General features: G+C 45.8%; 1 long non-coding RNA gene across 1 annotated transcript; it reads left to right on the plus strand.

Annotated features, from left to right (window-relative positions):
• The first annotated feature begins 93,807 nt into the window (after window positions 1-93,807).
• Window positions 93,808-95,028, plus strand: LOC138250481 (uncharacterized). Its single transcript, XR_011194970.1, has 2 exons — window positions 93,808-93,940; window positions 94,075-95,028. It is a non-coding gene; the product is annotated as an uncharacterized lncRNA (long non-coding RNA).
• The last annotated feature ends 49,151 nt before the right edge of the window (window positions 95,029-144,179 follow it).

Below are 144,179 nucleotides of genomic sequence, written 5' to 3' on the forward strand. Positions count from 1 at the left end.
AGGTTTACGAAATGGGACTCTGTGTGCCCGCTCAATAGCACTATCTAGATTCCAGTCAGCCAAATGATGGAATGCAGCTTGGAACAGAGTGACCACAAACAACCTGGTGTCCTCACCATTCTTTCCTTTCTGGTATCCCCAGGACAATAAACTTATTCCTATGGAGGTGATTCTCCATATCCTCAACTCTGGATATAAGCTGCACAAAATTGGATCCCAGGAGTTCCATCAGGAATTGATTACTTTGAGTCTGCTCCGCAAAATTTCTTTGTTCCATTTCGACTCCTGTGATCCTACTCTGTAATATGTCCATATTCCTTGCCAACTTATGTAGCACAACTTGTGTTTTGAGGTGTGCGGTTTTCATCAATAGATTGTTCTTGTGATTCTCATCCCTGAGAGTCTGTGTAATCTTAGAGATCTCTTAAAGAGAAGGCTTAGACTGATTTATAGAGGTTGATTCACTGAACTCTGTCAACCCATGTGCTTGCCCCCCCCATACCTTCCATGCCCTTTGTAACCCCCCCACCACTTTAGGGGATTTAAGCACTGTTTCAGTTAATTTATTATGATACTCACTAGTCAAAGTAAGCACAACTCCTTCACGGTCCCATAGTAGTTCATCTTCCTCCTCCCCTGACAAGCTGGATCGAGAGTCCCATCCTGAAATGCACGTGTCAACAACTCCTCCACATGCGCTTGTGGATAGACAGCAGACTCACCCGATTCCACCATATCTCCAGCTGCATCTCTCTTAAGCAGTGCTTCTTGAGGAGGTGGGGTAGTAGGAGTAGTGACAGACAACAGCAGTCCCACCCTGGGTGGGCCTTGATTCTCACTTCTCCATTCTCATATTCCTAATCCACCTCCAATTGACTACCTGCGTCAGAGAGTGAAAAGAAGGCTTAAAGAGCCTCTTGAGTGACATGGCAAGATGGCGGGGTCTTCCGAGCTGCCTACCATCCTTACAGAGCTGATTGTATCTGTGTTGGGGGTTGGGCTGTCAAGAGTCTCAAGTCTACTGTTGCTGTGGAGGCAAGGAGCGGTCAGGAGGACCTGGAAGGATCTAGCTTCCAGGGGTCAGGTGTCGAGCAAGGGTTGGACAGTGAGACCATCGCCTGCAAAGGCCTGTGAAGAACTGCCTCCTAGCCCTTAAAGCGAGGCGTTGGCCATCAGAAGGCGTGTTCACAGAGCTGATTACACTGATAGCAGAAAGTGAGATGGAGGTGCTGGAATCAGATCAACCACTTACCTGTTGGATAAGAGTGACAGTCTGTAGAGTAGCCTCTCAGTGGGAGGCTGTCTCACCAGCACAGAGAGGAGACATATGGGCCCTCTAGATGATCCTTCAGACTTTGGGCCAGCTCACCAGGAGGAGTAGGAGTGGATTGTGTGGCATGGGCAGTTTGGGCTCTTCCGCCTGCTTGGCTGCTGGTTGAAGGAGGTTAGCGCTCTAGTGGTTGCTTTTTGGCCCTACAAGATGCTACTGTTGTGAGGCACCTGTGTTGCAGGACACTCTACAGGGGCCTCCAATACCAAGCCAGGAGGAGCTTCTTCAAGGAGAGTATGCAATGCAACTTCACACCGGAATGACTGTGATGGTAAGAGACTGCAGGGGGAGAAGCGGCTGTTCGGATAGTACCAAGGAGAACAAGGCAGATAAGGAAGCCTCTATGACTTATCTTAAACAGCTGGAAAAAAAAACCTCCCTTAAAGATGATGCCATTGTGGGCATATTACAACAGGGGTCGGGGCATACTACTAAAGACAGTTCTGGCCTGCCTTCTGACTCTAATGGTCTCATTCTGGAAATCCCAACTGACAGCTCACTAACTGGTGAGCACCATACCATTTATTCCCTGCAGTACCTAAAGTACATTGGGCATGTGGCCAATGGTGTGAGCAACGGCACAGTGTTATTGGCTGCTGTCGAGGGGAGCCGGCAAGGACAGGGGCGATGTCTCTGGTGACTTATGTCAGCAGGAGTCCTTCTGCAGAAGGGGTGAAAGCCATATCTGCTAACTCCGTGGCAGACAGACTTGGTAACGGCCGGCCGCAGATACTGGATGAGGAATGTATGTCGATGCATGCCTGAACAACGCGGTCGGAACAACGACCGTGTTGTTACCACTAATGCCTTTACTGCAAATGCCTTAACAACGGTTTTTCATTGTAAAGGCATTCCTGGGACAGGCATTTAGTGAACGGCATGCATGGTTCCAGCATGCGACCCCCCCTGGCCCTCCACCCCACCCCTAAAAATTACTGCGACCTCCCAGCCCCACCCCTAAAACCACCCATCCCCCTAAAACTACCCCAAAACCCCACTCGCCCCTAAAATTACAGCAAACCCCACCCGCCCCTAAAACTTAAAATCACCCCAACCCCCCCACCCTGCCCCTAAATTACCATGACTCCCCACCCTGTCCCTAAAACCACACCAACCCCAAACCCGCCCCTAAAACCTAAAAACACCCCAACCCCCACCCCGCCACCCGTCCCTAAAATCTAAACTAACCCAACCCCCATCCCACCCCTAAAACCCCCAAACACCCCAACACTTTAACCCCGCCCCAAAAATTACCCTGACCCCCCACCCCACCCCTAAAATTACCCTGACCCTCCACCCCACACCTAAATCCCCCCCAACCTCCCACCCCGCCCCTAAAATTACTGTGACCGCCCACTGTGACCCCCAAAACCTCAAACCACCCCTACCCCCACCCCCTCTAAAACCTAAAAACAACCCAACCCCCACCCCGCCACCCCGTCTCTAAAACCTAAACTAACCCAACCCCCATCCCACCCCTAAAACCCCCAAACACCCCAACACTCTAACCCCGCCCCACAAATTACCCTGATCCCCCACCCGCCACTAAAATTACCCTGACCCTCCACCCCACCCCTAAATCCACCCCAACCTCCCACCCCGCCCCTAAAATTACTGCGACCGCCCACCGCGACCCCCAAAACCTCAAACCACCCCAACCCCCCACCCTGCCCCTAAAACCTAAACTACCCCAACCCCCACCTCCAAAAAGTAAAATACTCTGGACCCCCGTTCCTAAAACTAAAAATACCCCGACCCCTCACCCCTAAACCTAATTTACCCCGAACCCCCATCCCCAAAAACTAAAAATACCCTGACTCCCCCACCCCGCCCTGAAACAAAAAATGCCCGACTCATCCTCCCCTAAACCTAAATCACCCAAACCCCAACCCCCTAAAACTAAAAATACCCGACCCCACACCTGAAACAGCCCCACTTACCTGATCACGTCCTTCTCCTCAGCCGACTCCCTTCTTCTGTGCCTTAACTACGCAAGTGCGTGGTTCAGCACATGCATCGTTAAGGCTCCGAAAAAGGAAGTCGTGGTTAACAAAAGCGTTGTTCCGCTTTCGTTGTCCAGGACTTCATTGTTCGGGAGTCGTGGTTCAGGCTGCTTCCCCTGGATGAGGTCTCACAAGCTTTATACATTGCCCTCAAGAGTCTAAGAAAACAGCATTCCCATTCAACAGAGCATACTGACCCTCCAACTTGTTGCTGTAATTCCAGAACATTTTTTTTTTACTTGATTAACTTATTTATTTCAACAATTATTGGCAAAGCCAATAGGTCTCACCTTCAAAATGTGAGTGCCGACCTATTGGCTTTGCCAATGTTTCTTTGCATTGATGCTTCTGCACACTATATTTGATATTTTTTGCTTTACAGTTCCAAAACGGCCAAACAGAGAAGCAAGCCACCCAGCACTGTACAGCTGCCAGGCCTCGAATAACATTATTAAATTTAAAAAAGAGGGGCGGGGCAAGAGGGGTTGGAGGAGCAACGGACAAGCTTTGGGGGGAAACAAATATGGAAATATATATATATTTTTTTAAATGTAGCGCAACAGGAGATTAATGAATAAATGGGGTTGGTTAAAGCAAAAAAAGAGTGTGAGAGGTGGTAGGGGAACAAGCAGATGAGGAAGAGAGCAACAAAACATGATGTACTCCCCTCTGGTGGGTGAAAGTTCTAGTGGTATGAAAATCAACAATGTCAAATTTGTAAAGGTCTACCAATGTATGCTTTAAATTTCAATCCACGTTTTGGGGAATTCTTATTGATGCCCTGGTTTATATCCACAGTTTATCCTTGTGACATCCCTGACCCTTGGTAAGGTTCAGTTACCCTTTGTGTTAAAAGGTTGCCCAAACTGATCAAGCAAGCTATAGAACAATAGAATTGGTAGATGTAGAAAAGAACATCTTTGTGAGGCTGCTTTTAGAGAAGCTGCAGAAATGGGTAAATTACAACACCATAGCCACATCTGAACCACTGGGCAATGTGTGTGCATTGTCGATGATGGCCAAGACAACCAAAAAAGATAAAAGTGGGACTGTTGTTTGGATACCTTTTGGACTATTCCAATGCACCCATAAAACAAAACAAGGGAATTCTCTGGGCTATGCTAGCAAAGCAAAACATTCCTTAATCTCTGAGGAGGGCTATACAATGACTTCATAACGAAATCTGTGTCATGGTAAAAATTGGAGATGGTGCCCACACAGCAAGAAGGATCACCAATAGCACGGGGTTAAGACAATGAGTTGTACTAGCACCTCTTCCTTTTAGGATCCACACAGAAGACTCGGGCTCCTCCTAATGCAAAAATGATCTGTTGTGCCCAAATTAGCCAGCACAGCATTTTCCTAATACAGTATGCAGGTGATATGCTAATAATGGACTTTACTGCTGAGGGGTTACAGCATTCACTAAATGCTCTAAAAAATATAGTTGCCAGAAAGAGCCGATCCTCAATACATCAAAGACACAAATAAAGATCTTTTGCAGAATTCTCAAATCAAAATGTACAAGGTACTTAGAGGCAAGAAGGCTTGAGTTAGTTCTGTCTTATGAATATCTAGAGGGTTACCATGGTCTTTGAGTTGGAGGCTTGGTCACAACACTCTATTCTGCAAACTAAGATGCAAACTATTCTCACTAAACTTTGTAATGTGTTGCTTTTTGGGCACTTACCAGTCACAACTATAGAGCCAGGAACCAGGGTAATTAAAGTGCAAATTATTCCCTCGTATCTGCATTTTGAGGAGCTCTAAATTCTTGACTGGATTCTTTACCAAGTAGCTGCATTCATTATTAATTTATCGAAAAGCCCTGAATTACTATTCAGATTAGAATTGAATCCGATGAGATTGTCATTTTGCCTGTAGAAGATTTGAAGTAATCCCCGGTTGCTTTCTTAAAGGGCTTGATTTGGAATGAAATAATTTAAGATTCCAATGTATGGTACGCTCAAACATTACATATATATTGCATACATTTGGCTTAACTATTACTTGGTCTTTGGAAGTTGAATACAAATGTAATTTGACAGCTGAAATAAAGCATTTATATTTTCTTGATGACAAACTGAAGAAAAATGAATACTTTATGGGCTCATTTAATGAATTAGCACCACCGTTGTACCCAGTGTTCCACAAAATAAAAGGTCTGATGGATCTCTTTCAGTGCATACCAGTCCTGGAATTCTATAGCCACGGGTTACAATTTGTAAACAAGGGATAAAAAAACTTGTTCATCTTGAATCCTTGCCTAGTATACTTTGCATTTTTTTGGCATACCTAATGGAGACACAATACTGGCTATGCCCAATTTTTAGAGCCCTGGAGATTCAGAATACTAAGGACACTATAGCACGCATTGTGAGAGGTGATAGTGTTCAGCTTGGGAATAGTGGATCAGCACAGACCACTGACACCTTGTTGTGTGAAAAAGGCCACTTTATCGTAACAGGTGCACATCACATCAGTTTTCCTGGCCTCAAGCCTTACAAAACTAAAAACCTCACTATACACCTGATTAGCTAACTCTCCTTTTACCCCACAAATGTCCCTTCCCCCGCAACTTAAGCTACAAAGCCGTACCCCCTATTTTGGGTTAAACTTCCTCCTTTGAGGCTTTCATCCTCCCATCCTGTTTAACTGTAACTATTAAACCTGTAACTAGTTTAACTTATTATTGAACCTTAAACTGGGTGCTTCCCCCAGGCGTGGTCCTGCCTACCCATTCCCTTTCCATGTGATCACCGCTGCCAACAACCATAAACTTGGCTAACCCATGCCAACTTCTCTGTGAAACCGCCACCCAGAAAAAATTAAGCTTTGCTTCCCCTTTTTCTGTGCCCCACTCCCCTCCTCTGTCACTTTGCCTGGGGGCTTAAGGAACTTTTGTCCTCCATCACCCATTTTGGAACCTGGTAATGTATGCACAACATTTGAGACACCACATCCTGAATGTGCAAGAGGTACAGATCCATACCAAAAAACAATAAATGTACTTTATGCTCCCTAAAGAATTCTACTGCTTTATATGTGAAATCTCTTTGCTCTCTTCTGCCTACACTGTTCCTCCTACAAAAAGTCCACATCTCCTTGTTTAACTTCCACCTTGTCTTATCTATGGCTGCCGGTTTGACCGCCTCCCTCCACTCTCTGCACAGAATAAACTCTGTCCAAATCACATGGGTCCCTGACCCCTTTTTCTGAATCTCTAAGAGGTCGTCCTTCATGCTCCGCATGAGTGCCACTCCCTTCTCAACCACTAAATCATTCTCGCTGAAGTGTATAAGCAACAAATCTGGACACTGCCCCCAAATCTTCAGTCTGTTTAAACACTGCAGGAGTTCCCTCCAACTCATGCCCCCTTCCCCTGCCATCACACGTTCAGCAATGCTAGATTAAATCCTAAATTGGCACCATGATTACTCCCTTTCACTGGTCTTTCTGCCTATTTACAAACGCATGACCCACGATTCCAATTGATAGGGCCGACTAATTCGGGTGTGGCACAGCACCTGAAAAACCACAATGACAACTGTAAGCCTTTCCTTCTTACTGACACTCTTCCCCCATACGTAACGTTGGAAGCAGTCTGATGTCCACTTTCCTAACCTCCTAATGCTTTCACTCCCCCACCCCCTCCGCGCTTCCTCTATCACTATCCCAATCCTAAATGAATATGTGCCAGAACATGCTGCCCCCAACCCAATACTCGTCAGCACCTTCTGTAAGACGGCTAACAGCTGATATGCCATTACCGGGGGGCCAGACAGATGCAACAAAACTTCACCCATTGCTGCTGCCCTTTGTGCTCTAGCTGGCAGGCCCATCTCACGGGGCAAAATGCTTCTGCCGGGTAGGAGCTCAAGAAAACCTCCTTGACCTTCCCCTCTGATCCATCTTTAAGTACCCGTCACACCCCCATTACCCCAAGACACCTCCTCCCACACCACTCCCTTGTTCTTTTTATTGTCCAACAATTCAGACACCCCAAAGACACCAAAAAACATCCACGCCATCAATGTGGAAAATAAAATCATCCTCTCCATGGCAAGTTGAAGGCCAACTCTTTAAGGTGGAACAAAATAGTTCCCAGGTCAATGGTAACCCCATTCCTGAGACCATCCTTCTAATATGCATGCTCTGAGCTCACCAGCTGATGGGGCATTTCCCAAAGTAGTTTGGCCTTAAATGAAATACCTGCTAGTTTACCAGCAACTGTCACCCAAGACTGCCCTTTTTCAATCAATGTTAAGATAAATTGTACCACATCCTATGTCCAGTCCTGCACCCCCCGTCCACTGGGCCCGCTCTCCAAGAACTCCTGCCAAGCATGTCTGTATGCTTGGCTTGTGGACCAGGGCCAATGAGTCTACGACCAGTTGTAGCATCCTCTGTCTCCGGCTGTCCACAGCTCGGGTGGCATCCCATTCCTGACCTTCTCTGTATCCGTGTCCAACCCATGGAACCTCTCCCACTGTGAACAAGGCAAAGCATCTGCAATGTCATTGTCCACACCTGCTATGTGTCGTGCCCTTAATGTGATGTCGTGTTTGAAGCATCGCCATGCAAAAATCCTGATCAACTTCAAGACCTGCGGATCCCTGGCAGATTGTCTGTTGACTACTTGTACCACTGCCATATTGTCAATGTGGAATAACACTCTCTTATGTGATAACCGATCCCCCCACAATGCCACTACCAGAGGGAAAAATTCCAAGAAAGCTATACTCCCTCCACGCACTTCCATATTCTGGGCCATTCCTCTGCACACCATTGACCTTGCCAGTAGAGCCCAAATCCAGTCCACCGAGCCGCATCCGAGTACACTTGTGTGTCCTAGTTTAACTCTGTTTGGGTCAAGAGGGATACTCCCTTGAAAGCCTCCAAAAAGACTCCCCACATTCTCAAATCCTCCTTAGTCCCCACTGACAGTCGTATGTGATGGTGTGGTAAAGACTTGCCCGACAATGCCAAACCTAGCCTCCTACCAAAGTGTCCTATCTGCTCTGACGACCCTACACGCAAAATTGATATGTGGCCTAGCAGAACCTGGACTTCCTTTACGGTCACTTTGTCCTTCTTCAACATGGAGTCCAGTAGCAACTGCATTGTCAGTTTTGTCTTCAGTAGTAAACGGGCTTCCATGGTCCCCAAGTCAATCTCAATGCCCGGGAAGGACAGCACTGTGCTGTGTCCGACCATCTTCTCTGGTGCTAACGGGACTCCCAGTTCCCCCATAATCTCTAGGAAAGTAGCCAACATATCTTTGCATTTGTTTGTCCCTGTCTTTCCCACCAAAAAAGTAATCCAGACTGTCACCGATGTAAAGGCCCACTGCAAGAACGTGCTAAAACGCTCAAATCGCAAGATATAGAACAGCCCATCGGAAGCGTCTTATCAACATACCACTGACTGTCAAATTGGATACCTAGCAACTTAAAGTCCTCTGGGTGCACTGGCAAGAGACGAAAAGCAGACTTAATGGCGCTTTTTGTCATCAAGGCATCCTTTCCCATGCCCTCCACCATGGCCAAAACTATATTCACTGATGAATACCTGACTGAAGATAGCTCCTCTGCAATATAGTCATTGACAGATTGCCCTTCAGACCAAGAGAGATGTTGAATCAGGTGGAATTTACCCTTCTCCTTTTCAGTTACAACCCCTGTTGGGAAGACTATTAAGTCTTCCATGGGCCAATCATCAAATGGGGCCGCCATCCTACCCTCCCTTACCTCTTTCATTAATTTTTCACGTACCGCCTCTTTCACAAGCACTACTGACTTCAAATTATTGGCCCACCTCCTTGTTCTGGACCCTTCATAACACAAGTAAAAACCCCAAATGCAACTGTCTTCCAGAATTCTGCTGTCCTCTGTCCCGTCATAATGAGACAACCAAGCTCTCAATCTGTCAAATTTAATGGGCGTAAGTGCTTTTTCCCGCAGTCCCTTGTCCCCTGTGACCTCCCCTGAAGCCTGAGGATTGTTTCCCCTGCTGATGCATTGCTGGCCCCTGTGACTGAGGCCAGTTACCCGCCCCTGTGGATGACTATTCCCCTGCCCCATAGCACTGCACCATGGCATGTCTACCTGCACACTTGGAAAATTCATGCTGAAACTTGCAGTACTCCCTCATACAGAACCCTTCATAAAAGTCCCATCAAGCCCCTCCTTGCCCCACCTGACCTTTTGATGTGCTCCCCACCCCTCCCTGAGTGGAGAATCCTTGAAAGGGCTGATATACAATGGGCAGCCCACTGTCCATGAAGACAGTCTTTCCGAACTTAACCAGCCCATCGTGTGGTGCCACAAACCAGCAGCGACCTCCCCCCATTGGATGGCTGGGTCTACTGCCATTCTTGTGCAAAACTCGTCGTCCTATTGCACCAATGCCTACCCCCATGTCCGTCACATACTTCCCACCCTGCAATCTCATCTTACAGTCATTCCACTCTGTCGCATCCACCCCGATTTATACCATAACTGCTATTTCATGCACTTCCACACTAGCCTTAACAGGCATCCTGGTCTGTGCCCGTACTGGAGCCCTCCTCTGCGCCTTCTGATTTCAGCCTAGCATTCTGTATGCGTTCCTGCCTGGATGCCTCCACCACCTGTCGATCCTGCAACATAGGAACTGAAAAAACATAAGTAGCCCCTCCCCCCCAACCCTGGCCATCACGTCCCCACCAGGCTTCTTCCTCCTCCTCCTGTCCCTCATCCTCAATCATTTCACCCTCCTCCAGGCTGTCTTCCTCGTAGTCTACAATGGTCCCTTCTCCTACAATCACATACTCTGTTGCTGTGGCAGTTTGCAACACCTGCCACTGTGGCCTTGAAAGTAACACACCTCCTATGCTGCTTGCCTAATTATGGGGGTGGGCTGTACCTTGCCCCACCGCCCTATATAAATATGACTGCTGCAGTCCCTTGTGGTAGTCATCACCAGGACCAGTACTGTGCTGTGCTCCCTGGCCCGGTGCTCTGCCAAAGTCATACTATCAATCAATCAATCAATTAATGCTTGTAGAACACAGCTAATCACCCGTTAGGGTCTCAAGGCACGGGGGGAGGAAGCGGTAAGTGAAGTTTAGAGGAGATCAGGTAAAGAGCCAAGTTTTGAGGTCCTTTCTGAATTGGTAAAGCATGGGAGATCTTCTGAGGTGGATCAGGAGGGAGTTCGAGGACTTGGTGGTGAGGCGGGAGAAGGACCTTCCTCCTTCTGTGGCCTTCCGGATGCGTGGGACAGTGGCAAGTGTGAGGGCGGCGGAGTGGAAGTGCCTGGTGGGCGTTTAGAAGTGGAGTCTTTGGTTAAGGTATTCTGGTCCTTTGTGAGACAACGATCGTGACATCCCTCGCCGATATCTGGCTGGCCGGGCAGGGCCACACCTTCTCTTCCTCTCGGGGAAAATTGCATTTCACAATCATGATTGCTGTTTACATGGCCATAATTAGTAGTCTTGTCAGTAAATATACTTAAACGTTTTGATACATTTAACTATGCTCTTTAATTGTTTATGAATTTTGATTTATTGTAAAAGGTTTCATCAACTATAAAATAAACTTTATTTTAGTATATCATATTGTTTTTACTAACAGTGTAAAGTAGCAATGCTCCACAGAAGGTACAACCAGAGTAGTAGGGATGAAAGCCAACAAGAGAATTATCCTTTGACCACAGACAGCTAAAGCGGTCTGTATGGAAGACCTAAAAAACAAAAATGGTAACATATATTCTTTAACTTCTTGTTTGGCATTCTGTGGTATCTTGTTATAATGATGTTACCATGTCAATGTGATAACAGGATATAGAATCTTAAGGTACTACTCCATTTAGAGAATGTTGGGTGATGTTAGAGTCTCTTATGTCAGTTACCTGCCAGCAGCTGTTGTGGCTGGGATGTTTCTTTGTATCAATATATATAAAAAAACTGCTCTTTGGATGCCTCACCTGGAAGACTTTCATTTTCACATTGGCAACAATCTTGAGACAGCTTACTGATGGCACTTCAGAACCTTACCTGGTGTCTTCAGGAGAGAACCGTGAAACCTGTATGAGAAATGTATCAACACCTGGGCAGCCCTATGACTTGAGGTACTTTGGTTGTTGGCTTTTTTAACTTGCTTAAAATTCCACAAATTATATATATATATATATATATATATATAAATATATATATATATATATATATATTTACTTACTTGTTTTTGCGGCAGTTGTGTAATCGCTCTTGCACTCTAGTTCGAACGCCTCCGCTGAATCCTCCTGCTTAGCCTTGCACTGCTGATTCTTAACCGCAGGGCTACAAAACGTCAGACCATGGAGTATCTCCAGTGTCTATGTGATACAATCAAGGGGACACATTAGACTACAGTTTGCTAAGTGGAACCAAGTGGGGAAAAAAACAAAAGGGAATGCCGCAACTTACTTAGTTGACCTGACACGTATCATTTTTGCCTTGGATAGTGACAAATCAGGAAGAGCCTGATCTGTGCAGCATTTCTATGCTTCCCGTGTCATTGTTGCCACGGATAATGAGCAACAATAAAGTACAGCCTTTACGAAAGCGTTTAACAAGGTCTCGTCTGCACCAAACTCATCAGGTATAAACGTACTGGAATGACGGAGAATGCGTGGTCACTGTACTGTGGGGAATTTTTTTTTTTTTACATGACTGGAATTCAATTCCCTGTCTTGGCCTGGAAATAGTCATTGTATTGGTGATGTGCACAACTGGTTGCACTCATCTGCAGTTGGAGTTATGAGCCAGACACTCCTGGACACTTAGGCCCTCAGTATGACATTGGCGGTAAGTACTGCTTATCACCATGCTGACTGCCGCCCACATACCGCCACTGTAGCAGATTAACGACACCCATTTATAACACACACATAGCAATCCGTCACTAGACAGCCACACACAAAAGTCCGCCAGCCCAAAGGTAAGTGATAAACTCGCGGTAGCAAAACTACGCCCACAGCATTATGACCCACAAATCACCGCGGCGGACATTCAATGGCGCTAAACCATTGGCAGTACATACCGCCGTGCACAAAATACACACAACCTAACAAAACAATACCACATTGGACAATTTGAATAAAACACACCTGACACACATACACATACTACACCCACACACCACTATAAAACACACACTCACATTACCCACAACCCTTTACGAATACAAACAATTGCCACAAGAGAGATAGCAAGACCACAGGCAAGACCACAGTCACACACCACCATCACCTATACACCATCCACGCACCTTACATCACGCACCCCAACCCATCATCCCACACACCCTCACCCACAACACTCACACTACACCCATGGCACCACAACAACACCCCAGGTTCTCAGAGGAGGAGCTAAGGGTCCTGGTGGAGGAAAACATCCAGGTAGAGCCACAGCTATTCGGATCACAGGTGCAGCAGACATCCATTGCTAGGAAGATGGAGCTATGGCAGAGAATCGTGGACAGGGTCGACGCCGTTGGACAACACACCAGAAGAAGGGATGACATCAGGAAGAGGTGGAACGACCTATGGGGAAAGGTGCGTACCACAGCAGCAAGACACCAAATAGCTGAACAGAGGACTGGCAGTGGACCCCCATCTCCTCCCCCACAACTAACAACATGGGAAGAGCAAGTCTTGGCAATCATGCATCCTGAGGGTCTGGAAGGAGCAGGAGGAGGACTGGACTCTGGTAAGTCAAAACTCTATTCCTATCACCCACCCTACCTGCATGCCATCACAAAACCTCACCCTTACCCTCACTCCTATCACTCCACCACCTCACACACACCCCACCATCACAACCCACCCCTCCCAATACCAAGCCCTGCATGTAACACCAATGCACGGACCCCCATCACAGACCTGCATGGACACCCATCACTAAAGAATGCCCACTAGAGAGAATCACCTAGCCCACAAAATAACTACTCACACAAGGCAAAGCTGCCAGGGCAGTAACAACCATAGAGGGCAACACCCCCATGCACAAAATGACACACACAGAAACAATAACACTGCATTTACATCCACACAGGTCCCCCACCCAACGTCACCAGAGAGGAGGTGCCAGCAACATGCAGTCCACCCCCAGAAAAGGCCCACAGTGATGACAGCAGCTCTGGCCCCCTGGATCTGGATGACCAACCTGGCCCATCAGGGATCTCTGGACAATCGGTAACCCAGGCACAGTTCCATACCACCACAGAGTCTCCCCCCTCAGGAAACACCAGCACAGGGTAGCGGGCCCATACCTCTGTCCCCAGGACACATCAATAAGCAGTGTGTCCACCACTATAGGGACCCCAGGGCACACCACAAACACAGGACGGTCAGGGGTCTGGGGTCAGTGGCAGTGGGCACACGGTTCAGGGGACAGAGGTGGCACAGGACAACAGGGAAGCTGGGAGGACTGCTGTGCGATAGGGGGAGGACAGGCCCATGGAACCAACTCTCCAGGAGGCATTCACCAACATCCTGTGAGCATACCACCATTCCCAGGAGACGATGGGCCAGATACTGGAAAGGTTGCGGGAGACCCAGCGGCTGCAGGAGGCACAATACCTGGTGACCCTAGACCTTGTTTTGGTAAGAAGAAGCTCCCCACGCTGCGCAGCTCCACCCGACTGCGCCCGTGCCCTTCACGCAACACTCGCTGCTGCTGTGAGTTCGAGGCCCTCCACCACCCCCTGGCTCCCACCTGCGCCTCATCCCTGGTGTCTAGTGGTTGCCGTAAGTATTGTGTGTCTGTCCTGTAACTGTCTTTTTCTTTTGTATTTTCCATTGCTCTTTGTCTCTTTTTTCTGGCTTTTCATTTTTAAAGCCTTTTTTCATCCTCTTATCAGTTTTCTCCTCTTTCTAGCCATTTTTCACCTTTCCTCTGCCTTTGCGCTCTGTTGCCCTCTCCCGCTGCTGTGGCCCCTATGGCCCCACCCCCCCTCATCCCCCCATTTGCCCACCGCTCCTACCTCCAAGCTGCTCTTCCCTCCCGCCTCCCAGGAGGCAAGCCTGTCTGCGCCTGGACTGCGCCCAGCACCAGACTCCCTGACCCCCACAATCCCACACCACCCGACGCTGCTACTGTGCCAACGCCCTCCACGCCCTCAACACGGGCCGTTCAGCCACCTGCTTCCAAGCCACCCCGAAGCTCACCCACGGGGCCAGAACTGCAGCTTCACCAGCCCCAGAGCCACCGACCATCCTGCCAGAACCAAACACAACCACCTCAGTTGCATCCTCCTCAACACGCGCTCCGTCCACAAGCACGCCCTCGAACTTTGGGACCTACTCATCACATCCTCCCCGGATGTCGCCTTCCTAACCGAAACCTGGATGAACCCCTCCTCGGAACCCGACATCGCCATAGCCATCCTGGACGGCTATAACATCACCTGCAGAGACTGCACCAACAGACTGGGAGGAGGGATCGCCATAGTTCACAAGAACACCACCAGAATCTCGACCAACACCGAAGACGACCTCAATGCCGCCAAACACTTACATTTCCAGATTCACATCAAGGCCAACACCACCCTCAGAGGAACACTCGTCTACAGACCCCCTGGCTCCCAGCTGCAGTTCAGTGACTCAATCGACGACGTAATCAGCGCTCACACCCTTGCTTCTACAGACTACATCCTCTTAGGCGACCTGAACTTTCACCTCGTGAACGCCAACAACAGCAGCTCCACCGCCCTGCTCGCCAATCTCGGTCTTAAACAACTCGTCACGACACCCACCCACTCCCCCGGCCACACTCTTGACCCCGTCTTCTCCGCCAGCAGCCACGTCACCTTCAGCCACACCACCAAACTCCACTGGACTGACCACCATTGCCACCACTGCGTCCACTTCACCTTCAAGAAACCCACCACACACCACCACCCACCACAGATACCCTGCCGCAGCTGGAACAAGGTCACTGAAGACCAACTGATCTCCACCCTCGCCTGAGCCCCGCCACGCATCACCGCTGACACCAACACAGCCGCCTGCAACCTCAGACAATGGATAGACGACTGCACCAACAGCCTCACCCCGAGCAAGATACCCTCCAACAACCACAACAGCACTAAGGCCATCTGGTTCACCGCCGACCTTCAGGCCTCCAAACGTGAGTGCCGAAAACTCGAGAAGAAGTGGTGCTACGAACAAACAGATCAACCCCACTGCCCTCAAGAATGCGATCCACAAGCACCACCAGCTCATCTGGACCACCAAGAGATCCTCCTACAAGGAACGCATCGACAACAACGCACATGACAGCAAAGAATTCTTCAACATCGTTAAGGAACTCGCCAACCCCAGGTCCTGCTCCAACAACACCCCACCTTCGCAAGACCTCTGCGACTCCCTCTCCACCTTCATTCACTGCAAGATCACATCCACGACAACTTCAGCACCCCGACCCCCACAACAGCCACTGTCTCCACAAACCCCGACTCACCGGGCCCAAGCCACACCAACCTCCTGCTCTCCTGGACCCACATCAACAACAAGGATACCATCAAAACCATGAGCACCATCCACTCCAGCTCACCCTCCGACCCCTGCCCTCACCACGTCTTCAACAAAGCAATCTCCATTATTGCCCCCCAACTCCGAATGATCGTCAACAGCTCCTTCGAGACTGCCACCTTCCCAGAAAGCTGGAAGCACGCCGAAGTCAACGCCCTGCTAAAGAAACCCAAAGCAGACCCAAGAGATCTCAAGAACTACCGGCTCTCCTCCCCTTCCCAGTGAAGGTCATCGAGAAGATCTTCAACGGTCAACTGACCCGCTTCCTTGAAGACAACAACACGCTGGACACATCTCAATCCAGTTTCCATAGCAACCACAGCACCAAGACCGCCCTCATCGCCCCCACCGACGACATTAGGACCATGCTAGACAGAGGCAAAACTGCGGCCCTCATCCTCCTAGACCTCTCAGCTGCCTTCGACACCGTCTACCACCACACCCTTCACACACGCCTCCACGACGCAGGGATCCGCTACAAAGCCCTGGATGGGATTTCATCAGAGTATGCCTCCCTCCCTTCCTATCTGAAGCCACTAGACCATCTAGACCATCTGCGGCGTTCACCAAGAATCCTCCCTCAGCCCAACCCTTTTCAACATCTACATGGCACTGCTCGCTAACATCGTCTGATCACACAACCTCAACATCGTCTCCTATGCTGATGACACCCAGCTCACTCACCAAGGACACCGCCGCCAAAATCAACTTCCACAACGTACTAAAGGCCATCGCCAACTGGATGGAGGGCAGCCGTCTGAAACTGAACTCAGACAAAACGGAGATCCTCATCCTCTGCTCAAACCCCTCCACCTGGGATGACTCCTGGTGGCTGGCCACTCTAGGAACCGCACCGACGCCCACCAACCATGCACGTAACCTAGGATTCATCCTGGACTCATCACTCACCATGACCCAGCAAGTCAATGCCGTCTCATCTTCCTGCTTCAACACCCTCCGCATACTCCTCAAGATCTTCAGGTGGATCTCCAGGCCCTAGTCAGCAGCAGACTGGACTACGGTAACGCTCTCTACGGTGGAACCACGGCCAAGCTCCAGAAACGACTGCAACGTTTACACAACGCCTAAGCACGCCTCATCCTTGACATCCCATGCCGCAACCACATCTCAGCCCACCTGAGAGACCTACACTGACTCCCTGTCAATAGGAGGATCACCTTCAAGCTCCTCACCCATGCCCACAAAGCACTCCACAACGCCGTCCCTGCCTACCTCAACGAACGACTCACCTTCTACACTCCCAACCGTCAACTCCGCTCTGCTAACCTCACCCTCTCCACCATTCCTCATATCCACTGTACTACAGCCGGCAGCAGATCGTTCTCCCACCTTGCCGCCAAGTCCTGGAACTCCCTCCCCGTCCACCTACGACAGACCCAGGAACTGCTGTCCTTCAGGAAACGCCTCAAGACGGGGCTGTGCGAGCAGTAGCATCTCCCCCGCCCCCCCCCCTCAGCGCCTTGAGACCCTCGCGGGTGAGTTGCACGATCTACAAATGAATGATTGATTGAATGATTGATTGATTGATTGATTGATCATGGAGGACCTGAAGGACATCAATACCACCCTTGTCACCATTGCAGGGGTGCTGGCAGGCATGGCCAACACCATGAGGGAGGCAGTAGCACACCAGCGGGCCCCTGACACTAGCCAAACTGATGAACAGCCTTCCACCTCCGCTGCCGCTAGTGGACAGGAGGCCCTGCCACAGGAACAATAGGCCACCAGCACCCCACCCCCTGCAGAAGGAGAACCACCCCGCAAACGGTCCCTGCAATCCAGGCAGAAGCCAGAGACTATTGCTAAGACCCCTCTCAGGAAATAAGACTCTCCTGATTGTCACCCTTGTGTCCCACTTGGTCACCCTGTCCACCTTGAACTGCCATTGCTCCACTTCGTATGCCCCCTTGAACAATGCACCTGTGAACTACATAGACTGGACTCTATCCTGGACATTCATCCACCATCACCCTAGCCCATTGCACATTCCCCTCTACCTATTAGCACTTAAATAAACACCATCTGAATAAATACAAGTATGGAGTCTATCAAATGATTGAACTATGTATTCATTTAACAAGCTTTAAACACTGCAATACAACTGTACAGTAATGTATTCATAGGAATGACCTGTAGTTGGCTGCAGCCAACACACCAGGAGCGATAGTGAGGCACAAATATCTGAAAATAGAGATGCCAAAAGGCCCAGTAAGTGGCTATAGAAGTGGGGAAATCAGACTGCCAGTGGCAATGTCAAACACAAAACTGTCAATGTAAAGTGAATTTACAGTGTCCTACCTGTGTGTCATTGGAGGTATTGTCGTATTATTGCACTTCTGTTGTCCTTATCCTCATCCTCTGCCTCCTCATCTTCACTGTCCACAGGGTCCACTGCTGCCACACGCCCATTTCCAGCCTCATCCTCCTGCAGAAAAGGCACCTGGCAACGTAAGGCAAGGTTGTGCAACATACAGCATGCCACGATGATCTGGCACACCTTCTTGGGTGAGTAGTACAGGGATCCACCTGTTAGAGGGAGGCAACGAAACCTGGCCTTCAGGAGGCCGAATGTCCTTTCTATTATTCTTCTTGTTCACCCATGTGCCTCATTGTAACGTTCCTCTGCCCTTGTCCTGGGATTCCTCACAGGGGTCAGTAGCCATGAGAGGTTGAGGTAACCAGAGTCACCTGCAAATATCGAGGGACAACTAACTCTTAGGGCCCACACCATACCCATACACCAACACCTACTGAGTGGGAACCAGGGCTCACCTATCAGCCACACCCAGTGCCTCTGGAGTTGAGCCATCACATATGGGATGCTGCTATTCCTCAGGATAAAGGCATCATGCACCAACCCAGGATACATTGCATTGACTTGGGAGATGTACTGGTCTGCCCTTTCGATTTCTGAACACCTGTTCATTTCTCGGTGCGGGACAAATGAAATATGTGTACCATCTATTGCCCCAATAATGTTGGGGATATGTCCCATTGCATAGAAATCAGCTTTCACATTGGCCAAATCCTCCACCTGGGGGAAAATGATGTAGCTGCGCATGTGTTTAATCAGGGCAGACAACACTCTGGTCAACACCATTGAGAACATTGGCTGAGACATTCCTGCTGCCAAGCCCACTGTCACTTGGAAGGAGCCAGTTGCCAGGAAATGGAGCACTGATAGGATTTGCACAAGAGGGGGGATCCTGGTGGGCCGACGGATAGCAGATATCAGGTCAGGTTCCAATTGAGCACACAGCTCTGTGACTGTGGCCCTGTCCAGTCTATAGGTGAGGATAATGTGACTGTCCTCCATTGTTGCCAAGTCCACCAGGGGCCTGTGTCTCCATCTCCTGTTCATCCGCAGCGGTTGCAATCTAGGGGGCAAACGGTGAGCAGCTGGTCAGTATTCCATATTTCCAAACACTACACTGCATTGTGGATAGGCCCAAATGGTGCCTATGTGTACTGTGACTCAGTTAGGTGCCATGGCCCACCCCCCCTGAAATGGCGTCCGCCTGTCCTGTATGGAGGGACATGTGGAAATTAGGTAATTCTGCTGACATTGTGCGCCGTTGCGGAAGGCGGTCGAGAACCGCCGTGCAACTCCTCATTGGATACCATTGGGCCCTCTGGGTTACAGTGGCCAATGGTGATGTACGCCGGCGGTGACGGTACGCACTGCTCCGGACGTGACTGCCATTTTCTATCTGTTCACTCACTTGCTACCTGACCTTCAACAGGAGAGGACCTACACTGCAAGTGCTGCTGTGGCCTGTGTCTGGAACCTACCATGGCTCGTGTAACTGGGGAAAGGGCCCCTGCCTTTACCACTGTGGAGTTGGAGAGACTGGTGGATGGGGTCCGACCCCAGTACCAAATGCTGTATGGGCCTCCAGACCAACAAGTAAGTACACTGTGAGCACGATGCATGGGGCATGAATGCATGGAGTGCTATGTGTGAGGGCCTCGTGTAGGGGGGGTTGGTGGAAGGGCCCTGGGTAGCGTGCTGCATGTATGGTGGGCAATGTCTGTGCATAAGGGGATGTGAGTGCTATGGTTGGCCATGAGTGTAACTGACAGAACGGTCTGACTGATACCTTTTCTTATGTGTATTTCTCTGCAGGCCAACGCCCATCAAAAAAAGGGTATATTGCATGCCATCCCAAGGACATGTGGACCCTGGGGGTCTACGGCAGGCGGAGCACCCACTTTTGGAAACGGTGGGAGGGCCTGAGATGCTGGGCACCGAAGACTGCGGAGGCCCAGCTAGGGATAGCCTCCAAACGAGGAATGGGTGCCCGTCGAACCGTGACCCCCCTGCTGGCCTGCATACTGGTGGTGGCCTATCCGGAGCTGGAAGGGCGTTTGGGGGCATCACAGCAGTCACAAGGGGGTGAGTACAGTGCCCCAATATACTACTTGCAAGTGGTGGGTGGCACCCGGGTGGGGGATGTGGCCTGTGGGTGCCCCTAGGCCAGGCCGGACATTGCAGGGTAGGGCCCATGTTGGGCAGGGTCTGATGTAAACCTCCTCCAACCAAGCTAGTAGGCATCCACTACTGGGCAGGCGTCTGTGGGTCTCAGGTATGCTGAAATTGGCATTAGGTATCCCTGTCCATGGGCTGGTGACTAGCATTGTGGCTGGTAGTGCATTGCCTTGTGCCTAGGGCTGTTCCCTCTGTTGTGTTGTGTACGCCAATAGTGGTGTTGTTGCCGCTATTGACCAATGGTATCCTTTGTCTCTCCCCCCTTTTTGTTTTGTCACCCTGTCCTTATGTGCATTAGCATCATCTGGCAGAGGAGCAGAGGCACTGGCGACTGGGAGAGCTGCATTCCACAGGGCCCAGGAGGCTGAATCCACCGATGGTGAGGGCACCAGTGGGATGGAGGGTGAGGGGAGTACCACGGCAGAGACTGGATGGGACAGTTCTGACAGTGATACCTCCTCTGATGGAAGCTCCCTGATGGTGGTAGACACCTCTGTGCCCACCCCAACTATAGGTACAGCCTCCACCCCCTGTACCAGCACTGCCCTCCCAGCAGCCCCTCAGTGTGTTTCCCGTGCCCACTCACCCAGGAGTGTGGGCAACTCCTTCGCCTAAGGCACCCGAGGCCCTGCCCTGTTAGCCCTGCTGCCCTGAGTGAGGAGGCTATTGACCTCCTGCGATCTATCCCTGTTGGGCAGTCAACCACTGTGAATGCCATCCAGGGGCTGGAAGCCCATTTGCAACAAACAAATGCATTCCTGGAGGGCATTCACTCTGGGTTGGCGGCCCAAGAGAGATCAATCCAGGCTCTGGCCTCCTCTCTGATGGCAGCCATTGTCCCTGTTTCTAGCCTCCCCCACCAGCTTCCTCTGCAAAATCCCATTCCCCTCAACCCCAACCTATCCCACACAGACAGACCAGCATGCACCCAGGCCAACACACAGGAGTGGTTCAGGCAAACACAAGCACCACACATCATCCCACAGGCACTCACACAAACACTATCCAGATGCAGACATACCAACATCCACTACTTCCACTGTGTCCCCCTCCTCCTCCTCGTCCACCTCCCTCCCAGTAGCGTCTACACTCACATCTGCATGCACTACATCCTCATCCACTACCACCATCACGCTTATCACTACACGCCCCTCACTGGCTCTCAACACCCCACATCCATGCACATGTCCCCTGTGTCCTCTCCCACTGTGTCTGTGCCCACTCCTCCCAAAGTACACAAACACAAGCACACAGACACCCAACAGCCATCCACCTCACAACAGCATCCAGCCCATACACCTGCACCCAAACACAGCAGACAGACACCTCCTACAGCCACTTCCTCCACTCCCAAACCTTCACCCTTTTCCCACCCCAATGTCCCTAAGAAGCCCTCTCCACCGTTGACCTCTTCCCTACCACTCCCCCCCCGTAGGGCCAGGGTGGTCAGAAACCAGGCAAGCACCTCAGCCGCCCAGTCCACGGCCACAGTACTGTGGACAGCTACTCCAGGTGGGAGAGGATCCGGGGCACCAGGCAGAGACACTGACAGGGTGCCTGCACTAGGTGCATCAAGGAAGGGCAAGGAGGCACCACCAGCTGCGACAGGGAAGGGAAAGGAGGCACCACCAGCTGCGACAGGGAAGGGCAAGGAGGCACCACCAGCAGCGTTTAGGAAGGGCAAGGAGGCACCACCACCTGCAGGAGGGAAGGGCAAGGGGCAATCCCCGGCTGCTGACAGGAAGGGCAAGGGGCCTGCACCAGCAGGCAGGAAGGACAGGAGGCCTGGTGCTGGGACTTATTCGGAGCCCCCACCACCAACCATGGTAGTTCAGCCCTCCGAGGCCGCAAGGGAAGGGCTGGAGCCTCCCCCCCACCACTGGCAGCACTGCCACCAGCACCCCTGCCAGCAGCAGCAGCAGCAGCCCCATTGGCCAGCTGTCTGAGGCTGCAGGGGAAGGGCTGGAGCCTCCCCCCCACCACTGGCAGCACTGCCACCAGCACCCCTGCCAGCAGCAGCAGCCCCATTGGCCAGCTGTCTGAGGCTGCAGGGGATGGGCTGGAGCCTCCCCCCACCACTGCCAGCACCGCCACCAGCACCACTGCCAGCAGCAGCAGCCCCAGTGGGCAGCCGACCGAGGCTACAGGAGATGGGCTGGAGCCTCCCCCCCACCACTGCCAGCACCGCCACCAGCACCACTGCCAACAGCAGCAGACCTAGTGGGCAGCCGTCCAAGGCTGCAGGGGATGGGCTGGAGCCTCCCTCCACCACTGCCAGCACCGCCAACAACACCAATGCCATCAGCAGCAGCCTCAGTGGGCAGCCGTCCGAGGCTGCAAGAGATGGGCTGGAGCCTCCCCCCACCCTAGCCAGCAACAGCAGCCCCAGTGGGCAGCCGTCCAAGGGTGCACTGGATGGGCTGGAGCCTCCCCCCACCACTCCTAGCACCAACACCAGCCCTCCACTGCCACCACTGAACAGCCATCACCGCCAGCGGGCACTGTGTAGACCTGCCTCCATGGGCTGTTGTGCGTCCTGGCCCCTGCAACTCCTGTGGGTCTGACACCCAGGTGAGAGACTGTGACCTTGCACTCCCCAAGATCTGCATCACAAGGCACAATGTCCCCTCCAGAACCAGTGGAGGTGCCATCCACTCACCCCATCTTTCCCAGGATGAAGCACACTGGGCACAAGGCCCCCTCCAGAACCAGTGGAGATGCCATCCACTCACCCCTTCCTTCCCAGGATGAAGCACACTGGACACAAGGCCCCCTCCAGAACCAGTGGAAGAAGCCATCCATTCATCCCATCCTTCCCAGGATGAAGCACACTGGGCACAAGGCCCCCCTCCAGAACCAGTGGAGAAGCCACCCACTAGAGAGACTGTGGCCTTGCACTCCCCAGGACCAAGCAGTGGGCAAACCACCCACTAGACAGACTGTGGCATTGCACTTCCCATAACCAAGCAGTGGGCAAACCACCCACTAGAGAGACTGTGGCCTTGCACTCCCCAGGACATCACACAGGGTGTGTAGCCCCCTCCAGGACCAGTGGTGTTGTACCATCTTCCGGCTGAGGTGTCCCCCCATTCCCCGTCCACCTAAGGTGTCTGTGTATTTTCGACCTGATGCTCCTGCAGTGTTCTCTCCGTGTTGTTGCAGGAGTGAGGTGGGGCCTTGGCCTATGTGATGTTGCCCTGTGGCCCACGGACATTGAGGACTGGGCCATGTCCCCACATTTGTAAATATGTATATTCGTTTGTATTTTGATGCACTTATTCATGTTATTTTATCACATTACACTCACTTTCTACCAATCAATTTGTCCTTGCATTATTCCTGAGGTGTACGGGGTGGATATGTAATGTTTGTGTATCTGATTGTGTGTATGGTGTTGGGGTGGAGGTATTGTGTGTGTGTGTGTGACTCTATCCCCCCCTTGTGTGCTAGGTGACAGTACTCACCGTGGTCGTCTTCGCCGACGTTGGTGTTCATAATGCAGGAAATGGTCGACAAGCATCAGAAATATGTGCAGCTCGGGCTCCATGGCATCGTGGTTGTTACCCGAGTCTCCAGAGGTGAGTTCTTTGACTTCTGTTTCTGCCATGTTTTTAAATGTCATTGGTACCGCCCTAGAAAAGGTGGTGGATAGGCCTGTCGTAATAGTGTGGGCGGTACATTGTCTCCCACCTGGCTGTTGGCAGTTACCGCTGTAGTGCTTTTTGATACCGCAGTGGCGGTCCATGCGTTATAGTGGCTGTCTGTCTGAGCAGTTTCTGCCGTGGTCATAATTCCATTTTTGTTACCGCCGGCCTGTTGGCGGTATTACCGCCGCTTTATCACTGACCGCCAGGGTTGCAATGAGGGCCTTAATATTTATGTGCGTGCTCACGGTGTAAACCCATTTTAATGTGTGCACTTGGGTTATACTTTGCTCACCTTGTGGATTAACATATCTCTAATTTCATTTTTTATACATGCAATTATTATTTGCTTTGTCACCCTGAAAAACAATTTATCTTGAACTGTAATGTTGCTCTATGCTTACATTTTTCTTTCAGGATTGTTGGGGACTCACATTTTGTAGACAGGTAAAACTGTTTAAAGCTGCTGCTGTTTTTGTACTCTTCTAGAAGACAGCATTACACAAAAACAATGTACTGAATAGTCTGTAAACTTGGGTGTGGAACTCACACACCAGTGTTCTACTGGATATACCTGTTGGTTAAAATATCACAACACCCCTTTCAATATGCAAAATGTTACAGATCCACCTTTCTGTTTCTTCTACCCTGGGAAAACCACCTGTTAGGTGGGCCAAGTGGGAAAAAAGTCTTCCTGCACTACACACGTAGGTGTGAGGTTTGATTAAGTGCTGAAAGAAAGACATCATTGTTGTTGCATTGTTTACGGTCAGAAGGACTTTGAACATTTGCCTGACCTATGTGACGAAGATTCAGACAATCTTAATAAATCTGAAGTATGCTTGGCAAAACTTGATAAGCTCTACCTCCTGAAAGAGAGCACTATTTTAAAATGCTACCATTTTGGTAGGCACATGCAAAGGGTGCATGCATCTGTGGGGTCCTATGTCATAGATTTATGTAGGTTGGGTGCTGCTTGTAAATTTGAAGGTATGTTGGAAGAATGGATAAGCAACCAGTTCATGCTTTGTTGCAAAATTGAGAAAATAAAAGATGAGCTGTGGCAGAAAGACAATCTGAAATTAGATGAAAGGCTGATGGTTGCCAGGCATATTGAACATTCTCTTGCCTGTCTTGAGGTATTAAAAAAGTATAACATCACTGATCATTCAGAGAAAGTACAAAGTATTGCTGAAACATCTATTAGGGAGACAATCAGTTCTAGGTCCAATGATAACAAAAAACGACTAATGATAACAAGAAAAAGACCAATGTAAAATGCTTTCACTTGGGGGTAGTGGGCACCTAGATAATACAAAGTTGTGTCCTGCTTTCACAGTTAAATGTCGCAACCGGGGCAAAGTGGGTCAGTTTGCAAAAAAAGTAGGATACTTCAGGAAGCCAAACATGTGCAGGACGTAGATTTGATTGACAAATGTGACTATGAGTATAATTAATTACACTGTTGTGAGGTTGTCCTTCAAATCAATCTCCTTAAAAACAAAGACCCTAAAGATACAGTACTAGTAAATAGGCAACCTGTTCAGATGCTGTTTGACTCGTGCGCAAACAATTCACTAGTTCAGAAATACATTTACTTGAGAAAACTACTGGTGGAAAGTTAAACTCTTTAAACCTGACATTAGCATATGGTGGTCAACCTATAAAGTTGATGGGTTACTTTTGGGGTGATCTGGAGAACAAAAGTAAATTCACTGCAGGCAAAGTGTGTCATGTAAAGAGGACAGTATAATAAGTTGGATTCACCAGGTTGATATGAGCAACATGTTGTATCAGAGTTGTGAACCCAACATTATTTTGAAGGAATTACCTTCCTGTGTGAAACAGAACAAAGGGGTAGTTGGATGTGAAGTCTAATACAGAAGTTAGCTCTGTGGGAAAAGATAGTGAAGGCATGAGGGGGTGTTTGCTGACAGATTGGGTTGCCTGAGTAACTACACCCACAAAATTGTGCTCTAGGAAGGGGCAACATCTGTGTCCTGTAAATTACATGGAGTACCACTGGCTTTGCATGGTTCTATGCTATCTGAGCTCAACAAGTGAAAGAGTGAAGGCAGCATTGTTGAAACAGAAGCAACTGAGTGGATAGCACCAGTACTACTTGCACACAAGTGCTCCGGAGAGATAAGGCTCTGCGTAGATTTAAGAGGCCTTAACAGAAACATAGTAGCTATTCCCCAATATTGCAGAGATGTTAACTTTACTTGATGTGCTGTGGTCTTTTTGATCTTGGACCTCAGGACAGCATATCATCAGATTATGTTAGATGATTGCTCCATGAATCTAACCTCCTTCATTACTCCATTCGGTGTTAGAAGGTTACCGTTTGAATTGAACTCTGTTGCCTCTGCATTTTAGAGAGTCATGGAAGATGTTTTGAGTGGAGTGAGTGATGTTAAAGTTTACCAAGATGACGTGCTGGTATTTGGTTCCACTCAGAAAGAGCATGATGACAGGGTCAGACAAGTCCTGGCAAGATTTAAGGAGAGGGCCTTGGCCTTAAGAGCAATCAAGTGCAAGTTTAACCTCTCAGAAATTGAATATTTAGGTCACAAACTTACCAAAGAAAAAGTCAAACCCAAGAAACAATTAGTGAGGACTATTGATGACCTTCCTACTTCAAAAAACATGAACGACCTGCTGACATTCTTAGGCATGGCTGAATTTTACAACAAATGTGTGCCTGGGTTTGCTAGTCGCACTTACACCATGAGGGCGCTACTAAAGAACGGTGTAAAGTTTATGTGGTGTGCTCATTGTGATGCTCAGTTTCAGAATGTCAAGAAGGCCCTGTGTAACGATCCTTCATTGCAAAGTTCGAGGCAGTCCATCTTGGTCACTGACACCAGTGCCAAGGGCCTAGGAGCTGTATTAAAGAAAGTCAAAGAAGGAACAGAATAAACAATCATGATTTTGTCGAGGGCATTGTTGGGGCCTAAGAACCACTACTCGGTTATCGAGAAGGAGACCTGTGTATATACTTAGCTATCAAAAAACTTAAGAAGTTTCTCTGGGGTTAACTTGTGGTCAGTTCTGATCATAAGCCCCTCAGAGACTAATTCGCCAAGAAGAGTTTGGATGCCATTTCCTTGCGCATCTGTAAGTGGGTGGTCACTCTGCAGGATTATGATTTCAGAGTTGATTATATTAATGGAAATGAGAACAAGGTAGCCAGCTGTTTGTCGCGTCTAGTCCCAACCCAGTCTGTAGAGGAAGATAACATGATGGAGGATCCTGGAGTCTTGGAGGATTTTAGTGTGTCTGAGGTCACAGAGGGTGTTATCAGTGAAGATGTTTGGAAAGATTCACTGGCTAAGGATATTGGTCGTCATTACAGCCCTGGGGGTCGGTGTTAAAGCGGCGGTAAAACCGCCAACAGGCCGGCGTAAAAAAATTGGAATTATGACCGTGGCGGAAACCGCCAACAAAGACAGCCACTTTAACACTCCGACCGCCACAGTGGTACAGACAAACAGCGCGGCGGTCACCGCCAACAGACAGGCGGAGGACAATGTACCGCTCACAGAATCACAACCTACCAATCCGACACCTTTTCCGGGGCGGGTTCACTGCAGATAAAAACATGGCGGAAACAGCCATTTCAAAGTAAAAACGCTCACCTCTACACACCCCACGAGGAATCCGGACGCCATGGAGCCGGAACTCCATATTCTCCCTGCGATAGTCTTCCTGCTCCTATACGAGGATCAACAACGCCGTCGGCGAAGACCACGGTGAGTACTGCACCTACAACATAAGGGAGGGGGAGGGAAAAACACAGGGACACACACAACCAACATCACAACCCCCACCCCGACGCTCACCCACAACAACACACACACCAATGCACAACCAAACATTACAGTAACAACCCCCAACCCCCCCGGAAGAATTCAAAGACAAAAGGAAATGAGTTGAACCATTGTAATATATTAAAATACAGTAACCAAATATATACATATATATATACACATTAAACAAAATATACACCACGATTAGTAGTGCAGGTAATGTACCATTCATTGTCCGTGGACCACTGGGTCCAAAATGCATGGGCGAGGCCCACACTAGATACCTGATCAAAACGGAGAGAACACTGCAGGGGCATCAGATAGAAATACAACAGGCACCTCAAGGGGAAGGGAAGGCGGGGCACCTCAGCCGGATGAGTTCACCACGCTAGATCCACGAGGGGGCTCCATGCCCATTGATGTATCCTGGGGAGTGCAAAGACATAGGGCCTGATTCTAACTTTGGAGGACGGTGTTAAACCGTCCCAAAAGTGGCGGATATACCACCTACCGTATTACGAGTCCATTATATCCTATGGAACTCGTAATACGGTAGGTGGTATATCCGCCACTTTTGGGACGGTTTAACACCGTCCTCCAAAGTTAGAATCAGGCCCATAGTCTCTCAAGTCTCTACAGTGGGTGGCTTGCCCACTGTACCATCCTGGGGAGTGCAAAGCCACAGTCTCTCAAGTCTCTACAGTGGGTGGGTTGCCCACAGTACCATCCTGGGGAGTGCAAAGCCACAGTCTCTCAAGTGGATTACAGGCTCCACTGGTTCTGGAGGGGGCCTGGTGCCCAGAGTGCTTCATCCTGTGCAGGACAGACGGAGTGGATGCATGTCTCCACTGGTTCTGGAGGGGGACTGGTGCCCAGAGTGCTTCATCCTGTGCAGGACAGACAGAGTGGATGCATGTCTCCACTGGTTCTGGAGGGGGACTGGTGCCCAGAGTGCTTCATCCTGTGCAGGACAGATGGAGTGGATGCATGTCTCCACTGTTTCTGGAGGGCGACTGGTGCCCAGAGTGCAGCACTCACCCCGTGACGGTCCCTGTTGCGTCACTGCCCCTGCTGCTAATGGGCTAGCAGTGTTTTCCATGGCGGTCTTTGCCCTGTTCAGCAGTGCTTGAGTTGGCAGTTTCTGACCTGTTCAACAGTGCTTGCCCAGTTCAGCGGTGCATTCCATGGCGGTCTTTGCCCTGTTCAGCAGTGCTTGAGTTGGCAGTTTCTGACCTGTTCAGCGGTGCATTCCATGGCGGTCTTTGCCTTGTCAGCGGTGCTGGAGTTGGCAGTTTCTGACCTACTCAGCGGTGCTTGCCCTGTTCAGTGGTGCTTTCCATGGCAGTCTTTGCCTTGTTCAGCAGTGCTTGAGTTGGCAGTTTCTGACCTCTTCAGCGGTGCATTCCATGGCGGTCTTTGCCTTGTTCAGCGGTCCTTGCCCTGTTCAGCGGTGCATTCCATGGCGGTCTTTGCCCTGTTCAGCAGTGGTTGAGTTGGCAGTTTCTGACCTGTTCAGCGGTGCTTGCCCTGTTCAGCGGTGATTTCCATGGCGGTCTTTGCCCTGTTCAGCGGTGCTTCAGTTTGCAGTTTCTGACCTGTTCAGCGGTGCTTGCCCTGTTCAGCGGTGCTTTCCAAGGCGGTCTTTGCCTTGTTCAGCAGTGCTTGAGTTGGCAGTTTCTGACCTGTTCAGCAGTGCATTCCAATGCGGTCTTTGCCTTGTTCAGCAGTGCTTGAGTTGGCAGTTTCTGACCTGTTCAGCGGTGCATTCCATGGCGGTCTTTGCCTTGTTCAGCGGTGCTTGAGTTGGCAGTTTCTGACCTGTTCAGCGGTGCTTGCCCTGTTCAGCGGTGCTTTCCATGGCGGTCTTTGCCTTGTTCAGCAGTGCTTGAGTTGGCAGTTTCTGACCTGTTCAGAGGTGCAATCCATGGCGGTCTTTGCCCTGTTCAGCAGTGCTTGAGTTGGCAGTTTCTGACCTGTTCGGCGGTGCTTGCCCTGTTCAGCTGTGCTTTCCATGGCGGTCTTTGCCTTGTTCAGCGGTGCTTGAGTTGGCATTTTCTGACCTGTTCAGCGGTGCTTGACCTGTTCAGCGGTGCTTTCCATGGCGGTCTTTGCCTTTTTCAGCGGTGCTTGAGTTGGCAGTTTCTGACCTGTTCAGCGGTGCTTGCCCTGTTCAGTGGTGCATTCCATGGCGGTCTTTGCCTTGTTCAGCGGTGCTTGAGTTGGCAGTTTCTGACCTGTTCAGCGGTGCTTGCCCTGTTCAGCGGTGCATTCCATGACGGTCTTTGCCTTGTTCATCGGTCCCTGGCCTGTTCAGCGGTGCTTGCCAAGGTGGTCCTTCATTGCCCAGCAGGCCTGTGGCTGGCGGTCCTTCATGGGTCAGCTGGGCTGTGGCTTGCGGGCCCTCCTGGCCAGTGACGATTGGTCTGGCCTCCTGGGCAGTGACTCTGGCGGTGGCCTCCTGGCCAGTGACTCTGGGGCTGGTCTCCTGGGCAGTGACAATTGGGCTGGCCTCCTGGGCAGTGACTCTTGCAGTGGCCTCCTGGCCAGTGACGATTGGGCTGGCCTCCTGGGCAGTGACTCCAGCGGTGGCCTCCTGGCCAGTGACGATTGGGCTGGCCTCCTGGGCAGTGACTCCGGCGGTGGCCTCCTGGGCAGCGGGGATGATGGCAGTGTTCTCCGCCGTGCTGCCCCTCCCAGACTTTGGAGATTTCTTCTGCCCCTTCCCCACCTTGGGAGGAGTCACAGCTGAGTTGACACTACCCCCGGGACCCTTGTGAGCGGCTTTGCTGGCTGGAGTCTTCCCCCTCTACCGCCAGGCACTGTCCAACCTCTGGTGCTTCGCAGGGGGGGGACTGGCTGTGCTGTGGCTCCGTGCCACACTGGCTGGCCTGGTGGCCGGTGCACTCCACATACCTGTAACAGGCACCACTGGTCCCAGCGATTTTTTGGCTGAGGTGCTAGTACGGGACCTATGAGTTGGGGGGGTGGGAAAGAGGTCAAGGTTGGCCAGGAAAAGTTTCTTAGGAACACTGGGACGGGTAGCTGGAGGGGGTTTGGGAGTGGAGGAAGAGGTAGTGGTTGTAGGAGGTGTACGTTTGGTGATTTTGGGTGAAGGTGCATGCGCTGGAGGCTGTCGTGAGGTGGATGGCTGTTGGGTGGGTGTGTGCCTGCGTTTGTGTATCTTCGGAGGGGGCGTCACACACACACTGGGAGAGGACACAGGGGACGTGTAAATGGGAGTGGGGGTGGTGAGTGCACGTGAGCGGGGTGTGGCGGTGGGTGCGCTGGTGCGGGACGTAGTGGCTGTAGAGGTAGTGAATGCAGGTGAGAGTGTAGATGAGACTGGGAGGGAGGAGGGAGACGACGAGGAGGGGGACACAGTGAAGGCAGTGGATGTTGGTGTGTCTGTATGTGTGTGATGCTGGCGTGAGTGCCTGTGGGATGTGTGGTGCTTATGTTTGCCTGAGCTTCCCTTGTGTGGTGAGGTGTGTGCAGGCTGGTCTGATGGTGTACTTGGGATAGGCTGGCGTACATGGGATTGGGTCTGGGTGGAGGAAGTTGGAGGGGGAGGCTAGAGACAGGGACAATGGCTGCCATCAGTGCTGAGGCCAGAGTTTGCAGGGTTCGATGAAGGGCAGCCTGACCAGAATGAATGCCCTCCAGGAATGCATTTGTGTGTTGCAATTCCCTTTCTACACCCTGGATGGCATTCAAAATGGTAGACTGCCCAACAGTGATGGACCTGAGGAGGTCAATGGCCTCCTCACTGAGGGCAGCAGAGGTGACAGGGGCTGAGGTGCCTGGGGCGAAGGTGATGCCCACCCTCCTGGGTGAGCGGGCACGGGACGAAGGCTGAGGGGTTGCTGGGAGGGCGGTGCTGGTAGGGGGGGTGGCGGCTGTACCTGTAGAAGTGGGGGGCACAGATTTTGCCACCCCCACAAGGGATCTCCTATCGGAGGATGAGTCCGTGTCGCTGGTTGCTGATCCTGTCCCCGCCGTGAAGCTCCCCTTGCCCTCCGTCCCACTGGTGTATTCCGAGTCCGTGGTGTGGCCCTCCATGGCCATGTGGGATGCAGCTCCCTCGTGCTCCGGTGCCACTGTACCTCCGCCTGATGATGCTGATGCACACAAGAACAGGGAGACCACAAAAAGGGGGACAACGACAGAAGAAAGACAGGTTGAGTGCATGGCTTACCACTACCGTTGGCGGACAAGACAGACACAGCAGCCCCCTGCACTACGTCACGCTGTTGGGCTCTACAGATGCAATTCCTGGGATATGTCCTACATGGCTATGGTCGACATCTGCACACATAGATGACACAGGGGCATGTATTTGCACTCTAAAGAGGTGGGGTGGGGTGCCACATGGCCTGCATTAAGGAGGGGCCTAGCCTACGGAACTCGCCCTGGCCTAGGGAAACCCACAGCCCTCCTCCCCCACCCAGACACCTTCACTGCACGCAAAGTCCGCTGAATGATGTTGTACTCACCCCCTTGTGTCTGCTGTGATGCCCTCAAGTGCCCATCCAACTCAAGGTAGGCCACCGCCAGGATCCGGAACATCAGGGGGGTCATGGTTCGACGGGCACCCCTCCCACGTTGGGAGGCCATCCCCAGCTGAGCCTCCGCCGTCTTCTTGCTCCAGCGGCGAATGTCCTCCCATCTTTTACGGCAGTGGGTGCTCCGTCTGTGGTGGACCCCCAGGGTCCGGACATCCTTGGCGATGGCACGCCAAATATTCTTCTTCTGGTGGGCGCTGACCTACATGACATGTACAGGGGAAGAAGAGAAGTAATTACCAACTGCACCGTCGAAGTGAGTGACCCACATCCCTACCCTTACCATGTGGCACATGCATTCACAGCCCTTCATGCACGCAGAACTGTGCCCCCTTCATTCTTACAACCAGCCCTCTCCACACAGGCATAGCCCATACAACGTGCTCCCTGTGTACTTACCTGTTGGTCTGGAGGACCGTAGAGTAGCGTGTACTGGGGGAGGACCCCGTCCACGAGCTTCTCCAACTCCTCTGCAGTGAAAGCAGGGGCCCTTTCCCCAGACGCACGAGCCATTGTCTCTTCCAGACCAAGGTCACAGCAGCACTTGCAGTGTAGGTCCTCCCCTGTCGAAGATCAGGTATCGAGTGATTCAACAGATAGAAAATGGCGGTCACGTCCGCGGCGGTCACGTCCTCGGCGATGCGTACCATCACTGCTGGTGTACATCGTCATTGGCTCCTGGGACCCATAGGGTCCAATGTTAACCAATGCAGCATTGCGCCGCGGTCTTCGACCGCCTACCACAACGGTGTACAACGCCAGCGCAGTTACCTCACATCCCATTGTCCCACTTTAGAGGTCAGGCAGCCGCCATTTCAGGGGCCCACATGGCGTCATTACCAACTGCGTCACACAGACCTAGGCCTTGTCGCGCAACACAAATACAGGCCACATTTTGTGTATGAATGGTGTTCTGTGTAGACTGTGGGTACATACCTCTGAGTTGTTTGACTCTGTGGTCGCTGTTGTCATTCCTAGGCACCGTCCGCTGGGACATGAGGAGATGGCGGAATCCTCCGGTGTACCGACCGCTGGTGGACCTGTCGACAATGGAGGAAAGACATTTGATCATCAACTACAGGTTTGACCGTGCCACAATCCAGGAACTGTGTGCCCAGTTGGAGCCAGACCTGATGTCAGCAATCCGTCATCCCACAGGGATCCCCCCTCAAGTGCAGATGCTATCAGTGCTCCATTTCCTTGCAAGTGGGTAATTTCAAACAACAGTGGCCATAGCATCAGGGATGTCCCAGCCTATGTTTTCCAACGTGTTGTCCAGAATGTTGTCTGCCCTGCTGAAACACATGCGGATCTACATCGTTTTACCTCAGGTGGAGAATTTGCCTACAGTTAAAGGTGACTTCTATGCCCTTGGACATATCCCCAGCATCAAAGGTGCCATTGATGGGACCCATGTAGCTCTGGTCCCCCCCCCCACAGGAGTGAACAGGTGTACAGGAACCGGAAGAGTTATCATTCGATGAATGTACAGATGGTATGTTTGGCAGACCAGTACATCTCCCAGGTAAATGCTATGTTTCCTGGCTCTGTGCATGGCGCCTACATCCTGCGGAATAGCAGCATCCCTTATGTGATGGGTCAACTCCAGAGGCACCGGGTGTGGCTATTAGGGGACTCTGGTTACCCCAACCTGTCATGGCTACTGACCCCAGTGAGGAATCCCAGGACCAGGGCAGAGGAATGAGGCTCATGGGCAGACTAGGAGGGTGATTGAACGCACCTTCGGCCTCCTGAAGGCCAGGTTCAGGTGCATCCATATGACAGGTGGTTCCCTATTCTACTCACCAAGGAAGGTGTGCCAGATCATCGTGGCCTGCTGTATACTTCACAACTTGGCTTTGCGACGACAGGTGCCTTTTCTGCAGCAGGATGGTCCAGATGACGGTGTTATAGCAGCTGTGGAGCCTGTGGACAGTTATGAGGAGGAAGCAGAGGAAGAAGACATTGACAACAGGGACTCAGTTATCCAGCAATATTTCCAGTGACACACAGGTGAGAACACATTCCTGCCTACTACAAGTACTCTCACACTTCTACCTCTATCCTGTCTGTCGATTTCACCCAGTATAGGGTAACTGAGTTGTACATTTCCCTTACGGTTTCACAGGTGTGGTTTACAACGTGTGTCATCTGCTTATATTCCTCATGGACTTGAGATGTGTGACATAGGTATGTTGACATTACATTTGAAAACGCATTTTGTCACTGTCATTGCTAATACACATTTGCGAAATCACAGACTGACTCCAGATTGTTTTGTGGTTCAAGGGTGTTTATTGAAGTGCTCAATATTGGAGGGGGTTGTAAAATGGTGAGGGGTGATGGTGGAGGAATGTCCATGGCAGAGTCCAGTCTATTAGCCTCACAGGTGCATTGCCCATATGGGCATAGGAAGTGGAGCTGGGGCAGTTCCAAGATGGACAGGGTTACAAAGTGGGACAGTAGGATGACAATCAGGTTGGTCTCATTTCTTGGCGGGGGTCTTGGCATCGTGCTCTGTCTTGTTCTTGGATCTCAGGGACCGTTTGCGGGGTGGTTCTCCGTCTGCAGGGGGTGGGGTGCTGATGTGGTGGTCCTGTGTCGGGCGTCTTGTCCACTAGCGCCGGCGGAGGTGGTGGGCAGTTCATCGTCCATGCTAGTGTCAGGGGCCCCTTGCAGTGCCACAGTGTCCCTCCTGGTGTCAAGTATCTCCTTCAGCACCCCTACGATGGTGCCCAGGGTGGAGCTGATGGTTCTGAGTTCCTCCCTGAAGCCCAAATACTGTTCCTCCTGCAGCCGCAGGGTCTCCTGAAACTTGGCCAGTACAGTTGCCATCGTCTCCTGGGAGTGGTGGTAGGCTCCCATGATGGAGGACAGGGCCTCGTGGAGAGTGGGTTCCCTAGGCCTGTCCACCCCATGTCGCACAGCAGCCCTCCCAGTTCCCCTGTGTTCCTGTGCCTCCGTCCCCTGGACCGTGTGCCCACTACCACTGCCCCCAGGTCCCTGTTGTTGTTGGGGTGGTGGGTTATCCTGGGTTCCCTGTAGTGGTGGACACACAGCTGATTGACATGTCCTGGGGACGGAGGTATGGGCCCGCTGGGTGGGTGCTGTGCTGGTGTTACCAGAGGGTGGAAGGTCTGTGGTGGCCTGTGACTGGGTGTGGGGAACCGACTGTCCCGAGGCCCACGATGGTCCGGGCTGGTCATCTGGATCCAGTTGGACAGAGCTGCTGTCATCACTGTGGGCCTCTGCTGTGGGTGGGGTGGAGATGTCTGACCCTCCTGTCTGGTGGCGTTGGGTAGTGGTCCTGCAGGGGTATAAAAGCATGATTATTGCTTCTGTGTGTGTCATAGTGGGCAATGGGTGGGTGAGCGTGTACCCCAGGGCTAGCATTCCTATGTGTGGGCTTGTGTGATGATGGTTGAGGGGGGTGTTATGGGTATGTGCATTGGACATGCTTTAGTGATGGGTGTCCATGCTTTGTTGTGTCATGCAGGGCTTGGTGTTGGGCTGGGTGGTTTGTGTTATTAGTACATTTGTGAGGAATTGGAATAATAGGGGAGGGGGCAAGGGTGGGGGTCTGTGATAGCATGCAGGTAGGGTGGGGGATATGATAGTTAAGATTTGACTTACCAGAGTCCATTCCTCCACCGACTCCTGTGAGGCACTCAGGATGCAGAATAGTCAAGACCTGCTCCTCCCATGTTGTTAGTTGTGGGGGAGGAGGTGGGGGCCACCGCCAGTCCGCTGTACCGCGATGTTGTGTCTTGAGACCACAGAACGCACCTTCCCCCGTAGGTCGTTCCACCTCTTCCTGATGTCGTCCCGATTTCTTGGGTGCTGTCCCACTGCGTTGACCCTGTCGACTATTCTGTGCCATAGCTCCATCTTCCTAGCTATGGAGGTGTGCTGCACCTGTGCTCCAAATAGCTGTGGCTCTACCCGTACGATTTCCTCCACCATGACCCTGAGCTCCTCCTCAGAGAACCTGGGGTGTCTTTGCCATGCCATGGGGTGGTGTAGGTGATGTGTGGGGTGGTGTATGTGGTGATAAGTGTGGTGATATGTAGTGGTGTGTGGTGTTTTGTGCGTGGAAGTAGTGTGGGTGATGGTGTTGTGTGCCTGTGGATGCTAGTGTTCTTGCTGGTGCTGTCTCTCTCCGGCTTTCATTCGTGATTTGTTGTCGTAAGGGTTTGTGGGTGATGTGGGAGTGTGTTTTATATTGTATTGGGAGTGTGGGAGTGGTGTGTGTATGTGTATCAGGTGTGTGTATTTCGAATTGTCCAATGTGGCGGTGTTTTGTAGAAGTGTGGATTCGTGGGTCGTGATAGCATGGACGTATTTCTGTTGGCGTGACGGTGGAGGTTTTGTTTTCGCCAGTTTATCACTGACCTTTGGTGTGGTGGACTTGTGTGGGTGTCTGAATTTTGTCGGATTTCGAGATGTGGGTCGTAATAGCTGTGGCGGAATGCCGTGGCGGTGTGTTGGCGGTGTTCTGCACGGCGGTGAGCGGCTTTTACCGCCAATGTTGTAATGACCCCCATTGTGTTGCAGGATGTTATTAAGCAGTATTTGAGCGTGTGGCACCACAAGAAAGACATTGTTGAGGAAGTCCAAAAATTCTGGAATGTTTGCGATGAACTCTCAGTTAAGGGAGGTCTACTCTGGAGGGGCACTAAGTAGACTCCCCCTGTGAGGGTTTGAGATAAAATTATTCAGTTCTGTCTCCAAGGGATCTCAAAAACTAAAGAACAGATCAGGTTATACTTATAGTTGCTGGGCTTGGATGGTCAAGTAGAGAGCTGTGAGGGATTGCTTGGAATGTGTTCCTAGTGACATGGTTTGCACAACCAGAGTCAGGCAATGGCTGTAAGGGAGATGCTGATAAGAGCTTGGCAAGAGGTAGCCCTAGACATTTTGGGCTACTTCTCATCCCAAATATTTAAAAGATTTTGTTTGAAGTTCCTCACCCCTGATATGCATGGGAACTCTAGTACTTCCGCCCCTTTTCCTTACCCACTGTATACTGTACACTTATGCTGCATATTTTTTCTGCATGTTTTTTAATGTATATTTGTCTGCTTTTTTCCTCCTACTAAGGCTTTCTGTTTTGTTATATAGTATTATATTAATTGGTTTACTGTTTTGTATTGGGGGCAAGACGTGCAGTATCTTGATATAATGTTGTTATCATGTCAATGTGATAACAGAATATCTTAAGGTAATACTCCATTTAGAGAATGTTGGGTGATGTTAGGATCTCTTATGTCACCTGCCAGCAGCTGTCATGGCTGGAACATTTCTTTGTATCACTATAACTTAATAAACTATGCTTTCTACAACCTGTCTGGAAGATCTTAATTTTCACACATTCCATAAAAGAACTTTCTATTACAAAATATATTTATTGAGATTTCTTAAATGTATGACATAGTCTAGGAGTCATTATTAGGGTAGTCCTCTAGTTGGGTGACTACCCTAGCTAGGTCCTTTTTTGCTCCATCTGAGCTGTACTGTCCATCTGATGGAAGAGCTTTTGAAATTTGACAGTGTGACTATTAAATGGTTTTGCTGAAATAGGTTTTTTAATTAACAAAAGGTGGTGTGGAACCACATATGTCCCCAGTTTGCAATGTTTTAGGTGCACTCAAGGCCATTCAGTTCCTGAGCCTCTTCTCCAGACGTTCAACCTAAATCAATTACCAATTCGACTGCCTTCATGATTCTGGATGTGCCCTACAAACCTGACTAAAGTGATGCCTGGGAAACTCTGGGACATTCTTAATCCTCTGGGTTATGCCCCACATAAGTTAATGTTACTCCCCTGGAATGTAGGCCCTTAGACCTACTACTTTCCTGACAGATAGCCTAGATTCTTGTGCCATCTAACTACTGTAGTGCCAGGGGCTTATCCTGCACTACTACTATCTCAGCTGTGTGTATGCCTTTCTGGAGTTCCAGAAGTTCATGTTGAGCTCCTCTTATTCCGTTTCTGGGTGATCCTCATATACCTACTACCACTCCTACTACTACGGCTACCACTACTGCTATGGGGTCAGTGCCTTTCCAGAGCTCCTAATTTTCCCCCTGGGAATTACCCATAGACTTACTACTATGGTGTTCATGGTTTACACTGATTATTCCACATCTGGAAACATTCCATTGGAACTACTCATGTGGTGCCTTGGTTTTCTGTCAAGCTCCTTGTATTCAGTTGAATACCGGAAAGACCTTGTGCTTTGATGTTGCGGGGACATTGTGAACTGTTCTTAATATTATTCTTTTATTGGGTATGTTCCATACACCGGCTACTGGGGTGTACCAAACACATAAAATAAGTCCACCAACCACTCAAAATTCTATAAAGCAAACTGTGGAATATTCAACAGACAACGAGCATGTAGACAGGAATCACTCAGGTCTCATAATCGAGCACCTGCCATTCCAGAATCAGCACCTAGTGGAGAAGCCTCCTTTGCTCCAGATTTAATACACCTACATCTGTTGTGGTGGGGACATACCACAGATTGCTCCAATCCTGTAGGTGGATAGGCCGCAAATCTATCACTTCTGTAACCAGGTGTCTAGTAGCGGAGCTTCTGTCTCACTATAACTATATCTGGTAGCTGTGCTCATCACCCACCCAAACCAAACCCTCATAACCAGCTTCACCAAATTTTCCTAAAACAAGGCTTTGACCTTTAACAGATAACTGACAACTAACTGCTGAAGTGGACTTAAATCACCTAACCTAAAAATCTAATTCTCAAAAGACAATTTGTGGCCAAAATGTCACTTAAAAAGAAGCACTATAAATCCGGCAAGCAAGAATGCTCTTGGCAACGCAATCATATTCTGGAGTGCGATCCATCTTCTCCCTTGACCCTCCTTACTACTGCCCTGCTACTAATCCTTCACATACCCAATTGGCTTCTCACTCTGTCCCTTCCCCTATTCAATTGATTTCTTCTCTTTGCACCCTTTCAGAATCCCTTTTGGTGCCTGCCTATTGGCAATCGTTCAACATAGCACTCTCTTCCATCACACTCACTAACTAACTACGCTCAGTCTCCCACTGCACCCTTCTTCATCTACCCAATGATTCATTACCTGCATCTGTCTTATACACTCTCAATAAAAATCCCAAAAGCATCTTGCTCATCATTTTCCACAACCTCCACTCATGCATGCTCCCAGCTTCAACATCCATCACAAAACATGTAGACCTCATCATACTTTCATTTCCTTATCACACCAATCTACCAAACACCTTCCTATCTACCTTGAACCCTAAACCTAACTCTTGAGTACCACTTTAGCTAACCCCAAGACCTACAACTCTACCTAGAAGTACTGCTTCGCAAAACACATAAAATAAAGAAATAATACCTTCCCATCTGCCATACTATCTGGCTAAAGAAGCAAAAAGCTTACCTAGCCTATCCAAAACATAATATTGATAGCTACCTACTGACCCACAAGAAAACCAGTCATCAATAGAATGCAACTAACCAGGGGCCAGATGTAAGAAACTGTTTGCGACTCGCAAACGGCAAAAATTGCCGTTTGCGAGTCGCAAACCGGAGTTTCCTATGCAGAAATGCATTTTGCGAGTCGGGACCTACTCGCAAAATGCATTTCCGAATCGCAAATAGGAAGGGGTGTTCCCTTCCTATTTGCGATTCGCAGTGGTATGCAATTCCATTTGCGACCGCGTATGCGGTCGCAAATGGAGTCGCAGTTACCATCCACTTGAAGTGGATCGTAACCCACTCGCAAATTGGAAGGGGTCCCCATGGGACCCCTTCCCCTTTGTGAATGGACCACAAAATATTTTTTCAGGGCAGGTAGTGGTCCCAGGGACCACTACCTGCCCTGAAAAAATTCCGAAACTAAAGGTTTCGGTTTTTATTTTAAGTGCAGCTCGTTTTCCTTTAAGGAAAACGGGCTACACTTAAAAAAAAAAACTGCTTTATTGATAAGCAGTCACGAACATGGAGGTCTGCTGACTACAGCAGGCCTCCATGTTAGCGAGTGCCCATAGTCGCTATGGGGCCGCAATTTGCGACCCACCTCATTAATATTAATGAGGTGGGTCTTAGCGACTCGCAGACGGTGTCTGAGACACCGTTCTGCATACCAAATTGCAAGTTGCAATTTGCGAGTCGGAAGGACTCGCAAATTGCAACTCGCAATTTGTTTTTTTGCTACATCTGGCCCCAGATGCCTCAACTCTCACTGATCAAAAGAGAAACCAATTATCACTCCTGCCTATTAATGTCAGATCATTAAACAAAAACATAAAACACGTATATGACATAATAGTGGACCTCAAACCAGAATTCCTTTTCATCACAGAAAATGGCTAGGTGACGGACACCCATACAACACAAAGCAATTTTAGATACAACATGCAATTCACAAGAGACTGTGGAATGTCAACAAGTTAGTGCTAATTGCAAAAGATCAGACTAATGGTGGAGCAGACATGACAGAAAGCAGTACATGGAAGAATATCACAAGCAAAGAGCTGCAAGGGGGAAGAGAGGGAAAAGAGAGAAGGCATAAAGCCACAGAGCAAAGTGAACAGAACAAAACTACTTATTCTGGTAGGGAATATTGAGGGGAGAGACACAGGAGATACAAAAAATTAGTGGTGTTAGGGGCTTAGTTTGAAAGAAAAATGAGAGCATAGTGAGAGAGAGAGACCTTAAGAAGAAAGGAGCCACAAATGTACTTGATGAGGGATTTTGGTGTTTAAGTCGGATATGAAAACAAGCATGTATCTGTGAGGGAGGCTGTGACAGTGGATTCCAGGGGAGTAGAGCTAGTGAAAGGGACCCAATAAGGAGAAGTTAGAGGGAGATTAATTTAGGTAGGCTTAAAGGTAGTATATTTTTAGTCCTTTTCAAAATTTCACTCAGATCTGAACATTCATTAAAGAAAACAAATCATAGTCGGATAGCCCGAATAACTGTTTCAGTCCTGGAAGAAGCACACTAATGGACTACTGTGCTACTCCTACTTGACCTATCAGCATCTTGTTCTCTTAGATTTTAATGTCTATATAGCACCTCTTCCTGACATTTTATACTCGTGCAATCTCACATGCTATAATTACGCTTATAACACTTAAATTCATTTAAGATTGGAAAAACACTTTGAAGTTACATTTCTGGGCTAAGAAAATACCTACTGGTTATGGAACGATGGATGCTAAAGAACAATATCAAACATAGTTCTCAAGAACAGAAATACTCACCTGTTGATCCTGGCAAAATCATAATACTATAGGCTTATGGCCCCTGAAAATGCGGCTGCCAACTGACATATTGAACAAAGTGAAAACCTTGGCATTTCAAAGACTCCAACCTCTCCCTTGAATGCCAAATCAGCAATGTAACAAGAGTCTCCTCTTCTTTCAGAATTCTCAGACTTTTGACTGTTTTAGTGTTGCTAAATACTTTGCACATTTTCCTAACTAATGCCTGTCTGATCTGCACCATAGATACCAGGGCTTCAGTCCAGGTTTAAATTACTTCAAGTGTGTCTTTCACCTGACAGGATTTTGGAGCCCATAACTAACCTATTTCTGTACAGTTACTGTACTGGAGAATTTGGAAAAATAGATGCAACTATTTGGAAATTGCTATTCCTAAAATATATATATTTTTTTAATTACAATTTATCTAAGATGGCCGAGGGAGGTCAGCACCCTCAATGGAACTCTCCTCAATTAATCTACGTTCATTTTATAGTAGCTACTTTTGTGGCTTTCAAATAACCCATCTTGCAATTTTGTATTGGAATACACTGACTCTCTCGCCTCCCCACGATGAGCCTTATATTTCAAAAAATGCGTACACCTATGATGGCTCCCAAAACAGCAACAACCTCAAGGCAACAGACACACGGCAATAGAGCATACTCTTATTATAAGGGATGTCCTGGATCTGTTGGTAAGAGTCTGGGTCTCATAGGAGACATGATTAGGGACTGAACAATGACACATTATGACAGCCAAAAGGCAAAGGACTGATGATCTTGTTTAGTATACTGAGAGAGAAAACAATTGGCATAAACCTTATTAATCTGAGTTGAGAACAGAACTGGATAGACAAAAAGTTACATTTACTAGAGTTTGAGAGGGCAGACCCTTATTTTGATGGTCACCGGTCAGATGTCCAGAAGCTAGACGGACGACAAGTAATCATGACTTCGGTTTTAACAGTTTTAAGCTTGAAATAGTGGACTTTCTTCAACCTTACTAACCCCAAAGAACAAGAGTGGCTCAGTTAAATTCTGCGTGGCTCAGTTTGTTATCTAACATGACGACAATCCGTTCTTCACATACGTCATGAGAAAGAGACCACATAAAATAATAGCATGACCAAGGGAGGCAACATAAATATTAAACAAGGTGGGGCTTGGAGCACACTGTAAGGGGAATGAAATCACAGCAGTAAGGAGGCGGATAGGCTGTTTGACAACGGCCCGAGAGAAAAGACTTGAACAAAGTCAGGACCTAGGGGCCAGATGTACGAAAAAAGCAATTTGCGACTTGCAAATTGCGAGTCCCTGCGACTCGCAATTTGCAACTCGCAAATTGCTATGCAGTACGGTGTCTCAGACACCGACTGCAACTCGCAATGGGGTCGCAATGACCCACCTCATGAATATTCATGAGGTGGGTCGCAAATTGCGGCCCCATTGCGAGTATAGGCACTCGCTAACATGGAGGCCTGCTGACGTCAGCAGGCCTCCATGTTAGCGACCTGCTTGTCAATAAAGCAGGTTTTTTTTTTTTTAAAGTGTAGCCCGTTTTCCCTAAGGGAAAACGAGCTGCACTTTAAAAAAATCCGAAACCTTTAGTTTCGGTTTTTCAGGGCAGGGAGTGATCCCTTGGACCACTCCCTGCCCTGAAAAATTAATATCTGGTCCAGTCACAAAGGGGAAGGGGTCCCATAGGGACCCCTTCCCGTTTGCGACTGGGTTACCATCCACTTCAAGTGGATGGTAACTGCGAGTCCATTTGCGGCCGCTTTCGCGGCCGCAAATGGAATTGCATACCAGTGCGAGTCGCTAATAGGAAGGGAACACCCCTTCCTATTAGCGAGTCTGAAATGCATTTTGCGAGTCGGATCCGACTCGCAAAATGCATTTCTGCATAGCAAACCCATGTTTGCGAGTCGCAAACGGCGATTTTCGCCGTTTGCGACTCGCAAACGGGTTGCTACATCTGGCCCCTACTCTCCAATTCCACTTGCACCTACTAGGTGCCTCAAAAGAATGGTTTGGGGCACTGTGTCAAATGCTGCCATGAGGTCTAGGGATATAAGTGACGGCTGGTTAATGCCAACATTCCACTGTGAGATGCACTAGAGTCTCACTGAAATGGATGCAAAAGTGATTTGGATTCTAGGCAAGCTGAAAACTAGGAACTAATTTGCTTTTCAAGAATTTTGTATGTTAGTGGGAAGTAGCGAGATAAGATGAACGGTGCTTACTACAGTTGGATAAGCGCTTTTGAAAGCACACAACAAATGCTTGCGTCTAGTTGACAGTAACATTATCACAAGCAATGGAGACATTCGACCACTCAGAACCAGCCACGATAAAGCGTGGGAAAGAGCGCACGGATGACAACGACCATCAAATGGTCCAGATCTCAGCAAAGCTACAATGTTGAAAGTGAACTCAAGTGTAAGAGGGGTGAATTACGTCATTCAAAGATATAATGTTCCATAAATTAATACTTTCTGGTAAAACTGCACTGTTGGTAGGGCCACTGGAATTATGCAATTCTGCGGCAGCTGCATTTTCTTCTTAATTATGGATTTGCTGCATTCGCCACATAATCTGCTGCATAATCTGCAGATTTTAACAGAAATATATTTTATTCTAGCACTAACAAATCAAAAGCTACTAAAAATGAAGTAACACGTGTCGCTATGCAGCCGAAGGCCATTCACAAAGATTAACTGGTCATCTTTCAGTTGCTTATTGATGTGCTTGGATGTCAAACTGTTATTAATGAGGTGAGCCTTTTACTCATAAAGAGATTATATCAGAATACAGCAAAATAATAAACAAAAACTATCACAAAATGTGTGGCATTACACCTCATAATTAAGGCTCCGTTTTTTCTAATTTTTCATATAAATACAGACAGAAAACCATTTATATTCCTGACGGTATTTATTTTTAAATGTGGATACAACCCGAAATCATGATCTTTTCTGCACAGTTCTAATTGCTGTCAGTCATGACTCCTATGAGGATTAACAGGTAAGTAGGTTAAAAAAAAAAGCATTTTAATAATAATTCAGTATATATGCATAAGATTGATCCTAAAAGTTTCATATTTTATTAAGCGTATTGATTTATAATCTAATAGTTTTAGTATAATTGAAAACTGGCAGACATTTAAATAAGAATGCAATTTTTTTGAGTAAATAAATACAGAAATATTCTCGTTTCAGCTTCATATTTTCACAAAACCTAAAATAATAAGAATAAACACAGATTAATTTAGAAAAAAAAAAAGTAATAATACAGAGCCCTACTCATAATTTGCCTTTTCCTACTGCATAATATAGTGAACCTGCTGCATAATTTGATCCTCCCTTGCCACGTAATTCCCGAGACTCTGGATACTGGTGAAAGAAGAGCCCATGGTTTTAATGATTAATCTACATCAACTCAATCCTAAATGTAGTTCGGGCCACCTGGCCTTCTTTTTCCAGATTTCATCATGGGCTAGAATGACTGTCCTCGCCTTGTGATGAGCTAAATTGAATCTGCGCACTCATGTTTTTGAGGGGATTAGGGATCATCTCGTGTTATCTTCCCTCTACGCCTGGTACCTCCTTGTCTTCTTTTCCTGTTCCTCTCCATCACACAACTTTAGATTTGTGGCCTTTTGCGAGATTTCATTTTCTATGCTCATACTACATGCTTAGTCTGTTGGTGTCCACCTCTGCCAATCCTGGGTTTCCTCTCTCTGCTAAAAAGCCATAATCCTGGAAAAAGGACCTGCTGTGAGGCATGGATACTAATTACAATGTGGTAGTGGGTAATGGAGCAATATCAGGATATAGCTGATGGGCTGTTCATGCATGTTGTTCTAGACCCTTTCTACACCTTGAGCTGCCCAAGTCTTACCAGAATGGTGGGATTGACTTAAGGAAGGACCCAGAAAACATATCTATACACCCTGTAGATAGCTATGTGCCAGCCTTCCTCGACTCTCGGTCCAGATATAAATGAGGAAAAGACCTACAGAGCAGTAGAACAACTTCACTACCTTCATTAGCTTCAATGCATAACTTCCTAAAATAGGGGAGCCAATACCCAGATTTTTTTTATTCAATTATTTAAAATCTAGAACTTAACCAAATAACCCTTGTTTGCTGCTAGGATACTTGTGACTATAATAAAACTGCATTCGTAGTCTTATGCTACCAACTACTACAGAAGCGCCACAATTTGCCCCACAACGTATAGGATTATGTTTCTTTGTGGATTGGATTCCAATCCTTCATTTAATCTTCCAGCGAATTAGAAAATGATAGATCTCTTTGAGAAAAATCATTGTAAGATTTAACAAAGATGATTTTCACAAAAAACAGCTGCAGTCTAGCCTTACAATTAAACCTGTCAAATGTAATTAACTAATGAAATAATAAACAAATGTACTCTCAAAAGTGCAGTCAAAGGGGGAATAATAGTTTTAATGGCACAAAATGTATATGAAGAAAATTCCAGAACGTTTCAATTATTATACTGCTTATTTAAGGTTAGATGAATGTCCTATGATTGCACATATGGGAATTAACTGATTTTATATTAAGCAGTGAAGCAAGAACATCCCATTTCTAGTGATTTACATGTTACTAAGATCTCAAATGTAAGGTTCAAATTTGTTTACTGAAGAATGAGTTTTAACTCATAGGCCCACTTACAATTGCCTGCCGTAAGGTAAAAAGGATAAATGAAAACTGGGGGTGTAGAGAGGGAAAACGGTCGTAATGGAGAAGCAGGTAGGGGAATGGAACTGTTAACGCGTCCTTCTATGTTAATTTATACACATCGGGACTCGTTTTAGGCCGATGAATCTTTTGACCCAGTGGTGAGACACCGTAAGACGAGATAACTGATCAATATATCAATAATATTGTCAACATATATCACCACAATATATTTCACTTTAGACATTAGTAAACCTTCGGCGCAACCATGACCTTTCAGTCATGAATAACCACACCTTACTGAAGTTTTGTGAATTTTATTCCCTATTGATTACAATCTAATAGCAAATGTATTAATCTCAAAACCAAGAAGGAAAAGAGCATAATCACAATATGGTAATAATGCAAGGATTCACAGACATAAGATAGTAATATGAAGATGAACAAATCTAGACGCCTAAACCTCATATATGTTTAGTTCAGCATAGCACCACGTCAGTCATGTTAGTCACGTCAGTCAAGATGAAATGCCTCATCTAACCACAATTAGCATCAGCATGTTGGACTTCGTGCAAAACAATTTAGAACATCAATTTAGAAAACATCTAACTAGGGTCTCTAGTCAAAAATACACAGCAGTTGGTACCTAGAAAGAAAAGGCAAACAAATGAATTTCCATTGGCAACAGTATAATTACCCTCCTCGAAATAGGTCAGCACACAGGATCAGTCTTCGTCTTCAGGACATCAGTTAGATCGCCGTCAGTCTATCTAATCTAAGGGCAGGGGGGCACTTCCCTCATAAGGAGGAAAATGTAAAAGGACTACTAAGGGTGAGGATGGTTTTTGTCTAAGTCTCAAATCACCAAATAGAGTGACAGAGTTTCTGGATGCAATCGATATCATTCCCTACCTAGTGATCCCTGTCTCTTGTGTCATGAGTTTTTATCCCTTTTTTGTAATACATTCCCCCAAAATTCTATTGGACAGTCACTACACCCCACTATCTGTAACCTATCAAATTATACATTAAGTAATGCACTTGTCATTTTATGATAGCTCATAACACTTTGATTGGTCTTCATAATTGACGTTTTTCGTAGGTGGCACATCCGGGTTACTTCATTTTCTGGCACGCTCTTCGGGTCAAGAGTTCTCTTTTCCGTGGTTCAATGTCCTTGAAAGTGTCCATATTTGTTGCAAAGCTTATCATTTTTATACTAAAGCAGCTAGCATGCGGATGGGAATATAACTGTCAATGATACAATAAGCGGAGAAAAGAACAAATGCTGGGTCATGGCCTTTTGCGAGTCAGCACACTGAAGAAACAGAAAAATGCGCTTTAATATGAGAGCTACACAGCTAGTTTTCGGCTCACGCTAACTTAAGGCGTATGGATTCTAATAAAATGCAATTATCGTAGGTATTAATATATTCGTTTAGTCATAATTCAAGCAATTATTCCTTACAGTTGACATTAGTTTATGCATGTGAAAAAGTCTCCACGTTTAAAATACGTTTCAATGAATAATATTAGCGTTGTTAATATAGGCATTTCACATCTAAAATAGGTAATGTTTAAACTACGCTCTCTCAGTCCCTCCTCTGATGACGCTTGTCATCACACAATCTTTCTCTTTGAGTTAAATTTTTCACCTTGCGCATAATACGCATTTCAACATCTTGCCCTTTGTGTGAGCTTTCCCATATTTCATTGAACATTTTCTCTCTTTCACTTTCTTCATTTCTTCTGGTTCTTTTAGTCCAGTTTCTTTTTACTTTGTCATTGATTTTACATGCCCCCCATAATCCTAATAGACAAATTAAAACAATTAATAGACCCATCATAATTTTTGCAAGTACCCCATTCCAAATGTTGGTAAACCAGCTTCCTACTCGGGCAATTCCTTTCCCAAATTTCTCCCAAACACCAGGTTCTTTCAAATCCCTTAAATCTGTGCTATCTCTGGTAAGGTTAGTAAAGCATGATTCTAATTTTCTTACTGTTATCTGGTATAAATGAACAACAATGACGCTCATTAAGCATTTTGCAAACACCTCCACTCTTTGCTAAAAGAATGTCTAAAGCAAGCCGATTTTGAAGAGTCATAGCTCTTTCTGCAGCAAGTTCAGTATCCATCAGGAGTATAGCTCCTGTAAAATTTGTCAGCATGTTATCCACAATAGTAGACAACTTTTGAATTTTCATAGAATTCAAGATAACCCCCACTGATGGGATTATGGCTCCAAAAATATCACCAATGACAGCCGCCACTGATTCTCGTTTTTGTCTAGGATGTTGTAATTCAGAAGTTTTAGGTATTTGCTTCAAGTCGTCAATCTGGTATATCTTTGGAAATACTATTCCCAAATAACATGTCCCATACCATCCCTTAGGGAGACGGTAATATGCATTCAGTCCACAAATATAATAGATTCCAGGGATTGCTGGATCTTGTCCATTTAACATAAAGGTCCATTTACTCTGAAACAAAAACACATGCCTACATTCACTCGTACCTACGAACAAATTGTCTTGATCAGATTTTGGTCTATATATACAGAGCCTACCTACGTGTAATGCATCTATAGCTAATTTGCCTTGTGTTTTGATTGCAGTGTAAGCATAATCATTTGCATAAGTACGTTTTTCTAGTCCTTTTTCTAACCTTTCTTTCAGTGCTTTGCGTCTATCATCTGCGTGATCTAAAAAGCTTTTCTCTACAGGAGATAATAAGCAAGTCAAATTATTGCGATGTGCATAAGCAGTTCCAAATGTAAGTGTTGGCTCAAAGAATCCTCTAACTATTTTAATATCATGCTCTTTAGCTAATTTATTTAGGAATTCAATCACAGGCACAAAAGAAAACACAACATCTAAATTTGAATAAAAGTACTGCACATGCTCTTGATTATAGAATCTTGTTAATAGCAAACTGCAACTAATTCCATAAGTAAGAGGGAGGCTGTGATAAGTAACTCCCTCCTGCACAGATGAAGGGATTTTAGTACATACATAACAATCTTTCGCATCCATAGTTTCCACATACTCATTTAATAAGCGATAGAAGACATTAGTAGAAAGTTCCCCTTTTGCATTAGTTCCCTCATGCATATGTCTTGCGTCTTGCTCAAATCTCTCCCACGGTGATAGTTTAGTAGTGGTGGTTTCAGGTTTCAAAGTTGCATTAATAGTTTCTTTCTCTCTCCATGGCATTCCCACAATCACTCCCACAATCATTACTGCACATACAACACCTATTATAAGACCTAACCAACCACACACCTTACTTCCTTTGCTACTGTAAGCCATGTTTCTATAGAATCAGAATAGCAGTTCAACAATCAACTTGACGAAAAAAAAATTATTTGCGTATATTACAGCGCCTTCACTCACTCCAGGACCCCTTTTCGTCGATTCCGGATAGCAGTTTGTCGTAATCAGGTTTCTTTAAAGTCAAATCCGATTTTAGTGTCACTTTCCAGTAGTTTCTAAAGTCTCTTTCTCTTTTCAGCTTTCACGATTTCAAATTTTAGCCGAGTTTCCTTTTGGATGTCTTCAGGTACCGTAGTATTGGCCTGGTACTTCTCAATCAAAACAGAATGCTAAGAATTCTTGTTGCCATTCAGAGGTTGTAGCATATGCCCATTCGGGACCTGTATATCTTCTGTTTACTATTCTTTTTCTTTTTAACCTTCGTTCACCTTGTTGTTCTCCTTCACTCAGATCATCTGCTTGTGAAGTATCACTTTCTTCTATTATTGTGTCATTCGATACCTCTCTTATTTTAGGATGTGATTTGTCTGGCCAATTATCGCCTCTATGTGTCTTTGTTCGATGTTTTCCTTAAGGACATTGGACAGCACCCTCCTCTTGTGATATGGTGTTTTCTCTTGACGGACCTGCAACTGGTTGAGGAGACTCTGACACGCCTCAATTTGTATCTACAATTTCTCCTTCTTTTTCATCTTCTCGTTCTATTCTGAGTTCGGACTCTAACCCGTACTTGTCTACTTCTGGTAGAACCTCTCCTTGACTTAGTTCTCCTGCTGCCTCAACTGAGATAGGCACTCCGTTACTTCTCTCGAACTCATTGACAGCTTGAGGAATGAGGCTGTTCTCAGTGGGTTCTCTAGTAGTCTCAGATCCTTCTTGACTGATCTCTGACTCTGAGACTTCTCTTCCTGAAGTTACTGTACCGGAAACTTCAAGTTCCTCTTCAACAGGACACGTTACCCTTTTTGTGTGACTGGCATGTATCCAGTTGGGAACCCCGGCACACTTCACAGCAGTGGTGGTTGTCAATATTACTTGATACGGCCCCTTCCAACGCGGCTCAAGACACGATTTTCTTACATGCTTCTTGACAACCACCCAATCTCCAGCTTGCAGAGAATGACCAGGTTCGCCAATTGGTGGCAACGCATTAGCTTCCACCTGGTGAGAGAAAGAGCGAATCACGTCAGCCAAGCCTTTGCAGTAATCCAACACCATATCATCTGTAATATTTACTAGTGCATTTGCAGGTACCGCTGGTAATCTCATTGCTCTGCCCATGAGGATTTCATGGGGGGACAGTCCCGTTTTCTTATCTGGGGTGTTTCTCATAGACATCAGTACTAAAGGTAAAGCATCTGGCCATTTCATGTTTGTTGCAGCACACATTTTTGCTATTCTTGATTTTAAGGTACCATTCATCTGTTCAACTAGTCCTGATGCTTCAGGGCGATAGCTACAATGCAACTTTTGTTCAATGATGAGTGCGGCACACAGAAGTTTAATCACCTCATTGTCGAAGTGTCTCCCCCTATCTGATTCTATAGAAACCGGAAACCCGAATCTTGGTATCAGTTCTCTGAGTAGTAGTTTTGCAACTGTGAGACTGTCATTCCTACGTGTGGGATATGCCTCAATCCAATGACTGAAAACACACACAATCACCAACACGTACTTCAATCCTCCACAAACAGGTATTTCGATAAAATCCATTTGCATTTTGTTGAATGGACCTCCAGCTCTCCCAATGTGGCTCAAAGTTACCACAGTTCCTTTTCCAGCAATCATCTGTTGACAGATGACGCATCTGTGGCAAGTGATTTCTACGGCATGTCTGAATTTTGGATTGAACCAATCAATCTTAAAGGATCTGATCATGGCGTCTCTTCCTAGATGGGCCTGCCCATGGTATAACCGGGCAAACTGTGACAAAAGACTATTTGGCAGAACCAGTTTTCCCTCTTCTGAGACCCACAAATCATCTGCCCTTTGTACACACTGCATTCTCTGCCAGGAACGTTTTTCTTCTTTGCTAGCACGACTTTGTAATGTCTTTAGTTCGTCTAAGGTATCAACCACTCGTAATGCTAGACTTAGACTCGTGTCATTTTCAGGTTGTGGTAACAATTCCCACTGCTCTTTAAATGATATACAATTTAATGCACAAAATCTTGCGACCTGATCTGCATAGCTATTTTCCATTGACACAAAATCTTGTGATCTGATGTGAGCACTACACTTCACCACAGCAATTTCAAGAGGTAGCTGAATCGCATGTAACAAATCTCTTATTTGTTCACCATTTTTCAGAGGAGAACCAGAGGAGGTCATGAAACCCCTCTGTGACCAGAGTTGGACAAAATCATTTACAGCTGCGTGGCATGCTTTTGTAAGAGCTATTAATTCTGCCACCTGTGCAGAAAACACTTTCTCAAGCCAGGAGGCTTCGACAATGCCAGTTATGGTACATACTGCGTAACCGGCTCTCAATGTTCCTGCTGAATCTCTTAGACAGGACCCATCAACAAACATAATGCAATCGTTTTCTTTTAACTGGGTATCCTGTATGTCTGGGCGAGGTTTGGTACAGAGCACCTCAAGAAAATCATGCTCAAATTCTTCCCCATCTTTGATTTCTGTATTTTCATTGGGAAGTAAGGTTGCCGGGTTCAGCACAGTGCATCTCTTTAGTGTGACATTTGGTGACCCCAGTATAATCGTCTCATATCTAGTGAGTCGTGCACTTGTCATGTGTTGTGTCTTAGTTTGTGTCAACAGAATTTCAACTGAATGAGGAACCATTACTGTTGGAGGGTATCCCATGACTATGCCTTCACATTGTGAAAGGCTTTGACCAACTGCTGCAACTGCCCGCAAACAACCCGGTAAGGCTGCTGCGACAGGGTCCAAGGTAGCTGAAAAATATGCTACAGGGCGATTTGCATCTCCGTGGACCTGTGTTAAAACAGACAAAGAACAAGCATCACGTTCATGACAGAACAACAGAAAAGATTTTTCATAATCAGGCATTCCTAATGCGGGTGCCCTGCACATGCATTCCTTCAATTCTAGAAATGATTCAAGCTCCTCTTTTGTCAAAGTTATTGTGTATGGCTCGTCCTTGACTTCTTTTCCTGTCAATTTTATTAAAGGTTTTGAGATGATCGAGAAGTTGGGTATCCACTGGCGACAGTAGCCCACCATTCCCAAAAACATCCTGACATCCCTTTTGGGTATTGGGGGATTCATCTGCAAAACAGCTGTTATTCTTTCCTTTGATATTCTTCGGGACCCTTTCTCAATCAAATGTCCCAAGTATTTCACTTCTTTTTGACAGTATTGCAATTTTCTGGGTGACACCTTGTGTCCATTCTTTCCCAGATGATTCAACAATTCAATGGTATCATATTTACAACTGTCTCTGGTTTTGGATGCAATCAGCAAATCATCAATGTATTGCACAGGAGTCGAATTAAAAGGCAGCACGAGAGGTTCTAAGTCCTTCTTCAATATCTGATTGAAGATGGATGGTGACTCAGAAAAACCCTGAGGAATTCTGCACCAACTGTACACCTTATCCAGGAATTTGAAACTGAACAAAAATTGGCTGTCTTCATGAAGGGGTATCGAAAAAAATGCTTGTGATAGGTCTACCACAGTAAACCATTCAGCATCACAAGGAACCTGGAACATTATTACTGCTGGGTTAGGTACCACAGGGCAGCATTTTATCACAATTTCGTTTATTTTTCTCAAATCCTGCACAATTCGAACTTTCCCACAGGGCTTTTTCAAACCCATAATGGGAGAGTTGCACGGACTGCTCAAAACTTCTTTCAGGACTCCCTGTCTGAGAAAATCTGCAATTATTTGTGACACCTCAATGAGGACATCCTGGGTTATGTGGTATTGCGGTACTTGTGGGAACACTGCATTCGGCTTTATCTGAACCTTGACTGGTTCTACTCCTTTTATCAACCCTACTTCTTTCGCAGTCAAATCCCACACTTTCTCTGTTACAGTCCCTTGTAAATCGACAGGTAGGTCGATCAAAGTATGCATTGGGAATAAAGTAATCAAAGGGTAGTCTTCATTAGTTTCTCCTCCTTCCTCTATGAATTGACTCTCATCTCCCTCATCGTCGCTGTTTGTTTGTACTTCTATTCCATAGTTGGAACAGGTAATCAAACATTTTGTCTTACATAGTAAGTCTCTTCCTAGTAAGGATACCGGGCTTGAATCGCATACGACAAATCTATGCAGGCCTTGGAAATTACCAATTTCAACCTGCACCGGATCAGTAATCGGATTAGTCAGGTACTGGTTTGCCACACCAACCACTCGTATAGTACGCCCTGAGAGAGGTAATCTCGGGACTTCTGCACTTCGAACTGTAGAGCGTGTAGCTCCTGTGTCGACCAAAAATGAAACCTTATAGCACATTACTTTTCCCTCTACATATGGGCCTCTCTGATCCACCTCTAAAGATGCTGCAAGCCTGCACTCTTCACTGTCTGAGCTGTCATCTGACCAATCCTCATTCATGCCACTTTCACCTCGTAATGGGAATTGTTGCACAGTGTTATTTTGATTGCTTACCTGGCCTGTGACCTGCTGAGGAAGCATCACCTGTTGCTGTCCCATCGGAGCCATGGGTAATTGCATTTGCTGTCTAGGCACCATGGGAATCTGCTGCTGTACTGGTTGCATTGATACTGACTGAAAACGCGGCATTTGCATCTGCTGCATGGGTCGTACCCCTGGCATTTGTACCAAATTATTCAGAAAATTCGGGTTTTGATGTCTCCCTTTAGGACCTCGTGGATTTTGTAATGTACCGACATTAATGCTTTGCTGAACTGCACCATCCTGCACCACATTCGGACAATCCCGTTTCCAATGCCCCACGCCCCCGCACGCGTGACATGGTGACATCCTTTTCATTCCTTGACCGTCGTTTTGAATAACAACATTATTCATGTCCGAACCACGGTTCACAAACCCTCGACCTCTGCCTCTCGGCTGTGCCTGAAACACACCATTCATTTGCGGTTGTTGCTGTATCATTTGCTGAACTCCATTCCCCTGTATTCCAGCTTGTGCAGCCCTTATCTGCATCACCATCACTTTCTCCTTCAACTTTTTCTGATTCAACTCAATCTCATCACTACAGTATTTCGCATACTGCAACACTTCATCAATCGGTTTAGCTTGCCAACAAATCAAATGATTCTTAATCATCTGGCTGACCTCCGGTCTTAGCCCTTCGACGAATCTAAACACAAGGTGATTCATGTCCTTCGGTTCGATAGTCTCAGTACCACTGTAATGTTTGAACGCTTTTAATAATCTCTCGTAATTAGCATGTATTGATTCCTTAACCTCTTGAGAGGTCCGGTCGATTTTCTGCCAATCAGTGACCTTGGCGACACCTTTTGTTTCAAGAACTCAGTTACTTTATGATAATATTTCATCACCTCTTCTGAAGGTGCTCCAGTCACCTTATCTCTTGCCGGCTCCTTTGTGGGCCAATCTACCCCTCTCTTGCACTCGAGCCACAAATCCGGCGGAACAATAATCTCAAACAAAGTATTCAAGTCTTCCCAGAGACACTTTGCAAGCTTCACAAACCTATCCGTCTGTTGATACCACTCGATCGGCTTCTCTCTTAGCCTAGGATTATCATTCGTAAAGGATAAAATGTCTCCTCTAGTCCATGGCACATGCACTAAAACACCACCAGCTGTCTCTCTCATAGGTAAGATTTTTACTGAATCTAGATTAGGTGTGGTCCTAACTTTATTGGACCCTGGGCTATCTCCCTTTCCCTTATCTCTTTTCTTTGCCCATCGGCCTTCCCATTTCTCTAATGCACCCCAAATCTGTGCACTTTGCAACAGTTCTCTCAGGTGTGCCTTCATGCCTGCAGATCTCATGTGTTCAAAATCTTTGGAGTCAAAATCTAATCTGTAACTTCTTTTCAAATGTTTAGTATTTCCGATATCGATGTTGTATTTATCTGCCAGATTCGCTAACCTCTGATGTACTTTGCCTACCTCTTTAGTAATTTTGGGACATAAGTATCTCAATTCTGCCTCAGTGTATGATTCCAACCTATTTACTCCCATCGTTCCTTCCACTAACTCAGCAGCTTCTGCCCCTAGTCGTACAAAATTCAGGTATTCGTCTTGTTTTTCTTTTTCAGGTTCAAGTGTGGTTACTGTAGTCTTTTGTGAGGTACAAGTTTTCTCTAACCATTCATTTAACTGTTTTATTGTAAAACCCTGCAGTGAAATGTTCCCTGCATGTATCATTGGAGAGTGTGAAGTATTTGTACTCATGGTTTGGGGAGTTAAAACTCCCAACCCTGCTTGATGCATTGCTTCGAGAGGTGCCCCTACTGAACTAAGGTCCATCAAGGGTCTTAGTGATTCATTAACTTGCTCTCCCGGGGCCATTATCTGTGGAGTTCTCATAGGCCCTCCTCTTATAGCTTCCTGAGTCATAACTCCCTGATCACACGTCCCTGTTTTATCTTGCGCATATAATGGCACTGGGGGACCAACAGTAATAGGTAACGATATAGCGGCAGGTGTCTGACCTGAACTCAGACTTCTTGGAGCTGCAACACCATAGGTCTGTTCCAGTGTACCTGGTACAGGTACTAACGGTGGTCCTGCTACAGGGTTATATGCAGGTATCAGCTGTGGCGGTTGAGACATTAGCTTCGGGGTCGATTCATTCTGTATTAACTTTGGCTTTGTGTATATCGGGTCTGGCGGCACTATCAAGTTCGTAGTAGTCTCAAGCACTGGGACATCAGGGTAAATTATTTTTATCTGCGGTGGAGTCTGCAACTGTATCGGCATGTCTGGTGCAGTGGGTACACTGACACCATTCTGCATCAATGCTGTATCGCTAGTCTGTACCGTATCAGTAACTCCCTTCTCCTGCATCTGGTTCCCAGGATCCAAGCTAGTGCTTGGAGCACTGTCGCTCACCGCATACGGTGGCGGACGATCATGTAACAATCTATCCATAAATTCCTCATCATCTGAATCATCTTCCTCTTCCCAGAACCTCTTATTTTCTTTGGTTTGCCCAGAATCTCTGTTGGTTTTACAAGAGGCTTTCTTTCCCTGTGTCTCTTCTCCCTGGGTTATTGCCGGAAATAACTTCAACCCATCTACGATTCCCCTTCTCCACATTTTATTCTCATTGTCCCACCTAGCTTCTGCATATGATTTTTCTGCCCTTCTCAGCCTCCTCTGAAATCTTTCTTGTCTGTGTCTAAGAGCCATTAAGTCCCAAATCGCTAAAGCCTCATATTGTGCCGGTCTCGGAGGTGCCTTCTGTGTACTTAACATCCACCTCAGGTTTTCTAATACCTTTGGATTAAACGTCCCATGCTCTGGAAACGCTAAACACCCTTCTTTTTCTGTTAATTTGCGCCACTGTTTCATCCATAAACAAGGTGTGACACATTTTTCTTCCATCACTATGTAAGCCGGAGTACCCTCAGGTGGTGTAGGTTCACCATCAGTTGCTACAATATATACATCTCCTTTTAGAGCGCTTTTGAATGCCTTGACAAAATTCATTTGTGCAATTCTTTATTTCGTATTTAATCAGAAATGGCTTAGTTCCCAGGAAACTCTTCACCTGCCCTTTCTCAACCTATTGCCTCTCATGGAAGGCAGCCAATCCGTGCGCGACCCCTTTCGGCATCTGACCTATCTCAGCACGGCACCACTGACGTCACACTCACACACACTGCAGCTGACAAAGTCTTGCGGCTCGTCCACTCTTCACTGACCCCTACAACTCATACAAACTAATGCAAATTATTGCGAGCACCTTAAAATGACAACACAAATCTGTCGGTTTACTACAGGGAGGGTAACACATTCGCTTCAGAACTTTACAGAGATTTCACTTGAAGCCTCGGCCGCTACTCTCTCCTTCTCAGTTCCCACATACGCAAGCAGAATTCGACCTGCAAATCCTACTCTCGACTTGTCAATGACTCCTTCTAGTGCACTTTAGAATTTGGCAAATCTCCATCGAAGGTTTCACAAATACATCATAACTCAAACTCGACTTGTCAACCACGCCCGATTGACCTATTAAACCGCACAAATTACAACATAACCACATTTATCATCATACTCCGGAGTCTTAGACCTCAAAAGGTCCGTACACGATAGTCAACCACGTGGATAATTTTTGAGCAACAAGCGCTACATTTACATGAAGTACGCCAGCTTCCCTACTCTCATACTGTGGAGTACGCCTACTCCTGCTAAACAACACTTAATTTGGCCTAAATACACACAAAATTTTCACAACCACCTGCAAGATGCATAAGCTTAAGTAAGCGCAAAAACCCTAACCACACATACTATGGCGCCGAGAACATTCCCAACTCATTAAGGCAGGCTCCGAGATCCCGGGAAAGCCATGGCGAACCTAGCAACCCATCATCTCTCCAAATTGCATTATCACAGAAGAACAAATTAAACAATGAAACTCCGTCCTAGGGCCCCCAAGGGCCAAACCATCCTCTGCTACCAGAACTGTTAACGCGTCCTTCTATGTTAATTTATACACATCGGGACTCGTTTTAGGCCGATGAATCTTTTGACCCAGTGGTGAGACACCGTAAGACGAGATAACTGATCAATATATCAATCAATATATCAATAATATTGTCAACATATATCACCACAATATATTTCACTTTAGACATTAGTAAACCTTCGGCGCAACCATGACGTTTCAGTCATGAATAACCACACCTTACTGAAGTTTTGTGAATTTTATTCCCTATTGATTACAATCTAATAGCAAATGTATTAATCTCAAAACCAAGAAGGAAAAGAGCATAATCACAATATGGTAATAATGCAACGATTCACAGACATAAGATAGTAATATGAAGATGAACAAATCTAGACGCCTAAACCTCATATATGTTTAGTTCAGCATAGCACCACGTCAGTCATGTTAGTCACGTCAGTCAAGATGAAATGCCTCATCTAACCACAATTAGCATCAGCATGTTGGACTTCGTGCAAAACAATTTAGAACATCAATTTAGAAAACATCTAACTAGGGTCTCTAGTCAAAAATACACAGCAGTTGGTACCTAGAAAGAAAAGGCAAACAAATGAATTTCCATTAGCAACAGTATAATTACCCTCCTCGAAATAGGTCAGCATACAGGATCATTCTTCGTCTTCAGGACATCAGTTAGATCGCCGTCAGTCTATCTAATCTAAGGGCAGGGGGGCACTTCCCTCATAAGGAGGAAAATGTAAAAGGACTACTAACGGTGAGGATGGTTTTTGTCTAAGTCTCAAATCACCAAATAGAGTGACAGAGTTTCTGGATGCAATCGATATAATTCCCTACCTAATGATCCCTGTCTCTTGTGTCATGAGTTTTTATCCCTTTTTTGTAATACATTCCCCCAAAATTCTATTGGGCAGTCACTACACCCCACTATCTGTAACCTATCAAATTATACATTAAGTAATGCACTTGTAATTTTATGATAGCTCATAACACTTTGATTGGTCTTCATAATTGACGTTTTTCGTAGGTGGCACATCCGGGGTTACTTCATTTTCTGGCACGCTCTTCGGGTCAAGAGTTCTCTTTTCCGTGGTTCAATGTCCTTGAAAGTGTCCATATTTGTTGCAAAGCTTATAATTTTTATACTAAAGCAGCTAGCATGCGGATGGGAATATAACTGTCAATGATACAATAAGCGGAGAAAAGAACAAATGCTGGGTCATGGCCTTTTGCGAGTCAGCACACTGAAGAAACAGAAAAATACGCTTTAATATGAGAGCTACACAGCTAGTTTTCGACTCACGCTAACTTAAGGCGTATGGATTCTAATAAAATGCAATTATCGTAGGCATTAATATATTCGTTTAGTCATAATTCAAGCAATTATTCCTTACAGTTGACATTAGTTTATGCATGTGAAAAATTCTCCACGTTTAAAATACGTTTCAATGAATAATATTAGCGTTGTTAATATAGGCATTTCACATCTAAAATAGGTAATGTTTAAACTACGCTCTCTCAAAACAAAAGGGGGGAAGAAATAAATCAGGGGAGCAATAACTTTTCCTCCCCGGAGGTTCAATTATGTAGATTATAGAAGTGTCCCACCCACACAAAAAAACATATCCTCAATCACAGGTCTCTAGCCTTTTTATGGAGTGAATCACAAAGCCTTAGTCTGTTTTGTGGCATCAGCTTGCACGTGTGTGAGTATTAGGACATGCAGGCATAAAAGACATGCAAGATCTTTAAACAGTTGGGGCAGGAATATTATCCCTGGCTCCACGTTTTGTCAAACTGCGTTTTCTAACATCGATTTGATCATCTCCATGCAGAGGAGGTCTCAAAGCCTGTGCTATATGATCGAGGACAGTTTTCGTCCACCACTTGGCAGTGATGACTTGCCTGGCCGCACATAGGGGAGGGTAATAGCCCTTCCTCTGCATGTACACAAATGGTAGGTTTGGTTGTTTGGGAGGCCAGGGAGTATATAACTAGGAAACAGTGGAATGTCAGTGTCAAAGATCTGGTTTATGGTGGGGAGCACCTCTTGACTGTATAACTTGAGCTTGGGGCTCCTCCAAAGAAAGGTATGTGTTGTAATCTGCTTTGTGGTGTTCCGACGACCTCGTGCCTGATAAGAACGGGCCGTCAGAACGTTTGGTGGAGTGTTCTCTCTGCCGACAGTTGCCTGCTGTCCGGGAGAGAGAGCACCATGTTTGAGTTAGTTCTTCTTAAATAAACTCATTCTGAACGTGATTGAAACTGAGTCCTCCCTTTATCACTTCATTTTGGTGACGAGATGTTGGCAGGAACAACAACGTCTGATGGAGACTCAGCATGGATGCTGTGACCCACCGTTCAAGAAGTTGCTGTTAGATGGTAATTTTGTGTCAAACGCAAACCTTGTTAGCGTGCAGTGTCTGTTTGGTGTGCAATAATCGTAGCTTATCATCTACGATTGGAGCAGAATATACTGTCTTGGAGTTGAGACGTGCGTGCATCCTCCATTTGAAGAGGTGTACACGCACGTTAGCTGACGCAGCCTGTTCGAGCTTTGGAGAGAGAAGCTTGATATCCTACAGAAACAAAAGTGGCACGATGGTCTGAGACGTCGCTGGAGGTCATTTTTGAGTCAAGCAAACTCCTGCATTCCACAGCGGCATTCAAGTTGACAGCAAAGCAATCACAGCGGACACATTGCAGTCAGGCGTATTCCACAGTGGCATTTGTAATTGAAGCAAAACACCGTTAAGACTTTATTTTGGTTTCTTTTTGTGCCTTCTGTGGTGATAGGCACACCTTAAAAACAAAAGAACAATCAAAGACTAGGAAAGTGAGGAAGGAGGATGCAAACATTTTTAAAGTGTAATTTAAAGTTTGTGGGTTCTAAAAAAAAAAACACATTGTTTTAAATAAAAATAAAAAGTGTGTAGTCATGGATATTGTAGCCACAGCCGTTAATTCTCTACCAAAATTTTTAATGCAACCGGGGAGTCCACCAATAGAGTGGGAGAATTGGGTAGATATGTTTGATAATTATCTTGAAGCGTTAGATGGTTTAAGTTTTACTTCTAATAGGAAAAGAGCCATTTTACTTAGTTCTTTAGGCAAAGAGGGCCAACATGTATTTAAATATTTGCCAAAGGCTGTAGATCAGGCTGGACAACCAATTGAGGATATATTTGTGGAGGCGAGGCGAAGGTTGGAGTTGAGATTTTCCAAAACTGAAAATGTTGTTATGCAGAGGTTTAAGTTTTATATGCAGCATCAGAAAGACGGTGAATCTGTTGATGAATTTGTTGCTCATTTGAGAGAGCTTTTTGTTAAGTGCAGGTTTGGGGTGATGACTGAAGAACTAATCAGAGATCAGCTCATTGTACAATGCAGGAGTAAGAAAATGCAAGAAAGGTTGTGGGCAGCAAAGGATCCTAAGGTGAAGGATGCCATAGAGATTGCAAAAGTCGTTGAGCAGTCTGAATTCTGTATGAAGCAAATGGAAACGAGACAGAGTAAAGGTTCTGAAGAAGTAGCATCGATTGAGAGTGATGTAGCTGTTACTACTAAATCATCCTGGGGCAAGTATAGCAATTCCTTTTCTAGCAATAGCAGAGTTGGCAACAAAATGTGTACTAAGTGTGGTAGCAAATAACACACTTTGGAATTGAAGGGGTGTTTTGCTGTAGGGAAGGAATGTCAGAGGTGTGGTTGTAAAGGGCATTTTGCTAGAGTTTGCGAAGAGAAAGAATTAAATAAGAGAAAAGTTACCATGGTAGATGATGCAGCAAGGGACACATTTAAGTGTGACAGAGTTGAGACAGTTTTATGTGTGTCTGAATCTTACAGTGCTGTGGTAGGAATGGAACGAATGCGAAGGCCAAAGGTAGAATTTATCATTAAGAACATGCCTGTGGAGTTAATAGTTGATTCTGGTTCTTTGTACACCATCATACCGAAGAGTTTGTTTTACCAAAAGTGGCCTTCAGCTCGACTGCTACCTATCAATATAGTAATCCTGGAGGCTATCAAGGGGAACAGATTGATATTGTGGGTTATGGGCCAGATATAGGAAGCCTTTTGCGCCTCGCAAACTGCGAAAAACTGAGTTTGCGAGGCGCAAAAGGCCAAACGTGTTGCACAACCGCAAATTGCGAGTCGGTACCGACTCGCAATTTGAGGCAGCGACTCGCAAATAGGAAGGGGTGTTCCCTTCCTATTTGCGACCACATCGCCATGCTGAGTTGCTTTGGGACCGCGAATGCGGTCGCAAACCAACTCGCAGTTACCATCCACTTGAAGTGGATGGTAACTCATTCCCAGAAGGGAAGAGGTCCCCATGGGACCTCTTCACCTTTGTGAATGCCAATACAAATATTTTTTCAGTGCAGGCAGTGGTCCTACGGACCACTGCCTACTCTGAAAAAAACCAAAACCAAATGGTTTCGGAATTTTTTCTTTTTGCAGCTCGTTTTCCTTTAAGGAAAACGGGCTGCAAAAAGAAAAAAAAACTGCTTTATTCAAAAAGCAGTCACGGACATGGTGGTCTGCTGTCTCCAGCAGGCCACCATCCCTGTGAGTGCCTGGACTCGTTATGGCGTCGCAAACTGCGACCCACCTCATTAATATTCATGAGGTGGGTCTTTGCGACCCCATAGCGAGTCGCAGAAGGTGTCTGAGACACCTTTCTGCATTACATTTTGCGAGTTGCAAATTGCAAGTCGCTATTACTCGCAATTTGCAGCTCGCAAAATGTTTTTTTGCTACATCAGGCCCTATATGTTTACTGAAATAGCATTTAAGGAAAGAAAAGTCACAGGAAAGGTTTATGTGGCAGAATCCGGTCCTCCCATTCTGGGTTGGCAACATCAATATGATCTCCACATTGTCTTAAATCCTTGTACTCCTAACCATGTTACTGTTGTTAATGATATCTCCTTGGCAGATATCTTATGTGGGGCAAAGGATGTTTTAAAAAAAGAAATGGGTGAGTTGAAAGGTTATGTCCATGAAATATCCCTGGGGGGCTATCCCTGTACAACATAGGGTCAGGAAAGTGACAGTATCAGTTGGGGGGAGGTTAAAGAACTTCTCAAGGAAATGTTGGAAACTGGAGTTATTGAACCTGTGGAGGCTTCAGAATGGTTGTCACCAAAATATTGTCACTGAAATTTTCCATTGCCAAATATCAATGAGTTAGTTTTTGTTAAGGCACCAAGTATTTCTCAAAATTGGATCTTAAACATGCGTACCATCAAATAAGACTGCATCCTGAATCTAAAGCTCTTACTGTGTTCATCACCATGGAAGGCACCTATCAGTTCAGTAGGATGCCTTTTGGCTTAGCATCTGCTTCCAGCGTTTTTTTCAAAGGGTGATGAATGAGGTTTTCAAAGGGTTGGATAATATGATGTTTTTTCAAGATGAGATTTTAGCCTTTGGAGACACTATCGCTAATCACAATGTCACTTTGAAAATGATCTTGGAAAGATTGTCAAAGTATGGTTTGACTTTAAGACAGGAAAAATGTCAGTTCCTGGTAAAGGAACTGGAATATCTTGGGCATTCCTTGTCTGAAGAAGGGATCAACTAAAGAAAGATTTGTTAGAGGCCAATAGATCTGCACCAGCACCTCAAGACAAGGAACAATTACGGTCCTTCTTAGGCTTGATCGAATATTACTCCAAATTTGTGAAGGATTTGCTAGTAAAACAGAAAATTTAAAGATACTGTTACGTAAAGGAGCTAATTTTGTGTAGGGTGTGTAATGCGGACATTCTGGTATCCTTTGACACCAGGAAGAAAACTATCATAACTGTCAACGCTAGTGCAATTGGGATTGGTGCAGTCATGTCTCAGATGCATGGAGCCACTGAGACAACTGTTGCTTTTGCTTCCCGGACTTTAACAGCTACTGAAAGACATTATGCAGTTATTGAGTGAGAGATATTAGCTGCAGCATGGGGTGTGGAGTATTTGCGTACGTATGTTTGGGGCAGCAGCATCACACTGCGTACTGATCACAAGCCCTTGTTAAAGATTCTTTCACCTGAAGGAACTGGCAATGGATCGGCAAGGCTAGTCAGATTAGCTTCTCTTATGCAGGAATATAATTACAACATTGAGTACATTGCTGGTTGGCAGAAAGTACAAGCTGATTGTTTGTCACGCTTGGCCTTAGATTGGCAACTGGTGGATCAAGACAAAGTATTAGCGTGTGAGCAAGAAGGTGCAGTTGCATGTGTGCTTGAAGTCACCCATTGGAGTAAAGGCATTGTAAGTTAAATGGATTGGCGTTTGGCAATGAAGGACGACAATGTATTAAAAAATGTTATAGACCTGATAAAGAAAGGAGGGAGGAGGGAAAGCATTCTTCCAGTGTTAGTACGGCCCTATAGCAAAGTATTGGATGAGTTATCAGAGATAAATGGTACAATGGTGTTGCGGGGTGACAAAATAGTTCCACCTGTAGGTGTACGGAAACAAATGTTTGATATCGCCTATGAGGGACATTTGGGGCAAACAATTACTAAAAAAAGACTGAGAATGGAGGTTTGGTGGCCTGGCATAGATGATGAAGTTGTGAGATAGGTTGAGCGGTGTTCTGAATGCATACAAAGTGACAAACAGTTGAAGTCTAAATGTGGATGTATATCCGATCCAGGCAAACCATGCCATAGTATTTGCCTGGAGTTTATTGGAACCTTGTCAGGAATTGGTAAGGGAAGAAATGTTGCACTGGTAATGGTGGATGTGCACTGTAAATGATTGATTGTCAAATTCATGACTGAGGTCACAATGTCTGAAACCATAAGTGTTTTGAGAGGAGTCTTTGCTGAGGAAGGTTATCCTGTAATTTTGATCACTGACAATGGTACTGAATTAGTTTCTAGTGAAATGAAAGGTTTTTTGGAGTCGTGTGGTGTAAAGCATTCACGCACAGCTCTATACAATCCCAGTCCCAATGGAATTGTGGAACGTGCTAATCGCATGATAAAGGAGGTCTAGAGTTAGCATTAGCTAACAGGTTGTATGTAGAGCATGTAATCTCGTAGCTAGTCTGGGCGTATCATACCACTGAAAACCTAAACACAGGTATAATATTGTTTGTGCTCATGAGGGGTAGAAAGCCTGTTAATAGACTTAAACCTTCGTAGATAGGTAATTTGATTGAGAGAGGAGTCTTATCCAACAGTGGCCGAGATAACATTACAGTTCATAAGGATTTGAGGATTAAACAAGGAGACTGGGTCAAGATTAAATCAGGGAGAGTGAGGAGAGGGATGTGCAACTTTTTGGGACCGTTTAGAGTATGGGAAGTTCATAAGTGGCATGTATTGCTCGCAAATGGACAACGCTGGAATTTAAGGAGAGTGGCGAAGTATGCTTCTGATTGGAACGAGGGTAACGGAGAGAGGAGAGATGGGTGTAGAGGATATATGTAAATGAAGGATGATGATGTGAATTCTCGTGTATCTTATGGAGGTGAAAGTGTTCTGGAAAGTGGTGGAAGTAGTGAGCATGGTGCAAATTTAGCTGCAGGTTGTGATGTCACCTGTTACCTCCCTAGTTCTAGAGTTCCAAGGCTCAGGAGACCGCCTGTGTTTTTGAATGACTATGTAACATAATTTAGCAGTTGTTTTTTTTATTCCTTTCAACTTAATAGTGTGTTTTGTTTCTTCCTTCATTTTTGGATCGAATCTTTATATGGTAATTACTCTATCTAATTCTGTTTAATTGGTTATTCTTACGGAGAAGGATGTGTTGTAATCTGCTTTGTGGTGTTCCGACGACCTCGTGCTTGATAAGAACGGGCAGTCAGAACGTATGGGGGAGTGTTCTCTCTGCTGGCAGTTGCCTGCTGACCGGTAGAGAGAGCACCACGCTTGAGTTTGTTCTTCTTAAATAAACTCAATCTGAACGTGATTGAAACGGAGTCCTGCCTTTATCACTTCAGTACGTCAGTGTGCCGGGCTCCCTATAGTTGTACCAACAGTTTTCGAAGGAAGAGGTCTTCCACTTTATCAAAAAGGCAAGTGTGTGTACCAACATAGTGTGTTTTTTAGCTACGCCTCTTTATCTGTTGTGCTAAATGTGAATGTATGGGTCATGTATAAAATGTGTGCCCATTCTTTGTCCAAGATGGTGTGTTCCAATTTGGTTTCCCATTGCCTTTGGGCTGTGGTCTTTTGTCTGTGGGTCACCCAGCTGATATGTTTGTAGAGGTCAGATAGCATTTGTTTGTCTTCCGTTTTGGTAAAGATTCACTTAACAAAAAGGGTGAGAGGTCCACTGCCATTAGATTTAATGGTGGTGTGTGTGTGTGTGTGTGTGTGTGTGTGTTACCTAGTGCCTAACGTGGAAGTATGTCTCTCTCTCTCACTCAAAAGTTATCCTTGATTTGTTCAAAGGTCAGACGTTCTTCAGTGTCAAAGAAGTCCCCCTACTCGTCTGCAGTTGGCTTCTTGCCACGTTTGTTAGTCATCTCCCACTGCTCCCAGAACAAAGTCAGGGACACAAGTTGTGGGAGCTAATGGGTGACGGGGGTCACTGTTATTCCCCTGGAGACAGAGAATTTGTCCCAAGCCTACAACGTGGCTCTTGTGCTTGCAGAGGAGTACACCTTCAAGATTTGTATCCGTGCAACATGTTTATCGGTGAAACACCAGTGTTTTTCGGAAGAGGCACTGTTCCATTCTATGAGTTATCCAAGTTGAGTTGATAGATAGTAGTTGGACATGTTGGGTATACCAAAGTCACTCTAACTTTGTGGAAGATATGTGAGCTTCTTTGACATACAGGGTTACGTGAACTCCACCCCTACCCCAGAGAAGGTTTCAATAAGGTGCCGAAACCTGTTTATAGGATGGAAGAGGTGGACAGGAATGGTTTGCATTACGTATAATGTTTTAGGTTGCAGAGATATTTTGCTGCCTATATGATTTGTGTATGTTCATCTTAAGCCATGACACCTGGCTGAATGACTCTGACACTGCAGGGACAGAGCCTTGTGGGTCGGCAGGGCGACCAGCATGTCATCTGCATAGTGTTTGTGCCTACCTATTGTGAACCCTCGGATGGAGGGATTGGCTCTGATTTTTCCTGCAAGAGGCTGGCTGTATAGCGTGAATAGTGCCTCTGCACACTTTGTAGGGTTCAGACGTGATCCTTTTGCCTCACATTAAAGCCCCATGGCAAGAATAGCCGCACCTTGTCCATTTGTTTTTAAATCAGAGTGCTTTGTAAGAATGACTTATGAATCGGATCAAATATTTTCTATACACAGATTGATAGGAGCGGTGTCTGTTTCTTGGAATGAGATAGCATATGGATAATCTGCAGAATTCCCTTGGCATTTCCACTGCAACTCCTCTCTGGTATAAACCAGATCTGATCTTAGTACATCGGTCCCTGCATGTACAGTTTGAGGTAGTTAGCTAGAATACCCGTAAAGAGCTTGGCATTCACAGTCAATAAAGACATGGGTCTATAGGAGGAGCATTATGTGGGGTCCTTCCCTGGTTTAAGATGACAGTTATGACTGCCTCGCACATCGTCTGTGAATTCCCTCGAGTCTTCAAAGGTACTGTAGAAGTGCACAAGCACAGCAGTCAGTAGGAAATGGAAGGCTTTATAAAAAATCTAGTGCAAAACCAACCGAGCCCTGGACTTTACCAGGTTGAAGTCTAACTATTCAAGCAATCCGCTCCGCTTTGCGGATATTAGCTTCTGGAAGGGCAGCCTGTGGGGTTGAGAGCTCAGTGACATGTGCAGTGGACAATATGCTTCTATGTCTGCCTCATTCTCTTTGTCTACTGTGCATAGGTCACTATAGAAATGAAATATTTGAATATAACCTTAGAGCCTGCCGTAGCAGGCTCTACCGGCCATTAAAGGCCTGCTCCAGCGTTAAGGACCCGAGCCGAAGGCGAGAGGCTTTAACAAGGGAGCGGGCCTTTAATGGCTGTTAGAGCCCACTACGGCGGGACCTAAGGCTATTAGAACATTCTGCCACTAGAGAGCAGAATGATCTAATAAATAAAACAACGTCCTCACAGAGCCCGAGGGGATTAAAACCCCTCTGGCTCTGTGAGGACTTTGTTTACAGCAGTTGCTGTGAACAAAGAACATTGGAATGCTGACACTCCGGGCTTTTACCAGCCAGTAAAAGTCCTGAGCACTCAATTGTCTGCAATGGAGCTTCCAACATTCAAATGTTCTAATGCCAGAATGATATCCTCATCTCTCTGGCCATGATCCCCATAGGTGGAGATAACCATGATGACCTGTCCCAATTCAATATTGGCAGAAGCTTGCACATCGGTAATATACCAGCTTTATTTCTCCCAGTGCAATTAACATTGTTTTGCATGGAGAAGAATATATTTCGCCCTGTCCATATCAAATTGCTTTTCCTAGCTAATTTAATTGTCACAAAGTTTTGTGGGCCCATGTTTGTTTGGGCGGCCTCAAGTTCTTGTACACTCTCCTCTAACTCCAGTCTCTTATCTTTTCTGTTCCTCTTCATTTTGGCTGCTATAGCTATTAGCTTGCTGCAATCTACAGCTTTGTGGTCAGGGGCGTAGCTTGGTCAGTAAGAATGGAGGGGTGTGAGTTTCAAGTTTCCCAACAATAACACTGGCACATACCAGAAGCAGTGCGCATGAGAGGGACTTAACAGGCAGTGGAAAGGGAGAAGAATGCAGATTGGTAGGGCTACTAAGTGAGAGAAACACATTATTATGTGAAACAACCAATGCTTTTTAAATCTTTCCAAACAAAGAGAGGGAGTGTGTGTGTGTGTGTGTGTGAGTTTTTGTCTGTGTGTAAAATTTCTTCGTGAAGTCTGTCAGGAACCTCCCCATACACAACTGAAAGCACCTGTACCCAACTATTTGTCACAAAATACATTTATTAGGAGATTGTTACACCCCAAACACTTCCCCAAGCTATGCCCCTGTTTGAGGTTCTCACAATAAGGTGGACATGTGAGAGCTAGGATTGCCATTAATTTGTAGGATTTGCTGGATACCTAAGAAATTAGGTTAATGGTTAAGGGGGGGTGAAACCCTATTCAAGCAGGAACCACAATCCTTGTCAGAGGCACAAGCAAACCCTGCAAACCTTACATTAACCTGTGCTCAACTCTCTGGTTGATTGGCACCAAGCAGTCAGGCTTTACTTGTAGGCAATGTGTAATTTCTTTGTGCAACATGTCAAGCAGTAATAAAGTGAATACACAACACAAGAAAAATCCCCAAACAATTTAGAAAAATAGACTAAATTTTCATAAAACAAGACCAAAACGACCAAAATTTAATCAGTCGAACCGGAAATATGCAGTTTTAGGGATTTCAGTGAAAATAGTGCCAAGAAAAGCACAAAGCGCTGGATTGGGACAAAGTCACAAATTCAGACCAACCTCAATGGAGCGCAGGCCAGCTACAGGTACCCCAGTTAAGAATGCAGAACAAGAATATCTTAAATCCTGGCTGCGGAGCGTTGCGAGATCCCGTGTTCAGGATGCGTTGCACAGCTGAGGCGATGCATCGATTCTGAGAGTGAGGGAGGTCCTGCTTTGTTGCAGAGGAATCTGGCAACAAGGGCTTGCGTTGCAAAGTCCAACATCGAATATGCGTCGAGGTGATGCATTGGTTCTACAGAGCTGTGATGCAAGAACCTATGTCATCATCGAGGCTGCCATCGACAAGCTTTGCGATGCGAGAGCCTGCATCAGTGAAGCTTCATATACTGGCGGCTCGGATGTGGGCTGCGGGGATGATGCGAAGTCTTTGCACTGAGATAATCATCACAGCAGAGGTGATGCTGTGGTTCTGCTTGTGTTTGGTTTGCACCATGTAGCAGAGGAGATACGTTGTTTCTTCTGTATCCACACATGTGCTGGCAGAGCACTTCAGGTCCACTTCCAAGGGTCCAGGACTGGGGTGGTGCCACCTGGCAGGGTAGGACTCACAGAAGGCAGAGTCCAGGTGTGAGGTTCAAGGTTGCTGGAGCCTTCTCTCTCTGGGGCTGTAGTCAGGAGGCCAGCCAAATAGCCCTTGGAGTCACTTTGGGTTCAACAGATGCAGGTCCAAGCCCTTCTCACCCGGGCCAGAAGGCATCAGGTCAACACAGTAGGGCAGCATCCCTTCTGAGCAGCAGTCCAGCAGAGCGGCAGTCCTGTCAGCAGCACTGCAGTCCTTCTTCCTGGCAGAGTATCCACATGTCAAGATGTGTACTGAAGAGTTTGTGTCTGAGGTCCAATATGTATAACTTGGCCTTTCTTTCAGTGGCAGAAGCTTCTAGAGTTTTTCCTTTGAAGCTCCCAAGCATCCTGCCTTCCCTGTCCCAGCTCCAGATTAACTACAGGGAATATGCAGTCCTGTGTGTTGACGTAGGACACAGCCTTTCACTTATAGGTAGGGCTGTGGCCAGCCCTGCCCTACCATCCAGCCAGTGACGGCCCACCCAGACACACCTAAGCTCTCTATTGCGTGTGGCTGTCTAGAAGAAATACACAAAGCTCAGCTGTCAGCTACACACAGAAATGTGTGCCAGAGACAGGCTGCAGGCACTAAATGGCTAAGGCTGGAAAATGACAGCTGTTTAAAAGTGGCATTTTCAAAACTGTTATTTAAAATCTGACTTAACCACAATAGAGGATTTTTCTTTACAGTTCTAAAGACACCAAACATGAATAAATACCTGCTCCCATTTGACAATTACCATTTATTAAAAGTAATAAGGCAACACCAATGTTATCCTAAGGGAGGGGGGTCTTGGAGTAGTGAAAAAAACATTTAAGAGTTTTTCCACTACAAGGACATGTAACACTAAAACATAAATGTCCACCTTTTTAAATACACTGCACCCTGCCATCTGGGCTGTCCAGGGTCTACCCTGGTGGTGACTTATATGTATAAAAAAAAGGAAGGTTTCGGCCTGGCAAAATGTTTGTTTTGTTAGGTCAACCTGACAGTTTAAAACTGCACACACTGGCTGCAATGGCAGACCTCAGACATGTTTAAAGTGCTACTTAAGTTGCTGGCACAATCAGTGCTGAGGCCCACTGGTAGCAACTAATTTACAGACCCTGGGTACATGTAGTACCACTTCACTAGGGAATTAAAAGTAAATAAAATATGCCAATTGGGTATAGCTACTTCTACCATGTATTAAGGCGAGAGCACAATCACTTTACCACTTGTTAGCAATGGTAAAGTGCTCAGAGTCCTAAGGCCAGCAAAAACAAAGTCAGCAAAAAGGAGAGTTGAAGGTGAAATGTTAGGGGGACAAGCATGCCAAGGGTTCCATGTCTAACATGTTCCCCCACCCCATGGTGACAGGGGGAGAACTACACAAACATCTAGGAGTTTCCATCACTAAGGCAAAAAAAAAAACCTGGAGAGACCATCAGCATTGACATGGTCTGTTACAGGACAGAATTCCACCGTACAATCCATTCCCCTGTAGGGAGATGGACCCTCTCAACAGTTTCAAATTCCCACCCCTCATCTGCATAACCCATCTGAGGGTCTGTCTGAACTCAGAAGTGAGCACCAAACAGGCATGGTCTCAACTTCTTCAGGCCCATACCACTAGAAAAGCTCCCCTTTCTATTGCACTACACCTCTGTTCCCTGTGAGGTAACCTCCTACTAATGAAGGCTACAGGTTGATTCAGACCCTCTTCATTTAGCTGTGAGAGCACTGCCCCATGCCATGGGGTAAGGGACCTTGCGCGTCGGTGCTGTGCATGTGGCCTTCTTCAGCATGTCGAAGGCGTTCTGCTATGCTACCATCCCGATCACCGCTCTAGGCTGCTTCTTAGAAGTCAGTTCTGTCAAGGGTGCAACTATGGTGCGATACACCTTGAGGAATCTCCTGCAGGGTCTGGTGAGGCCTAAGAAGGCTCTAATCTGTCTCTGGGGCTTGGGGCAGGGGTTTCCAAGCCAGAATGGTTTGGATTTTGGCCCAGAGGGGCTGCACCTTGCTTCCTCCCACTTGGTGTCCGAAGTAGACCACTGAACCTTGCCATATCTGGCACTTACTGGCCAGGCATGCCCTCTACAGAGCCTGAAACACTTCCCTGAGGTGGTACAAATGGTCCTCCCAGCTGGAGCTGAAGACCAAAATGTCATCTAGGTAGGTGCACTGAAGTTCTCCAACCCAGTCAAGACCTGGTTAACCAATCCCTGCAAGGTGGCAGGAGCGTTCTTCAACCTGAAAGGCATTACCCAAAACTGGAAGTGCCCTTCTATGGTAGATAATGTGGACCTACCCTTGGCCCCTTTGGTCAAGGCAATCTACCAGTACCTAGACGTTAAATCAAATGTTGTGGGGAACTTGGTAGCTCCCAACTGATCTATGAGCTCATCAGCTCAGGAGATGGGGTGTGCATCAGTCTTGGTGACCTCTGGTAATCCATGTAGAATCTAAGTTCTGGGGTGGTACCTGGAGGAGCAGCCTTGGAGACCAATATCACTGGGCTGGACCAAGGACTGTTTGAGAGCTCAATAGCCTTAGCTCCAGCATTTTGGAGACTTCCTCTTTTATTATGGCTCTCACCTTATCAGATAGCCTGTAGATTTTACTCTTCAAAGACATACTGTCACAAGTATCAATATCATGGGTGCACCATGTTTTGATTCTTGGGGAAAGGGAGAAAACAGAGGCATACTGTCCCAGCAGTTGGAAGCAGACTTTCTGTTGCTCTTGGGCAAGTGTAGGCTGACACCCTCCACTGACCCATCCTGTTCCATGGACAATACGAGGTCGGGGAGAGGTCCTCAACTTCATCATCATCCTTAATCAGGAGCATGCTTACCACAGACCTCCCAAAGTGGGGATTGAGGTGATTGACATACACAACCCTTAAATGGTTCCTGGGAGTCTTGAGGTGACCTCACTCTTAAGCTCTTTCACCTCATGGGGCCCAGACCAGCATATTGGAGGGCCCTGGGCTTTACAGACCCCATCATCCACACTTTTTTCCCAGGCTGAAACTCGAACAGAGTGGCCGTCGGGTCATATCACCATTTCATGGCCCACTGGCTGGCTTCTAGATTCTCTTTAACCTTCTTCCTGAAGTGCTTCAACTGGGTAGAGAGTGCCAGCATGTAGCAGACCACATCCTGCGGGGGCTTTCTTGGGAGCCTGTATCCAATCCTCCTTCATCAGACTGAGATGCCCTTTTACAAGGTAGCTGTACAGAAGCTCAAAGGGACTGAATCTAACCCCCTTCTGTGGTGCTTCCCTATATGCAAACAACAGCCCTGGCAAGACTTCCCAATTCCACCTCTTGGGCTCCAATAGGCCGATGATCATGCCCGTCATGGTCTTATTGAACCTCTCAAAAAGCCCATTAGTTTGGGGATGGTAGGGTGTGGAGAACATATAAATTACCTCACACTCCTTCCACATAGACTTCATGTATGCAGACATGAAGTTGGTACCACAGTCGGAAATTACCTCCTTAGGGAACTTCATAGGAGTAACTATCCCCATCAGTGCCCTGTGCACTGGGGGTTCAGTCACTGTTCTCAGAGGTAAAGCCTCTGGGTGGAATGGTCCACCAAGAACAGGATGAACCTGTAGCCCAGGGCTATCTTGGGGTCCACAGGTCCAACAATGTTGATGCCTACCCGTTCGAAGGGGGTGCCAGTGACCGGGAAAGGCTGCAGGGGAGCCTTGCTTTTCCCCCCTAATTTGCCACTGGCCTGACAGGTAGGGCATGACCTGCAGAACTCATCAGAGGCCATCCTCATCCTGGCCCAATAAAAGTGGGTGACAAGCCTTTCAAAGGACTTCTCCTGCCCTAAATGACTTGCCAAGAACCTTAGGCTCGCTATACAGGTAACCACTGTCCCAATAGCTCATGTGATCATCAGAGGCATTGCCAGATGCCTGGGCGTCAGCCTTCCACTGTAGGCCCTCCAGAGTGGGGCACTTCATCTGCCTCTTACAGAGCTCCTCCCTGCTAGGACCCTGTAGGAGGTGTGGGTGTAGCGCTATGTGAACAGAGCTTAAACAAGTCGAGCTACTGGGGTTTTCACCCTCAGGTGCAGCCTCCTCCTGGACCGCAGAAGGTTCAGGAGCAGGTTTCCCATGCACATTGCCCTTCCTCTTTTCAGCAGGTACCAGGTCCTCCTGACTACCCTCATGGGCAGCCATGGACCGTGTGGTCAGGCACACCCACTCAGGAAACCCTAACATCTCGAATTGTGGTTTGAGCTCCACCTCTTTCCAGATGGTGTACTCTTCATCATTGCAAGCAGACAATCCACAACCTTGGATGGACTAACAGCTACGCTCAAGAAATCTAAGACCCACGTCTACTAAAAGGAAACCAGAGCCACCGGATAGTGACTCTCATGGTTGTCAGTTACAATAATCTGGAGGAATGCATTAGGGAGTACCTGCTTTGAGGTCACCAGATGACATCTGACAGTTGTCATGCTGGCTCCAGTGTCTCCAAGAGCCCCCATCCTCTGTCCATTGATGGTGACCTGCCTGTAGTTCTTAGCATTACTAGGCATGTCAGCCCTTGGCACCCTATTCTCATCACCCAGGGATACCAGGGTAACCTCTACACTTATCCCTCTACTATCTGGGGCAACTCCTCCCCAAGCACTACACTAGCCAGCACAGTGCCTACCACCAGTGAGGGGCTGTGCCCACTTGGGACACTTGGCATGCCCCTTGTAGTGCCCAACCTGCTGGCACACACAAACCTAAGTGGGTGCCTTCCATGAAGATTTATTATCAAGGAACCATTTCTTTTTGTGCTCAGGCAAGGATTGGGTGTCATGACCCCTAGAATTAGTTTGGGGACCTTTAAAGAACACCTTGTTTCAACGTTGTCCTCCCCTCTCCTTCTTCTGAGAGTGACCCTGCCGTCCCTTGTGGTGATCCCCCCCAAGATACCTTCTTGTTGGTCCTGGTGCGGAGCCTGGAGTCATGGAGCTTACTATCAATCAAGTGTTGGCACAGCTCTGGAAAACAATTACAGAACATGTGCTTTCTTGCAAACAGATCATAAAACCCTTTGTAATCATTCATCTGACTGCCCTTCACCTAACCATTCGGTGCCTAACAACTCCACCCAGGAGTGCTGATGCAGTTTATGGCTGTCCCTAAACTTCTGTCTGTACTTTTCAGTGGTGGGGCCATATTTCTTGACAAGTGTTTCCTTAATGGGAGGTGGGGAATGCTCACCCTGCCTCCCTATCCTAGGGACAGTATGGTGCTCCTCCCCTCACTAGGCATATGCTTTCAGAGACAAGTCTTCCAATCCTCCTCAGGGATCCTATGCATCTGTAAAGCTACTTCATAAACTTTAAACCTCTTGTCAGTGTCATCCCTCACAACAAAGTCAGGCCCCACACCCTTAGGGATGTGGACCCTTGTCTTTAGAGGGCACTGTAGGTATGCTGCCATCATCACTGCTGGACTCTGTCTGCCCTTGATGCCTAGCTCCTTAAGTCTCAGTTCATGAGCCAACACCATTTTTCTCCTCCAAGGCTCTATGCTTCTATGGCCAGTTTCTGTTGCTCTGTCTCCATGGCCAGTTATTTTCCATCCAGTTTGAATTGGCCATCTGCAGCCTAAACTGCTTTTCAGCCTTCCTATCTGCCAGCTCCTATGGGGACAGGCTTTGAGAAGACACACTGTTCTCTGCTCTGGCAGGGAACTCCAACTCAAGAGATTGATCATCCCCCTCAGCTGGCTGCTGCACCTCATGAGACATCACTTCATCCTCTCCATCCTGGTCATCTGTTGTGAATGGCATCTGACTGGTAGGCTTCATCCATGCCCTCAGAGCCTTTTGAAGCTCTGTCCTCCTCAAGCTCCTTTTTCACATGCAGCTCCTTCTCCTTGCAAAATTCCTTGAGCTCAGCCACGGTTTAGTTCTTCACATTGAGAAGCTCAAATTCCATTTGTGTAGGTAAAGTCACAATCACAAACCATCATGTAGAGTAAGGGTGAATTTGGGGGGAAAAAGCAAAAAGGACAATGAAGGAAAATGTAAAACTTGAATTGGTCTCAGATTTTTATCTGGGATTTTCAGTGTAACACAAAATCAATGTATGGCACTGCACAGACAAATCCTAATCCTCACCACTGAACACTAATGTGGGAAATTAGGTTACTGGTTGAAGGGCGTGAAACCCTACCCAAGCAGGAACCACAATCTTTGTCAGGGTGAGGTACAAGCAAACCCCAGATTAACCTGTGCTCATCCCTCTGGTAGTTTGGCAATGAGAAGTCAGGCTTAATTTAGAGGCAACGTGTAAAGTCTTTGTGCAGTACACCAAACAGTAATAAAGTGAAAATACAAAACAAGAAAAATCCCACACCAATTTAGAAGAACAGAATACATTTTAATAAATAAAACAAGACCAAAACAACAAAAAGCCAATTAGTAGAACTAGAGATATGCAATTTTAAAGATTTCAGTGAAAATAGCGTCAAAAAGCACAAAGCTCCAACTGTGGAATCTGGTTGTGCTAAACTGGGACAAATTCACAAGTTCAGGCAGACTGAAATGGAGCATCCGCCAGCAACAAGGACCCAGTTAGGCCCGCTGAACAAGAGTACTTTAAATCTGGTCACGGAGCACTTCGATGTCTTGTGTTGAGGATGTGTCACACAGCCAAGGTGATGCATCAGTTCTGAGGAGAGCCAGAGCTAAGATACAAGGTCCTGCGTTGTAGAGGATCCTGTTAATGACAGCTTGTGATGCAAAGTTCTGCTTTGAGGATGGGTCATGCAGTTGAGATGAAGCTTTGGTTCGGAAGAGCTGCAAGGCTGTGAGGCGAGAACTTGCGTAGTCATTGAGGCTGCTACCGACAAGAGATTTGCAGTGCAAGGGCCAGCGTTGGTAAAGCCTCAGACAGCAGCGGAGCCGATGCAGGCTCTGAGGTTGATGCGGAGTGAATCCTTGCAGCAGAGGCGATGCATTGGTTCTGCTCTGGTTTGTGCCACACAGCAGATGAGCTGCATCGGTTCTGCTGGATCCACAGATGGACTTGCAGCATCCAGCTGCTGGATTCTAGATTGCTGGATCCTTCTGTAGTCAGGAAGCCAGCCAACTAGCCCTTGAAGTCACTCTGGGGTCCTGGGTTAAAGATGCAGGTCCAGTTGAGGCAAGAGGACACCAGGCCAGTACAGCAGGGCAGCAGTCCAGCTGAGTGGCAGTTGTTGTAGCTGCACAGCAGACCTTCTTGGCAGAGTATCCACATGTCCAAAAGTGTACTGAAGTGTTGGTGTCCGAGGTCCAATATTTGAACCTGGGCCTTTTTTTTAAGTGGATTTTCCTTTGAAGTTCCCAAGCATCCTGCCTTTCCTGTACTGGCTCCAAACTTACTACAGGGGGTATGCAGTACATAGCCAAATCAAGTGCAAGTAGGGCTGTGCCCAGGTCCGCCCTCCCAGACATTGATGGCCAATCCAGGCACACCTAAGCTCTCTATTGTGTGTAGCTATCTAGGAGGAATACACAAAGCTCAACTGTATGCTACACCCACTCATGTGAGTCAGAGACAGGCTAAATGGCTAAGAAAGTAAAATGCCAGCTTCCAAAAAGTGCGAATCTAAAATCCGACTTCACCATGAGAGAGGGTTTTTCATTTTAATTCCAAAGACACCAACCATGGACTAGTTATCTGCTCCCATTTGGAAATTATAATTTATTAAAAGTAATAATACAACTCCAATGTTATCCTATGGGAGAGGCAGACCTTGCAGTAGTGAAAACCAAATAAGAGTTTTCTTTACTACCAGGGCATGTAAAATTAAATAAAATACATGTCCAACTTTTTAAATAACTATACCCTGCCCTCTGGGCTGCCAAGGGCCTACCCAAGCAGTGACATATGTATTAAAAGGGAAGGCTTGGGCCTGGCAAAAGTTTTGTGTTTCCAGGTTGAACTGGCATGTTAAAACTGTGCACGAAAGGGTGCAATGGCAGGACCGAGACATGTTTAAAGTGGTACTTAAGTGGGTAGCACAGTCAGTGCTGCAGGCCCTGTGGTAGCATTTCATTTGCAGACCCTGGGTAAATGTAGTACCTCTTTACTAGGAACTTAGAAGTAAATTAAATATGCAATTTCTACTGTGTTTTAAGGAAAGAGCACAAGTACTTTAGCACTGGTTAGCAGTGGTAAAATACGCAGAGTCTAAAGCCAGCAAAAAGAAAGTCAGCAAAGGAGGAGGGTTGAAGGCAAAATGTTAGGTGGAAAACCATGCCAAGGAAGCCAGGTCCAAAAATAACTTTAATAATCCGTTATGATATTGTTGAGTTTAAAAAGGTTATCATTAAGCCATCAGCTAGGACCAGTGAGGGTGAATGCTGTGCTTTGAAGGTAACAATGACTGGAAAGTTGTCTGATAGGACTGTGACCTCAATCTCAGGCAGCGTGGTTGCAGCCCGTATACACGGAGTGCCTAGGAAGTAGTCTAATCTTGTCTGTTGGGAAGCAAAGACAAAGTAGTAATCTTTGGCAGTGGGATGTAGGGAGTGCCACATGTCAACTAGGCCCGGATCTGCCACCTCCTCAGTCTGGAGAGGTAAATACTAGAGTAATGGTGGGAGGCTAGGCTTGCAGCAGGCAAGATGGGTGCTTTCTTGTGAGTTCACAAGCCACCACCTGGAATCTCTCACCATCCTGATGCACTGAGAGTTTATTGTGCACCAGGGCTACTCTCACCTGCCTCAGTACCATCAGTGGCACCTGCAGAGCTCTCTACTGGCACCTGCTGTCTAAGTAAGGTGCCCACCACCGAGGGTAGGCTTCACCTCCTCAGGCCCAAGATGGTGGGCGGGATTGTGCACAGGATCTGAAAGCAGGTGGACGCACAGACAGAGGGCCTGGGGGCTGGGGCAGCACCCCATGCAGAAACGGCCAGTGAAGTGTAGAGAAAAGGCAGAGTGGGAACCGCCCTGTTGTGGAGGAGCCTGACGTACAACATGGCCATGTGGGTTATTTGGGTTCTCAGGCTGAACAGACGGCCTGAAGTTGAGCAATCTGACAGACTGGAGGAAGGCTGAGGATCCGACCGGAGATCGCAGCTGGGGGAGAGGTTCACTGCTGCTGGGAGTGGGACCGTGCCATATGAGGAGGTAGGCAAGCTGGCTGTGGCTGATGGAGCTCCTTGACAGAAGCTGATATAGAGGGAGCTCTGGAGTTGTTGCTGCCAGACTGATTGGCATTAGGAACGTGACATTAGGTGTGCCCCCGATAAATCCTGCCCACAGGGGTGAATGATTAAGCAAAACAAATTGAGAACAGAGGCTAAAGACCCCCTCCTGCTCCCAAGTGCCCACACTTGAAGGGTAAGCCAAGGGTCCAGACTGAGAACAGCAATGAGAATTGGTAGGTAGTGGGACATTCCGAGGGGCAAGGTGCACTGTAGGACACTCGGTGTTGATGAACCCTGGTCTCTCTTACTGTTAAAATCATAATGCAGACCACTGGAAAAACAGAGGGGGCTGCAACAATGGGCAGGGGCTTCACGTTTGTGCAAGGCACCCAAAACGGGTGTCTGAGCACTATCCCCCTGCATAGTGCAGATCAAGTGATACTGGAGGACACTGCTGTGAGCGCGGTTCAGAGGTTACCCAGGACTAAATATTGAGTGCTATCAACGTGTCCAGGTTAGGCAACCAAAATAGACAGTCTCGTTGGACATGGGTATCCTGTGAGAAGGTCACAAGTGCCTGCCTGGCAAGGACAAAAGTCATCAGGATGGTCTCCAGATGTAAATGATGACTCTCCTGGAAAGTGTTTAGACCTTCGATCTTAGAACGTAGAATTCTGAAGGTCACAGCCGGAGAAACAACATCAGAGTGGTTGGGCTGCTGGAAGGAGTGGAGAAGTCCAACATGGTTGGCTAACTGGAGAAATGGATTGCAACAGAAGTGGCACCACAAGGCATCTAACTTCTTTGCACTGGAGCGAGCACACAGGGTGCCTACTAAGCACCTACCTCCAGATCTGCCCTGCCCGTTGGAGGCGCGCCTCCTGCATTACAGAGACAGAGATGTGATCTTGTAGAAAACGCGTGCTCACAGAAACCTCCAGGTGGAGGTTATCTAAGTAGTGATCTGTCCGGACTACACTCTTGCAGTGCAGCCGCAAAAAGCATCTTGCCTGGCAGGGAAAAAGGGATTACGCGACGCAGCCTTGAATCCATGTTTATGTCCTAGCATAAGTTAAAGTCATAGTTAATGATAGTGAACCACCTGGGATTGGTTTGAACAGTATAAAGCATGCACAGATGGAAACACGAGAAATCGACCACCACCCCCCAAATGGAGAGCCAAACGGACCAGGGATGGGAAGGCCGTCTTAACAACAAGCAGCACAGTGACAACTGGAGGTCGCAGAAAAAGCTAACATGTTTAGTGGACTGTCGAAGTGGACCCCAAGTAGAGGAACGTCACAGACATCTCAGGATGGAAGAGATTTGGACACTGTCCTGGAAGAAGGCACAGGAGGCCAAGATTGATGACTCAGTGGCAGATGACCTCTGATGGATAAATTCTATCCAGGGCGGAGAGGTGAATTGCATTGCACAATAGAATCCTGCATGGGCTTGGGGGGGAGAGACGAGAGCAATGAGCCTTTTGGACCCACGTTGTGGGATGGGGCATGCCAGATTTTACTGCAAAATTGCTGGCTGACTTGTGGGAGGGACAGCAAGTGTGCTCGACACGTGCTCCCCTAATCTCTCTACTCTGAACTAATATAGAGACAATAATTGGACTTTGGGTTGTTTTTAGGTTTGTTGGACAGCTGGCCATTGCCAGACTGCCCTGGGATGTGAGAGTTGGGGGAAAATGTAGTTATACTCGCTTGGCCTAGAAAACACAGTGCTGCTTATGCCAGTGACTTTATAACTCTCCCCATGTGAGAGATATTCTACCTCTTGCTTTCATGTACACACTATAAAACAACGCATTAATAAAACTACTCATTCATAACCTGGAATATGAGAGAGATGGAGATAGTGATGGAGAGGCACAGAGTACTGGCTTTCCTTAAGTGTAGACGAATAGCTATAGCCTACCTCCATGAAACACATTTAGCTGTACAAAAGAAACCCAGGTTGCTAAGGTGGTGGCAAGGCCAGCTCTACACTACTGGCTCCTCCTAGTTTGCTAGGGACTCCTTTATCTAGATTTGCCTTGGAATCTCATTTGAAAAGGATACTCTACATATAGATAAGTGATACTCAAGGGGACACTAGATAGGACTGGGATATTACAGGGAAGTGTATGTTCCCCAAATACGAGCCAATCCCGCTTTCTCTGATCACTGGCACCCCGCAGGTGCTGTGGATAATGGGTGTAGACCAACTGTGTGGCAAACATGCACTTGGACCACTCCACAGTGCTACTGGCGGCTGCTTCATACTGAACCTTGCACACAATTTTACATCCTGGATTGATAACTAGTGGCAGCTATGACCTGCATGTATGGCTGGACAATTTACTCTGCTCCCACTGCCTCCTGTTGCAATTACCACTACTGAGTACCTATGCTGCATTTTTAGACCATGAACCCCAACTCCTGACATAGCAGTGAGGTACAAAGGTGGTCCCGATCCCCACATGGAAACTACTGGTGCAAATCCTGCACAACCCCATGTTTACTGACCCTTTTGGAGGCATTAATCTGAAATACTCCTGTATAATTGCCACCACACTGAGCGCCAAGTGGGAGGCCTGTAGGGTGGTGATTAGGGAACATGGTCTGAATCAGGCTATAGGAGTTAGGAGGACTCCATCAAGTAAAGACACAAATTCGGAAGACACTGTATACAATTTCAAACGGAGTAAGCACACCGACCAATCAAACGGGGAGGCCCTCCGTAAAGCCACGGACAAGTACGAGGAGGCCCTGGCATGGCTGCACACACTCACATTGTAAATATCTTACAAGGAGGAGGGCAATGTGGGAAGACTACTTGTGTGGTTGGTAGGAACCACACAAGTAGTAGAAGAAAACCTGTTACTGAATCACGCTTGAAATACACAAGGAATTGACCCAAAATTGTGAGAACCTGTACAGATCACAGGACCAGGCAACAGCAGAGGGGACTGAGGCATTTCTAGATAGAGCAGTGTTACAAAGCATTCCAGCTGATGTGAGAGAGGTGCTGGGGGAGCAATATCTGGTGCAGAGATTAAACTGGCCAACAAAGACCTAGTAAGGAACAAAATTCCAGGCACTGATGGCTTCCTCACTGACTTTTACCTAAAATATGTAAGTGTTTTAGTTCCTCACTTAGAGGACCTTTACAAAGAAACAATGGACAGGTGAGTCCCGGGCCACCACTAACGAGGTTCTGTCTCCATTCCAAGACCAGGGAAAGCAGCCATGGAGGCATCCATGTTTAGGTCCCCTTGGAAGGCTAACCTTGACCATATCTTTAGCAACATATTAGATGGAATTGTTACACCTGCACCTCTTGATATTAATGCACTAGGACCAGAATGGCTTCATAACCCAGCATAAAACGTCTGAATATTAGGAGACTCTTTAGGATCCTTTAAGAGACGCTTGCGGAGCAGTACTCTGATACAGTAATTCTATCCATTGACCTGCAAAAGGTGTTTGATGCAGACCTAAGGAATTACTTATGAGTGACTATGTGGCGCATGACCCTGGGAGATGGAGGATTAATTGGGTAACACATCTATATACTGCTTTGAGCGCTAGGCTCTGAAAGAATCCTGTATATTTGGCACATTCCTGATCTTTGGGGTAGCAAGGTAGCTCACTGACATCTATGCTGTTCGCACTGGCGGTTGGGCTGTACACCAGTATAGTGTGACTGCAGAGCCTGGGGTAGGTATTCCACTGCACAACAGAGAGCATATTGTTTCATTATACGTAGATGATATGCTTTTGTACTTGTGAAATAAAAAGGTCATATCATTATGTGTGTGACTCCTCAGCGACCTGGGCAGGTTTTCTGGGCTACTCGCTAATTGGTCTAAAACCTTTGTCTTTCCCATCTCTACAGCCCTGCATTGGGCCTATGTTGCAGTGTCACAGCTGGGAATCAAATGGCAACCTTGAACTTTTCAATACTTAGGGATGAAGGATACCATAGCCATGTTGATCTTTGGGAGGCAAACCTTGGGGGAACTCTACGAGGTCTGAAAGGTAATGTTGAATCTTTGTGCTCCCTCAAGTTGCCCCTAATGGTATCAAAGGCATTGTCTACAATGGTAATACTCCATAAATATTATACTACTTTGAGAACCTCTCATACTGGATGCCCCCACTCTGGTTTAAAGCAACAGATACACTGCTGAGGGAGTTGATATGGGATGGTGGGAAGCATAGGCTATCGCTAGGTGTACTAAGAGTGTTGCCGTCAAGCTCGTGATTATGAAGTATACTATCTGCTGGTGCAGCTTTATTGGGTGGCCAGACGTGTGGGGCTGGTAGAGCTGGGCAAAATGGGTGAGACGGACTGGAAGGGAACTCTGGTGGCACTATGACTGGGTGTCAAACATCAGAAAGAAGAACACCCAAGGCAACTCAAAAATCACACTGCTCTGCTAGAGGAGAGTGCTCCACAAAACTGCCCACTATACGAACCAGCACTCCCACTGGTGGGTATCCCGGTACTTCACAGCTGGGAGACTGAGGGCATGGACAAAGCCAGGACTTAAAGGCACCGCCACATGAAACCCTGCAGATAATACTCTTTCGGAGGGAGCCCTCAGACTCATATCCTGGCTTTACAGGTCCTTGTTGACTTTGGTCATACCAGCCATGACAAAGCTGAGAACTTACTGGGGGGGGTGCAATGGGGAAAGACCTCAGCGATAATAAATTGGCCCCTGTACTGGAGCACTTCCACCAAGTGTCTGAAAATACTAGGTTTAAATACACGCAGTTCAACTACCTGCATACCACATACATCACACGCCACATAAATTAAATGTTATTTCTGTAACTGATGGCAAAAGCTGCCCCATGTATGAATTGAGGGATGCGTACTTTCTGCACATGATGTGGACATGTCCAGTTATCACGACCTTCTGACAGGTTAATTTGACACTGGGTGTTGGAGAGAGTAGGCCTCCAAACACTAGAAATTAGCCTCTTAGGACGGTAAGCACAACCAAAACCTGGGATACTGTGGTCCCAGTTTATTGCTCTAGTGCTTACTAAGCAAGCTATAGCAATGCACTGGAAATCCACAGAGGGTCTGCCCTGGTCCAGATGGAAGGAAGAAAGGTGCCGCCCTGTACACTGAGGAACAATTAGGTGAAAATACCTTATTGCAGCCTTATGGAACAATTTGGTCACCCTGTTTTCTGAAATCTCAGACTAAGTACGGCTAATGTGAGAGCTAGTTACATTTCACACAGTCAAAGGGGCAGAGCACTGAGATCACTGTTTCCTAGGAATATGGGTGACATGAACAGCTGAAGGGAGTTGAGAAAGAGTTCTGCATACACCTGCTACAGCACATGGGTATGTATGTTATACAGTGGGAGACGGGTCAGGAGAGTTCTACTTTGTTTTTATTTCTCATAAATTTGCATGCAGTATCATTCTTGTGAAGCCTTGTTCAGACACAAACTATACATAATCAGCTCTCTTCACCCACTGATATAGCGGGCTTTGCTGCCTAAGTAGACAAGCATTTGTAATGCAATAGGTCTCACATTAGAGAGAGTTAGAGCAGTTGGCGTTGTAAATGATAATGACAACCTCTCATTTGGGACCTTTTAAATATTTAGCCATGCGGCACATTAAACCTTTATCAGAAATAAACTGTGTTTGTGCATTCCTTCATACACTTAGCATTAGACCGTAAAGTCTGAACAGCCCCTACAGATCACCGCAGTAAACATAGCATTTAGAAGAAACATGGTCATGTAACTATATATTCAGCCCCTAGAGGGCATAGTCACATAAAAAACAATGATAAAAAACATTTCAGTTTAACCATATAATCAGCCCCTTCAGGGCATAGTGCATTACACATTTGCAGCCAAGCAGGCCTTTTAAATATCATTAAACTGTGGAGTCAGTGGCACAATGTGCAGTGCCGCAGATCGTTACTAGATGTCCCTGCAGAGCCAACAGCAGAAGGTGCAGTACCACTGGTCATGGCTAGATGTCCCAGTAGACTCAATAGCAGAAGGTGCAGTACATCTGGTTGTGGCTATGTCCCTGTGGAGCCAAAAGCACTCAGAGTACTGTGTCACAGGACACTGCCAGAACTTCTTCGGGCATCAGAAGCTCAGAATGCCCCCCAATCCAAGCCTGGACAGGCTTAGTGAAATGGCTGAAATATTTAGCCATGCTGTACACTAAACCTTTATCAGAAATAAACTGTTTGTGAATTAGCAGAAGGTGCAATACCACTGTTTGTGGCTAGAGGTCCCTGTGGAGCCAGCTGAGTTAGTAGTGCCTTGGGTGCAATTATCACCCTTCAGCCCTTGGAGAGCATAGTGCATTACACGTTTTCAGACTGGTCAAGGCCATCAGAATATTATTACAAACAAGGCCCTTAGACCACAAGCTCCTCTCAGCTGTAAAAATAAAAGTTCAAGCTACAAGAGAGCCTAAATATGCATTGAATGGTGGAAGAGGTTATGATTTTTACCCCCCAACCTAGGGTGACCCACAAGATGTCCTGGACAGAAAGAGCAAGTCGTTCTGAATGTTTTGGTGGTGGTCCCATTGCCTTTGGACCACCACAGGCTTTTGGCCAAAAATGTGTTGTAAAAGGAATGCCTGCAAAGCATTATAGGGTGAGTTTCCCAGAGTGCAGTGAATATTGTAGTATCAGCTCTCCCGTCGATTTCATGCTATATAAAGCCACAAATAAATGTATAAAACACCCACACAACACAACTAGTGAAGAGCAAATGCAGAAAATGAACTTCACCAGTGCTTACTGACAAACACGAGATGCAGGAAACAAAGAAAATAGTCTGTCCAAGGAACAGAAAAACATTCCTTGCGTAATTAAACTGTACTAGGCCAGTGCTCCTCAGCCAAGTACAGGAAGTGACATAGCGGCTGCCAAACCAGTTAGGAGGCAGCAAAACAAGTGCAACACTGCCTTCAACCTATGGTAAGTGGCAGGCAGGAGCAAAGTCCTATACTACATCCAACAGGTCTTGCAGAGAACGCGTGCGCGTTGTCTAGGCTCGACCTAAAAACTGATGGGAAGGCTGACCTGCAGCCTGGACTAAAACAGGCTTTAAAGAGGCATGGTTGAGCATATACCAATTGTGCACTTGTACATTGATTGTACAGCTAAGTACCTTATAAAATGAATATTATTTGGAGAAAAAAATTACTAGAGGAATAACTTTGCGTAAAACCTTTTTCAGGAAATTGGTATGGGTGTATGCTGTGGCTATAGCCTGGTGTGCCTGTAGCGGTTTATAGAGATGTGTAGCAATAATAGGCTCCCCGGGAACTGCAGTCTTTTTATCTACTACTAAATCCTTGAATTTGTTGCCAAGCAATATTGCAACTCCTGCTTTCTTGTTGGTGCCAGAGGAGTTGCGCAGCCTAGAAAATCTCTTTGAATTTAAATAGCCCCAATCCTTTTTAATGACATGGGTCTCATGAAGGAGGCAGATGCCGCTATCAGAGTCCTGAAGCATCGCTAATACTACCAGGCGATTTAAACTAAGTACCTTAACTGTAGAGAGGTGTCCGTGCTACTCCTCTGCTGTGGAGTCAGGCCCTTCCGTGAGTGGTGAGGTTTCTGAAGCCTAACGGGACTGTGTGAAACACACAATAGAATCACATGACCATATGTAGCCTTTGGGGTGGTAGGGAACAGAAGGTTATTGAACAGATAGTAACATGAGGAACATAAGTCCCTAGATGGGAGTGAATATATTTCGCTACAGGAGCCATCGGAGCCAAAGCAGTGACCTTGTCCATAGGGGTACCTCAGCTTTGCTCTGACAAGCTTAGGAAAAACTGTGGCCAAATCTAGGCCGGTGTTAAGGCTGCCACTGCGAGGCCCAGAGGGGATTACCTCAACATCTTGATCCATCATGGTAGGCCGATACAGAGTGACCGGTCACTTGGTGTGAAGGGTGCTTGTTCAAGTATCATTTTTTACTTAATTTCCCTAGAATTGGTTGAACACCTTATTCTGCTGTTGTATACTTTCTTCCATGGTTGGCTTGTGTGCAGTTTTATTTGTGGGTTTTGCAATTTATTGTTCAAAGTGCTTCCTTATAGTCTCTAATGGTGAAAAGGGTTTGGGGGTCATCAGGCACCTTTTCAAGACCTAAAACTTAAAAGGCTGTGAGCCTCAGCTGGAGTGTGAATTGAGTGAGTTTAATAGTTTCATATAAAGATTAGGCAGAAGGGGTGACCCCATCTGTATTTGATTCCTTCTCTTTCAGGAAAGTCGTGGTCCGCTTGAGCATGTGTCTCGTATGTAGCGTAATGAAGATAGGTCTTGGTACAGCTGAATCTTTGCTTCCTCAAATATGATTGTCAACATTCCTTATAGCTGCCATAATATCTTCTTTCTGTTGGAAGTGTTGAACAGACATCAATATATCTGGCTAGTTGCTCGGAGGGCCATCTGGGCATGTCGTTCCGTGTGTTCTGTCCAAGTGGATATCAAGGTGTCAGCCTCGGGAAGAAGTATTGAAAGAGCCTGGTCATATAACCTTTGATGTTGCGTTTCTGTAAGTCGTGTGAGGCTCCCCCCAGATTCAAACGTTGGATTGTTGCAATCTGTTTTAAAGATCCTCCATGTGTGTCTGGAGATCACAATTTCATATTTTAGGTCTATCAGTTCTCTGCGAAAGTTGCCAAGCTCTTCTTCGCTGGCATCTCCATTGTCAGTGATATAGAATGTCTATTGCCCAACGCACAGGACATAGTGTTTGGGGTCAAGGACAAAAAGGTTTTCTGTCTATTTTGTCCTTGGTACAAGTAGGCCCAACCCCCTGCAGTACAAACTCTTTGGCTGCGATTTTACAGTGCATTATGGATCAGGGAAAGACATTGTCTGCAGTTAAAGTAATGTGTGTGTTCCTACATTGATCCTGTTCAGAACTTGTATTTATGGTCCACTAATGCAAAGCCTTTATTATTAGGGTGAACACTCTAAGGCTATGTTGTAAGCCTCTGACAGTGAGCGGCTCCAGAATTCTGCAGTTTAACAATATGAGGATACGTGTAATGCTCCCAAAATGCTCTCTGATTAGTTGCAAATATTTGCAGAATCTTGCAAGCAAGATTGATGATTCTTTGCTTTCAAAATAAATTGTTTACAAAAAATGCAACTAGGAAAAAAATTTTTTTGCTAATATACTATGAAAGTTTAGGTATCATTTCTTTGAAGCATTTTTTTTTTTAAATCTCTTTATTGAGTTTTATTAATCATGCAAGTGAAGAAAACAAAGAAACAGAAACATTGATGCTGCGGCTGTAACTGTGACAATATTAAAAAAAAAAAAAAAAAAAAGGAGATTGGGAGCGTTTCATGGGGGGGCGGATAGGAGCCTGACAGGAACGCAACAGAGCGGGTACCATATTTCAATAAATAAAGTGACACATGTGTCTCAATGGGCGTGAAGCTACTTAGCATGCATGAATAACAGAGACTTAGAAACAGTATGTTCAGCAAATATGTCAGTAATAGTTTACTCATTTGTTGTGTCCTGAATATGTTGGAGGGCGCCTTCAAGTTGAAGTGGGGTCTCATGGTTGTGGGTTGTGGCAGAGGGACTGAGTGGTGGGGTGGGTCAATAGCAGGAAGTGCACAGCGAAGGGAGTATTGGTGGTTTAGGAAGTGGAATATTCGACGATATCTGACCTTACAGAGGTGAAAGGTAACTCTGTATACATAATTACATATGGGCAACAGGGAGCATACTGCCTACAATATGGGGCTATAGTGTTATGTCATGTTCATGGGGGTCATCTATCACTTTGTGCCTCTTTTATAATGAACGCGTCCCACATTTCACTGAAACCTCGTGCTCAGCCCTTATTTCTCAGTGTTTGTAGCACTTTTGCCTCTACACTGGTCCACTGTAGTAATGTTTACAACCATTTGGTGACAATGAGGTGCTTAAATGTAGTAAATGCCAGATCTATACATCTATGAAGGTGTTTGTCATCTCTGTCCCTGTGGCGCAATCCCAAAAGGCAGGATTAGGGGGTAGGTGACAGGTCATGGTCTATTATGTCGGCTGCAGACTCAACTATCTGTTGCCAGGCATTCTGTAAAGAGGGACATGTGATAGAAACTCGCTTCGGCCAATCCACAATGTGGACATTTGGGGTCAGCTGTAGGGAACATACGTTTGATGTGGTGGGGGGGAGGAGGATAAGCTTGGTGCAAGTAATTGAACTGTGTAAAGTGGAACCTAGGGTTACGCGATATCCCTTTAACACCAGACAGGGCCGTCGACCATGAGCACTGGGACAGAGGATTGGGAAGCACTGTGTCCCAGCGAGCACGAGCGCTCCCCACCGCATGACAATTTGTAGTGTTCAAGGCAGTATATTATATGGAAATCGCTTTCCTAGTACCCAAAGCTGATAGTATCTCTGTAAGGAATTGCATCGGTGGCGGTTCCGCATCACCATTGTGCCAGGAGTCGTGTATAAGATGTCTTAAAGTGCAATATGATAGAAATAGTCCAGCGTGTAAGCCGCTAGTAACCCTAAGTTCATCAAACGTCAGCAATGTACCATCTGTGAAATAGTCTCCCCCATCATGAGCTTCGCCGCTTCTCATGGGTCATCAATGACGAGTACAGTATGCTAGGAAGTTTTCTGCGTATAAATCTATGCCGGCAAGCTCTGGCCATCAAAATAGTTCTATGTGTGCGGGGCATGACTTGTCCGTCAGCCCCGTGTACACTGTGGTCAGACCGAGGAGGTTGGATACATTTGTTTTTTCTACGTTCTGGGACTCACTCAACCACCATAGCAGCCACTGTAATTGAGCAGCTGCGTAATATAATTCAAGGTTAGGCATGCCAAGACCCCCCTTATCCTGTAAGCACTGCATCGTGGCCAGAGCCACACAATGCCTGTCTTTCCCCAGTTAATAAGCTATGTAATGTTCAGAAAAAAGATCATGGGAGAACAACTGGTAGCTCCGCAAAGTAGTACAGCAGTCTGGGAAAGACTATAATTTTGGCTATGGCCACCCTGCCCATAGGTGAGAGGGGGAGCGAGCACCAGAAGGGTAGTGAGCCTCTTATGGATCTGACAGCACGGTCTAAGTTACCCTCCTTTAGGTCTTTTATGGAGTGATATATTTGTATCCCTAGGTATTTAAACGTGGTGTGGCAACACTGCAGTCAGTAATTTGGGAGAGTGTTTTGCTCGTTCGGTGGGACAGGAGACATGGGGAAGATGCAAGATTTTGACCAGTTTACCCTCTGCCCTGATATTGTATTGAAGGAATCCAGCAAGGACATAACCTCCGGAATGGATATTTTGTGATTACGTAGGTATATGAAGGCATCATCAGCATATACGGATATAATGTGGCACATATGTGCCTCCAGTATCCCCCAGTACTGTGCGCTCTGCTGTAATTGGGCAGCCAATGGTTCCATCACTAAAGTGTACATCCCTGCCTAGTGCCCCTATGTATAGGAAAACTGTCAGATATGATATGCCTCGTCCTGACTCGGCCTGTCCGGTTAGAGAACAGGGTGTTTATCAAAGTCAAGAAACCGGACCCAAAGCCCATCCGGTTGAGTCTCTCAAGTAGGAAGTCCCAGCTAAGTGTGTCAAACGCTTTTTCTACATCAAGTGAGAGGACCACACTTCCATAGCCTGTCCAAATTTCATTGTGGAGGAGGCGTATCAATCTCCTGATGTTTAAAAAAGGGCTCTGGCCGGGAATAAAACCAGATTGGTCCTCATGGATCAATTAAGGGATTAACGAAAGGAGTCTGTTAGCTGAAAGTTTTCCCAGGATTTTACAATCTAGGTTTAATAAGGAAAGCGGTCTATAAGAGCGCACATCCAGAGGATCACGACTGGGTTTGGACAATAATACAATGAGGGCCTCACGCAGTGACTCTGGCAGTTGCCCTGTTGTACACGCTTTAGTGAACATGTCGAGCATGGGCTGTAGAAGGTGAGTTGTGTATGTGGTGTAGTATTCGCATGGTAGGCCATCCATGGCTGGGGTCATGTTAGGCCAATTGACCCAGAGCCGCGTGAATCTCCTCTAGACGAATGGGTCCGTCTAATTCAACTCTTTGAAGCAAGTGTATCTGGGGCAGAGGGAGCATGTTAAAAAAATCAGATAACTGTGCAGATGGAGCTGCTGTGGTAGCCATGTATGGTGACTGATAATAGTTTTTGAATGCTGTGTTTATGGCCTCCTGCCTGTTGATCACCTCACCTGAGTCCAGTCTGATTGCCGCTACAGGAATTTGCTGTGGATAGTCCCGAACTAGCCACTCCAAGAGGCGACCCGAACAGTCGCCTTCAGCATACTGTTGTGTCATGTAATGGCTATAGTTGTGCCTACAGAGCCTAGCGTCTGAGTCTTTGTACTTTGTGCGGAGGTGACTTGGGCCGGTGATCTGGTTGGCGACACCTACTTCTGTCTCCCGTAGTTTAACCTCCAGTGCTGATCACCCAGGGACGCAAACATACAGTGTCCTCGTACTACCACTTTATACGCATTCCACTCAGTTGCTCAGAAGGACGGGGAGCTGTTATGTTCAAAGTATGTGGAAATACATTCAGCCAGTTCCTGATGAAAAGGGGATCCGATAATACCTCAACCTGCAGGCGCCAAGTCAGCACCTTTGTAAATGGTCTGCCCCATTGTAGAACCACCCTTAAAGGACAGTGATCAGACATGGTGCAGGCCAAGTATGCAGAGCTCAGCACTGCCATATCCGCTGGTGCCAGAAATAGGCCTATTCTAGTGTGTAAGTCGTGTACTGGGGAATAATAGCAGTACTTGCGTGTTGATGGATGACCTGCCCGCCATAGGTCATAGAATCCTGTGTCTCATCTCCAGGATGCAAACCCTTGGGAGGCTTTACTGCGCGGTGCCCCTGGAAATGTGGGTGGGACCGGTCCAAGGTAATGTCAGGCATGCAATTAAAATCACCCCTCTCCCCCCACAGAGACTGCCTACAGTCGGATCCTGGAACAGTCCAGGTGTAAGTGTGTTCAGGAAGCCTCCATGATTTACACTGGGAGCGTATATTCCCACTAGAGCTAGTGGCGTTCCATCTAGAAGGCCTTCTGTGATCACATATCAACCGTCAGGGTCAATGTGTGTGCATTCCGTGATGTACGGGACGCCCGGTGCCACCCATACTAAAACTCCCCAGGCAAATGAAGACACTGCAGTGCCATGTATCTGTCCTTTCCAGCTAAAGCCAAGCTTTTTGAGGTCGGCTTCCATAAGAAGAGTTTCTTGGAGCATGACTATATGTGCCTGATGACGATTCACTTGTGTGTGTGTATGCAATGTCTCTTAGACGGGGATGCCATACCCCTTACATTCCACGTAATAATGTTGTAGTTGGTTTGGGGGGGGGGTGGGAAGGTGTGTGTGTGTGTGTGTGTGTGTGTGTGTACACATACACACTCGTATATAATCATGATAATAAAGTTGGAGAAGGATTAGAGCCCCTCACACTTTGTCTTTATCCATGACACATGTGTACACCCAATGTGTAGTGGAGGCCAGCCCCTTGTACCCCCATCAACGTGAAGCAGTAAATATGTAACAGTAGCAACAGAAACAATCAAGGTCGGCAACATGCCTAAAGTAAAAATAGTACAACACCCTTACAGGCAACATTAAATTGTAGCCCTGTAAACCATTGCCATGCGTGAGGGGGAACTGGTCCATATGGTAGTCTCCGTGGGGGTGAGTCACCTAGGTTGGGCTTGGCGCCTGCCCCACAGGATACAGCACTGCTCCAGCGACCTGTTCCTCCATAAGTGTAGGATCCTGCCTCCCAGTTCAGATCATGTCACTTGTGTGGGCAGCAGGGAGGCCGGTACATGGGGCAGCAGGGAGGCAGGTTCGCTGGGCAGCTGTTCAACCAGGATACCGTTGGATGTTTGGGCTTCAGGACCTTTGATTTGATTGGTCGATCTATGTCTACTACCGCATCAGAAGAGACGTGATTGTTAAGTACTTCATAGGACATACTGCTAAGGTAAATCACTCTTCTGGGTTTGGGCAGTCTATCCAGAACTGATCTTGTGCTCCTGGTAGGGATGTGAAATCTTATAAATCGTCAGCAGAACAGAGGGCTTGGGGGGTGAAAATGGGGTGCTGAAAGATTCAACAGAGTCACTGTGGTCCCCTTTTTCGGAGTTAGTGCCCGAAGTCATCCGGAGGGCATCAAAAAGGTTTGACATAATCTGTGTGGCCTCGAGCAGTACCCTTGCCCGTTCCTCCGTGGCCTGCACCCTTGTGGGTTTAGCTCTTGAGCCTGTGCGGCGCTGCATTTAGGGTTAGGGGTCAACCACTGTGCTGTGCAGCTGTGTCCTCATGAGATGGTGTCCTGCCATTTGATAAAGTTTTGTTTTGACCAATGACTTTGTGTTTCACCACTGCGCATATTAGTTGCTCAATGTTCACCAGTAGCACATGGTATGTTTTGTTCAGTTTAGCCGCCTATGGGCTTTGACATTGCATTAGTCATTACATTCTGTATTGTGCCTATTGGCTTTGACATGGCATTAGCCATTGCTTTCTGTATTCAGTTTAGCCGCCTATGGGCTTTGACATTGCATTAGCCATTACATTCTGTATTCTGCCTATTGGCTTTGACATGCTGTATCCAGTCTAGCTGCCTATTGGCTTTGACATTGCATTCCTATTGGCTTTGACATGATGTATTCAGTTTAGCTGCCTATTGACTTTGACATGCTATTAGATATTCTGCCTATTGGCTTTGACATGATATCATATATTACATTTTGTATTCAGCTCAGCTGCCTATTGGCTTTGACATGATATTATACATTGCATTTTATATTCAGCTCAGCTGCCTATGGGCTTTGACATGATATAAGACATTGCATTTTGTATTCAGCTTAGATGCCTATTGGCTTTGACATGACACTAGACATTGCATTTGATATTTAGGTTAGCTGCCTATTGCCTTTAACATGACATTGCATTTGATATTTAGGTTAGCTGCCCATTGCCTTTAACGTGGAGTTAGACATGGCAGTTGAGAATCTAAGCTGTATTTTTCCAAGCTGTGTTTTTGCACCAGAGAACCAAGATGTTTTGCTCTCACAGTAGACTAGACCTGATAAGAGAGAGTACATGGGCGTCGTTTCTCTTCCCTTGAGCTTGGGAACAGGAGTAGTCTTGGAGACCTGGCCAGTCTCCAAAAGGCTTGCTCAGTTTCCCAGGTCTGAGGGGAGGGGGCACACCTTTGTAACGAATGTAACAGGCTGCAGAGGGTCAGATTCGAATCTGCCGGACCTCGTGCTGGAGCTTGGCGCCAGCTGCCAGCATCCCGTGTGGGTAGATGACACTCTTTCTCGCGGCTGACAGGGGTCATCAGCTTGCAGACCTTAGAAAGATGTAGCTGTAAATAGTTCCTACACGGTGAAGTATTTGTTTTGCTTTGCATTCAATATCTTATAAATATAACCTGCTGTGTATATTGCAAACTGATATATTTTGTTTGATTAACGCGGACTTGAAAGCTACTAATTCGTCATTCATTCATAAACATTGTGGTTGGGGAAGAATAAAATAACAATAAAAGTCTTCTTTGACCTCAGAAGTGCATTTCTGTTGTGTTATGTTAGTGCTTAGAAACTAAATAAGAGGAAAGCACTACAATTGGTACCTGGAGTCGTGGGGTCGGTCATTAAGAGGTGATTAAAAGGGGTTTGACGAGTTAGTAGATTTCTAAGTGCACACTTTAAAAGTGTAATTGTTTTTTTGTTGTTTGGAGAATTACAGAAATTGTTTTCTGTTTGGAGAATCACAGTAGCACGGCAGACCATGTCTGAGAATACATGTGTTGATGAACTGCCTGATGGTGCTAAGAAAAACTGTCAATTGTTTTCTGTTTGGGGAATTACAGAAGAAAATGCATGTGTAGCTAAAATGCCTGATGTTGTTTTGAGAAATAATTCCCGTTGTATATATGTAGAAAAAGTGTGTTTTGGAAGTAATGATGACAGAAAGGTCTGGATACCTTTATCTGCTTACAGAGAAATGCAGGAGAAATGTAGGAAGTTGGAACATGAAAATAGGAATTTACGTGAGCAAATTAGCCAGGATACGATAATTCAAAATTATGCTGAAAGTTATAAAAATGAAGAATCTTTCTTGTCCCATTCCAGTAATGAGGGGGTTAAGACAGCTCCGAGCTGCACTGAGTTTTCGTGTGAGCCAGGGTTTTTGGCAGCCACAATGCATTCCTTAACTGATAACATGGACGAGAGAGACCAGAATGTGATTTACGAGTTACCGTTGCAAAATGCACAAGTAAAACGAAGGATTTTAGAGCAAGACACCCCGAGTTTCATTAGCTTGTTTGATTTTTGGAAAAAGAATAGCCCTCATTTGAGAGAAATCCTAACACTTTTGTATATGGTCACTGTGAAAAATAATATGCAGCTGCGCGCTTGTGATTTGGCAATTGAAATAATGCAGACTTTAGGTTTCTGCGCAGTGCAAGAAGGAAATACTGATGTACATGTAAATCAAGAACAAGGAAAGAAAATAGTGCCCCTAGCTAGAATCATACAATGGATCTGGTACTTGCAAGACAGGGCTAGAGTACCACAGATAAAAGAATTATCAATGAAATTGTGTGCACCATTTGAATTCGTGTCCACTGAAGATAAAAAGCATGTTTGTTTTACTAATGATTCATTGACTGAAATGTTGTTTTCTGGCACAGTAGAAGGAACAGCGTTGTATAATGTGTGTCAGATTTTAAAGCAAGAGCTACATGAGATGTGTCATTTTTATGCTGATTTTTGGTTCTTTGATAATGTTTTAGCACCTAACTGGTTCAATTACCTTGCAGATGTTAATGAGAAAAATGCAGAGAGAGAAGTGTTCACCCAGAATTCTGCCTTAGTGGGGATGGCTATGTGGGTGCCCCAGAAATGTGAAAAGGCCACTTACAGGTGGGCAGAGATGAGAGAGATGCACATTCCCCTAGATTTGATAAAAACTGTGCAGCACGCACAAAAGCAATCTGTCATGCAAGCAGTCACAGAGCAGTTGGGGAGAGGAAAGTTACCAGAACAGAAATGGCAAATTGATCAGGTTTTAGGGAAAGTGATTGCTGCAAATTACCAAGGAAAAATCGAAATTATGCTGATACCTAGAAAAGAATCTGATTCATTCATACAAATTGGAGACAGAATGGCCCAACTTGACAAAAATGCAGTGAATGGAGGTTTGGTAAAGAAGGAGTCTGCCCCAGCCCTTCTGACAGTGCAAGAAAAGGGAAGCTGTGGTGCAGCAGATAAAAATCTCAGTGCTGATGTGTGGGCTGAAGCCCCAAGTGACCCTCCAGAACCTGCAGAGAATATAACAAAGGGCCCCAAAAACGTCCTGCTGATTATAAAACAGGGAAAGAAAGAGGAAGGGTGCAGTTTAAATGAAAAATGTTATTTGCAAGAAAAGTCATACTTGTTTCTTTTGCAGATCCGACCACGTTTCGCCACTATCCCTGAGTGTGCTGTGTGGTCCCCCTTCCGGTGTGTGCGTGTGGGGTCGGGGAAGGGACCGAATCCCCAACCTGAACCTGGCTGAGTAAAGTGCCAGCACCATGGATCCATTTTGCGCAAACTGCGCCTTCAGTTCAAGTTCAACTTGTTTGCTGTGTTTTTTTTTTTTTTTCCCTCTCGTATGGAACTCTGACTTTTGCTTACCTTCCAGAAAACCTTTCAGGTGGACCGTGCACCTTTACATGATCAGAACTCATGCCACATCAAATTGCTAACACTGTTGAATTAGAGACTCATTCAGAGAAAAAAAAAAAAAAAAAAAAAAAAAAAATTGCCCAGTCTTTTCTATGTAGATGTATCTGATGTGAAAGGTTATGAGATCAATGTGTTAATTCACTTCTATTGCTTTACAGGGATTGCTTTGATCATAATGTTTTTTTGTGCTGATGTTTTTTTTATGTTTGTTTGAAATATGAGATATGTGAAACAAAAATTCATTGGTCAAAGGGCGGAATGTCCTGCCATTTGATAAAGTTTTGTTTTGACCAATGACTTTGTGTTTCACCACTGCGCATATTAGTTGCTCAATGTTCACCAGTAGCACATGGTATGTTTTGTTCAGTTTAGCCGCCTATGGGCTTTGACATTGCATTAGTCATTACATTCTGTATTGTGCCTATTGGCTTTGACATGGCATTAGCCATTGCTTTCTGTATTCAGTTTAGCCGCCTATGGGCTTTGACATTGCATTAGCCATTACATTCTGTATTCTGCCTATTGGCTTTGACATGCTGTATCCAGTCTAGCCGCCTATTGGCTTTGACATTGCATTCCTATTGGCTTTGACATGATGTATTCAGTTTAGCTGCCTATTGACTTTGACATGCTATTAGATATTCTGCCTATTGGCTTTGACATGATATCATATATTACATTTTGTATTCAGCTCAGCTGCCTATTGGCTTTGACATGATATTATACATTGCATTTTATATTCAGCTCAGCTGCCTATGGGCTTTGACATGATATAAGACATTGCATTTTGTATTCAGCTTAGATGCCTATTGGCTTTGACATGACACTAGACATTGCATTTGATATTTAGGTTAGCTGCCTATTGCCTTTAACATGACATTGCATTTGATATTTAGGTTAGCTGCCCATTGCCTTTAACGTGGAGTTAGACATGGCAGTTGAGAATCTAAGCTGTATTTTTCCAAGCTGTGTTTTTGCACCAGAGAACCAAGATGTTTTGCTCTCACAGTAGACTAGACCTGATAAGAGAGAGTACATGGGCGTCGTTTCTCTTCCCTTGAGCTTGGGAACAGGAGTAGTCTTGGAGACCTGGCCAGTCTCCAAAAGGCTTGCTCAGTTTCCCAGGTCTGAGGGGAGGGGGCACACCTTTGTAACGAATGTAACAGGCTGCAGAGGGTCAGATTCGAATCTGCCGGACCTCGTGCTGGAGCTTGGCGCCAGCTGCCAGCATCCCGTGTGGGTAGATGACACTCTTTCTCGCGGCTGACAGGGGTCATCAGCTTGCAGACCTTAGAAAGATGTAGCTGTAAATAGTTCCTACACGGTGAAGTATTTGTTTTGCTTTGCATTCAATATCTTATAAATATAACCTGCTGTGTATATTGCAAACTGATATATTTTGTTTGATTAACGCGGACTTGAAAGCTACTAATTCGTCATTCATTCATAAACATTGTGGTTGGGGAAGAATAAAATAACAATAAAAGTCTTCTTTGACCTCAGAAGTGCATTTCTGTTGTGTTATGTTAGTGCTTAGAAACTAAATAAGAGGAAAGCACTACAGATGGTTAGGCCAAGCCCCTGGCATGGAACCATGTCCAGGCATCTTCAAGGGTAGTAAATATATGGGTTTTTGCACCATTTAAATCAAACAGGTACACTGTTCCACAGAAAAGAACAGACATCCACTAGGCACTTCACAAAACAGAAGCACAAGCCCTCACACTTCATGCAAATGTTCTGGAAATTAGGCCAAGCGGGTAGGTTCCCCACTGATGAGTGACATCCTTAATTAGGCGACTTTAGTCTTGGATTGGCATTATCCCATGGAGCACCGTCCCACATTGAGGATGGCATACATGGGTTGTTAGGTGCGTAGCTTTTTGAGTAAGTTTACAATTTTTTCATACCTCCATTACACACTTTTGTATCTAGTATAGTGTAGGATTCATAGGTTTGATTTTGGTCCTGAAGGTACGCCACTTGATCCATGAGGACTTTTGAGGCATGAAACATGTTGACCTTTACTAGTGACTGAAGAAAGTTTTCTCTTTCACCCCTATAAGGTTTGGCAAGTAGCAGAACATTATTCCATCTCCCTAATAGATTTTAACCTTTACCAAGACCCTCAACGATCTATAAATTTAGATTTGTGAGGTTCTTGAGCCAATTTTAATCCTTTTTTTTTGCTCTGACTATAGGTCTAAATGGGTTCCTACATCTCTCTGATCACGGCACGGCGCAATCAGTTAAGATCTCCGGCAAAGAGCCCCCTTGAGGCTCTGACACTCTGACACTGCAGCGCCAGTCTGACGAGTAGCATGCCCTATGCGGACGCATGACATCCAATGGATGTGTGAGGGCTTGTGCTTTTGTTTTGCGAAGTGCCTGGTGGATTTCTGTGGAACAGTGTACCTGTTTCATTTATATTATATATTAGGAGACTGTACACTGGACCAATTCATCTCCCGGTCCCTCCTATGGTTAGATATATTTTAGCACCATCTGTTACGTGGAGCTTTGCTGGCAAGAGTAGAGTATACTTGATATTATGATGGCAGAGCCGTTGTATGACCATGAAGAATGAATTCTGTTTCCTCTGAACCTCTGCCGTGAAGTCGGGGTAGGCAGTGATACTCACATCCTCAAATTTCCATGGACCATGAGTTCGGAACCATTGGAGCACAAGATCTCTGTCACAATAATTAAGAAGGCGGGTTATCAATGGGCAGGGAGGGGTGCCAGGCGGTGGTGGTCTGCCTGGAATCCGATGGGTATGTTGTGTCGAAAAGTGTTTTGGGACTTTATCTTGCAGTACTGTATTCGCGAGCCACTGTTCCAAGAACAATTCTCGCTGGGGCCTTCCGCTCTTTCTGGGAACCCCATTAAACGAATGTTTTTGCACCTTGAGCGCCCCTCCATGTCTTACGCCCTCCGTTGCAGTAAGGCTACTTTGGTGGTCAATTGTTTCATCTGATCCTGTAAGTCTTGAACAGATGGTTGAATTGCAGCTATGTCAGAATTGTTTTCCCCAACTCTATTGGACAATTTACAGTGGTCCGCTCGGAGCACATTAACATCTTATGCTACAGCATCAATTTTGGTTTCCAAGGATGTTTTAGTGTCCAATATGACCTGCAAGATTTTCTCAAATTGGGAGGAGTGACTGTGGAGGGTGGCATCCAATCCAGTGTCTCATGGGGGCCGGGCGATGGGCCCACCCTGTGTAGGCCTCTGTGCTGCTGCACCTCACCTCGCAGTCCCCAGATCCCTTGCGGGACCGCACTAGTGTCTCCACAGATTAGGAAATGCAGCACAGTCATGTAGTCCCCTTGCCGTTTCCTTGACTGTCCTCCCGGATCCGTCAGTAGGCCCAGCTGGCAGAGGGTAGGTTGCCTGGTGTCCTGCCAGCGCAGTGGGGTTGCTGTGGTCGGTCGGCTGGGGCAGCAAGAAATGAAGCGGGACAGCCGGATGGGATAGTTGATAAGGATATTTGAGCGCAGAGCTCCTATTTAAGCAGACGCTCTGGTTGCCATCTTGGACACTCTTCTCCCCTCCCCCCCCAAAGCATGTTAGAGTAAAATGTGTTGATGTATGCTAGTATTTGAAACTGAACAAGCATTGGCAAAGCTAAAAGGTCTGACATTGGTGGTCTGCTTTTTGGTTTTGTCAATGCATGTCTGGTTTTGACTTAGTTTTTGTACATCTTGATATCTGTGAGAGCTGCCTGGCCCTCACAATTATACTAAACAGTGACAAAAATTAAAATACTTTTTGTTCTCAAAAGCCACACATTGCCACAACATCCCTGGCACTGAATAAAGCTGGTTTGTGTGCAGATATGCTTCTTGACTCAAAAAAAGTGTTAGAATGTTAATGAAAACATAAGATCTTGGTTAACGCCAGACCTAACCAGGGGCACAATTTTTAAAGAAAGTGACAAAAGTGCACCCATGGTATATGTCCTTGCATTAATGCATATTTACTGCTTTCTTGACTTCACAAGAATTTACAGAAGTAGGCCAAGAAATTGTACTTCGAAAAAATGTTTGTTAAGTGCCTTTTGGCACAATCACATATGCATGTGTAGATTTGCTCTTGCAAAAATCTGTTGAGTGTTAATAATACCACCTTCCCTCAAACAACTTTTTTCCCAGCCTTGGAAGAAAGTTTACTTCTGCCCTTCTCAGGAAACAAATGTCCAAACTTTCTCAGTATGGGAAAAGATTAGCAAAGCGCTGATGAAACCCCCTAAAACATGAAAGTCAGTACGTTTGCACAGACGCTAAATTGCACAGACGCTAAAGAGCATTCCAACCCTGGAACTATTAGTTACCGCTGCCTCAAGCCCCAGTATGTAGATCTGCAAAAAGGTGGCAATGTAGGGGAACTGCCAGTATTCAAACCCTACTATAGTATTAGCCCGAGCATAGTCAGAGAGGCTATAATCAGAGCTCTTCCATAATGAAATCGCTGCCATAATATGTTGCTGCACTATGTGCACCAAAGGGACAAGTGGATGTTTTTTTCTAGAGCACGTAGATTTATGAAGCAGCCTGTCCCATGGACAAGTAGATATGTTGTTAAATTCCACACCCCTGATTGTCCTCCATTATTGAGACTCTCTGGCCCAGGCTTGTTACATCTTGCTCGATTTCCTCTAAGTCATTTGTTACCTTGTCCATTAGAGCTACAGAGTTGTGGCTTAGCTTGTTTAAGAGGTCCTCCACAAAGGAGTGCGTTATGGGAGCCTCCAATGGCCCCTGTTCTGGGGTCGACAGGAAGGATTCACTTGCCTGTGACCACTCTGGGTCTGGCTCTTTCATTGGTTCATTTTCCTTGTAGGAGGTTAGGGTGAACATCTGAGTGTGGTGTCCCTTTTGTTCTTGTGTTATGTATGACATGAATATTTACATATATTTTATTAAGTGTTCGTATGGATTGGATTCTATAGCACAAAAAAGTAATCTTAAGGATGAATAATCAGAAATGACCCATTGCCAGACATTGTAATGAAAGACAATGTAACATTGACCTAATGAAGTCCCACATGCTATGAATAGTAACAGAGCCATCGAGAAGAGGAAATGGAGAGCAATTACTTCATGACATGAAATGTGGTATACAGAAAAATACAATTCAACCTAAAGGACTGAACAAGTGACATTCTTTGTTTTCCATAGAGATACAAATGCAGATTTCACTATTCTGGAAAATTAAAGAACTATGGAACAACGATAAAACCATAATGGGAAAAGGAAAATCAAGACATTAGGACAGAAAAAACAGTCAGATTACACATAGCCAACAATTCTCAATTCAGCTCCTAGAGGATTTTACTACCAAATTATGAATTACAAGATCTTCCGGAAAACCAAAGTCTGCAATTTGTTTTCACCAGCAAGTTTCACCTGCTAACATCAGATATAATATGAAGGTGGCAACATGCCAGAGAAAAACAAACATAAATTGGTGTAGAAATATGCCTTTGCATATATTTTGATGCAAATAAGATGATATGAAGTTAATGGAGTGAAATGAAAGACACATAAGAGAGTCATTCTCGGTCAGCACACATTAGAGAGAATCTTTACACCATCATCCACACAGCACAGTACCCAAGCCATATAACATGGTAAACTGTGGCCAAACAGCACTGCCATGAACCGCACCAGCACACACCATAGAAACACTCAAACAGCATGCATAAATACAGAAACACAGAATACTACAAAGATCTTCGAACTGAACTGTTTTATTTTTTCACTGACATGTATAAACTGCTTCTAAACTAAACACACTCTCCACTAGCGTCTCACAATCCTACACCAATGAATAGGTGTAATCAATCAATGGCAGTCCCTTTTCTGTACTAAAGAACAAACAGGTTGAAAAAGCACAACCGTGCTACAATAATGACTGTAAGCGTTAGCCAAACACCAATAATATGACATAATTGTGTTATTACATTATCTGTTCAAAGATAGACTTTGCTGGAGTTGTCTCCCATGCCCGGAAAAACGTTGGTCAAGGTGACATGGAGCATTATTCTATATTACAACATTCAAATATAAATACATTATACATCATAATCACTGTCTTTATGGTTTCATCTGTTTAGACCTTAAAATAATATTGTATTAACATTGGCACATTCCACTCCATGGTAAGAGTTGCCAGTTAATATATTTTACTATACATATGAACAAGACCGAACATTAACATATAAAAGAACTAGTAAAAAAAAAAAGAAAAACTCATTTATGTACAATAAAAGCAATAATCACAGTTAAAAATTACATCAAGCCTTTTAAGATTGTCCTTGCAATACCTTGGTTGTCACCATCTTAAAGTACTGCACCTAAACAGGTTTTTAAAAAAACCAAGTGTTTTTTTAATACACTATCTTGTAGTCAAATCAGTTCCTGTGCAAGCAGCTTCATCTTGTAGAACCAAGTAGATAGCAGTCGAAGAAAGAGGCCAACCTTTTGCAATACTAAAACAATATGGAAAATCTGGAGAAATTAGTTTCTTGCCAAACTAGATACATGTTGGTTTCACTGAAGAAAAACTGATACACGAAGAGAGGGTGTGATGGTGCAGAAATACAAACTGTAATAACATTAAGATTCAGATTACTGTGTTGCAATTTAGGTTTAGGTTTTTAGGTTTAGTACCATAGCAATTAAAGAATTAGAACAATAATTATTACTATATTTAGTTTTATCTTGAGCAACATGGATGTAAACAGCAGGTTTATTGCCAACTGAAGAGAGCACACGAGGAAACAAACTGTTGATACAATATACAACGAGTGGGTGGTTTTCTTCCAGGAAACATGCATAACTTATTAATTATCACAATTTTTCAAAAGAGGGTTTACCTCCTCATGTGTACAAAATGTGCAGGTGTTTCTGTGGAATATATAAACTAGAAGGTTTAGCCAAATTTCAAAAGTCATGCGCCTTGCCCAGTCAGTCCAGTGAGTAAAATACAAGGTTAAGTAGGCTGTCTTCAGATAAAGAAACAGCTCTGAGGACAACACTTTAGTGAACGAAATGAGGTGTGCTTCGGGCATCAAGAACTTTAAGGAATAAAAGTATGTACCCTGATATGTCGGAAAATCAAGCAAATCTGCCAGACAAACACCCATTTGGAGTATGCTCAAGTTTAAATGTCTATTAGCAGATCATTAATAATCACTGTTAGAAACAAAATCACTAGCTATAACAAATAAAATTCATTATATATTATGGAAAGTATCAAGCAGTGTTGTGAGCATGCATTAAATCATAGAAAATATTTGCATTAGAGACAGACAATTCAATGACATCAATAATGTAAAATAGTAATGTACAGTAACATATTGTGAGTTCAATGGCTGCTTCCCTGTGCATTAGACATTGTGTGTGCGTGTATGTGTGTATATATATATATATACATATTGAAAATGTCACTTACCCAGTGTACATCTGTTCATGGCATGAGACGCTGCAGATTCACATGCTGTGCATTATCCTGCCAACTAGTGTTGGGCTCGGAGTGTTACAAGTTGTTTTTCTTCGAAGAAGTCTTTTCGAGTCACGAGACCGAGGGACTCCTCCCTTTCGGCTCCATTGCGCATGGGCGTCGACTCCATCTTAGATTGTTTTCCCCGCAGAGGGTGAGGTAGGAGTTGTGTATATAGTAAAGGTGCCCATGCAATGGAGTAAGTATGTATGTACATAATGTGTATAAAAATAGTATATATTTACAAATTTACAAGTTTCATCAACTTATAACGGCTACAGGCTCCCGGGGAGGCGGGAGGGCGCATGTGAATCTGTAGCGTCTCATGCCACGAACAGATGTACACTGGGTAAGTGACATTTTCCGTTCGATGGCATGTGTAGCTGCAGATACACATGCTGTGCATAGACTAGTAAGCAGTTATCTCCCCAAAAGCAGTAGCTTAGCCTGTAGGAGCTGAAGTTGTCTGAAATAATGTTCGTAATACAGCCTGTCCTACTGTGGCTTGTTGTGTTGTTAACTCATCTACACAGTAATGTTTTGTGAATGTATGAGGCGTAGACCATGTGGCTGCCTTACAGATTTCTGTCATAGGTATATTTCCTAGAAAGGCCATTGTGGCGCCTTTCTTCCTAGTGGAGTGCGCCTATGGCGTAATAGGTAGATCTCTTTTTGCTTTAATATAGCAGGTCTGAATACATTTCACTATCCATCTGGCAATGCCTTGTTTGGATATTGGATTTCCTGCATGAGGTTTCTGGAAGGCTACAAACAATTGTTTTGTTTTGCGAAACTGTTTTGTTCTATCAATATAATACATTAGTGCTCTTTTAATGTCTAACGTATGTAAGGCTCTTTCAGCTACTGAGTCTGGTTGTGGAAAAAAGACTGGGAGTTCCACAGTTTGGTTTAGGTGGAACGGTGATATAACTTTTGGTAAGAATTTGGGATTTGTACGGAGAACCACTTTATGTTTGTGTATTTGTATAAGGGGTTCTTGTATAGTAAATGCTTGTATTTCACGTACTCTTCTAAGAGATGTGATAGCTATTAGGAAGGCTACTTTCCAGGTTAAGTATTGCATCTCACAAGAGTGCATGGGTTCAAATGGTGGACCCATGAGTCATGCTAATACAATATTGAGGTTCCACGAGGGAACTGGTGGTGTTCTCGGGGGTATGATTCTTTTTAAACCCTCCATAAATGCTTTGATGACTGGGATTCTAAAGAGTGATGTTGAATGTGTAATCTGCAGATAGGCAGATATTGCTGTGAGATGTATTTTAATGGAAGAAAATGCTAGATTAGATTTTTGTAAGTGTAATAAGTAGCTTACAATGTTTTTAGCGGAAGCATGTAGTGGGTGAATTTGATTATTATGGCAGTAATAGACAAATCTTTTCCATTTATTTGCGTAACAATGTATTGTAGTAGGTTTTCTAGCGTGTTTAAGGACCTCCATACATTCTTGTGTAAGGTCTAAATGTCCAAATTCTAAGACTTCAGGAGCCAGATTGCTAGATTGAGCGATGCTGGATTCGGGTGTCTGATCTGTTGTTTGTGTTGAGTTAACAGATCTGGTCTGTTTGGTAGTTTGATATGAGGTACTACTGACAGGTCCAGTAGTGTTGTATACCATGGTTGGCGAGCCCAGGTTGGTGCTATTAGTATTAGTTTGAGTTTGTTTTGACTCAATTTGTTTACCAGATACGGAAGAAGTGGGAGAGGGGGAAAAGCGTAAGCAAATATCCCTGACCAACTCATCCATAACGCATTGCCCTTGGAGTGAGGGTGTGGATACCTGGACGCGAAGTTTTGGCATTTTGCGTTTTCTTTTGTTGCGAATAGGTCTATTTGTGGTGTTCCCCAGCTTCGAAAGTAAGTTTGTAGTATCTGGGGATGAATTTCCCATTCGTGTGTTTGTTGGTGATCTCGACTGAGATTGTCGGCTAACTGGTTTTGAATTCCTGGGATGTACTGTGCTATTAGGCGAATGTGATTGTGAATCGCCCAATGCCAAATCTTTTGTGCTAAGAGACACGGTTGTGATGAGTGTGTCCCTCCCTGTTTGTTTAGGTAATACATTGCTGTCATGTTGTCTGTTTTGACAAGAATGTGTTTGTGGGCTATTAGCGGTTGAAATGCTTTCAATGCTAGAAACACTGCTAACAGCTCTAAATGGTTTATATGCAGTTGCCTTTGTTGAACGCCCCATTGTCCCTATATGCTGTGCTGGTTGAGGTGTGCTCCCCACCCTATCATGGAAGCATCTGTTGTGATCACGTATTCACGCACTGGGTCTTGGAATGGCCGCCCTTGGTTTAAATTTATAGGATTCCACCATTGAAGCGAGGAGTGTGTTTGGCGTTCTATCAACACTAGATCTTGAAGTTGACCCTGTGCTTGTGTCCATTGTGTTGCTAGGCACTGTTGTAAGGGCCACATGTGTAGTCTTGCGTTTGGGACAATGGCTATGCATGAAGACATCATGCCTAGGAGTTTCATTACAAACCTCACTTGATATTTAGTATTACATTTTGGAAGACTTTTACCCTTTGTGGACTTGGAGTGGCAATTCCTTTTTGTGTGTTGATTGTTGCTCCTAAGTATTGTTGTATTTGACACGGATGTAGATGTGATTTTTGGTAGTTTATAGAGAACCCTAACTTGTGAAGGGTTTCTATGTCTTAGTTTGTGTGTAGAAGACACTGTTGCTGAGTGCTGGTTTTTATTAACCAATTGTCTAAGTAAGGGAATACATGCATGTGCTGTCTTCTGATGTGAGCAGCTACTACTGCAAGACATTTTGTGAATACCCTTGGGGCTGTTGTGATGCCGAACGGTAACACTTTGAATTGGTAATGCACGCCTTGGATTACGAACCTCAAGTATTTCCTGTGGGAAGGATGTATGGGTATGTGGAAATAAGCATCTTTGAGATCTAATGTTGACATGTAGTCCCTGTTGTTTGAGCAAGGGAATCACGTCTTGGAGTGTCACCATGTGAAAATGATCTGATTTAATATATTGATTTAGTGTTCTGAGGTCTAATATGGGTCTCAGTGTTTTGTCCTTTTTTGGAATTAGGAAATACAGGGAGTAAACACCTGTTCCTTTTTGATGGTTGGGTACTAGTTCTATTGCTTCTTTTTGTAACAATGCTTGGACTTCCAGTTGTAACAGATCTAAGTGTTGTTTGGACATGCTGTGTTCTCTTGGAGGCACATATGGTGGCAAATGTAGGAATTCTATGCAATAACCATGTTGGATAATGGCTAGGACCCACGTGTCCATAGTTATGTTTTCCCAGTTTTGGTAATAATCTGTGAGCCCCCCCCCCACTGGTGTTGTGTGGTGGGGGTTTGTGACGTTGAAGTCACTGTTTAGTTTGTGTGGTTTTTGGGCTCTGGAATTTCCTTCTTGTTTTAGGGAACTGTCCACCCCTATATTGTAGGGGGAGGTTTATATTTCTTCTCCACCCTAGGTGTGATGGCTCTGCTCTTGACTGGGTCTTGAAACACCTGTTTGGCGTGTTTTAACATGCCTGGTAACATTGGCAAACTTTGGTATTGGCTGTGTGTAGATGACAGGGTGTTGAACAAGAAGTCATCTTCTATGGGCTCTGCATGCAATGCTACGTTATGGAAAGTAGCTGCCCTAGAAACCACCTACATGTAAGCAGTACTGTCCTCAGGTGGTGATGGCCTTATCTGAGACCGGTGCATCATACAAATCCCATGCATCCGGGTCATCTTGGCTCATCCCTGTGTGCGTTGGTGACTCCATCATTGGGGGTGTTGCTACTGGGGACAGATGTGGCGAGTGCGGTGGCAATGGCTGTGAAGAAAACTGTGGTGGTGTTTTTTCTTTAGCCACTTTTGCGTTTGGCTGCATTTCCGCATCATGGAATGCGAGCTTCCGCTTCATCTTTATTGGAGGAAGAGTTCTGATTTTCCCCGTGTCTTTTTGTATATGGAGCCTCCTCTGGGTATGGTCTGGCTCTCTCATGCCTAGTTCTTGTTCAAACCTGTGGCCTTGTAATTGTGTGGAAAGGCCCTGTTCGTCTGTATAGGAGCTGTGTTTCGGCTCCGAGGCTGCATGTTTTGGCACCAAAACCTTTTCGGCAGTCTTTTTCTGTTCCGAGGAAACCTTTTTGGCTTTCGGGGTGCCAATCTCTCGGTGTCGAGTCTGGTCGGAGCCGGTATCTCGGTGCCAAATCTGTTCGGAGCCGGTATCTCGACCGGAGTCAGATGTCTTCGGCTGCTGGGAGGCCTTTTTCGGTGCCGATGTTTGGTCACCGTGTTTTCGGGTAAAGCCATGGCCTGTCGGCAGTGGCGTTCCCTTGGCCTTCATGATTTTCGAGTGAGTTTTTGCCGGGGCTGGTTTACTCACAGTTTGTTGAGTCTTCGGCTGCTCACTCTCGGATTCATCCGAGTCCGAATCTCGAATGGAGAATGTCTCCTCTTCTTCGACGTCGGTGTGTCCGGCCGGTGTCGACGCCATCTGAAGTCTTCGAGCTCTACGATCCCGCAGTGTCTTCTTGGATCGAAATGCCCAACAGGCCTTGCAAGTATCCTCTTTGTGTTCAGGGGACAAACACAGATTACAGACCAAGTGTTGGTCTGAATAAGGATACTTAGCGTGGCAGTTGGGGCAGAAGCGAAAGGTGGTCCGTTCCATGAGCTTTGAAGATGGACGCGGTCAGGCTGACCAGGCCCCGCTGAGGAGTGGAAGTCCCGAAGGGCTGCCGGAGCTCTTCTTTCTTTGGTGTCGATGTGCTAGCACTAACCCGGTACCGAGCGCAAACAATACTGTCGAATTTTCCGATTGATAACTATCTTTTCCGAACCAAAACACGGAGCGAAGAGGAACACGTCCAAACCCGATGGCGGAAAGAAAACAATCTAAGATGGAGTCGACGCCCATGCGCAATGGAGCCGAAAGAGAGGAGTCCCTTGGTCTCGTGACTCGAAAAGACTTCTTCGAAGAAAAACAACTTTTAACACTCCGAGCCCAACACTAGATGGCAGGATAATGCACAGCATGTGTATCTGCAGCTACACATGCCATCTAACATATATATATATATCCACACACACACACACACACACACACACACAAGCCAAATTGCAGACTTTATATTACTTTGATTTACCTTGTGCTAACCTAGTGCTCTCTCCTATCACTTTTATAAATAAATCCTAAACACCTGAAATAATATAACTGACATTCAAGTTCAATACAGAAAAAGTGTTATTAATATAAAGAAAATACACTAGCACTAGTTTGGTAATTCTTGTTGCTAAACTGTAACAAAGACCTTTGTGTGAACAAACCTCGAGGAGCCACTCCCATTCTTATAAAAAAGACTATTAAGGTAAAGTGCAGAAGTGTCTTCGGTGAGTTCTCCTGTTTCTCCATGTTCAGAAGCCTTGGCAAGAGTTATACACAGGTACTTTAGCTGGAAGGCCCCTCACTTGGACTCCTTCAGATACATCTGGTATTTCAGTTCTCAAAATGAAATGCCAATCATATCACTCATGTTTTTGGCACTTTTTGAAAGATGATTTAACTATTGGCCAGCTTACATGCGCTGTACCAGAACACCCACACATGGGTTCCTCAGCGGGGGGAAATCATAAAATGTTCACTTTCTAGTGACCAAAACGTATCACCTAGTTGTAAAACCATGTTCTTTGTTACAAATCAATACGTTTCAGCTGCTCGTATGTCAGGAAAAAGTGTAACAATTGGTTATGGAAAATTGGTGCAACCAATGGCAAACTCCTGATAAGACATTTTTCTGGTACCACATTATTTTTTCAAGTATATTAGTTTCTTTGAAAAAATATGTTTGCAAATTAGTTGTATTTGTGTTTCCAGAAGAAACTAAACGCTTCAGAACAGAAAATAAGCATGAAAAACTTTTGTGTTAAATGTAGGAAACAATGCACATTAATTGGTAATGAAAGAAGGAACCATACTTTTTAGTTAAAACAACAATAAGGTGCAACGCAAACAGCACATTGGTACTTTAGGCGATTAACAATGAGAAAGAGGTTGTCTATATAAAAAAAAAAAAGATAAAGAAGAGCTAAGTACACACCTGCATTCTTTTTCAACATAGATAAAATGATATTTTGATCAAGAGGGGTGTGGCTTCCTTAGAAAAGGGAACATATGCAGAAGGTAATCTAAGACTAAGGTTTTTCACTATCACTTAGAATACTTTGTATGAGAACTACATTTTTCTTCACAATGTCTCCTTTTTTTTTAAATACATCCAGTTGCTATTTTCAGACTTTTTAAACTGTTCACGCAGCACTAATGGAATCAAGTGTTATTGAGGACATGTTACCTGTTTGGAAGCAACACCATCATAGTGTATATAAACTGCATCACCACACACTTGGACTCAAGACTCTCAGATGCTTTCTATTTTAAGTAGGACAATACAAATTCTGGGAACTAGAGTAAAAGACAGACAAGACTGAAGAAGCTACAAATCCACTAGAAGAATAAAACTACCTTTTGTGGAGATGGTCACTCCTAATTAACCCGTGTACACCGAGCAACACAGTTTCAGAAACTGTTTTTCAAAGTAGTTAAAATGTATTGCCTTGTACAACCAGTATAATGCTAGTAAGTATACACAGCCACAAGCCTTTTTCTTGCATTGGTTGTGCACCATTGACAGTTCTCCAGTTGAAAAACTTACATTGACTGGGTGATGTTTGACTAACGATACATGGGTAGGTCGGAGTTGTTCGGTATAGAAGCTTCCCATTAGACTAAAATATAAAGATAACTTAATTCGACTCCTACAACTTAATTGTAGTGGTGTTATTCTCAATATGTGGGTGGACCCTGCTGCAGAAAGGCAAAAGGGGAAGAGAAAGGCAGTGATGGGGAGTCAATGTTAGCTGAAAACATTTTTCAATACCATGTGGTCAAACTGTATTTTGTGTGGAGGCTGGTGTTTAGGTGGTGCAAGTCAAGGAAAAGGTAGCATGGGAACTGTTACGGAGGCATAAAGGTAGAGTCATTTAGGAACAAATTGTTTAGCAACTTTCATATATATATTGTAAGGTTCCCACTTGTCATAACACTTCATACTTGTTTTTGATTCCTCACGTTTGTTTAGTTTTCCCTAGTCTTAGTTGCTGGGGTTTTGTGCTTGTTTTCCATCTTGCCTTTTTTATTGCAGTGCTCCTTCCAGCTTCTCTGATGTGGGGAAGTCGGTCAGTTCAGAAGTAATCATGTGGTCTGGTATGTTTTACAATATACAGTCAGAGAATTTCTCTATTCTATTCTGTAACTCTGTGCCTAGACCATCCATCATACCTCAGTGACTATGACATACATTTTTAGACACTATTAGACTCTAATCCGCCGTTCTCTGCCCTACCTTCTTTTCCCCTTCTAGAAGATGTTTTTCATTTATCCTTCTGAGCCATGTCAGGGGAGAAGTCTGGGATAGGACTAGAAGACCTATTCTCCATATCCCCCAATCCTGAAAGTCTGCTAGGCTGCTGCACACTATGGATTCCGATATGAATCCACTAACAGCGACAGCAGAGGCCATTAGTAAGATTTAAAATGATATGGAGATCACCTGGCATGAAAGGGTGTTCTTGTCATCTAAATGGAATGAACTATGCCCTCTGGGCCCTAACCAAGCTGCCAAATCTTTTAACAGAGATACTGGCCCTGTGGGAGGAAATTTAAAAGGAATGCTACCATGTCACAGACAGCATTTTCTGGGGCTACAATTCTAGAAAACCCCAGAGAAATAAACAGGGGATCCCAACAGCTTTTCTTCTTTAATCAATTGCATTTTATGTCCTGACCGGAGCACTCATCATACCAGGCAAAAACCACATTTTATGTTATTGTATTTAACTAAGGGTATCCTACACTGGGGGCTATGCCTATACTTAAGATAATACCAACTTCAATTGCATAGATACACCCTGCATTCAACTCATATGGGAATGCTTACTTTGTGGCAATAAAGAAGGAATATCATCACAAGTATCCCCCTTTCCCAAAACTGAAGTTTGAGGTGGGCAGAATGGTTGCACCACAGCTGCAGCCTTTTAATAGGGTCCTAGCGAAGAGCTAAAAGACATGCTGGCACTGGTAGTGAATCACCCTCAAACTACTAATGCTTTGATTGTTTTGACACTACAGATTGAGGCACAACGCCAGTCTAGAAACAGTGAATGAAGGTGGATGCCTTGACGTGCAGTACCTGAAAACCTCCCAAAACCTCCCAGAGAAAAATACTAGAAAAGTGGAACCTGTGAAACTCATGATTGTTAGTTCAGAGCGAAGACAGCGGACTAAACTAGAAAAGAAGAGACTATGGAAAGAAATATCATGTTTACACTGTGGCCCGTTAATTTTGTTAACAAATGTACCCAGCGTTAAGATATGTGAAAGCACAACCATGATCAGCAGACCAAGGTTGGCTGAAAATAAGGAATTTAAAGACTTTGCTGGTCACAAGAGACATTTCATAACAGACGTAATCTTAGCTATACCTAAAGGACAATAGCAGACCACAGCTTTGATTGACAGTGGAGCCACTGGGTGGATCAGACCTTCCACTCCAAAACCAACATACTCATACAAAAAAGAGAAAGTCTGGATGCTCTTAAGGGCATAAATAGGACATCAGAGCGGATGGGCTTGCCTTTTGCGAATCTTCTGGGCGCCCGCTGGGTGGGGCCCTCCATGAATAGTGGTGGGAGGAGGGAGGGACAGAGAGGTGGGGCGGGCTGAAGAGCGCGCTGAGAAAAACAGCTGGAGCAGTCTGTAATGTTATGTCTAATAGCTTAAAAATGTGCCAAAATGACTAAAAATGTGCCAAACCAGGCAATATCCCAAATAATTACCAGAGCAATATCCCAAACAAACACCAGAACAAACATCAGAAGCTAAGGAGGAGGAGAAAATGGAAGGCAAGAAGCCTGAGGGGAACTGCAGGATAGAACCTGTGGGTTCTTGTATTCCAGTCATGTGAGCAGGCTCTTGAGCTAAGCCCAGGCAGTGTGGAGCGGTGAGCAGACCACAAGGTTATACAGCATCTTTCTCGATCTGAGCAACACTCCTGCATTTACTTTGACAGTGTGCATGAGCTCCTTGATTCAACCGGAAGAATACCACCACTTCCTTCACATACGGATATTCTCTCAATCACTCTTTTCCTCTTCCTAATTATCAGAGCAAACGGCCATTAAGGTGTTTTTCGTGTCAAAGCAGGATTCCGAGAATCTAATGTGTAAACCCTAACAATATTAACCAAGGTTAGTCAGAAATGAGCTGATACACTGCATTCACACCAGAGCTATGATTTTGCAACAGATCTAACTCTTGGTGTTCGGATTCCTTATGGCAAGGTATATTCCCTCACAGTGAAAGAAGATCAAGTACTGAAAGCTTATCAGAGGAAAACGTAGAACAACAGCAACATAAGTTCATTATTGCCTTATTTAAATCATTATAATATTGCAAAAAACAGAAGTAAAATGAGTACAGAATTGCAGTTATATGAATTTTTCAACAAAAAACATATATATAAACGGTGAAGGTAAACACGTTTATAAGACTATGCTGTAGTCATAAAGGCTTTATGCCGATTTGTTCAGCTGCAGAAATACATGTAATAAACCTACAATTGAGTTGAAGGTTTTCCCCATTTAGACATGCAGTTAGGGTGTGACTAAACCTACCATAGACATGAAAAGGGCCCTTTGCAGGAGATTCTCTACATAGATGAGGCCTGGAACTGCGCACAGTAAATGCAGGACAGATTCTGACTGACAGCCACACAGTCTATTGCTTACATCAATGTCTTTAATCACCCATGGGGAAACGTGGTCTTTTGTGGGGAAAAATGACAAACCTAAGCTGGATTAATTTTAGTTTGTTTTTTTACAGAGTAAATCTGCCCGTAAAAATTGTTGACTTGTATCTCTAATGAACAAGCTACTTACCTTTGGTTACGCATTATCTGGTAGAGACTATGGCCCTCATTCTGACCTTGGCGGGCGGCGGAGGCCGCCCGCCAAAGTCCCGCCGTCAGGTTACCGTTCCGCGGTCGAAAGACCGCGGCGGTAATTCTGACTTTCCCGCTGGGCTGGCGGGCGGTCGCCTTCAGACCGCCAGCCAGCCCAGCGGGAAAGAGGCTTCCACGATGAAGCCGGCTCGGAATCGAGCCGGCGGAGTGGAAGCTGTGCGACGGGTGCAGTTGCACCCGTCGCGTATTTCACTGTCTGCGCAGCAGACAGTGAAATACATGTAGGGGCCCTCTTACGGGGGCCCCTGCAATGCCCATGCCAGTGGCATGGGCACTGCAGGGGCCCCCAGGGGCCCCGCGACCCCCCCTACCGCCATCCGGATCTCGGCGGTCCGACCGCCGGGATCTGGATGGCGGTAGGGGGGGTCGGAATCCCCGCGGCGGTGCAGCAAGCTGCGCCGCCGCGGAGGATTCAATGGGGCCGCGGTACACTGGCGGGACCCCGCCAGTGGTGCCGGTCCGACCGCGGCTTTACCGCCGCGGTCGGAATCCCCATTGGAGCACCGCCGGCCTGTCGGCGGTGCTCCCGCGGTCCTCCGCCCTGGCGGTCAAAGACCGCCAGGGTCAGAATGACCACCTATATCTAGCTGCAGATTCCTTACCTTTGAATTTCACATGCATCACCCTGGATATGGAAACGTCTGCCTGAGCAGCACCCCTGCATGCCATCAAGTGGTCTTGTTCGGTTCTGCGTGGCATCAGAAATTATGCTGCGGTCAACAACATAGGCGCCATGCGGACGTCAGTTACATTTTATGACTTTCCACGCCAGAAGAGCAGCGCCATGAAGTGAACTGACAAGTGCATGTCCATACTAGGGCATGGAAAGGGATTTAGCCATAGAAATTTGTGCGCAAAGTGGGAAGGCATGGGTGGGTGTGAGGAATTTGCAGCTAGACGTAATCTCTACCAGATACTGTGTTATAGAATATAACTAATTGGTTTATCTCATAGAGACTTCAAGCAGCAGATTCCTTACCTTTGCATAGATATCCAAGCCCTACCATCCTGACGGGGGGCTGCTGACAAATTTTCTAAACCACAAATTCCTGCAGGACCAAACGGGTGAAATGCCCGTCCCCACAGACCTGACTGTCCAGGCAGTTGTGCCTGGTAAACGTGTGTAGGGACACCCACGTTACTGGCTGGCAGATGTCCAGGACTGAAACTCCACAAAAAATGCAATGGTCGCAGCTTTTCCTCTGGTGGAATGGACCCATAAGGAGGCTGCTTTTTAGCCAGGGTATAGCTGATCTTGATACAAAGAACGCCCCAGCGCAAAATAGTTTGTTTCTGTACTGCCCGACCTTTTTTTAGCTCCTACATAGCCCACAAAGAGTTGGTCATCCACCTGGAACTCTTGTGTGGTCAATGTAGAACTACAACACTCTTTTTGGGTCCAGACAGTGGAGTTGCTCCTCTTCTTTAGAGGGATTTGGAGGAGCATAAAAGTTGGCAGGGTGATAGACTGTTCCAAATGGAATGGGGTCACCACTTTTGGGAGCTAAAAGGCCTGGGTGCGAAGCACCACCTTGACTGGGAACACAGCAAGGTAGGGATGCTTGAATGATAAAGCCTGCGACTCTCACCCACCGGGCAGATGTTATCACCACTAAGAAGGCTGTCTTCATAGTAAGCAGCTGGAGAGGCTATAGTGGCTCAAAGGGAGCACACATGAAGTGCGTGAGGACCAGGTTCAGGCCCACTGAGGCATGATGAAGGGGGAAACGTATGCACAAGCCCTTTCAGAAACCTATTTACAATAGGAGACTTAAATAAAGAGGGTTGGTCAGGCAGCTTCAGAAAGGCGGAGGGAGCAGAGAGTTAACCCTAGGAGTACCCAGAGCAGAGCCTTCTAGGCAGGGGTAAGAATAAAGAGAAGAATGTCAGAAAGAGAGGCAGAAAGAGGGTCAATAGACCTCTCTGTACAATATTTTATACATTTTTGTCAACAGCAGGCATATACAGTTTTGGTGGAGGGCCGCCTGGCTGCCACCTGGCTGCCAAGATAACTTTAGAGACTTCGGAGGAAGGTCAAAAGCTATCAACTGTTGTTGCTCAGTCTCCATGCAAGGAGGCAGATAGTTGACCGGTTCGGGTGGAGGACCCTCTTCTGCTGCTGTCATAAGATCCTCCCAGAAGGGCAGCAGGATCATTGGTTCGATGCTCATTATCAGAAGCTCAGGATATCAAACTCTCCGTGCCCAGTCCAGAACCACAAAGATAACTTGGGCCCGGTCATTCCTGATCTTCTTAAAAACTTTGGGCAGAAGTGGTATGTGTGGAAAGGCGTACAGGAGCCCTGATGTCCACTCAAGACTAAAAGCATCTCAGAGCGATAGCCGCCTCGGAAACTCCAACACACTAAACTGCTGACATTGCGCATTCTCTTTGGAGTCAAACAGATCTACCGAAGTCTCTCCCCACTGCAGCCCTTGGGCCACCTCTGAATGGAGATGCCATTCGTGATCTGCTAGGCATCAATGGCTGAATTCATCCACGCTGGTATTCCGAGAACCTAGCAGGTGTTGAACCACCAGGGTTATGCCCCGCTGTTCCAGCCATGTCGACAAAGTGTCCATGACCCCACCTCGACCTGCTTGCTGCAGCACTACATAGCAGTGGTGTTGTCCATGAACACCTGCACTAACTTCCCACTGACAGAGGTAAGAAATGCTTTCAATGCTAGCCAGTTCACACAGAGCTCAAGCAAGCTGACATGGAGTCCGGATTCCGCTGTAGACCAGCGTCCTCTGATATCCACCTCTTCCAGATGGCCGCCCCATCCATCCCAGGAGTGACGTATCAGTCATTACTGTCAGATTTTGTTGGGGAAGGTGAGCAGTCTGCCTCTGACCCAATTGCAGGTCGTTAACCACCACTGCAGATCTTTTGCAGTTCCTTCCGAGATCTGGACCATGCCAGAGAGATTCCCCATATGCTGTGCCCACTGGAACTTCAGGTCCCACTGCAAAGCCTGCATATGCCATTTGGCATGATTCAGCAGGAGGATGCAGAAGGCCATGAAGAACAGCAGCCTCTAAATAATTCTCCCCGAAATCCAGGACAGAGGCTTAAACATTGGTATCATAGCCTGAATATCCTGGACCTGCAGCTCGGGAGGATAAGCCTGAAACTGCACTGTGTCCAGAACTGCTCAGATAAAAGGGAGCATCTGAGGGGACAGGTGTGACTTCGGCATGTTTATAGTGAACCCCAGCAAATGCAGGAGATCCACCATAGCCTGAAGGTGGGAGATGACAGCCTGGGGCAAACCCACCTTCAATAGCCAGTCGTCGAGTTAGGCGAAGACTGAAACCTCTAACCACCACCATCACCTCGGTGAGCACCTAAGGGGCGCTGGTAAGCCCAAAGGGTAGCAAGATGAACTGAAAGTGCTCGTGGCCTATGTAGCCGGATGTCCATCGACGCCGGACCAAGCACGGCCGCAGGCGCCGTAAGGGAATACCCCCGGGGCACTCAGGAGAGCCCCGGACGCGTGACGTCAGACGCCGAAGGCGTCTTCGGTTGCCAGGAAACAAACGACGGGAGGAAGACAGAAAGGGGCGGAGAAACCAGCGCGGCGAGAAGCCGAGAAGACGGAACCGAGGAAACGAGGACGGAGGACATTTCCACCCGCGTTGTGGCCCTCGCGTTGGGTGTAGAGAGAGACCAGAGGGCACCTCCCGCCCCCCGAAGTAAAGTCGGGAGACCGCAAAACCGGCGCCCATCAAATTATTCCAATATCTCTCCCACCAGAGATAAAGAACCTATTACAGTGGTGTCAGAAGTGGGATATTGGAATAGGCGCTAACTAGATTGAGACCATGGAGGGTACTCCCACGATAGCGGACATGATGCAGCAATTAGCAGAGGGACAAAGACACCTGCAAATCGTGTGGGAGGAACAGCAGAAAGAGGCAAAAGTGGAGAGGGAGGCACTCCAAAGCGCCCTCAAGAGTCAGGCCACTATCATGGCCAATAATCAATTGGTACATGAGAATGCAATAAAAAATCTCACGGATACTATTGCAGCCACCCGGGTGCATCCGAACGTGCCCCGCTCGGTCCTACAAAGGTATCAGGAAGGCGAAGACCCGGATGCCTTTTTTACCAATTTTGAGCGGGTAGCCACTTCTGCCACCTGGCCTCAGGATAGATGGGGTCAGTATATCGCTCCGTTATTAACAGGAACTCTCCAAGCGGCTTATCAAGCGGTAAACCCAGGCGGAACAACACCCTATCAGGACATTAAAAAGAGCATCCTGGAGCGGGTGGGCTTTGATACAGAACATTACCGGGTCCGGTTTAGGAAAGCCAAGTGGGGACCCTCCGAGAATCCCAGGGCACTATACTTCCGGATTAAAGATTTGGGTCTCAAATGGCTAGGGCCCATTGGGAGTAATAGGGAAGATATTATTGAGGTTGTCCTCTTGGAGCAATATCTAGACGCCCTACCCACCAATACTCGTAACTGGATCAAACAACACCCAAGCCCGGATACTAACACCACCATTGAGTTAGCCTGTGCCTTTCACCGCTCCCTCGAGTTCAAGGCCCCTCCCCTCCGCACACCGCCTAACCCCATCCGACAGAACCCCGGACAAACCTCATCCCTGGGGCGAAGAGCACCAGAGGACCCTGGAAAAACGCGAGGGCCTGAAAGACCATATATACAACAACCACAATGTTTTAGTTGTGGGGAGTGGGGACATATCGCCCGGATTTGCCCCCTGAAAATGGAGAAACCAGAACCGATGGAAATAGGAGTTACTAGGGGGAGAGTCTTCTATACAGGGGGAAAAGAAACCCAATATAAGAAGAAACTTTTTATCAATGGGAGATCAACAGTGGCCCTCATCGACTCAGGTTGCAGTCAGTCCGTAATCAGGGCTGATTTACTAGGTAGCCCTACTTTTACTCTGGGACTTACTGTATCCATTTGTTGTATTCATGGAGAAACAAGAGAATATCCCCTAATCTGGACAACCCTGTCCTGGGAAGGAAAAGAGACCCCCATAAGGATGGGGGTGGTGGAACGACTGGTTGAAGAAGCCATCGTAGGGACTGACTTCAGAGACTTTTCGGAAATTCTGGATAGTACAAGAAATTCCGAGGATATGAGTGCCTGGTGGAAGAGTGCTCCCTTCTCCAACATACCTATACCACCTCCGGTTGTTCGATACAAACCCTCTCGAAAGGAAAAAAGAGAAACAAGGAAAGCCTACGTGCAAGGAAACTCGAGCCCCGATAGGGTAATTACACAGGTCCTTACCCTTACTGACCTTCCCCCATTCCGTAGTTGTCAAAGAGAAGATCCGAGTCTGATCCATGCCTGGAAAAGTGCACGAACCCGAACCCTCAACGACAAGGGTCCGTCTTTTACGCTAATTAAAAATCTATTATATCGAATCACTGGCAATAACAGAGAAGAAAAGAAGCAGCTATTAGTTCCCGAACCTTATAGGCAGCAAGTCCTACACCTAGCCCACAGCCAGACAGGGGGGGGGGTCACTATGGGAGGGAGAAAACAGAAGAGTACCTGCTGAGGAAGTTCTACTGGCCTGGGGTCTTTTCACAGATTAGAAAATTCTGTCAGCAGTGTCCTAAATGTCAAATGATTGATCCTGGTCCAAAGAGAAGAGCCCCCTTGCAGCCCCTTCCCATTATCGACATCCCTTTTTCGAGAATAGGAATGGACATTGTAGGCCCTCTCCTACCTTCTTCTAGAGGCTACCGTTATATACTAGTATTGGTAGATTACACCACCAGATACCCTGAGGCCATCCCCATCACCAGTATTAACACCAAGATTGTTGCCCATGCCATGATAGGGTTCTTTTCCCGAATAGGTTTTCCCCGAGAGATTTTAACAGACCAAGGTACCCAGTTCATGTCCAACTTGATGGTACAGATATGTCAACTTCTGGGGACCAAACAGTTGCGGACGGCGGTTTATCATCCACAGACGGATGGCTTGGTGGAGAGATATAACCGCACTCTGAAAACTCTCTTAAAGAAATCGATTTCAGAGTCAGGTAAAGACTGGGATAGGAAACTCCTGTTAGTATTATACGCTATCAGGACCCATGAACAAGCTTCTACGGGCCATAGTCCGTTTGAATTATTGTTCGGCCGACAGCCCAGGACATTATTAGACATGGCAGCGGAGTTATGGGAGGAGGAGGAGGATGGGGAAAAATCCCTCTTGGAATACACACGTGATTTAAAATCCCGCTTACAAACAGTGTGGGAAAACGTAAGGGAACATATGGAGAAGGCTCAAGATAAGCAAAAAAGATATTACGATAGGAATACTCAATTAAGGACCTTTAGCGTAGGAAATAAGGTGTTAGTGCTTCTCCCCAGTTCTGACAACAAACTGTTAGCAAAATGGCAGGGACCATATAATGTGATAGGGGTGGTAACACCCGTAACCTATAAGATACAACTCACGGATAGTCTCGATTCAACAGAACAGACAATTAACCCAACTCCTCAATAGTCATACCCATGTGTTCTCCTCGATACCGGGTAGAACCAAGTTGGTACATCATCAAATCATAACTCAACCTGGTAAGATAGTACGGTTACGGCCCTATCGTATCCCCGAAGCTAGAAAGGTTCTGGTAGAAAGTGAAATAGAAAAGATGTTAGACCTGGGTATTATAGAGCCTTCCCAAAGCCCCTGGTGTTCGCCGGTGGTATTAGTGCCAAAGCCAGATGGGTCTATACGGTTTTATATTGACTTCAGACAAGTCAATTCTGTATCCCAGTTCGACACGTATCCCCTTCCAAGGGTAGACGAACTCTTAGAGAAATTGGGAAAAGCTAGGTAAATGTCTACCCTAGATTTGACCAAAGGATACTGGCAGATTCCTTTGGCACAAGAAGATAAAGAAAAAACGGCCTTCTCTACTCCCTCAGGCCTATATCATTTTAATGTTCTCCCTTTCGGGTTACATGGGGCACCCGCCACCTTCCAGTGTCTCATAGACACCATCCTACGACCTCATACCAGATATGCAGCCGCCTATCTGGATGACATCGTTATCTATAGCGAAACTTGGGATGACCATTTATCGCATTTAACCAAGATACTTACAGCCCTGCAAAGGGCAGGGCTAACAGCCAATCCCTCCAAAAGCCGATTGGCGTTTAATGAAATCTCCTACCTGGGATATTTTATAGGGAATGGTATCATTAAACCCCAATTGAATAAAGTAGAGGCCATTCTACGCATAAAAACACCCACTACGAAAAAAGAGATCCGTTCATTTTTAGGTCTAGTAGGCTACTATCGGAGATTTATACCACACTACTCCACCTTGGCCGCCCCCCTGACAGATCTCCTGAAGAAAGGTCAACCCAAAAATATTGCAACTCTCAACCCAGCACAGTCACATAGTTATCACACTTTACAGAGGTGTCTTACTACCCAACCGGTTTTAAAGTGTCCTGAGTTCGATCTTCCGTTCCACCTACAAACAGATGCCTCAGACGTGGGTCTGGGGGCCGTACTCTTCCAGAAGGAAAGGAAAGACGTAAGCCACCCAGTAGTCTTTATTAGTCGCAAGCTTTTTCCCCGGGAACAGAAATATCCAATAATTGAACGGGAGTGTCTCGCCATCAAGTGGGAGATCGAAAGCTTGCAATACTACCTCCTAGGAAGGTCTTTCCTATTATATACGGACCACGCTCCTCTTACCTAGCTCTCGAGATATAAAGATACTAATGTTAGAATTCTGAGATGGTTCATGGAGCTTCAACCTTTCTCCTTCCAGGTCTGCCATCTCCCTGGTGATCTTATGGGTCAAGCTGACTATCTGTCCCAGTTCCCGGGCCCTTTGGGTCTCGATCAGCCCCATTCAAGGGGGGGGGGGTGTGTAGCCGGACGTCCATCGACGCCGGACCAAGCACGGCCGCAGGCGCCGTAAGGGAATACCCCCGGGGCACTCAGGAGAGCCCCGGACGTGTGACGTCAGACGCCGAAGGCGTCTTCGGTTGCCAGGAAACAAACGACGGGAGGAAGACAGAAAGGGGCGGAGAAACCAGTGCGGCGAGAAGCCGAGAAGACGGAACCGAGGACAGAGGACATTACACCCAACGCGAGGGCCACAACGCGGGTGGAAGAGAGAGACCAGAGGGCGCCTCCCGCCCCCACCGAAGTAAAGTCGGGAGACCGCAGAGCAGCCGGCCGCGTCCCCGGAGGGGCGTGGCCCCCACAGGTACGTGCGTACCGAGACTGGGGATTCCTCTCAAAGTGGTTGAGGGGAGAAAAGGGGATAGGAAAGAATACGGGAAGTATAGCGGGGAGGTCCTGTCAGGAAGGAGAAACCTTGTAAAACAACGAACCCTCTTTAACCCTATCCTTCCCTAACCTCACGGGAAGCCCACTAAAGAGATAAGAGAGAGAAAGAAAGAATACGGAGCAGGAGAAAGAAAATATACCTCACGGGAAGGTGACGCTCACAATTGAAGTAGAAATGTATCCCAGCACCTCCCGCACATATACCTATCCTCACGTCCCCTATTAACCATATATAGTTCTTACTGTGCATCCCCACTTACCTGTTTTCCCTTCTCCTTTTTATTTTGGGAATCTGGGCGATATCCATAACGGCAAGACCAACCTCTTCCAAATCCAGATCGTATCCCAGTAAAACCGCGACAAGAAGCTGGAAAGCGCGCACAAGGAGTGAACAGCCCTAACAGGAAGTTATCCTGTGAACATAGGGAAAAGACAAACATTCAACCTTAATTGAATTTAAATAAAGCACTTATACCCTCAAAACCGGCGCCCATCAAATTATTCCAATATCTCTCCCACCAGAGATAAAGAACCTATTACAGCCTACTTTAAACCTCAGGTAACACCTGTGGGCAGGCAGGATGGGAATGTGAAAATACACTTCTTGCAAGTACAACACTAACAGCCAGACTCCATAGTCTAGGGCAGACAAGACCTGAGCCAAAGTGAGCATCTTGAATTCCTCCTTTTTGAGGAAGAGATTGAAAGTTCGGAGGTCTAGAATAGAGCGAAGTCCCCTTGTTTCTGTTTGGGTATCAGAAAGTAACTGGAATAACAACCACTGCCTACTTCTGATATTGGAACCCTTTGTATAGCCCCCTTGGCCAGAAGAGCTGTAACTTTCTCTCAAAGCAAGATTGGATGATACTGCACCAGTTGCTCTTAAGATGGCGATATAGGGGGAAGGAAAGATTGGAAAAGGAGGGAGTAGCCCCTCCAAATGATCTGCAAAACTGATTTGTCCCATGCTATGGGCTGTCAGTGGAGGAAATGATGTTGGTTTCTCCCTCCAAATGAGCACCCATGGTCTTGCAGTGCCAAAATAGGATGGCTTAGAGGCTGCAACTGCCGGGGTGGGGAGAGGGAGAAGGGGGGTTGGTAGCCGATGACTTCTAGCACCAGACCCAATGTGTCGGAATGCACTACATCCTCACACAGCTTGGGAAACTTGCACAGGATAGTGGCTGGCATAGGGTTGGCGGAGTGGCATGCCACTTCCGTAGCCACAAAAGGGGCAAAAGGCAGACTGGGGGTGAGGTGTCACTGAAAGGCCCAAGGTCTTGGCCGTAGCCCACACGTCTTTGAAGCGCTTCAGAACCTGGTCTGCATTCTCTCTGAAGAATCGAGTCCCCCACCAAAGGGCTTTTCCAGGAGGTTTGCCTAGACATCCCCCAAAAAGCCAGATGTTCTCAGCCAGGTGTGGCGGCATAAGGCCACGCTTGAAGAAACCGCTCTGCCAGGCGAGTCAATCCTATCCAGACCACACCTAATGGCTGCGCCACTCCAGTCTTTCACTAATTGTAAGAGGATGGCCCGTGCCTCCTCCGGTACCTGTGGCAGCACTTGTGCAACCATATCCCACAAGGTATGGGAATAACAACCCAACAGGCATTCAGTGTTCACAGACCGCAATGCTAGGCTGGTGAAGGAAAACATTTTCTTTCCTAAGCTATCCAGCCTCTTGGATTCCTTGCAGCAGGGAATAAGCAAAGGGAAGTTGAGGCTTGGACTACCATGCTCTCAGGGTGGGGGTGTTGTGTGAAGAAACTAGGATTACCCGGGGCAGGGAGATGTCTGCAGGCAATTGTCCTGTTCACAGGAGCCCCTGTGCTGGGCTTGGACTAAGTTCGCAGAAGAACATCGGTTAGTGGGTTTGGATGAGGAAGCCCAAGGATGAAGCACTTCAGTCAAGAGGTTAGTCTTGCTCACCACCGAGGGAAGTTCCAGGTCAAGGACCTCACCACCATTGCATAGGATGCTCCCTCCTCTGTAGCCACGGTGGGTGGAAAGAGCAAGCCAGTATCTGGAGAGGTGTCCAGCCCAATGGCATCTCCTAGCTCCTCATACCACTCTAATAATGTTGGGGTCTCTAACTGGCATTCTAAAGGGTCCAGTGACCCCTCCCACTCTTCCACCATGTCTGGCTGTGCCACAAATCTCAAGCAATTACCTAGAGGACCAATGGCCTAACTGGTGCCAGAAGCGGCGTTTGCCCAGGTTAATTTCCAGCTAGCTGTTAAAACAGTATGTACCCAGCTCTTTACGAAGTCTTTGAAGCCCTAAAGATGTTCTTTTTCACCATGACCGTATAATGTGCGTACTGTAGTGTTGGCGACAGGAGCTGGCCTAACTTCAGTGAAAGAGCAAGCACCATGACTTATCTCGGCAGCGTTTTAAACCAGCTATGTAAAGGTTGACAGCAGCCAGCATACTTCTCTATTTGATGCAATTCTTAGTGTGTATTTTTCTAGTAGCTAAACTATCGTTTCAGATTTTGACCTTGACCCACATGTTTGTATGGAGTAGTAGGATGACCTTTAGTAAAGATGGGGATGGAGTTTTTCCCCAGTGCAAGGATTTTGACACCTTATTAAAGGCTGCTGTAAAATAAATAAAACAGGTGTGAAGTAGGGTTTTCACTTGACTTGCAGAGTGACAAAGATTTTGTAGTTGTGACTCCATAAAGGGACTCTAAAGAAATTATCAATTGGTCTTCCGAGACTTTATGGTTTTTTGATGTGACATCACTGCAAGTCAATCTGTTAATAGAACCCCTAAATGCTCTTGGATTCTTTCTTTATTGAATCAAGTATTACAAAAGGGGATTTTCCTCTGCCACAGCCCATTTGTTTTATTTCAGTTTTATAGTTATAATATTATTCTACAGGAGAAGACTTCCCTAAGTTTGTTTCAGCTAATTTCATTAGCAGCACGTTTTAATTGTGCCAAGATTTCAAGCATTTGCTCAGAACTAGAAAACGGTCTATCCATTTTCATTTTTTCAAGCTCTCTGTGGTTCTATGACCCAGAAAGGATAGGATTTTCCTTAAGAGAATGTTAACATTTGTAACCGATAAAACCTGTGGGAGGTGGTTGCTTTCTAGTGTTTTAACAATTCTGAAGCTCAAGAATGAAGCAAAGATATGGAGGAAATCTAATATATAATCCTCGAAAGCCTCCCTGAAAAGTGGGTTAGAGCTGCTGGTCTGTCGATGAGGAATATCAGGCCCATTGAATGGAAGTCCACCGGGAAGGCCTCCTCTTGCCTAGCTCTTCCTTGGGGTTAGCTTGTTTGTTGTGGAATATCCCATAATTCATCCCAAATTAGGATTTGCTTTGTCTTCATGTAGATCAGTCATTTAATTGGAGTTAAAGACACCGGTGACTAGTCAGCTATCTTACAGGGTAACAGGATTTTAACTACTGCACTTATGTATGTATTTCCTTTATAATCATTCTTTTTATTTTTTTGGAACTGGATTTAAAAAAAAAAATTATATATATATATATAATAATAATAAGAGAATTTATCACAAAGGTGACACATTTCTATTTGGGTGTCTTTAAGGAAGTGATCATCATTTTTGAGTTTTTGAATCTACTGTCCAACATTATGTATAACGCCAAACCACACTTATTCCGTCTTTTTTTAGCTTCTCTTTGTGCATACATAAGATAGGCCTGAAAGCATGACAAAAGAAGATCGCCTTCACCCCATGCTATAAGACATTCAACATCCCCAAAGTGGGTTCACATTTTCATTTTATCACCAGGGAAGATGGAATCTATAGACCTGTATGAACTACAGATCACTGGATCAAGCATCATTACCAGCAGTTCTATACCACCATTAATGACTGTATTGTGGATCAAGCTAAGTCTTCATCAAGCTCAACTTAACAGAAGCCTATAATTTGGTCCCTACACTGTCGTAGTTGGACTCTCGCTTCTAGGTGAGACTGCTGGTTTAGGGATGACAGCACTTTTGTTTGTAGACTTCGAAGTCACTTCTACAACAACTCGCAACTATCAGCCCAACCCTCCCGGCTCACAAGTAGTACCTCATCAAAATGTGATTTCTAGCAGTCTTACGTCCTGGTGGAACACAAGTTACCCTCTTCTCATTTTAGGAACACATCTCAGTTACACACAGGCAATGAAAGAGATGCAGGAGATTTTTCAATAGGTTTATTGAAAAGACTGCAATCTATGCTAAAATGCATGAGCTACAATGATTAGGATAACAAACAATAAAAAAAGCATAATTGTGAAGATAAGAGTTTTGCAATAAGCATGAAATGTAAAATCTCTAGCAACAGAGAACCTAATCTATAACCTAACGAGAGCTAGGTATGATACACCTAATCTGTCAGTACCATGTCCATGAGAAGCACCCCCAACCCTCGATACTTCACCTTGGAATGAGGTCTCTAGGTCAGACTCCATGGTGACACAAAGGCTGAGTTCTGCAGCAAGGTGACGTGCAGTGTAGATGGCATCTAGAAGGAATCACTCCGATTGTCTGTGTGAGATGTATTTATATAGATCATGGAGGACCCCCGACACAGATATGTTCCCAAACAATTGATAAGGAGGCAGACTTGTGGCGGCAATTATGTAAACAGTCTCCAACAAGTGTACATTATGTTCCTGTCACACACAAGTGAGAAAGGGACATCTTGTGAATACCTACGTACATCACTTGATTATGGTGGTGATAGTTACGCCTCCACAGAGAGACACTGATAATGCAAATCAAAACATTTCTATAACTATAAACAATGGCAGCCATCTTAAAAGAAATAATAAAGTAAATGGATCAAAACGGGAAACATCCTTTATGCCGACTTTTTTATAACGAAGTCCTGGCTAACGAAAGCGGAACAACGCTTTCTTTAACCACGACTTCGTCATTTTGTGCCTTAACCACGCATGTCCTGAACAACGAACATGCATGGTTAAGGTACAAACAAGGGAGTCGGCTGAGGAGGACGACGCAGATGAGGCGACGACTCAGGTAAGTGGGGGGTTTTAGGTTTTGGGGAGGGGGTGGGGGGCTGGGGGTTTTAGGTTTTGGGGTGGGGCGTTTTTGGTTTTGGGGAGGGGGTGGGGGGTCGGGGTTTTAGGTTTTGGGGTGGGGTGGGGTTGGGGGGTGGGGCGTTTTTGGTTTTGGGGAGGTGTTTGGGGGTCGGATTTTAGGTTTTGGGGTGGGGAGTTTTTGGTTTTGGGGAGGGGGTGGGGGGGTTGGGGTTTTAGGTTTTGGGGTGGGGTTGGGGGGTGGGGCGTTTTTGGTTTTGGGGAGGGGGTGGGGGGTCGGGGGTTTTAGGTTTTGGGGTGGGGTTGGGGGGGGTGGGGTGAGGCATGCAGGATCAATGGGTGCCTGTTACTAATGACTTTACCAGGAATGCCTTTACAACGAAATATAGTAGTAACAACGAGGTCGGTGTTCTGACCTCGTTGTTTAGGCACCCGTTGTTTTGTCAGTCGGCATTCCGTCATATAACCGATCAAAACAGAGCAAGCTAAGTAGGTTAAAAGTCACTAGGAGACAGGGGCACAGGCCTGCAAGCCAAAGGGCTAAGGCTAACCTCCTGCTTCCCAATAAAAACTAATATGGATTCCCCACACCCTCCCCATTGCCATAAGAAGGATGCTAACACACCATTGAGGGTGCATAAGTCCAAGCTAAAATGCTCTGGGCTAAAATCACAACAAACTCTAATGAAAAACTAGGCTTAAACATACAAAGAGAGAAAATGTCGACCATGACAAGCACAGCAGCCCAAATGCGAATCAAATTATTACAGCAATTTGGCATTACATTTTTTAACTTTTGAAAAAGGCCAATGGTCAGACTAATCAACAATAATCGTTATCTTGAAGAATGTCTCCAATGTCATTGAATGGGAGCGCATCCAGGAATGACTCCACATCATCTGGATATGGATCCACGGACCAGAAGTGTGCTGAAGCCTCAAACGCAGGATCACCCACGAAGGCAGCATCAGCCATAGTGCTTGGTGGAGCCAAATAGTTCACAAGAGGTGGACCACAGGTGGCCTAACAAATCTGCCGCAGTCTCATGGGGTATGACCGTGAATGAACCTTCATCGGGAACATCAACAGTCCCAGTTCCTCAGGATGCACTGACGGAACAGCAAGACACACTGATGGTAGACAGTTGAAGAGGCACCTGGTGCAATGAAAGAGGTTGCATGCACCATAGGGCTTGTCAGGACAGTGACCAATCATTCTTTCAGGAATGCAGCACCACGGAACTGTACTATGCGATCACGGCACAGCTAGGCTGGTGGTAGTAGCTCCATTACTTTGCTAAGCTGAGAAGGCACAAGCACAGCGTATTAGGAACAGCAACAGCAGGATCCCGCCAATCTGTGGCAAAGTCACAGGAAAGCTACCAAACACACTGGAGAAGAGTGAATAGACAGCTGATGGAATGAATCAGAAGAAAGTCTGGAAGATGGTAATGAAGCCAGATCCAACAGCCTTATAGAGATGTACAATCCCAGTAGTGCTTTAGGCATTGAATATTCTGAAGACTAGCTCTCCGAAGTGCTTGGGGAAGTTGGTATTTAATAGGGATTGTATCTTGGCTGATGATCTTTGTATCTGGAGAGCATACGTCTCTCTGGCTGATGTCAACGCCACTTGTTTTTGGAACAGTAGCGCCTTTAGTCTGCTCAGCTTGTCATAATTTTAATCAGTAGTATCAATGTGAGGCAACATTTCTGATACTCTTATCTCTTGTGTGGGGGGGGGGGGAATAGGACATGTCCACAACTAGTTAGAATTTGAGAGAGTGAAATTGCATAGGCAATTCCTGGTCTCATTCCACAGTAGCTCTGATCGCTCAGGACCACTTAACTTCCATTTGAAAGTATATGAAATGCTGGAAGAATCAAAGGGATGGGAGAACCCTTCAGAAATCATGTCAAGTTCGCAACCCTGCATTGCAGAAACCATGAAGTGACACCTGTTTGCAGATCATTTAATGACTAACAGTAGTTTCACATTTGCTTCCGCTCAAAAAGACCTCCGTTTCGCTGTTCAGACATTTGAACTCAAAAGGGAACTCCCACTCTTCTTTAATATAGGTATCTTCTAGCCGCTCGTATCTGCCCATAGCAAAATGTTTCAAACATTTTGTGAAATGGAAGGTGGAAATTTGCAGAATTAGAACCTCATTTACTAACCATACTGTTAAAGGACTTTCTGCTTTTGTGAAAGGCATCTTTTTTTAACTTCTCAATATTGAGCATGGTGTAACTCGCTTCCTTTTTAGCCATTATCTGTTGCTCCCTGGATAAATTAAAAGCAGCAAACGAGTCACTACTGTTAGTGTATTTCCATTGGAGGCAGCCATTTTTCTGAATCTGTAACATCCAACCCAACTGCATGATGGAACGCAGCTGACTTTTTCCATGTTGTAAAAGGTATTTCATTCAGAATGATATCTATTGCAGAAAACACTATGTTATTAAGTGTGTATATTCTGTTGGACAGAGTATTCATGCCATTACTGACAACAGCTAAAGCCTTTTCCATAATTTCCTTATCTATCTGCCTTAAATGTACAGCTGTTTCCATTTGAGAAAACTTCAATGTTTCATTGTATATGGCAAACTGGAATTGCTTAGAGCATTTTTTTCTTGGACCTAGCAAGAAATCTTAAAAGTCTACTCCCTCTGATAGGAGACTTAGATGTTCTTTAACTGCTGCTAAGGTGTTAGTGACTAACCATTGTTGGCACAGTTTACCCACACTGTATGTGGTACTAATACCCGAGAGTTGACCCGAGCCATAGCGAGGGTCTGGCTGACTAATCTTGAAACCTCCTGAGGAATTAACAAACATGCCTGACACCCATTTGTGTCGATTAGCCACAATAATCACTCATCAGGACTTGAAAGTGTGGAATCATAGGTACCCTCCTGAACCAAAGCATTCAGTTCTTCCTCTGTGACATTTAGGAATGATTGCCAATTGGTGATCTTGGCTGGTGTGGGGATATTGGGCACATTCATTTCCTTTATTTTTGCTAACCCTAGGCAGGATGTTTGTTGTACTGTGTCATTTAAATATATCATCATGACAGAAATGAGGCATGCTCTAAACAAAGCTTCCCTACCATGAATTTTCCAATCGTGTGTTCCCCATACACTTTTCACATCAATAGTGCTCTTTCAGTATTCATAACCTTCAACAGCAAGTCAGGAAACAAATGAATCTGAATAGATTAATTTAGTGTCTTCAAAGTCTTTCACTTTCTGGACAGTGGTAATTTGAAATAATAGGACACTGCATTTATAGTGTCATGCCCATGAAAGTATGCAAATTTGTCTACACATGCTTTGGGGCTACCCACAGATGGAGTTGAACAGTGTTCCAAACTGTGTATATTTAAATACTGATCTATGTCTAGTTTCTTGGTGCAGATAGTAATGTTCCCAATGATTATAACAGAACATTTCCCATTACTTTGCTGTGTTCATGTATACATCATCACTTTCAAATACAGTGTAACCCTGCAGCAAACAGAATCAACTGTTTTAACATCCCAGTCATCAGAAACAACAGGTGTAATTACATCGTTAAAATTTTGAATACATATGGAATTTGGATAACCTGATTAGGTCAGTACTCTAGCTGTTAAGGACTGCTTTATGTCAAGATTCCTTCTCTCCACAGCAGAATCACCCTCGGGATGATATGGAGAAGAGTAATGGAGTTCAACACCCATCGTCCTCATGGTGTCCCTAAATGCCTTAGAGGCAAAGGCATGGCCCTGGTCCGAGCGGAATGCTGCGAATGCATATATACCCATAAAGACCACCAAGTCTTTTATAACAGTAAGAGCATCTGCCAACCACTGTGGAAATTCCCACAGGAATCTAAAAAAAGAATCAACAGCTACGAAGATGTATTTGTGTGCACCATTAAGTTGTAAAGGACCACAATGGTCCAGGTACACACACTTTAATGCCCTACTGGACACGAAGTGGAGAGTCTGCAGTGGGCGTTTGATGTTTGAGCCCTTTATTTGCTAGCAAATGTTACAGCAAATAACATATTACTTGGTCTGTTTTTATTGACCTGGCCACCAGAAGCATTTCTGTAAGAGTGATATTGTGGCCTCGACACCAGCATGGGCAGATGTGACACCCTCATGCACTGCTTTGATGAGATCTAATCTCTTGTCTTGGTTGGGGATCACTTGATCGCCAACCCCAGGAATTGTCACAAAGACAACATTCTATGCACTGATATGAAAGGAATACTTAGTAGGGTATGCTTTGTAAGAGGCTTGCTCTCAGCCAAAGCTTTCACGGCAGCCTGAATTTCATTATCCAATCTTGTGTGAACGAGTCACTGCAACAGAAGCCGTAGCTACTGCAGATTTGGCGGCTTTATCAGCCAAGGTGTTTCCAATAACGTGTACTCCTACACGTTGATGGCCAAGTGTATGGACTACATGTGCATCTGGTAGCTTATCCTTAAGATCAGCCACCCTCCCCCACATAGTTCTGTGTTTTATGGTGTTCCCCTTTGAGTCTCTGAGCCCGTTCAACTGCCAGTGGTTAAGATAATCATTTTAGGACTGGACACAATAGTACGAATCACACACAATCAATGTAAGATGTTCTGAATCCGTAAGCTCCAGTGGCAGGATAGGAGCTTTAAGCTCAGCCAATTGTGCTGTACAGTCCCCCCAGAGTCTGCGTGTAGGTATTCTGAGGGTAGAATATGCCATGCTTCATCACTCCGCTCACGGCTGCACAAATGGCTGAGTATTGATGTTTTGTACCTACAGCTGGTTGTGCTGAACCATCAGTGTAAATGACAGTGTGGTAACTGTCAAGTGGCAAGATGTTAAGCGGTGCAGGCTACTCCTGTTCGTAGTGGAAAAATGCTTGTTTTTGAAGTTTTGAGTCGAAGATGTAATAGACATCAGAGCCAGTAAGGGAGGTTGCCCATTGAATCCAGCGTGAATGTAATGCTTTAGCATTAGGAACGCTTGCTTTGGTGACAGCCTCTAAGGCTGGCACTAGGGTAATGACAAAGTGTTTCCATTGGGAAAGTGGCCTCTCCTTTATGACAGCCACCTGTACAGCACTCAGAATGTTTTCTGTGGGTTCTGCGTTGGAATATAAATGTGATTTATATGCTGTGGGCACCATGTCGCCCACATTAAAGGTGACCCGATGGCACCAGCAATTATTCTGATGACCAAATTTCTTTTGTTGTCACGTGTGTGTATTGCTTCTAGCATGTCTTGCTGCAATCCTCTAAGGATGCACGTGTGTTCAACTGTCCAGTGTCTGCTTGATAAATCTGAGTGAATTAAATCATGGAGTGGCTTGGTGTATTGTGCATAGTCTGGAATGCAAGTTCTGCCAAAGTTAAAGAAACCAAGTAAAGAATGCAGTTTATTGATAGAGTTTGGTGGTTGGAGTTGAGCACACTGTTCTAAACAGTGTGGGGCCGGGCTATTGCCCTTATTTGAGGGCTCATAACCCAGGAACAATACACTTAGAAAGGCTATTTTAGTTTTCTTGAAATTTAATTTGTAGCCATGGGCTGCGCATCCCAAAATGATCCGATCGGCCCTGGCAAGATGAATGCTGAGATAATCATCTGTGAGACAGATGTCATCCACACATTGAACAACGCCTCGGGATCAATATCATGCAATACTGATGTTACACGGGCTGAGATCAACTCTGGGCTGTTCTTATAGCCCTGGGCCAAACAGCAAAACGGTTTTTGTGAGTCAAATGAGAATGGACTCAGGTCCCGACGTTCACACGCTATGTTTTGTCAGAAAAAAATGTTGGAAATATCCAAAGTTGCTTTGTATTTTTTACGCACTATGTTGTTAATTGGTGCTGTGTGAGTTTTGTATTGCATATGTGAGAGTACAGTTGTTTAAATGTCAGTCATCTAAGACTATTCTATATAAATGCTCTGGTTTTGCATTGGTGAATAATGGGTTATTCACTGCAGACACAGGGCTCTATTACTCCCTGGTACTCGAGCTGAGTGAGGATCTCTCTCACTGGAGCTTTAGCGTCATGTTTAACAGGATATTGGGGCTGTGGTGTAGACCTGATAGGTAGTACATGGTAGGGGGAATATCTATCCGCCCCTGTGTGATTGCACTATAGTGCAAGTATCTGCACTAAATCCCAGTTGACAGCATAGGCTTCTTTTACCGCTTCCGGAACAAGATCTGAGAAAGAAGGCAAAATTACATATTACCTATGTGGGAGCTTACGGACATGTTCGGGTGGCCAGTCTCTTTCTCCCAATATGATATCACAATTAAGTTCTTCCCCCCAAAAATAACACTAATAGTGTGCTCTATGTCTCCCTCAATCTGGATATTTAAATCATAAACCCAGTTGGGCGTGAGAACGCACCCGCCTGCAGTCTCGACTGCAAGAAAGTCGTTTGTTGTTGTCGCATCTAGATGATCTTTCAGACTCTGGCGACATATTGTGACTTCTGTTGTGCAGTACAGCAGAGTTCACTGCCCAGGTCTTGTTCTTCAGCCATGTTCTCAGGTTTACTGGCATGTTTAATTGCTGCTACCTTTTTCTTTTTGAATTTTGGCTTTTGTTGTGGAGATTTGTCTTCTTTTTTGTCTGAAGACCACTCTAAGTCTTACTTCTACTTCACGTAGTCAGGAAGTTGCTCTGACCGGCCGACTCTCTCACTAAGTCTATCCTCTGTGTCCTGAAAGGAACGAGAGCGATGCGAAACAGTATATCTGTCAGGAGCCTTTAAATGTTCTCTATTTCTGATATCAAATCTCCTTTTGGAGCTCTCTGGATGTGGAGAGACTGCTCTCTGACTTCATCTGTCTTTATTTTAATTTTGTTAATCCCAGCATTTTTTTTAGAACCCTCTTGTGCTTGTTTAGTATCGTCCTTAGGGGTGGTACTCCGAATTTCGGGCTTCTTCGGCTTGACTCCCAAACTATCCTGTTCTATACTAGTATAGGTGTCGGAAATAGTTTTCAGTAGTTGATGCTCCTGTTCCAACTGTGGAATCTCCCAGAGCTGCTGGCGTATGATCAACGCTACCGCTTCCCCTTTAATGTTACTGAGTATTACTGAGGAGACTGTGTCGAAATTAAACATCAATTTCTTTAACCCCAAATCTAGGGCTGGAGCAGCCCCTGCTCATTTTGAATTTGTTTTAACACTTCTGGTAAATTGACATGTGTCGGAGTACCATGCGTGGTAGTGTAAATTGCAGCGAAGACTGTAGCCCATGTGGTGCAGTCATCCACTGAGGGAACCATACCGCTTAGCAAGCACATTGTAAGAATTCTGTGTTTAGCTTTGGGTCCCGTATAGGGAAACTCTGCTTCCAGCTGGTTAGTGTTTTGTGCTATCCAGAACAGAATCTTCTCACGTACTGTAAGCGCTTTGCCCATGCTAGAATGTACCATTTGTGGGTTAATCCTAGTAACAGCCAATTGGTGACCAGTTGGTGCAATCTGTGCTGGGGCGGTGTTTAAGGTCCGCATAACTAATTTTAATCATGTGTATAGTTGTACTAGCTCACTGTAAAGTGTGCGTATTACAACTATTTGCATGACCTGTATGCCAGGATGTGGTGTGTATGTGGCAACCATGGGCAATGTTGGTCCATCATTACTTAAGAGACCTAGTCTCATAGGTTGTAATACGTGTGTGACAGCGCCACTGAACCAATTTTGATGTTCCCGATAGGAAAGTGGTATCTCTAGATAGCAGTAAGCTTGGTACAGCTGCAGCATGTTCGCCATTGTATATGTGTGAAATGTATGTGTTCTGTCATCTTCTTCAGGAAAGGTGACCCAGGAATAGAATGTTTCTGTTTGGTAAGCTTTGTGAGTTTCCACGATAAATGTGACATCCCCACCCTCATTCATTAAGCCATGGGCTTCTAGATGTTGTGTTAATGCGCGTCTGACATTTGCTGAAATGTCTATGGCATCAGCCATGCTGAATAATAGGAACAGAGATGGAACACCAAATGGGGAGAAGTCCTTTTAAGAGTTCAAGCTTTAACAACTTACAGCCTAGTTAGGCACTCCCTATTCCGCTGAGGATTATCCCCAAGACCACGGATATCTCCATATAATGGTACTTAGGGTACCTGCTGTGTGTGAGACAGAGATGCTCAGCATATCCGTAAATTAGTGCCAAAACACCATTGTTGGTGGCTCCATTTCGTAGTTGGACTCTTGCTCCTATGCAAGACTGCTGGTTTAGGGATGACAGCACTCTTGGTGTAGATGACTAAGTCACTCCTACAACAAGTTGCAACTGTCGGTCCAACCCTTCCGGCTCACAAGCTATAACTCATCAAACCCAAATAGTAAAAGGTAATTTCTGGCAGTCTTACGCATGGACTCTAGATTGCAACATCTCAGGGGAGTCAGGTTAGCAACAAGTCTGAGTCACACACACGCAATGAAGGATATGTAGGAGAGTTTTCAATATATTTAATGAAAAGACAGCAATCTACGGTATAATGCATGAGCTACAATGATTAGAATAACGAACAATAAAAAAGCATAATTGTGGAGATGAGAGCCATGAATACAAAGACCCCCGGCCATCTTGCAATAAGCATGGACATGAGGAACTTATGGTGAGGATGGCCCAGCTGCAACAACGGTTGGATCTTCTACAGGCCCAGGTAGAGGACACGGAGGGGAGAGCCCGCTGCACCAATTTATGTATCACTGGATTCACCAAGGGCGCAGAGGTCACACGCATCACCTAATTTATAGAGGACTGGCTCCGAACAGCGATGGCTCCCACTGTTCTCTCGGACATCGTTGGCATCGAGAGAGCCCGTATGGTCCCTATCAGGAAACCGATCCCTGGAGGTCCCCCGAGACCCATTGTGGCCATGATCCTTAATTTTGGAGACCAGGATGTTCTGTTACAAGCCACCAGGGAACGAGCACTTATCCTGGTAGACTATGTGAGGGTCTCCCTCTTCCCGGATTACACCATCGCTACACAGCACAAATTGGCCTCCTTCCAAGAAGTCAAGAGGCAACTTCGAACTGAGGGTCTCACATATGCGCTCCTCTTAACGGTCAAACTTAAAGTGCTATATGACCAACAGATTCATTTCTCTGAAGCCCCAGAGCAGGCCCTGGATGGTTGGAACAACACTTCCCTGATTCCCGGAAGCGGGAATTGATAGGCCTGGCACCACCGAAGGCAAAGCGTATACCAAGAAGGAGACGGTGTGGTTCAGTGGTCCAGACTAGCAGCGGCAGCAGGGGGACTCCTTCCCCGCAACAAGTGCTGGAGGGTCAACTGCTGGTAATCTGGTCGAAGATTACCCTTTGGACCTTCATCCAAGATCCAACTCGTCCCAGGAAAGAACTTCGGACTCTGATACAAATGGGAGTGTGGCGCTGTTTTTGGTGGTAACTTCACAAACTGCAGACGACTTATAGGGGGGAGCCCTGCTGCATCCATGGTACAGTGCTGCACGCACTCAGGGGGCAAGCTGAACTGCCATCATGCACTACACCATCAAGCTTTGTTCCTTGCTCCCACATGGAACAATGTTGCTTGCTGATGTTTTTCGGATAGGTCACTCTGTTTTCAATGGTGAGCTGAAGGAAGTGTAGGAAAGTGTTATTTACTCAAAAACTGATCTATCTGCAAGATCTTTATCTTTTGGGTTCAAGAAATAAAGTAACAAAGTATATTTTTGCTATATAAATACATTGGCCTGGAGTTAGTCATTGAGTGTGTGCCTCATTTATTGACTGTGTGGGTACAAAAAATGCTCTGCATTACCCTCTGATATGCTCAAGAAGTTAGGCTTATTACCACAAAAGAAAGCATTAGTATTATCTACTTTAGCCTTGACAGTTGAGTCATTTATTGACTGTGTGGGTACAAAAAATGCTCTACACTACCCTCTGATAAGCCTAACTGCTTGAGCATATTACCACAAAAGAAAGCATTAGTATTATCTACTTTAGCCTCTGTTAAGCCTCTGGGATTTACTGGACACTGTGCACAATATACCTCATTTTGGTATAGTATATACAGAGCAAGCTTCCAACAGGAAGCAACTCAATACGCCACTGATCCGTTATTTAGCCTTACTTTGTACTGGTTCAGGGCCCCAGGGACCGGGTGGTTTCTTGAACACTCTCCAGTTTATGTTGCGCTACAGCAATACGTCTTGCAGGTTTGGCTGCTTGCACCCCTATAGCAGGTGCACCTGAATTATGTATTGTTAATATCTTTTTTACAGGTTTGATCGAACGACAGAAGATCGCTGTACCGAGTATTGGGAGACCGTTTTAAACTGTTTGATTGTACTACCTACGATGATGGGGAGGGTGTAATATTTGGTGCTCTGCTGTTACACGGGTACACAAATGGCGTTGGTAACTAAACAGTATATCTTGGTAACCTGGAATGTGTATGAGGGCATGGGATCCGTCAAAAAAAAAAAAAAGACACAGAATACTAGCCCAACTACCTAGGCGCCAGGCACATATCACCTTTATACATGAAACGCACCTGGTTGCCTCGGAGGCTACTAAACTGCATACAAGGTGGCAGGGACAACTATTCCACACACCCTATTCTCGAGGGGCAGCAATCTGGATTCGCGACGGGATGCCATTTGGGGTCCAGGACTCAAGGGTCGACACACAGTGTTGATATGTGTTCATGTGAGGTGACCTGGATGGGGAGATAATTGTGTTGGGGTGTATCTACGCACCTAATACAAAGCAGGATGCCTTTTAAACACATTTATCAGCCATATTAGCAGACCAGGCTCCTTACCCGTGGGTGCTGGGAGGAGATTTCAATGCAGTACTAATTGTCACTCTAGATAGGTCGCACCCCACATTGCCAGGGACCACGCCGGACTGCCAAGCCCGAATGCTGAAATAATGGGTAGATGGTTGGGAATTATTTGATTTATGGAGTAGCCGTCATGAAGGCATGAGAGACTACTCCTTTTATTTGCACCCACATGCACTGCACTCACAATTAGACAGATTCCTATGCACAGCACAACTCCAATCGAGTATCACCCATGCCACCTACCTTGGTAAGACCATATCAGATTACAAACCCCTATAGATCTCACTAGCATGGGGCTGGGTACAAGCTCCAATTCACACATGGAGCCTCCAACCTTACGTGTTTGAAGACACTGAATTCCGGGATACCCTAACGACTACCATTGACACATACTTTACGGGCAACGCTGGCATCCCTTCCTCAACAATTGTAGAATAGGACGTGTTTAAGGTGGTGGTTCGGGGCACTGCCATTAATACAGTTATGGGGCTAGGAAGGTGATTCTCCGAGATCTGAAGAAAGTAGAAGACTCAGTAGGGCCCCTTGAACGGGCAGTGTCTGATAATGCAGATATGACGCCCCAGTTGCAGGAAGCTAGGGTGCAGTACCCGGAGTTGCCCACCTCCATGTGGTTGACTATCACCTGTACGCACAGAGGGTACATGCAGAGGTGGACAGATTGGGCACCCTCCTGGTGTGCTTAATATGTCCAGACCTCTGCCCCACACCAATACTAGAGGTTGACACCCTGGCCCAGGGCACAGTGGTAACTCAACTCGTGATTAATACAGCATTCCAGGATTATTACATGGAGTTCTACTCTGCGCCACCCCTTCCTGAACCGGTGGAGGAAATGAGGCATCTTAAGGGACATGACTTCCTACGGTGCAGACAGTTGACAGAGAGGTTCTCTCTCTGCTCCAATTACAGCCAATGAAATCAGAAGGGACTTGAAGGAACTGGCACGCAATAAAACACCAGGGTCTGATTGACTCCTGATGGAATTTTGTTCAATCTACTCGACTCAACTGATCCCGCAACTAGACAAATTGTAGTACACCACCCTCAACACTGGCCTTCTTCCCTCTTCCACCAGAGAAGCACTAGTTACATCCTTACAGAAACTGTGGAAGCCTCCACTGGAGTTGTCCTTGTACCGCTCACTATCGATACTGACCACCAAGTATAAAATACTTGGTAAGATTCTGGCTTGCAGACTGCTTCTGTTGCTCCCAAAGCTGATACATATAGATCAGTGTGGGTTTTGTGCTTTGCTGAAACACCTCGCCAAATATCTGACAGCTGTTCAAGATAATAGATGCCAGCCGAGACCTTTACCCCTATGCCGGTTGTCTCTCACTGTACATTCAACAGGCTTTCGACTCCTTAAACTGGGTATTCATGCTAGCACCCCTGACTCGCTTCATGATACCTCAGGCCTACATTAGATGGGTCAAACTGCTCTATACTGCCCCCGCAGTTTGGGCTTGAACAGGTCCACACATATCCCAATGCTACACAGTATGGCAAGGTACGAGGCAAGGTTATCCCCTCTCCCGTCTACTTTTCATACTAGCGGTGGAACCAATTGCACAAAGAATTAAACAGGCGGGTCAAAAGGGTATTCCAGTGGGCAATTCTTTGCGGGTGACATTTTATTGTATTATAAAGATATTAGGGAGGCACACACAGCCATTGCCAAATTGTTATCCACTTTTGGAAATCTTTCAGGACTCTGCATACAAGCAGACAAATCCTGTGCATACTCTTTCGCCAGCATGTATTGTATGCAGCGCCCACACTGCACTTTGGTGATTATGTGATCCCGGTGGCCCCTTCTGGTACCTTGAGGTCCAAATTTATGGAGCTGACCCTGACCTACTGAGAAGCAAACTTGCATGAACTATTACGGCACACAAATTACAGGTAGCCTTTTGTGTTACGCTGCCTCTGTCTGTGGCCGGGCAACTAGCCCTTGCCAAAAGGGTGATATTACCGTGCCTCTTATGTTACTTTGTGAATTTACCAATAGTAGTACCTGAAAATATTTTCTGAAAAATGAACACCATACTGATTGATCTGGTGTGGGGGCAACGGTGCCGTAGAATCAGCTTAGTGAAACTACAATTACCAACTGATAAAGAAGGCCTGGGCCCCCCCCAAAACTTTAAGGCATACTGTATAGTCGGGCAACCGCAATGGTTGGCGTGCTGGCTCGCTGGTCACAACCTGTCTGCAAAAGACCATACTAAGGCTCAAATTGGAGTGCAGCCAGCTGCACCACCTGATGTGCCTTGGTGCCCTGACGCTGCCTACACATACGTTGCTATTGTGCAACATGCTGACGTATTGCAAGCCAGCGACAAAATATACCTTAGTCCAGGTGACTTACGCACCCAATATTTCCTTACAAGCCATCCCTACCACCTCGGGCACCCTAACGAGAAGTAGACTTGCACCCTGGGAACAAGAAGGGATCACTACTGTGGGTGATCCGTGTGTGGATGGCTCCCTCATGGCACACAAGGATTTCACACACACACACATATTATATATATATATTTATATGTATATATATATATATATATATATATATATATATATATATATATATATATATATATATATATATATATATACACAGGGAGTGCAGAATTATTAGGCAAATGAGTATTTTGACCACATCATCCTCTTTATGCATGTTGTCTTACTCCAAGCTGTATAGGCTCGAAAGCCTACTACCAATTAAGCATATTAGGTGATGTGCATCTCTGTAATGAGAAGGGGTGTGGTCTAATGACATCAACACCCTATATCAGGTGTGCATAATTATTAGGCAACTTCCTTTCCTTTGGCAAAATGGGTCAAAAGAAGGACTTGACAGGCTCAGAAAAGTCAAAAATAGTGAGATATCTTGCAGAGGGATGCAGCACTCTTAAAATTGCAAAGCTTCTGAAGCGTGATCATCGAACAATCAAGCGTTTCATTCAAAATAGTTAACAGGGTCGCAAGAAGCGTGTGGAAAAACCAAGGCACAAAATAACTGCCCATGAACTGAGAAAAATCAAGCGTGCAGCTGCCACGATGCCACTTGCCACCAGTTTGGCCATATTTCAGAGCTGCAACATCACTGGAGTGCCCAAAAGCACAAGGTGTGCAATACTCAGAGACATGGCCAAGGTAAGAAAGGCTGAAAGACGACCACCACTGAACAAGACACACAAGCTGAAACGTCAAGACTGGGCCAAGAAATATCTCAAGACTGATTTTTCTAAGGTTTTATGGACTGATGAAATGAGAGTGAGTCTTGATGGGCAAGATGGATGGGCCCGTGGCTGGATTGGTAAAGGGCAGAGAGCTCCAGTCCGACTCAGACGCCAGCAAGGTGGAGGTGGAGTACTGGTTTGGGCTGGTATCATCAAAGATGAGCTTGTGGGGCCTTTTCGGGTTGAGGATGGAGTCAAGCTCAACTCCCAGTCCTACTGCCAGTTCCTGGAAGACACCTTCTTCAAGCAGTGGTACAGGAAGAAGTCTGCATCCTTCAAGAAAAACATGATTTTCATGCAGGACAATGCTCCATTACACGCGTCCAAGTACTCCACAGCGTGGCTGGCAAGAAAGGGTATAAAAGAAGGAAATCTAATGACATGGCCTCCTTGTTCACCTGATCTGAACCCCATTGAGAACCTGTGGTCCATCATCAAATGTGAGATTTACAAGGAGGGAAAACAGTACACCTCTCTGAACAGTGTCTGGGAGGCTGTGGTTGCTGCTGCACGCAATGTTGATGGTGAACAGATCAAAACACTGACAGAATCCATGGATGGCAGGCTTTTGAGTGTCCTTGCAAAGAAAGGTGGCTATATTGGTCACTGATTTGTTTTTGTTTTGTTTTTGAATGTCAGAAATGTATATTTGTGAATGTTGAGATGTTATATTGGTTTCACTGGTAATAATAAATAATTGAAATGGGTATATATTTGTTTTTTGTTAAGTTGCCTAATAATTATGCACAGTAATAGTCACCTGCACACACAGATATCCCCCTAACATAGCTAAAACTAAAAACAAACTAAAAACTACTTCCAAAAATATTCAGCTTTGATATTAATGAGTTTTTTGGGTTCATTGGTTGTTGTTCAATAATAAAATTAATCCTCAAAAATACAACTTGCCTAATAATTCTGCACTCCCTGTATATATATGTATATATATATATATATATATATATATATATATATATATATATATATATATATATGGAAAATGTCACTTACCCAGTGTACATCTGTTCGTGGCATGAGACGCTGCAGATTCACATGCTGTGCACATCCCGCCATCTAGTGTTGGGCTCGGAGTGTTACAAGTTGTTTTCTTCAAAGAAGTCTTTTCGAGTCACGAGATCGAGGGACTCCTCCCCTTTCGGCTCCATTGCCCATGGGCGTCGACTCCATCTTAGATTGTTTTCCCCGCAGAGGGTGAGGTAGGAGTCGTGTATATAGTAATAGCGCCCATGCAATGGAGTAAGTATGTATGTACATAATGTGACTAAAAGTGATATATTTACAAATTTACAAATGTACAAGTTCAATTTTCTTAGCAACTTAAAACGGCTACAGGCTCCCGGGGAGGTGGGAGGGCACATGTGAATCTACAGTGTCTCATGTCACGAACAGATGTACACTGGGTAAGTGACATTTTCCGTTCGATGGCATGTGTAGCTGCAGATACACATGCTGTGCATAGACTAGAAAGCAGTTATCTCCCCAAAAGCGGTGGTTTAGCCTGTAGGAGTTGAAGTTGTTTGAAATAATGTTCTTAATACTACTTGTCCTACTGTGGCTTGCTGTGTTGTTAACACATCCACGCAGTAATGCTTGGTAAATGTATGAGGCGTAGACCATGTGGCTGCCTTACAAATTTCAGTCATTGGTATGTTTCCTAGAAAGGCCATGGTGGCACCTTTCTTTCTAGTGGAGTGTACCTTTGGTGTAATAGGTAGTTGTCTTTTTGCTTTTATATAACAGGTTTGGATACATTTAACTATCCATCTGGCAATGCCTTGTTTGGATATTGGATTCCCTGTATGCGGTTTTTGGAAAGCGACAAACAATTGTTTTGTTTTGCAAATTTGTTTGGTTCTATCAATGTAGTACATTAGTGCCCTTTTGATGTCTAATGTATGTAATGCTCTTTCAGCTACAG

The sequence above is a fragment of the Pleurodeles waltl genome, chromosome 8 (genome assembly GCF_031143425.1).
Source record: "Pleurodeles waltl isolate 20211129_DDA chromosome 8, aPleWal1.hap1.20221129, whole genome shotgun sequence".
NCBI classification, from domain to species: Eukaryota; Metazoa; Chordata; class Amphibia; order Caudata; family Salamandridae; genus Pleurodeles; species Pleurodeles waltl.